General features: G+C 45.3%; 1 protein-coding gene across 1 annotated transcript; it reads right to left on the bottom strand.

Moving 5' to 3' along the window:
- Nucleotides 1-50,319: 50,319 nt before the first annotated feature.
- On the bottom strand, nt 50,320-114,525 carry LOC138284409 (mucin-5B-like). Its single transcript, XM_069223146.1, has 43 exons — nt 114,406-114,525; nt 106,732-106,818; nt 105,008-105,055; nt 103,928-104,189; nt 99,245-99,359; nt 98,369-98,456; nt 97,747-97,853; nt 96,920-97,136; nt 95,288-95,413; nt 94,495-94,612; nt 92,915-93,053; nt 92,205-92,315; nt 90,704-90,773; nt 90,447-90,584; nt 90,181-90,345; nt 89,073-89,167; nt 86,448-86,574; nt 85,570-85,825; nt 84,193-84,245; nt 83,331-83,431; nt 82,981-83,132; nt 79,352-79,490; nt 79,132-79,239; nt 76,874-77,053; nt 76,362-76,601; nt 76,070-76,226; nt 72,973-73,101; nt 72,104-72,248; nt 71,748-71,791; nt 71,446-71,646; nt 67,009-70,698; nt 64,664-64,983; nt 64,022-64,196; nt 62,272-62,303; nt 61,109-61,286; nt 60,115-60,219; nt 58,902-58,942; nt 58,277-58,405; nt 55,990-56,088; nt 54,987-55,118; nt 53,106-53,151; nt 52,232-52,343; nt 50,320-51,371 (listed from the first exon to the last, which is right to left on the bottom strand). Exons 1-43 carry the CDS (start codon nt 114,476-114,478, stop codon nt 51,155-51,157), a joined length of 9,267 nt encoding a protein of 3,088 aa, XP_069079247.1. The 5' UTR covers nt 114,479-114,525; the 3' UTR covers nt 50,320-51,154.
- Nucleotides 114,526-144,179: the final 29,654 nt, after the last annotated feature.

The raw sequence follows: 144,179 nt of genomic DNA on the forward strand, positions 1-144,179 counted from the left end.
GCACAAATCCATGTTGTGGAAACATGTCTTGTCAACCAGGAGGGTCACATTTAACCCTTGTGTAGTTGACTGCTGTGATGTGTACTGGTTCAAATGTTTTTCAAGTCTGAAATGGTTTGTTTTTTGATGTTGGGATACATTATGTATGTTGGTGTAGACACAGTGACTAGTGCTCTCACTCATATTTCAACACATAGGTACCTGGGGAGAGGGAGGATGTGACAAGCTCCAGTGTAACATTCATTGCCAGACCTTCAGGGCATGGAAGAACGCCACATAATTCAATTATACCATCTCAGTAGGCAAACAATAGGGGAGTTATTCCGTCAGTTGGAGCCAGATATGATGCCTGAAAGCCCTAATCCAACATACATAACAACCATTGTGAGACTCCTGGCAGTATTGCACTTCCTGGACACAAGGTCCTTCCAACATACAGTGGCCATATGTCCCAAACTATGTTCAGTCTTCTGTTGAGAGATTTCCTATCAGAAATGTTGAAACACCCTGACATCTATATCATGTTCCACAGACGTGAGGATTTGACTTATGTGAAAGCTGACTTTTATGGTTTGGCCTGCCTCCCACGCGTGGTGGTGGCCATTGATGGCAAACATGTTGCCTTGGTGCCACCTCAGGCTTCTGAATAAGTCTATAGCAAGAGGAACAAGCATTTGCAATGCAATGGCTCTCGCATTTGATCAACTAGGAGCTCTTAGAGCTGTAAGTTCCTAATTGGACTTTTCTTGCCACATAAATTGAAAAGGAAAAGTAAAACAGTTAACATTAGTAAGTCAAACTAAAGTGCCACGTCCGCCATGAGCATGAATGAGAAGAAGAGACACAAAAGGAAAAAGAAGTATGCTCTCAGTCAAATGTATTGGCAAATGTGCAATAATACATGTAGCAGGGTCAATGGCTAAGGCGGTAACAAAACTGCCCCAAGGAGGGACCAACTTAAAGCATTCATCAATGATAACAAAGGATTTTTCAAAGGCAAGCCCATAAACGAGTGATAGTGATGGGCGTACAGTGGGAGTGGTTAAAAGCCCACAGAAAGATAGCTTGCGTACTCGTCCTAAAAACTACCATTCAATAAACAAGCAGTTAGTCTAGTTATCTGCTCTCTACATCTCAAACATCTGTGCCTGTTTCACTGGATCAGCCATGATTCATTCATAATGCAGAAAAGCACCACACCCAGCTAATGTCCCAACTGCAACCAGAAAGGACCTGGCTCGTTTGTAAGCCACATCTGTCCTGATTGTGTGTGAGCAATGTCAGGTACTACAATCATTAAGTGAGTGACTCATCGTTGCACTTATGTCCCATTCCTAAACAGGAGACTCAGCATATCCAAACCTTCCTTGATTATTGACACCGCTGAGGAATCCAACTACGACGGGTGAAGTCCTCTTCATTGAGGCCCACAGAAGAACATAATAGATAGTGGAGAGGGCTTCTGGGCTCCTAAAGGTCAGATTTTACTGTCGGAACAGGACTGGTGAAGCCCTCCTCTGCTAACTTGGAAAGTGTGTCAGATCACAGTGGCATGCTGCATGCTCCACAACATCACCCTGCGGAGAAATATCCCTTACATCCCAGAGGAGGGTGGAGCCTGCAGTGCCACCGGGTGGAATCCTGAAATGCCAAATAAAGATGACAGCGGTGAAGAGGGATGAGCTGACTTGCGACAAGATCTCATCAACAGCTTCTTCTCACGAGTGTATGTATGTCATGTGATGTCATGAGTTTGACTGTACAATGTACTGTTGTTGTGAAAATGTGTGGAGTTGATTCTTTGAAATAGTTAGGGAGCCGATACTAAGCCAAAAATTAGATAAAGGCTGTTTGATGAGATCCCTTTTGACACATCCCTACCTTGATGATGCTTCTTTGTTTGTGTCAGATTTGGACATGGTTAAGATGTAGGTAATCCTATTGCGCCAAGGTACCATGGTATTGGGTTATTTGACATGACATGTGTGAAGCATGTTTAAACTATTTGACTCAAGAAGGTGATGAGACATGCAGATCAGTTGCACTTTGGAAGATGGACTGAAAATGACATCTTATCACCAGGAAAGCTAACACAGTGGAGACGTAACATGTATATTTGACAATTTGGAGGCCTAGTTGAGTGAGGCACAGGCAAACACAGGACTTTGTTCTATACGTGACTGGAGTCATCATGTGCAGAGTGATGTGTCAATGTGTATTGCAATGTACTTTGTTTTTCAGATGCTTGCTAAGTGACTAGTGTCATATGCATTGTCTCATGCATATACTCCTTGTTTTGTTCTTTGTGCAGGCACCTTCACCATGTCATCTTCATGTGGGCATTTCGGAGTTGTGACATTGGCAGGTATGTGATGCTGGTCGGACATATGAAGTGGACATGGATTGTTGAAGGGAATGTAGGTCACAGACTTTGGGTGTAGGAGACCAGTGCCATGACAGCTTGCACCGTGATAGGATGGAAGTTTAAAAGAAGCCCTTGGCCTTGTTTCTTGTCCTGTGTTGGCCGTGATGTATCATGTGTGTCATCATGTGGTCAGAAAATATGTAATTGTAGGCCAATGTCATGTCAGATACCTTTCATATTGGCTCATTCTGTTTGACCTGTATATAGCTGTTTGTGAGGTTCATTACTATAGGCCAAAGCGCCTGTGCCAAATAACCCACAAATGTCTGTGCTGTACCACCAGATGCATGAGCACTGGATTATAATGACCCTGTGATCAGAAACTGTTGTACTGCCATCTGTCTGAGTCTTGCATTATATGCATTATAGGATGCTCATAACTTTGGTGTGGTAGGTGATATGGTTCCAGCTGATGACATCAACCACTTTAATGTTTGCCTATTCTACAGGACAATGTCTGACAAATCCCTTCTTTCCATGGTCTGGAGGTCTGTACCTGTAAATATGTTCATGTACTCAGTATGATTGAATCATTTATTATTTGCAGTGTTTCAGAGATTTTGACAGCCTTTGTGCTGAACAATGTAATAACATATCTTCTTTGACCAGACACTGGTATATATGTGTTTGTATGGAATGGTTGTAATCCTGAATTGGACACTGTGTAAATGCAACATATCCCATCTTGAAGTAGCACCATGTATCATCATCGTAAGTTTCACATGGTCTGACATAGGAGGCCAGTGGTGCTGGCTTTAGTCACCTCAAGACTTGACTACTGCAATGCGTTACTACTTAATGCGAATAAATCATCCTTAGACAAATTACAGTCTATTCGGAATACGGCAGCACGCTTAACTTTGAATCTCCCTCAGTCTATATCTGCTGGCAGATGTTTGACATCCCTTCATTGGTTACCGATTAAGAAGAGGATTATTTTTAAAACACTCTGGGGGTTATTACAACTTTGGAGGAGGTGTTAATCCGTCCCAAAAGTGACGGTAAAGTGACGGACATACCACCAGCCGTATTACGAGTCCATTATATACTTTGGAACTCGTTATACGGCTGGTGGTATATCCGTCACTTTTGGGACGGATTAACACCTCCTCTGTCCCCCTCTGTCTTACTCACAAAGCCTTACAGTCGGAGGGCTGTGATTATTTGAAGTCCACTTTGCAATTTTATCAACCAATGAGACTTCTGAGATCCTCCTTTAAACATATGACCAAGGTGCCTCGCTGTAACAAGGCTAGGTGGGGAGACCGTGCCTTTACGGTAGAAGCAGCTAGGCTCTGGAATGCTCTGCCTCTTACGATTCGTCAAATGGAAACTCATTTTTCCTTCAGGAAAAGTCTTAAAACCTGGCTTTTCGTAAATTAGGTAGTCTGGTGGGGGGCTTGTGTGCTTCCCTCTGTCCTCGGTTTGCTCAGCGCTTCGATGCTTTCGCCGGAATGCACTTGATAAATAAACCAATACAATATAATACGTGGCTAAATGTGAAATTAAAAACAGCAGACAATCAGTTAGTAACAGGTGATTTGACTTGGTAGCTATGACCAACAGAAAAATATATGTAACATGACTCTAAACAAAATCAAATGTGAAGGGGTGAGTCATGGTGAATAAAAATATTGGAGTAGATGCCATAACATTGGAAGTACAAAGTCCAGAGTACTCCTTCCATTGGAAATGGATGGTGGTTCAGGATCAGTCCACAGAGTGAATGTGTGACACACAAAGGCGGACCTTAAGGAATAGGATTATTACTGGCATTGGTGGGTGTCTTGCCATCCACACCCTTTGAATTCTTTGCTGGACATCCCCGCTTGTGAGGGAGGGGGAGATCAGCTGCTACAGAGGCAGGGGTGTCCGTGTGTGGTTGTGCCTATGGCAAGTCCTCCCTTTCTGTGGATGGCACCGATGTACCTGGGCCTGATTTTGTTGACCAAAAAGAAGGGAAAGATTGAGTTGGAAAAGCCCTGCTCAGGGTTGTATAAATGTCCCTCCGCAACCATGTTAGGGAAGCAATGTCTGAATTGGGAACCTCCATTTGTTCATACATGCCCCATGCATGTCCCTCTGTAGCTGCTTGATTTCAAGGAGTTCGGTCCACACCCGGCCCATCACGCCTTGGGACCCCTATAGACCTCCCAAGAACATGGCTGATGGTGTCCTGACCGACAACAGCCCCAGTATCCTCACTATGCTGGCCCACAGCAACCCTCCCATGCACCCTATCCCCCCGGGCCTGTGTCCTTGGCACAGGCTAGCCTCTCCAACTGGCTTCTGGACCCTCAGCGTGTCGAGTGCACCTCAGCATCAGCAGGCCTGAGGGGCACCAGATGATGGAAACTGTGCTAAGTACGCAGGTGGGGGGGTGCATCATTGACTGATTTGTAGAAGCAATAGGGCTGGGAGGTGATCCTGTGGCCACAGTGATACACACTGTTGCTGTCTGACCATGTTGCCCAGATTAGCCAAGATCTTCCTCCACATCCCTAAGTCAAAGAGTGTTGTTGTCAATTAGGGCTTCATCCAGGGGGTAGAGGCAGTCTGTTCTGGGGCCTCCGTGTGTCCAGTGGCAGCTTGAACTGTTGATGAAGAACGTCATTTGGTAATGGTTGAATTGTGACATCTACCTCCAAAGGTTTTGTGTTACAGTAAGCAGTAACATTGGACATGGTTAAGATGTAGGTAATCCTATTGCGCCAAGGTACCATGGTATTGGGTTATTTGACATGACATGTGTGAAGCATGTTTAAACTATTTGACTCAAGAAGGTGATGAGACATGCAGATCAGTTGCACTTTGGAAGATGGACTGAAAATGACATCTTATCACCAGGAAAGCTAACACAGTGGAGACGTAACATGTATATTTGACAATTTGGAGGCCTAGTTGAGTGAGGCACAGGCAAACACAGGACTTTGTTCTATACGTGACTGGAGTCATCATGTGCAGAGTGATGTGTCAATGTGTCTGCTGCAGATACAAATCTCGTAATGCTGCTTGAGGCCTCAGGAATACTTGCTGTACACCCTGGGGAAGATGTCATTCCTGTCCTCAATAGTTTAATCTTGGGTTAGCTGGTCAAGATGGAGCTAGGTAGACAGACACGACTCTGAGTTGAGCATGATCTGTATATTGGTCACTAACAGGTGAGTAAACTACAATGGAGAGTTGCCATACAGGGGTATTTGGACAAGTGCACACTGGACTGGTGTTTGGAGTTATAGACACAGGGCTTCCTGGCAGTTGCAGTCAGGTCACTATCTCCACTATACACACCGTACAAATGATATCATCCCAGGTAAGTACACTTCAATTGGATGTTACCAAACATGAGTATTTGGACAAGTGCACACTGGGCTGGTGTTTGGAATTACAGACACACGCCCTCCTGGGAGTTGCAGTCAGGTCATTCTCTCTACTACACACACTATACAAATGGTGTCCTCCCAAATGAGTTCACTTCAATTGAGAGTTAACAAACAGGGGTATTTGGACAAGTGCATACTGGGCTGGTGTTTGGAGTTACAGACACAAGGCCTCCTGGAAGTTGCAGTCAGGTCACTCTCTCTACTAGACACACTATACAAATGGTATCCTTCCAGATTAGTACACTTCAATTGAGAGTTACCAAACAGGGGTATTTGGATAAGTGCACACTTGGCTGGTGTTTGGAGTTACAGACACAAGACCGCCTGAAAGTTGCAGTCAGGTAAGTCTCTCTACTACACACACTATACAAATGGTATCCTCCCAGGTGATTACGCTTTAACTGAAAGTTACCAAACAGGGGTATTTGGACAAGTGCACACTGGGCTGGTGTTTGGAATTACAGACACAAGGCCTCCTAGGAGTTGCAGGCAGGTCACTCCCTCTACTTCCCAACACTTGACAAATGCTATACTCCCAGGTGAGTACACTTCATTTGAAAGTTCACTAACAGATGTAATGAGGCAAATGAACACTGGGTTGGTGGGTGGAGTTAGAGAAATAGGGCCTATTCAGCTCTACAGTCAGGTCACTCTCTCTACTCCCCAACACTTGACAAATGTTGGGTATTACACATCTGTATGCAGGCTGCATTTTGGTTTGAGCATGCATTTGCAGTTTTAGAAATACCACAAGTCCTGAAATGTTTTTTGAAATTGTGAGATTTACAGAAACCATTTGGACATATGGCATGTGATGAGCCTTCGTAGCTGTGATGATGGGTCCTATTACATACACTGACAGTGTTAATATTCAGATACTCTAGGTATTGAATGTTGGTGAGGTACATGAACAAGACAGTGGTAAAAGCTGAGCTGTGGGCATGCATGACATTATAGTTATGTGACAGTTGTTGTGTTGTAACTTACCAGACTCCGAAACCCCCAGGTATTTCTGTCAAACCCTCAGGATGGATGATGGCCAAGATCTTCTCCTCCCAGGGAAAGAGTGTTAATGAGCCACTGGGAGGGCCACCGCCTGTCTTCTTCGCCTCCAGCTACTGCATGACGCCTTTTGTGGGCAGGGTGGTACCTACAGCATTCACTCTATCGACTATCCTGTCCCACATTTCCATTTGCCTGTTGAGAGGAGTATGCTGGATTTGAGCTCCAAACAAATTGTGGCACCAGTCTTTTGATTTCATCCACCTTGACTCTTAACTCCTCTTCAGAAAACCTCAGTTTTTTGGAATGTGACATGGTTGACAACTAAAGTGGGTGAAAGGATCTTACTTAACCAGGACACAATGGGCCAGATCCTTGACAACATGCAGGAGAACAAGCAGCTGCAGGAGGAACACCATCAGGAGATCAGGGAGGACTTGCAGGCCCTCAACACAACCATGATCTTCTTAGCAGGGGTGCTGGCAGACATGGCCAACATAACGAGGGAATCAACAGCACAGCAGCGGGCCCCTATATATGGCCAGTCTATTGACCAGCCCTCCACTTCCGCTGCAGCTAGTGGACAGGAGGCCCTGCCACAGGACCCAGAGGCCACTAGCACCACTCCCCCTGCAGAAGGTAAACCACCCCGTAAACATTCCCTGCGACCCAGACAGAAACAAGAGACACTTACCAAGACCAAGACCACTGCCAGGAAATGAGACTCTCCTAATTGTCCTCCTTGTGTCCCACTCTGTCACCCTGTCCACTTTGAACTGCTTTTGCTCCCCGTCCTATGGCCCCTTGAACACTCGACATGTGCTACAAACAGACTGGAACAATATCCTGGACTTTCCTCTACCATCTCCCCATTCCATTGCACATTTCCCTCAACTTTATAGCACTACAATAAACACCCTTGAACACAACTTGACTGATAGTGTTTTATATGTTGAGAATGTGCATTTAGGGGAACAGTCGCATCTAGTGCAAATGATCTGAAGACTGTGATAGCATACAATTAATGTCCTGTAACTGTCTGTAGTCACATCACATCAGGACACTGTTGTCATATCACCAATATCTATAAAAGGACAAGCCATAGGTGACAGTAAGTTGAGATGCAAAGGAAGTGAATGCCATCATGCTACAGTAACAGATGAAGTCAATAGTCAGAGCAATGATCAGTTCCACTGTCTCACCTGTGTGTCATTGGAAGTATTGACGTATAACTGATGTCCTGTTGTCCACATCCTCATCCTCTACCTCCTAATCCTCACTGTCCTCAGGGTCCACCGCAGCCACAGGGGAATCTCCAGTATCCTCCTCCTGCAGAAAAGGCACATGTCGGCTGAGGGCCAGGTTGTGCAACATGCAGCATGCCACTACCATCTGGCAGACCTTCCTGGGTGAGTAGCACTGGGATCCACCTGTCAGATGGAGGCACATGAATCTGGCCTTCAAGAGGCCGAAGGTCCTTACAACTATTTTTCAGGTTCACCCAGGTGCCTCATTATAACGGTTCTCAGTCCCTGTCCTGGTATTCCTCACATGGGTCAGGAGCCACGATAGGTTTGAGTAGCCAGAATCACCTCCAAGTATTGAGGAACAAACATTAGCCTAACACAATGCTATGGGGAAAACACTTGAAGGCATACACAGTCATACAGTGAGTGAGGACTCTGGTTCACCTATTAGCCACACCCTGTGCCTCTGTAGTTGGGCCATCACATTTGCGATGCTAATATTCCTCAAGACAAAGGCGTCATGGACCGACCCAGGATACTTGGCAGTGACGTGGGAGATGTACTGGTCTACCATGCACAATATTTGCACATTCAATGAGTGAAAACTCTTCAGATTCCCGAACACCTGTTCACTCTGGCGGAGGGTGCAAGCGCAATATGTGTACAGTCAATAGCCCCAATAAAATTTGGGATATGCCCCATTGCGTTGAATCCTGCCTTCATCGTGGCCAAATCTTCCACCTGGGGGAAAGCAATGTAGCTGCACATGTGTTTCACCAAGGCAGACAATACCCTTGCCGGCACGACTGAGAACATTGGCTGTGACATTCCTGCTATCCCACTTGTGCAAGCCCACTATCACTTGGAAAGAACCAGTTGCCAGGAAATGAAGCACTGATAGCACTTGCACAAGAGGGGGGATCCCAGTGGGATGAGGGATAGCTGATATCAAGTCAGGCTCCAATTGGGCACACAGCTTTGTGATTGTGCCCCTGTCCAGTCTAAAGATGGGTATAATGTGCCTGACCTCAAGTGTAGCCAAGTCCACAAGGGGTCTGTACATGAGGGGTTGTCTCCTCCTCCTATTCATCCGCAGTGGTAGGTATCTAAGGGACACAAGAGTGAGTATGCTGTCACAATGGAACTACTGCCTCAGGGTACATACAGCATTAATGTGATGGGACAGTGGGAATGGCAATGTATGTGCAATTCTAGGCAATGATGTAGTTATGGATAATCTGATCATTGTCCACCACCATGAAATGGTGACCGCCTGGTAAATTGGGACAGGTGGAAGTGGGGTAACTCGGCTGACATTGGGTGTTGTGGCGGAAGGCGGTCTTGCACTGCCATGCAATTCCTCATTGACTAATATGGGGCTCTATGGAGTACAGTGGACAATGGGGATCAGTGCCGGCGGTGATGGTGTACACCGCCTTGGATGTGACCGCCACTTTCTATCTAAATCTGCACTTTGTTTCAGACTTTACACAGGACAACACCTATACTGCGTGTGCTACTGTGACCTGTGTCTGGAACCTAACATGGCCCGTGTGACCGGGTAAAGGGCCCCTGCCTTCACTTCGGAGGAGTTGAAACGACTGGTGGATGGGGTCCTACCCCAGTATAGACTGCAGTATGGGCCTCCAGCCCAAGAAGTGAGTACACCTTGGGCACAATGCAGGTGGGAAGGATGCATGGAGATGTGTGTGCAAGCATCATGTCATCAGGGGGGATGTCTGGTGGTAGAGTACATGGTGGGCGATGTGTGTGCCAATAGAGATGGAAACGGCATTGGTGGGCCCTATGTGTGACAGGCTGGATTGTATGTTTAATGGTGTCCTCCCATCTATATCGCCTCTGCAGGTCTGCGCCCATCAAAAGAAGGGATTGTGGCGTGCCATCGCCAAGGACGTGCAGACCCTGGGTGTCTACAGCAGGCGGACTACCCGCTGTTGGAAAAGGTAGGAGGACCAGAGACGCTGGGCACGGAAGACTGCGGAGGCCCAGCTTGGGATGGCCTCCCAACGAGGAAGGGGTGCCCGTCGGAACCTGACCCACCCGATGGCCCGCATACTGGTGGTGGCCTACCCAGGTCTGGATGGGCGCTTGAGAGCATCACAGCAGCCACAAGGGGGGTGAGTACAGTGGGTAATACAACAATAATCAGTAGGTGGCATGGGATCCGGGTGGTGGGTGTGAGTTAGTGGGTGCCCTGTAATGCCAGGTCAGACATTGCTGCGTGATCCAGCTAAAGGGTAATGGGTGTAGAGCAAATCCAGGTAACCTAGCTAGGTAGCATTCCATGTCAGACAGGGCTTAATAGGTCCCAGGAGGGGTGCAGTTGGTGGCAGTTGGCCCTCATCTTGCAGTGGCATCTAGCTAATTGAATGCCAGTGCAATGCAGAGTGCTCAATCCTGATCCCTATGTGTGACAGTACTGTGTATGCCTACTGTGCTGTTGGTGCTGTAATTGACCCAGTGCTCCCTTTCTCTCGCTACCTCCCCTTTCTCCTTCTGTCATCTTGCTCATGTGTGCATTAGCATCATCTGGCAGAGGAGCAGGGGCACCGGCTACAGAGTGAGCTGCATCCCACAGGACCCAGGAGGCAGAGTCCCCTGACGCCGAGGGAACCAGTGGGACAGAGGGCAAGGGGAGCACCACTGCAGAGACTGGAGGTGACAACTGGGACTCCAATACCTCCTCCGATGGATGCTCCCTGGTGGTGGTGGACACCTCTGTGACCACCCCAGCTGCAGGTACAGGCACCACCCTGTACCAGCACCGCACTCCCAGTAGCCCCTCAGCAAGTTGCCAATGCCCGCTCACCCAGGAGGGTGGGCATCTTCTTCACCCCAGGCACCTCAGTCCTGCCCAGTGAGCCCTGCTGCCCTGACTGAGGAGGCTATTGACCTCCTGAGATCCAGCTCTGTAGGGCAGTCAACCATTGTGAATGCTATCCAGGGGCTGGCATCCCAGATGCAGCAATGCAATGCATTCCTGGAGGACATTCACTATAGATTGCCGGCCCAACGGAGATCAATTCAGGCTCTGACCTCCTCTCTGATGGCATCCATTATCCCTGTTCCTACTGTCCCCCCCTCCAACTACCACTTCCCAGTCTCTTCAACCCATCCCACGCACTCATACATATGAGCATGCACACAAGAAATCACACAAGAGTGGCACAGTCAAACACAGGCACCACACTTCAGTCCACAAGCACTCACGCAAACACCAAACAGATGAACACACAACCACATCCACTGCCTCCACTGTCTCCACCTCCTCCACCTCCCTCACAGTCACGTCCACACTCACACCTGCATGGACTACTTCAACATCCTCCACCAGCATCACCACACCAAGCAGCACACACACCTCACTAGCAGATAACTTCTGCAACATCATCCATGCGTCCCCTGTGTCCTCTCCCACCCTGTCTGTCCCCCCCTCCTAAAGGACACAAACGCAGGCACTCAGACACCCAACAGCCATCCACCTCACATCATCACACTGCCCATGCACCTGCACCCAAGTCCAGCAGACGTAATCCTGCAACAACCAGTCCCTCAAACTCCACTCCCATCCCTCCTTCCTCATCCCACCCCATCGTCCCTAAGAAGCTATTTCTTGCCCATCTTGACCTCTTCCCTACCCCGTCCTTCCCTTAAAAGCAGGGTCCCAATGACCCAGCCCAACACCTCAGCTAAACAGTCGTTCACGGGCACAGTGGAGGCACCTCCTAGTTGTGGAGGCAAGACAGTAAAGGTTCCCACTCCACCAGACAGGAAGGGCAAGGATCCCAATCCACCATCCAGGAAGGTGAAGGATCCCACTCCACCAGCCAGGAACGGGAAGAAGCCCTCACCTCCTGCCATGAAAGGGAAGAAGCCCTCACCTCCAGCTGAGACACAGCAGCCCTCGCCCCCAACAGAGGGCGCCCAGGAGGCCCCTTCCCCTGCTGAGACACAACAGCTCTCACCTACTGCAGGGGCTGGCAAGGTACCACCACCACCACCAGTGGGCAAGGGGCCCTCAACCCCTACTAAGACACAGAAGCCCTCACCTCTAGCAGAAGCTGGGCAGAAGGCACCTACCCCAGCTGGCAGGGTACCAACATCACCACAACCAGTGGTCACGGAGCCCTCACCTCCAGCTGGGAGAATACAGCCCTCACCTCCATCAGAGGGCATGTAGGCCACCCTCAAGGGACTGCTGCACAAGGAGCCCCCTCCAGAACCAGTGGGAAAGTACCCCACCTGAGAGACTGTGACCTTGCACTCCCCAGCAAAGGATAATGGGCATGGAGCCCCTTCCAGAACCAGTGGGCAAGTACCACACCTGAGAGACTGTGACCTTGCACTCTCCAGCAAAGGATAATGGGCATGGAGCCCCCTCCAGAACCAGTGGGCAAGTTCCCGGCTTCAGCTGAGGTGCCCCCACTCCCTTTCCCCCTGAGGTGCCTGCCCACATCCAAAATGATGCCCCTGCACAGTTCTGTGTGGATGTTGTCAGGAAACAATTTGGGTCTTGGACTATGCCCTGTGGCCATGTGGGCCCTTTGTACTTTGGATTGGGCATTGGCCCTTTCTGGACAATTGTACATATCTCTTTGTTATGCAATTGGTTCATTTGGTGGCTGTTCCCATTTAATACTTTCTCAGTACTGCCTTGCTGTAGTCCTTGCATTATTTTGACATGCGTCCTGTGCCACTGTTTTTCATCAGCAGCTTATAGTGTATGGTGTGTGTGCGCCTGATGTGTGTTGTGCATGTATGTGTCACTCTCCTTTTCCTCCCTCCCACTTTTGTGTGCCAGGCGGCTGTACTCACCATTGTCGTCCTCGTTGGGGTTGGTGTTCCAGGTGGAGCATGGTGCAGAAGAGCATCGGGAAGTCTTGTAGTTCCGGTTCCATGGCGCGTTGTTCTTCTCTGTGTCTCTGATGGTGAGTCTTTTGTCTTCTGTGCAGTGTTTCCACCAGGCTTTTGATGGCGTTGGTATCACCCCTGGAAATCGTGATGTATTTCAGTGTCATGATATGGTGGGTGGTATCTTGTCTTTTGCCTGGCTGTTGGTGACTACCGCCGTGGCACGTGATGTTAACTCCCTGGAGGTTGGTGCGGTACATTGGCTGTCTATGGGAGTTCTCACACCCATGGTCTTAATTTGGCTGTAATTACCACCAGCCTGTTGGTGGTATTACTGCCACTTTAACAGTCACCACCAATGTCATAATGACCACCATAGAGCTTGGCTTCTACATCAATTAATACAATAAGGCTATAGTTAGTTGGTATAGCTGGGTTTCCACTCTTGTAGATTGATTGGAAGATGCTACCTTTCTATGACTCAAGAATATCGTTGGTATGGAGAAGATCATTAAAAATAGGTGCAAAGTAATGGGCCCGGTTAGTTACAAAGGGCATTGGGGACAGCATTCGGGTCCGCTGCCCCCTCTGGCTTCAGTTTCTTGAGAAATTTTATTTGTTGTTCTGAGTCCACAACTAATGCTTTGTTGTCTTGCTTGTAAATAGCAGACGTCTCCTTCTTGTCCTGCTTCAACTGGTCGCCATAACTTCTTGTGACGGGTTGTGCCTTTTGATGCTCCCAAGTTTTTACTTTTACAAGCTGACTTTCCCCTTGCTTCTTTATTGCTGGTGCACCATACATTGCCTGAATATGCGAATCCCATATGCCTGTATCAATTCCCGAATTATGGTATCTGAACCTTCCAGATGCTAGTCCGTTCACCAACTGCCAGAATCTTTTGCTGTGCTGGACAGTAGAAACTTATTCCACAGAATCTCCTGGTAACTTCTTTTTTCTCTCCCGCGGTGTTTCTGGTATTTCGTTTTCAAATTTTGTAATGCAGATTTGTCTGCCCTCAACCCTTGATTTATCACCTTTGCCACTTTTCTCCTTTCTCGGGCTATTTGAGATTTTTAGTTTCGTAGCACTTTACTGTACCAGTCTTGCCTTCCCTGACCCCATTTTTGCTCGCACCATTTACAATTCTTGGGGGTTGAGTCGTGACTGGGAATTGTGTCAATAGAGTTGTGAATAAACTTGCCCAGGCTTTTTCTACTTCTCCTGTTTCAGTTTTACTTCACAATGGGGCATATTTATACTCTGTTTGCGGCGGATTGGCGTCATTTTTTTTTATGCAAATCCAATGCAAAACTAACTCCATATTTATACTTTGGCGTTAGACGCGTCGAGCGTCAAAGTTCATGGAGTTTGCGTCATTTTTTTGTGTGGACACCTTCCTTGCGTTAATGATATGCAAGGGAGGCGTTCCCTACAAAAAAATGACTCCGAGGCATGTGCGTCGTATTTATACTCCCGGGCAAAAATGACGCCCGGGAGTGGGCGGGTCAAAAAAAATGACGTCTACCCTTGTTAGCGTCATTTTTTAACGCCTGCTCAGGGCAGGCGTTAAGGGACCTGTGGGCTCGGAAGGAGCCCAGAGGTGCCCTCCCATGCCCCCAGGGACACCCCCTGCCACCCTTGCCCACCCCAGGAGGACACCCAAGGATGGAGGGACCCATCCCAGGAAACTTAAGGTAAGTTCAGGAAGTTATTATTTTTATTTTTTTTGGGTGGCATAGGGGGGCCTGACTTGTGCCCCCCTACATGCCACTATGCCCAATGACCATTGGGCAAGGGGGCATGACTCCTGTCTTTGCTAAGACGGGAGTCATTTCAATGGGGGTTGGGAGTGAATAAAAATGACGCAAATCGGGTTGAGGCGAAAAATTTGCCTCAGCCTGACTTGCCCCATTTTTTGACGCCCAAACTCCATTTTCCCCTACGCCGGCGCTGCCTGGTGTAAGTCATTTTTTTTTTACGCACACCACTCCGCAGCGCCGGCTTACGCCGGCTAACGTCATTGAATAAATACGCGCCCGCATGGCGCTTCAGAATGGCGTTAGCCAGCGTTAAATTTTTGGACGCACAACTGCGTATAAATATGGGCCAATATACCTCTTCAATCAGCTTCTGTATACCCATGCCATTTTAGTCTTTTAAGATTGTGCAATACTAGGGCGGAGATTAATCCACTTGTTGACTGCAGCCGGTAGATCCTGCCTGCAAATCAGATGGATTGAGGGAAATTATCACTGTTAGACCTGACAGCCATATGGTGGTCCCCCCTGATATTTTTGTCTGCGTTCCTCCACTTTGTGGATACTGTTTTTGCTGGTTTTACGACTCTGTGCACTTTACCACTGCTAACCAGTGCTAAAGTGCATATGCTCTCTCCCTTTCAACATGATAACATTGAATCATACCCAAATGGATTATTTAATTTACGTATAAGTCCCTAGTAAACTGTACTATATGTGCCCAGGGCCTCTAGATTGAATGCTACTAGTGGGCCTGCAGCACTGATTGTGCCACCCACTTAAGTAGCTCCTTACCCATGTCGCAGGCCTGCCATTGCAAGGCCATTGTGTGCAGTTTCACTGCCAATTCGACCTGGCATTTAAAAGTACTTGCCAAGCCTAAAACTCCCCCTTTTCTACATATGTCACCCCTAAAGTATGCCCTAGGTAACCCCTACGGCAGGGTGCTGTGTGCAGTTTACATGTCCTTATAGTGTAAAACTCCTAAATTTGTTTTGACACTGCTGTGAGGCCTGCTCCTTTCATAGACTTTCATTGGGGCTACCCTAATACATTGTTTGAGTGGTAGCTGCTGATCTTAAAGGAGTAGGAAGGTCATATTTGGTATGGCCAGAATTCTAATATAAAATCCTGATGACTGGTGAAGTTGGATTTAATGTTACTATTTTAGAAATGCCACTTTAAGAAAGTGAGTATTTCTATGCCCTTAAATCCTTCCGTGCCTTACAATCCACGTCTGGCTAGGTTCAGTTGATAGCTCCCTTGTGCATTCACTCAGAGATACCCCAAACACAGGATGCTCAGCCTCACTTGGATATGTCAGCATTTTGAATGGGTCTTCCTGGGTTGGGAGGGTGGAGGGCCTGACACATACATGTCAAAGGACAATAGCCTGCCCTCACACAAAGAACTGCCACACCCCCTACTGGGACACTGGCAGACAGGATTGAACTGAAAGGAGACCTTGTGCACTTCTAAGCCACTCTTTGAAGTCTCCCCCACTTCAAAGGCACATTTGGGTATTTAAACAGGGCCTCTGCCCCTACCAACTCAGACACTTCCTGGAGAAGAGAACCTGAACCAGAACCTGCAACCTGCCAAGAAGAACTGCGTGGCTGCCCAAAGGACTCACCTGACTGCTTTCTGTGAAGGACTGCTGCCTTGCTGCTCTCTGGCTGTGGCGAGAAGTGTTCTCCAAGAGCTTGGATAGAGCTAGGCTCCTGTTCCCTGAAGTCTCAGGACCAAAAAAAATTCATCTCTACAAGAAGGACTCCTTGTGTGGCACAAATCGATGCACAGCCTGCCAGAAACAACGCACAGCCTGTATCGCGGTGAAAACTTCACTGCACATCGAACTGGAATGACGCAGCCCTACTCCGCAATGAGAAGATCGACGCAGCATCAGTATAGCGACTGGAAATTCGACACATGGCCCACTGGATCAACACACAGCCAAGCCGGAACAACGCAGCCTGACTTCTAGAGAGGAATCGATGCAGCGCCTACCGTGCGGTAGGAACGTCCACGCAACGCGCACCGGATCGATGCAGCCCCTGTGACTTCATCCTATCAGCACTGGAAATCCACGTATTGTCCCCAGGGCATTCGAAAACCCCGCAACCCGAAGAGGATCCAAGACCGAGCATCGGAAATTGATGCAAAGCTTTCCCTGCGTGAAAACTGAATGACGCATCGTTGTGTGCTGCCTGAGAAATCAAGGCACACCTCCCTGTTTTCCACGCATCGCCTCCTCTGCTGTTCTTTGGAGAGATTTCAAATGCAAACCAGGTACTTTGTGCTTGCAAGAGACATTTACTGCTTTGAAGTGACTAAAGACACTTTATATCATTTTTACAGTGATATTCCTAAATGTACTTATTGCATTTTATTCGTTTTTTGACCTGCATCTTATCTGATAAATATTGTATATTTTTCTAAATACTGTGTGGTGTATTTTTGTGGTATTCTACTGTGTTATTGCATGAATTATTGCACAAATACTTTACACATTGCCTTCTAATTTAAGCCTGACTGCTCACTACCAAGCTACCAGAGGGTGGACACAGGATAATTTGGATTGTGTGTGACTTACCCTGACTAGAGTGAGGGTCCTTGCTTGGACACTGGGTTCCCTGTCTGCCAACTAAAGACCCCATTTCTAACAATCACTCTCTGTTATGGGACGGTTTTGAAATTGATGCACCTGAGACAGCACTGAATCACTTATGAGCATGGGATCTATTGTTGGACTTTTTCTGCAACTTAGAGAAGTGATTGATGCTGGTTTGTCCTCCTTTTTGTTTCCATTCAAGAGTCTTCAACCAAGTTTATGTAGCTGCTTTTTGACTTTGATTCCAATATGGTGATTGCCCCTTTTTTTTACTCGCATTACATAAATCCGAATTAAAGTCCCTGGACATAATGAAGGTGGCTTGGTTATGCTTCTTCTGTAATATTTTTATTATTTTCCACGAAGTTTCCATTTTTTGCCCCTTTACTTGTTTGGCTGGCGTGAATGTATACATTTATAAGTGGCACTGCCTTATGAGTTGGGCTACCTTTCTCGGGGCCTAACTTTGTTGCTTGAATCCAGTTTACCTCTATATCGAATGCTTCTGTAACCCAATTATATTTTGTAGAGCAGAATGTTCAGCTGGCCCTTTTGAGATGTCCATATTCTGAAGATTTTATATCAGCTACATGGTGCTCTACATATCCTACCATCAGTGTTGGCTCTAGACTCCAGGTTTCCTGAGTCAGCATTATATAAAAATTCTGAAGAAATTACCTCAAGTCCTCTTCGTGCAGCAGGCTCTCAAGCCCATGGGCGTTCCATGAGCAAATATTGATGCAATCCGGCTCTATTTCCATTCTTTTGTTCTTCCTGTCAGGACCGGTTAATTTCTTGATTTTTAATAGGCCCTGGCATTGCCTGGGTTTTGGAGGCCAGGACGTCTTGGTATTCCTTCTGGGCCTGGCCCAGATAGACCTTTTTTGGGATCACTACAGTTAGTTTTTCGATATTCCTACCTCTTAGGACTGAGCTCCCTCTTGCTTTTGGGAGCAACAACAACCCTCGGTATCGAGAAGGTTCCACAGTTTGTAACTCTATTCCCCATGAATTAAAGATGGCCGGATAAGTTAATATTTGGTCTACTAAATCTAGAAAGGCCCATGTTGTTTCCGTTGCCTCTTGGTCACTTCTGTAGGGATGAGTTTTGAATTCTAGAGATGTCAAGTCAGCAGACCAGATGTGAGAGAGCTCCCTTATCTCCTTTACCAACTTTATAATAGTTCCTCTATTTAAAATATTGAACATACCATGTGACTTTTTGGGGGATTATTAGAGGTTTCTTGGCCATGGGACCCCATGTCGATAATTCCAACTCAGTGAGATTTATCCTAGGCTACTCTTGGGCTTGAGCCTGTTGGCCCTCGTCTGGTTGATGATCCTGCATCTGCTTGCGGGCCCGCAATGATATTGTGCCCTTGCATGATAGGCTGTTTCTCCTCCCCTTTACCACAGAGGGATGTTCCAAGCTGGCAAGCCAGTTATGCTGCTCCTTGTTGACACTTTGTCTAACCAAGGTGTCCTTAAAATATTCCGGACTTTTGTCTATGTGGCCAGTGCCTTTTTCGTCTTGATACATTATTGATATGCCACGGACACCTATTGACCTTAATTCTTTATCTTCTCCAGTGGATGACTGAACTAAATATTTTGTCGGAACACTAAATTGCATACTTGAGTGGCTTAAAACAGTTGTTGCTCCTTTTGTTTTCTCCTGGGGTTTTTCGCGAATTTTAATCTCCTCCTTTATTGCTTCCCCGGCCTCAGAAACAGCTGGGTGTCTGTGTTGTGAGAATAGCTGCAATATGCTTTTTTGATGCACCACTTTACCCTTCTTACGTGCCTTTCTTTGCCTTGTCTTTTCTCTTTTAGTAAGCTCCGGCACTGGTTCCCCTTCTCCCACATTCTCTGATTCTTGATTCATCTTTCCTGTGTTGGCTATGTCTTGCTGTGGGGAGCTTCCTTCACTGCTAATCACTGGTTGGCCACAAGCCCAGGGAGAAGTAGAAGTTGCCAGCACTGTAAGGTCCTCACATACATGTGGGCAATAAGTGTAGGGTGAATCTTTTGTGTCATATTCTAAGACCCAGAGCTTTTACAATGATCTTGCTACTTGGGCTTGACTTCCAGCAGGATGTCATTAAGAATCAAAGCTAAAACCTGGGGCTTGTCTCCTATAAGTGTGCACTGACATGTGACTTGCTGTGTGTAATTATGATTTTGAGCTCTCTGTATCAGGTCATTGAGAACTTGCAGCTTTCTGTCTATGCCCACTAAATGTTGAGCCATTAAGGTAAGAACATCTACTTGAAGCTCCTGTTTTTGGGCTTGGTGATGAATTGCTGTAGACATTGCATCCTTGGTCAACAGGAGCACTCCCCACGTGCTGGTCGGTACCTTCGAATCTGTTGTTTCTAAAGTTTCTTGTTCTTTTTTGTTTTGATTTGAGGCCATTGTCACTCTACCTGGATCTACTGGATCGATGGAGGAAGTCACTGCATGCTGAGGTACTTTACTCAAACTTGATAGAAATTTTAATTAAAAGTTTGATTTTTCCTTGACCAGTGAGCTGCGGCTACAGGCCAAATACGGATTTAAACTGACTGCGGAATTGTCCATTTGACTCCCTTCCCCTTGACGAGGGCCTAATAATGATACCAGATGGTTTTTAATCTGCAGTACACTGACCTAATGCATGATTGAATCTGTTTCTAAAAGTTCGATTAAATGTTAATCCTATGTTTCGGGGAGATCCAGTTGTCCTTGAGTGGTTATCTAGTGCTGATCTTGAACTTAAATTGTCCCAGTTGATAAAATTTAGAGATGAAAATGACTTTATGACACAGTTCTATGAACTTCCATCTGTGTTGCAGCTGGCGTGGCTGGGACTAAGTGTTGCAGCTTTGTGCTAGAATCTGATGCCTCTTGTTTGCCTCCTTCAACTCTGAGAGCATTTACACTCCCTACTGTGGATGCTGTACTTACTTGCTCTGGGGCTATGCTGGAATTTGAGGAGTTTGCTATCCCTGCATTTTGCATCACTAGGAAATACATGATTTTGTACCCCTCTTTTTTTCTTTGAAATCTGCTGTTGGGGGGGGTTGAAATCTGTGATGTCATCCAAGCGTGTCACTGAATCACTATAGGAGGCTGGACTGGCTTGTAGTGAGTACCAAGGGGTACTTGCACCTTGCACCAGGCCCAGTTATCCCTTATTAGTGTATAGGGTGTCTAGCAGCATAGGCTGATAGATAATGGTAGCTTAGCAGAGCAGCTTAGGCTGAACTAGGAGACGAGTGAAGCTCCTACAATACCACTAGTGTCACTTGCACAATATCATAAGAAAACACAATACACAGATATACTAAAAATAAAGGTACTTTATTTTTATGACAATATGCCAAAGTATCTCAGAGTGTACCCTCAGTATGAGGATAGCAAATATACACAAGATATATGTACACAATACCAAAAATATGCAGTATAGTCTTAGAAAACAGTGCAAACAATGTATAGTTACAATAGGATGCAATGGGGACACATAGGGATAGGGGCAACACAAACCATATACTCCAAAAGTGGAATGCGAACCACAAATGGACCCCAAACCTATGTGACCTTGTAGAGGGTCGCTGGGACTATTAGAAAATAGTAAGGGTTAGAAAAATAGCCCACCCCAAGACCCTGAAAAGTGAGTGCAAAGTGCACTAAAGTTCCCCAAAGGACATAGAAGTTGTGATAGGGGAATTCTGCAGGAAAGACACAAACCAGCAATGCAACAACGATGGATTTCCAGTCGAGGGTACCTGTGGAACAAGGGGACCAAGTCCAAAAGTCACAAGCAAGTCGGAGATGGGCAGATGCCCAGGAAATGCCAGCTGTGGGTGCAAAGAAGCTGCTACTGGACAGTAGAAGCTGAGGATTCTGCAGGAACGACAAGGGCTAGAGACTTTCCCTTTGAAGGATGGATCCCCCACGCTGTGGAGAGTCGTGCAGAAGTGTTTTCCTGCCGAAAGACCGCCAACAAGCCTTGCTAGCTGCAAGTCATGTGATTAGCATTTTTGGATGCTGCTGTGGCCCAGGAGGGACCAGGATGTCGGCAATTGCGTCTGGGGACAGAGGGGGCGTCGAGCAAGACAAGGAGCCATCTCAGAAGCAGGCAGCATCCGCAGAAGTGCCAGAACAGGCACTACAAAGAAGAGTGAAACGGTGCTCACCCGAAGTTGCACAAAGGAGACCCACGTCGCCGGAGACCAACTTAGAAAGTCTTGCAATGCAGGTTAGAGTGCTGTGGACCCAGGCTTGGCTGTGCACAAAGGATTTCCGCCGGAAGTGCACAGAGTCCGGAGTAGCTGCAAAAGACGCGGTTCCCAGCAATGCAGTCTGGCGTGGGGAGGCAAGGACTTACCTCCACCAAACTTGTACTGAAGAGTCACTGGACTGTGGGAGTCACTTGGACAGAGTTGCTGAAATCAAGGGACCTCGCTCGTCATGCTGAGAGGAGACCCAGAGTACCGGTAATGCAGTTCTTTGGTGCCTGCGGTTGCAGGGGGAAGATTCCGTCGACCCACGGGAGATTTCTTCAGAGCTTCTAGTGCAGAGAGGAGGCAGACTAACCCCACAGCATGCACCACCAGGAAAACAGTCGAGAAGGTGGCAGGATCAGCGTTACAGAGTTGCAGTAGTCGTCTTAGCTACTTTGTTGCAGTTTTGCAGGCTTCCAGCGTGGTCAGCAGTCGATTCCTTGGCAGAAGGTGAAGAGAGAGATGCAGAGGAACTCTGATGAGCTCTTGCATTCGTTATCTAAGGAAATCCCCAAAGCAGAGACGCTAAATAGCCAGAAAAGAGGGTTTGGCTACTTAGGAGAGAAGATAGGCTAGCAACACCTGAAGGAGCCTATCAGAAGGAGTCTCTGACGTCACCTGCTGGCCCTGGCCACTCAGAGCAGTCCAGTGTGCCAGCAGCACCTCTGTTTCCAAGATGGCAGAGGTCTGGAGCACACTGGAGGAGCTCTGGGCACCTCCCAGGGGAGGTGCAGGTCAGGGGAGTGGTCACTCCCCTTTCCTTTGTCCAGTTTCACGCCAGAGCAGGGCTGAGGGGTCCCTGAACCGGTGTAGACTGGCTTATGCAGAAATAGGCACCATCTGTGCCCATGAAAGCATTTCCAGAGGCTGGGGGAGGCTACTCCTCCCCTGCCTTCACACCATTTTCCAAAGGGAGAGGGTGTAACACCCTCTCTCAGAGGAAGTCCTTTGTTCTGCCATCCTGGGACAAGCCTGGCTGGACCCCAGGAGGGCAGAAACCTGTCTGAGGGGTTGGCAGCAGCAGCAGCTGCAGTGAAACCCCTGAAAAGGCAGTTTGGCAGTACCAGGGTCTGTGCTACAGACCACTGGGATCATGGGATTGTGCCAACTATGCCAGGATGGCATAGAGGGGGCAATTCCATGATCAAAGACATGTTACATGTCCATATTCGGAGTTACCATTGTGAAGCTACACATAGGTAGTGACCTATGTGTAATGCACGCGTGTAATGGTGTCCCCGCACTCACAAAGTCCGGAGAATTTGCCCTGAGCAATGTGGGGGCACCTTGGCTAGTGCCAGGGTGCCCTCACACTAAGTAACTTTGCACCTAACCTTTACCAGGTAGAAGTTAGACATATAGGTGACTTATAAGTTACTTAAGTGCAGTGGTAAATGGCTGTGAAATAACGTGGACGTTATTTCACTCAGGCTGCAGTGGCAGGCCTGTGTAAGAATTGTCAGAGCTCCCTACGGGTGGCAAAAGAAATGCTGCAGCCCATAGGGATCTCCTGGAACACCAATACCCTGGGTACCTCAGTACCATATAGTAGGGAATTATAAGGGTGTTCCAGTAAGCCAATGCAAATTGGTAAAATTGGTCACTCGCCTGTTAGTGACAATTTGAAAGAAATGAGAGAGCATAACCACTGAGGTTCTGTTTAGCAGAGCCTCAGTGAGACAGTTAGTCACTACACAGGTAACACATTCAGGCACACTTATGAGCACTGGGGCCCTGGCTGGCAGGGTCCCAGTGACACATACAACTAAAACAACATATATACAGTGAAAAATGGGGGTAACATGCCAGGCAAGATGGTACTTTCCTACACAAACCCCCCCCCCAAACGAAGGACAATAAGACTAGGCATTCCCTGATGGATCTTCATTGTCTAAGTGGAAATATCTGGAGAGTCCATCTGCATTGGAGTGGCTACTCCTAGGTCTATGTTCCACTGTATAGTCCATTCCCTGTAGGGATATGGACCACCTCAACAATTTAGGATTTTCACCTTTCATTTGTTTTAGCCAAAGTAGAGGTTTGTGGTCTGTCTGAACAATGAAGTGAGTGCCAAACAGGTATGGCCTCAACATCTTCAGTGCCCAGACCACAGCAAAGGCCTCCCTCTCAATGGCAGACCAACGCTTTTCTCTAGGGGTCAACCTCCTACTAATAAAAGCAACAGGTTGATCCTGGCCCTCAGAATTAAGTTGTGATAGGACTGCCCCTACTCCTAATTCAGATGCATCAGTTTGGACATAGAATTTTTTAGAGTAACAAGGGCTTTTCAGGACAGGTGCAGAGCACATGGCCTGCTTCAGCTCCTCAAAAGCTTTCTGACAGTTTGCTGTCCATAATATCTTTTTAGGCATTTTCTTGGATGTGAGGTCATTAAGAGGGACTACAATGGAGCCATAGTTCTTAATGAACCTCCTGTAATACCCAGTGAGGCCTAGGAAGGCTCTCACCTGAGTCTGAGTAGTAGGGGGAACCCAATCAATAATTGTTTGGATTTTCCCCTGTAGTGGTGCAATCTGTTCCTCACCAACAAGGTGTCCGAGATAAACCACCTTACCCTGCCCTATCTGGCACTTTGAAGCCTTGATAGTGAGGCCTGCCCTTTGCAGGGCCTCTAAAACTTTCCATAGGTGGACCAGGTGATCATCCCAGCTGGAGCTAAAGACAGCTATATCATCCAAATATGCTGCACTAAAAGCTTCCAGCCCTTGCAGGACTGTGTTCACCAACCTCTGAAAAGTGACAGGTGCATTTTTCAATCCAAAAGGCATTACTGTGAATTGGTAATGGCCTCCAATGGTTGAAAATGCAGTTTTAGGTTTATCATCTTCTGATAATTTGATCTGCCAATACCCTGCAGTCAAATCAAAAGTGCTTAGATACTTGGCAGATGCCAGTGTATCTATGAGCTCATCTGCCCTGGGTATAGGGTGAGCATCAGTTTTGGTTACCTGGTTGAGACCTCTGTAGTCTACACAAAACCGCATTTCCTTCTTTCCATCTTTGTAATGGGGTTTTGGTACAAGTACCACAGGAGAAGCCCATGGACTTTCAGAGTGCTCAACCACTCCCAGTTCTAACATTTTCTGCACCTTTTGCTTTATGCAGTCTCTGACATGGTCAGGCTGCCTATAGATCTTACTTTTGACAGGCAAGCTGTCTCCAGTATCTATAGTGTGCTCACACCAAGAAGTGGTACCTGGCACAGTAGAGAAGAGTTCAGAAAACTGACCCAGGAGATTTATGCAATGGTCTTTCTGCTCAGCAGTAAGACAATCAGCCAAAACTACCCCTTCGACCAGAGCATCTTGTTCTGTGGAAGAGAAGAGATCAGGGACAGGATCACTGTCTTCTTCCTGTCCCTCATCAGTTGCCATGAGCAGGGTGAGATCAGCCCTGTCATAGTAATGTTTCAGGCGATTGACATGGAGCACCCTAAGGGGACTCCTGGCAGTGCCTAAGTCAACTAAGTAGGTGACTTCACCCTTTTTCTCAACAATTGTGTGGGGCCCACTCCATTTATCTTGGAGTGCTCTTGGGGCCACAGGCTCCAAGACCTACACTTTCTGCCCTGGTTGGTACTGAACCAAACCAGCCTTCTGATCATGCCATTGCTTCTGGAGCTCTTGGCTGGCCTGAAGGTTTTTACTGGCCTTTTTCATGTACTCAGCCATCCTTGATCTGAGGCCAAGTACATAATCCACAATATCTTGTTTTGGAGCTTTTAAAGGTTGTTCCCAACCCTCCTTAACAAGTGTTAGTGGACCCCTAACAGGGTGTCCAAAGAGGAGTTCAAAGGGGCTAAAGCCCACTCCTTTCTATGGTACCTCCCTGTAGACAAAAAGGAGGCATGGTAACAGGATATCCCATCTCCTGCTGAGTTTTTCAGGGAGACCCATAATCATGCCTTTGAGAGTTTTGTTAAATCTCTCCACCAGTCCATTTGTTTGTGGATGATAGGGTGTGGTGAACTTGTATGTCACCCCACACTCCTTCCACATGGCCTTTAAGTATGCAGACATTAAATTGCTTCCTCTGTTTGATACCACCTCTTTTGGGAAGCCCACCCTGGAAAATATTCCCAGGAGGGCCTTTGCCACTGCAGGAGCTGTAGTGGTCCTTAGAGGAATTGCTTCATGATATCTGGTGGCATGGTCCACTACCACCAAGATAAACTTATTGCCTGAAGCAGTAGGAAGGTCAAGGGGGCCAACTATGTCAACCCTTACCCTTTCAAAGGGAACCCCAACCACAGGCAGTGGAATAAAGGGTGCCTTTGGGGTGCCACCTGTCTTGCCACTGGCTTGACAGGTTTCACAGGACTTACAAAAATCTTTTGTGTCCTCAGACATTCTAGGCCAATGACACAAGGGAACAAGCCTGTCCCAAGTTTTCATTTGCCCCAAATGTCCAGCAAGGGGAATGTCGTGAGCGAGAGTTAGGAGGAACTTTCTGTACTCCTGAGGAATCACCAATGCCCTGGCAGCTCCAGGTTTTGGATCCCTTGCTTCAGTGTACAAGAGGTTGTCCTCCCAGTAAACTCTGTGAGAGTCACTGACATCCCCATTTGCTTGTTTGACAGCTTGCTGTCTTAGACCCTCTAGTGTGGGACAGGTCTGCTGTGTCACAATCAGCTCCTCCCTGGCAGGCCCCCCTTCACCCAAAAGCTCAGCAGTGTCTGCTTCCAGCTCCTCTGGTGTAGGTTCTGCACAGGGTGGAAATTCTTCTTCCTCAGAACAAGAATCCACTGTAGAGGGAGGGATAGTAGGTAGTGCTTTACTTCTACTAGCCCTAGCTTTAGGGAGCACTTGGTCCATTGTTCCAGGATCCAAGTCACCCTGTCCTTTTTGCTTTTTGGCCTGAGCCCTTGTCAAAGCAAAAATATGCCCTGGAATGCCCAGCATTGCTGCATGAGCCTCCAACTCCACTTCTGCCCAAGCTGATGTCTCTAAATCATTCCCTAATAGACAGTCTACAGGTAAATCTGAGGCAACCACAACTTTCTTTGGGCCAGTAACCCCCCCCGTTGAGATTTACAACAGCCATCGGGTGGCTAAGGGTGTTGTTGTGAGCATCGGTTACTTGGTACTGGTGACCAAGTAGGTGTTGTTCAGGGTGGACCAGTTTCTCTATCACCATTGTGACACTGGCACCTGTGTCCCTGTAGGCCTGAACCTCAACACCATTTATTAGGGGTAGTTGCTTGTACTTATCCATGTTAAGGGGACAAGCAACCAAGGTGGCTAAATCAATAGCCCCCTCAGCGACTAACACAGCCTCTGTGGTCTCCCTAATCAGACCAACCCCAACTAAATTACCAAAGGTGAGCCCAGCTATTCCCTTAGATTGGCTATTAGTAGGTTTGCTCCCACCACCACTGCTATTAGTAGGGACACTAGGTGTAGCAGTAGGGGTTGTAGTGGTAGGAGGCTTTTCTTTGGACAACTGGGATCTGTTGTCCAATGGCCTTTTATTTTACATAAATAGCACCATGGTTTCTTTTCTTTGTTTTGATTTGAAGAGGATTTGGACCCACCACCCCCACCAGAGTGTTTTTGTGGGCCTGATGAAGACTAATTTTTAGATTTGTCTCCACCCTTGTCAGAAGACTTACCATCCTTCTTCTTATTGCCATCTTTGTCACCCCCTGTATGAACTTTTCTGTTCACCCTTGTTCTGACCCATTTGTCTGCCTTCTTTCCCAATTCTTGCGGAGAGGTCAGATCAGAGTCCACTAAGTACTGGTGCAACAAATCAGACACACAATTATTAAGAATATGCTCTCTCAGGATCAAGTTATACAGGCTGTCATAATCAGTAACTTTACTGCCATGTAACCACCCCTCCAAGGCCTTCACTGAATGGTCAATGAAATCAACCCAGTCTTGTGAAGACTCCTTTTTGGTCTCTCTGAACTTTATCCTGTATTGTTCAGTGGTTAAGCCATAACCATCCAGGAGTGCATTCTTAAGAACTTTGTAATCATTGGCTTCATTTTCTTTCACTGTAAGGAGTCTATCCCTACCTTTTCCACTAAATGATAGCCATGGGATAGCAGCCCACTGCCTTTGAGGGACATCCTGTACAGCACAGGCCCTCTCAAGTGCAGCAAACCACTTGTTAATGTCATCCCCCTCCTTATAAGGGGGAACTATCTTGTGCAGATTCCTGGAATCATGCTCTTTTGCAGGATGACTATGGGGAATACTGCTGCTGCCACCATGGGTTTCTAAACCCAACTTCTGTCTTTCCTTCAATACTTCTAAGGTCTGTCTATCCAAATCCAGCTGTTGCTTCTTGAGCTTCAGTCTGGTTTGTTCCACTCTCAATCTATTGAGCTCCCTTTCTAACATTCTGTCATCAGGGTGGGTGGGAGGGACATGCCTTGAAACAGAAGTGTGGTGAGAATGGACAGAAGGAGACCTGTCCCTTACAGAAGGCACCCTAACAGCTTGGTTAACAGAAACATCACTTCTACTGTGGTGAGAAGGAATACTCTTGCTATGATGTGAGACAACACTATCTGTGTGGTGTGACTCTACATCAGTACCATCTATGCTAGGCTGTCTAGTAATGGTCAGGCTAGGAAGTTTCTTTCCTGAATCTTTTCCTAGGGGAGTCCATGGATCAGATTGGGAAACATTAGCTACTTTTTCAACAGATGGGGCTCTTCTGGCCTTATCTTGTTCTCTAAGCATGTTAAGCAACAATTCCAAAGAAGGATTCTTCCCTACACTCAAACCTCTTTCTACACAGAGACTCCTTGCTCCTTTCCAGCTAAGGTGATCATATGCAAGTTTGGACAGATCAACATTTTGGTCTGTGCCAGACATTTTAGAAAGAGTTTAAGTGATAGAAAAAGTGAAGATAAAGTTTTTCAGAACTTTTGGAAAGACAGAAAAAAACTTTTTAAGAACTTTTAGAAAGTTTAGAGGTACTTTTCAGCACTTAGAAAAGAGTGAAAAGAGGAAATGCAAAACCTTTTAGTTATGTGTACACACACTGAACTTGTTTTGTATATTTTTCTCTTATGAATAGTACAATGACAAGAGTGGTAAGTAGTCTCAAAGCACTTATCCCACCGCTGCACAACCAATGTAGGAGGCTGGACTGGCTTGTAGTGAGTACCAAGGGGTACTTGCACCTTGCACCTGGCCCAGTTATCCCTTATTAGTGTATAGGGTGTCTAGCAGCATAGGCTGATAGGTAATGGTAGCTTAGCAGAGCAGCTTAGGCTGAACTAGGAGACGAGTGAAGCTCCTACAGTACCACTAGTGTCACTTGCACAATATCATAAGAAAACACAATACACAGATATACTAAAAATAAAGGTACTTTATTTTTATGACAATATGCCAAAGTATCTCAGAGTGTACCCTCAGTATGAGGATAGCAAATATACACAAGATATATGTACACAATACCAAAAATATGCAGTATAGTCTTAGAAAACAGTGCAAACATTGTATAGTTACAATAGGATGCAATGGGGACACATAGGGATAGGGGCAACCCAAACCATATACTCCAAAAGTGGAATGCGAACCACGAATGGACCCCAAACCTATGTGACCTTGTAGAGGGTCGCTGGGACTATTAGAAAATAGTAAGGGTTAGAAAAATAGCCCACCCCAAGACCCTGAAAAGTGAATGCAAAGTGCACTAAAGTTCCCCAAAGGACATAGAAGTCGTGATAGGGGAATTCTGCAGGAAAGACACAAACCAGCAATGCAACAACAATGGATTTCCAGTCGAGGGTACCTGTGGAACAAGGGGACCAAGTCCAAAAGTCACAAGCAAGTCGGAGATTGGCAGATGCCCAGGAAATGCCAGCTGTGGGTGCAAAGAAGCTGCTACTGGACAGTAGAAGCTGAGGATTCTGCAGGAACAACAAGGGCTAGAGACTTCCTGTTTAGAGGATGGATCGCCCATGCCGTGGAGAGTCGTGCAGAAGTGTTTTCCCGCCGAAAGACTGCCAACAAGCATTGCTAGCTGCAAGTTGTGCAGTTAGCGTTTTTGGATGCTGCTGTGGCCCAGGAGGGACCAGAATGTCGCCAATTGCGTCTGGGGACAGAGGGGGCATCAAGCAAGACAAGGAGCCCTCTCAGAAGCAGGCAGCACCCGCAGAAGTGCCGGAACAGGCACTACAAAGAAGAGTGAAACAGTGCTCACCCGAAGTTGCACAAAGGAGTCCCACGTCGCCGGAGACCAACTTAGAAAGTCGTGCTATGCATTTTAGAGTGCCGTGGACCCAGGCTTAGCTGTGCACAAAGGATTTCTGCCGGAAGTGCACAGAGTCCGGAGTAGCTGCAAAAGACGCGGTTCCCAGCAATGCAGTCTGGCGTGGGGAGGCAAGGACTTACCTCCACCAAACTTGTACTGAAGAGTCACTGGACTGTGGGAGTCACTTGGACAGAGTTGCTGGAATCAAGAGACCTCGCTCGTCGTGCTGAGAGGAGACCCAGAGTACCGGTAATGCAGTTCTTTGGTGCCTGCGGTTGCAGGGGGAAGATTCCGTCGACCCACGGGAGATTTCTTCGGAGCTTCTAGTGCAGAGAGGAGGCAGACTACCCCCACAGCATGCACCACCAGGAAAACAGTCGAGAAGGTGGCAGGATCAGCGTTACAGAGTTGCAGTAGTCGTCTTAGCTACTTTGTTGCAGTTTTGCAGGCTTCCAGCGCGGTCAGCAGTCGATTCCTTGGCAGAAGGTGAAGAGAGAGATGCAGAGGAACTCTGATGAGCTCCTGCATTCGTTATCTAAGGAAATCCCCAAAGCAGAGACCCTAAATAGCCAGAAAAGAGGGTTTGGCTACTTGGGAGAGAAGATAGGCTAGCAACACCTGAAGGAGCCTATCAGAAGGAGTCTCTGACATCACCTGCTGGCCCTGGCCACTCAGAGCAGTCCAGTGTGCCAGCAGCACCTCTGTTTCCAAGATGGCAGAGGTCTGGAGCACACTGAAGGAGCTCTGGGCACCTCCCAGGGGAGGTGCAGGTCAGGGGAGTGGTCACTCCCCTTTCCTTTGTCCATTTTCGCGCCAGAGCAGGGCTGAGGGGTCCCTGAACCGGTGTAGACTGGCTTATGCAGAAATGGGCACCATCTGTGCCCATGAAAGCATTTCCAGAGGCAGGGGGAGGCTACTCCTCCCCTGCCTTCACACCATTTTCCAAAGGGAGAGGGTGTAACACCCTCTCTCAGAGGAAGTCCTTTGTTCTGCCATCCTGGGACAAGCCTGGCTGGACCCCAGAAGGGCAGAAACCTGTCTGAGGGGTTGGCAGCAGCAGCAGCTGCAGTGAAACCCCTGAAAAGGCAGTTTGGCAGTACCAGGGTCTCTGCTACAGACCACTGGGATCATGGGATTGTGCCAACTATGCCAGGATGGCATAGAGGGGGAAATTCCATGATCATAGACATGTTACATGTCCATATTCGGAGTTACCATTGTGAAGCTACACATAGGTAGTGACCTATGTGTAGTGCACGTGTGTAATGGTGTCCCCGCACTCACAAAGTCCGGGGAATTTGCCCTGAACAATGTGGGGGCACCTTGGCTAGTGCCAGGGTGCCCTCACACTAATTAACTTTGCACCTAACCTTTACCAGGTAAAAGTTAGACATATAGGTGACTTATAAGTTACTTAAGTGCAGTGGTAAATGGCTGTGAAATAACGTGGACGTTATTTCACTCAGGCTGCAGTGGCAGGCCTGTGTAAGAATTGTCAGAGCTCCCTATGGGTGGCAAAAGAAATGCTGCAGCCCATAGGGATCTCCTGGAACCCCAATACCCTGGGTACCTCAGTACCATATACTAGGGAATTATAAGGGTGTTCCACTAAGCCAATGCAAATTGGTGAAATTGGTCACTAGCCTGTTAGTGACAATTTGAAAGAAATGAGAGAGCATAAGCACTGAGGTTCTGGATAGCGGAGCCTCAGTGAGACAGTTAGTCACTACACAGGTAACACATTCAGGCACACTTATGAGCACTGAGGCCCTGGCTGGCAGGGTCCCAGTGACACATACAACTAAAACAACATATATACAGTGAAAAATGGGGGTAACATGCCAGGCAAGATGGTACTTTCCTACAATCACTACCCGAGATCTTATCCTTGTTCTTTTTAGTGACTTTTTTCTTTCCAAGCCTGCCCCCCACTAGTTTTTATAGTATTGCTATTGCCTGTGTCTACTGTTTGCACAGTCCCTGATGTCTGAGCTGCTCCCCTGTGGAAGCGATCTGTCCACAAGGCTGTTAGCTGCTGGTAGCTGCTTGTGGCTACTGTAATACTTTGGGCCTGATTACAACTTTGGAGGAGGTGTTAATCCGTCCCAAATGTGACGGATATACCACCAGCCGTATTACGAGTTCGATAGGATATAATGGACTCGTAATACGGCTGGTGGTATATCCGTCACTTTACCGTCACTTTTGGGACGGATTAACACCTCCTCCAAAGTTGTAATAACCCCCTTTGTGTTTTATTTTTCTTCTTAACATTGGCGTTTGGCAGGTCTGAACCATTCAGAGGTGATTGATTTCCTCTAAGTTTGCACTGCCTTGTGCGGGGCCACCATCTTCCTGAAGGGCGCTGAGCTTTTAGCTGAGTGGCTGATTCAGGGAGGCATCATCACCCAAGAGGAGCCCTTCAATCAGAACACAGGAACTCGGCAAAGGTCAGGGTGAGGCTGCTTACTGTGATAAAGCAGAACCCCTCACACGCACAAGCCTCACTAGCCTATTACTGGCTGCCTCCGTGCAGTGCTCGAGATCTGCAGCCTATTGCCGTCACACCACTATCAGCCCCCACCCTCTGTGCCTTTTCTGCTTCACCCCTTCACTTCTATCCTGGATTAAGGCTTCCTAGAAGAGCAGCGGCTGCAGCTGCGAGGCCAGGTTAAAAAATAATCATCAAGTAAGGTTGTAGTTGTGTCAGCATAGTTGTGAGAAGATGAGGGGGTCGGTGTCAACTTGCCTGGTGTCAGCTCCGGGCTCCAAATTCCTGGCTTTTGCCTTGCTTCTCCTAACTCTCACTCACACATCTTGCAGTGATGCTGCCAGAGCAACCCTAGCTTCCCGCCACCGCCCCACGGCCCCCACTCCAATTTACTCAGCTCTGTACTCGCCACCTAACTCTTCCCACTCTTCACTTAATAAATGCTAAGGGGGTCATTACAAGTTTGGCGGTCCCCTGACCGCCATGTTGGCGGTGGTGGTCATACCGCCAACAGACTGGCAGAGAAGTCCACCAAATTATGACTATTGCAGAAATTCCTATGAAATACAGCCAAAGCACCACCAACACCGCTTCTCCGGCCAGACTGACACGGACGACTGAAGGCACCTGCAGGCAAACCATGTATCCGCAAGACATATTACGAGACTGCACACCACCAACGTTTCTGCCACAGTCGCACCACCACAGAAACTCAGGCGTAAACTAACTCAATAAAAGGAGACACTCACCGTCAGGAAGCCATACTCGTCCTGAGCTGCCATGGAACCAGAACTAGAAGTCATCCCACTGCTTCTGCTCACAGAAAGACTTCGGAATCTTTGCTGATGACGACTCCAGAAACCTGTACACACCTGTTAATGTTGTATATTGTTAATTTTTGTACACTTACACAACATATTATCGGGAAGGGGGTGCAAGAGTGACACTCACATGTAACTGTACACTGACACACACTCACATACAGCCACACAGACAACCGCACATACACAGTACACACACTACAGCCAGCACACACACACACATCAAAAACACACACTTCCGCCTGGAAACAAAGCACAGGCCCATTCTCACGTAATACCACACAACATGTCATAACAACACCACAACCGCACCATCTTCAACACATTGGGAAGCACGCACAATAGACACTACCCAGGGGGACACATCGCACAGCACATCTTACCTATCATACCATGCACAAGACATGCACACTCACACAGTCAAAACACACAAAGCCACACAACACAGCAACGAACACATGTCAACACAAACACCACACAATACTATGACAACAACATGTCTGCTACATACACAAGCCCATCACACAACACACACCCTGTTCCTGGGGTTACAAGAGCACTGCACACACCCACACATACTTGACATACAATTCAGGAATCAATTGCATCACGCACACAGAAATACAGACAAAGGCACATATTGGTGCCCCAAACTTGACTCCTGACTGCCATGTAACCTACACAGGTAGGGGCATCAAGGGGGCAGGCAGGCATGTCAGGGATTATCTGGTGGGTTGGTAGAGGGGGGATTTTGGGCTTAGGTTTGGGAGGGGGCTTTGCTATTTGGCTTGGGAGAGGGGTTAGGTTTAGGCTTGGAGAGGGTTGCGTCTTCTGGGGTGATGTAGACTTCTTGGTGGTGGGAGGGGCATTTGTACTTGTAGGAGTTAGGGGAGGCCTTGGAGGTGGAAGGGATGGACTTGGGGAGGTAAACAGCACTGTTAGGGGTTTCATGGGTGAGAGGAGTAGGGAAAAGGGCAAACTCTGGAAGGAAAGCTTTCTTACACACAGTCATAGCAAAAGGGTTTGGGTGCGGAGGGAGAGGGAGTGGTGGTACGAGTGTTGTGTGGATGTCTTGGGTGCATGTTTGTGGGAGGTATGCTTGTGGGTGGTAAGTGTCTGTTGGGTGGGTGAGTGAGGGTTTTAGACTTGGCATCCTTGGCATGGTCTCCCCTAACTTTTCTGTCTCTGCTTCCCAGGTTGTATATGTGTGCTGGACTGTGTTTTTGCTGTTTTGTGATACTCTGGGCCCTTTACCACTGCTAACCAGTGCTAGACTGCAGGAGCTCCTATGTAAAATGGATGTGCAATTGGCTAATTCATGATTGGCATATTTGATTTACTAGTAAGTCCCTAGTAAAGTGCACTAGAGGTGCCCAGAGCCTGTAAATCAAATGCTTCTATTGGGCCTGCAGCACTGGTTGTGCCACCCACATTAGTAGCCCTGCAAACATGGCTCAAACCTGCCACTGCAGTGTCTGTGTGTGCAGTTTTAGACTACCAATTCGACTTGGCACTTGTACCCACTTGCCAGACCTAAACCTTTACTTTTTATACATTTAAGGTACCCCCTTAGGTAGGCCATAGGTAGCCCCAAGGGCAGGGTACAGTGTATGTTAAAGGTGGGACATGTACTGATGTGTGCTACATGTCCTAACAGTGAAATACTGTTAAATTCAGCCTTCAGTGTTGAAAGGCCTATCTCTCTCATAGGCTATGCCTTTAAATAACTTTAACGTTCAGATTCCCTTTGAGAACAGATATAAATATTGAGTTTAGGGTCTCTTAACTCACAATTTAAAAATACATATTTTAGTGAAGTTGGCTTCTAGATTGTTAGTTTGAAAATGTCACTTTTAGAAAGTAGGCATTTCCTTGCTTAAACCATTCTGTGACTGTTTGTGGATTGCCTGTCTGGGTCAGTTTGACAGTTGGGCTGTTTGTGAATCTCCACTAGACAGTAATAAAAGGAAGCTGGGGTGTAGAATGCATATCCCGATGAGCCGTTACTGCTAGAGTGGAGGGAGAAGTGGTCACTTACACCTGAATGGGCTGTGCCTGCCCTCTCACAACGTAGTCTCCAGCCACCTGGTGTGTGTCTAGAGCCTGGCCTGGGCAAGGCAGGATCTTGTGAACAACAGAGACTTTCCATTGAAGTAGGCCTACTCCAAGGGCAGAAAGGGATATAAGTATTGGACCCCAAATCTCTGAAAATCAGATCACTTCTGGGACCAAGAAGAGCCTCCACCAAGGAGCTATCACACTAACCATTCTATGACAAACTGACTTGGCAATATGATTCTGAGGCCCTATCCACAGCAACGTAGTCAATCAACAGCCAAGCTATGGGAAATAGTGACAACATTGATTTCCACATATCACATACACAAAATCTATACATACTTGCAATGTTAACTGATATCATGTAGCAGGAAAGGAATATAATCATGTGCTGAACACAAGACAGAATGTTGCATACAAGTCTAAATCCTTTCATGTCGCAGAGTTCACAACCTTCACAAATGAAATTTGCACACATGCACCTAATATTTGGCATATCTAAATTTGGAGTATGATAGAGTCCAACACTTGTCAGTTGACAGTGATGTAGGAAAGGATGATACATGCTTTGTTGACCTACTCATCTTAGTCATTCTCCACCTGTAAAGAAAGTCTTGCACACTCATAAGGGCCTATTTAGCCCACAGCATTTACCCACAAGCAACCACAGGTGGCATAACTACACCTTATATACAATAACCACCTGTCATGTGCATGAAGGCCACACACAGTTCAATGTATCATGATGAGTGGCAACATCAAAGGGCCAATGTTTGAGTGGCAACATCACTATCTACAATACAAGCATGAGTAGTCTTACATATGTATAGGAAAAGTTCAATGACACAAACCACATCTGAGCACACAATGATAGAGACATACACCTTGAGGCAAGCCAAATGACTGACTCTACATACCCTTCCATTCACAAGTGAATGTGAACAACCACACCTGCATCAAAATGTAGTCAGTGCAAATAATAGGTTTCCATACTAAAAGCATTCAAAGCATATCCAAAATAGCAAAATATAAGTTACAGTGTTTATTTATGACTGAACCTTACAATGTACACATGATGTTGGCAAAAAACAGTGAAGAATGTAACTGTCAATAAGATGTATTTAGCATAGCCACAACACAATGGTTAAGGAAACAGCTGCATAGTCACTTACCATCCAAAGAACATGTACATGGTACTAACATTCAGAGCTCTGAGATCAATGTATGTGTTTCAATAGTAGTCTAGCAATACCTCCATGGTTTCCAACTTGTAAGATGTCCACTCAGATGGGACATTACAGGGACCAATGTACAGCCCTGACTTACCAAAAGGGTTCACCTCCTAACAGCTCTGAGTAAGTTTACCATGTGAAATGTCAGATGGACATCACAGCCTCACATGCTGTTTCACTCATCAGAAAACTCATGAAAAATAGGAATGACTTAAACTTGTCAGGCTCTATGTTGCACATAGATATGGATCAAGGGGCATTGAAATGGACAGAGGGCAAAGACCTGAACAACTTACCATCACAAAATTGGGAGTATGGATATGTAGGTGGCAAGGAACAACCAGCTGGGTATACAAAGCAGTATAACGGTACACATATGTCACAGTCACATGTGCATAAAAGTCAATGTCCAAAGCGGCTGTGAACGCTTACCGCCAACACGACATATACCGGTGGAGTTAGATCACTTTCTGATATCCAGCACAGTAGGTCAGGCAGCTACCATTTTAAGGCTCATATATGTACATTAAGGTTATGAAAGGTGCGTCATTGACTAAGATTCATATTTATGAATGGCCCTCATTATGAGATTGGCGGCAAATGGCGCCTACTGCCACGGCGACGGCTGACAACATACCGTCGCCATGGCTACTGACCGTCCATGCCATAATGACCGTAGACGGAATACCACCAAAAGGCTGGCGGAATTCCATTAACGGTCATGGCGGTGGTAAGGTGGCACTGCTGCCAGCAGCAGCGCCACGCCAGCAAAACATTGCCTACCATATCATGTTCCATGATATGGCCTGGCGGTGTTTTGCTGGCAGATGCTGCTGCTGGCAGCAGCGCCGCATCCCGTCTCCTGCCGGAGGACCCCCTGCAAGCAGGTAAGTCGGGTTGTCCGACAGGAGAGGGGGGTGAGGGGTGTTGTGTGCGGGAGTGGGGGTGTCTGTGACTGTGTGTGAATGTGTGCATGCGTGTGTGCATGATTGGGTGTGAGTGTACGTGTCGTGTTGTGTCGTGAGATTGCGTGTGTCTGGATGTATGTTCGTGAGTGTTGCTGTGAGTGTGTATGAATGTTTGAATGCGTGGGTGAATGTGTGTATGCATGTGTGTATGGATGTGTGTATGGGTGTGTATGTATGTGCGTGTATGTGTGTAAATGTGCGGGGGTTGGGAGAACGAGGGGAAGGATGGGGGAGGATTATGGGGAGGGGGCGGGGGAGATCCCTATCAGTGCCAGGGAAGAAATTCCCTGCACTGATAGTGCCTTCCGCAATGGTTTCAGTGGCGGTACTGAAACCACTGAAACCTTGGTGGTGGGTGGGGTCATAATGCCATGGGTGGCCTAGTGATGGCCACCGGCCTGGAGACTGAAATCTCCAGCCCAGTTACCGCTGTGGCGGTCGGTAAGGAACATCGGCTGTTTGGCTTTGGTCATAATAGTGGAGGTAGCTAGTGTTGTAATGAGGGCAAATGTGTCAACTGCTGGATTTATGCAAGCATGTAGCAATGTGCATGTGAAACGTAGAGGATGTGAAAATGATGTATCCTGAGTTATGTACATGAAACGGTATTATCAGCAGAGTAATGAGGATCTGAACATAGTATTTGCCTATTATGTGCTGAGTACAATTTTTTCACTGTTTCAATTGACATAAAATAGCTTTATCTGTGACATAGGTGTGATCATGCATATGATGTATAAACATACATTCTGGTGTTGTCCCGCATAGTTACCCTGGCATGCAAAGAGCAATGCAACCACCAGTGTACTGTCTACTAGCAGTTCTGCACACAATGGAGGAGTGACATGTCATCCAAATATACCACCTGGATAGGCAGACAATCATGGATTGTCGTCCGTTGGAGCCAGATCTGATGCCTACCATTCGCAATCCCAAAAGCAAAACTCCCATTGTCCAAGTCATATCAGTGCTACAGTTCCTGGTCACTGGATCCTTTCAAAATACAGTGGCCCTAACTGCAGGGATGTCTCAGCCCATGTTCAGTCTGTTGTTGAAGGTTGTACTTTCTGCATTGTTAAAACAGCTGGACAGCTACATCAGATTTCCCCAACGTGAGGATTTGGTCCATGTAACAGCAGAATGTTATGTTTTTGGACACATACCACATGTGGTTGGAGCCATAGATGGCACCTATGTAGCCTTGGTTCCCCCAAGTGCAGATGAACAGGTATATAGGAGCAGGAAACAGTCCCACTCCATCAACATACAAGTGGTCTGTTTGGCTGATCTCTACATTTCACAAGTTTGTGCAAAGTATCCTGGGTCAGCTTGAGATTCCTTCATCAAGTGGAACAGTAATATCTCACTGCTAATGACACAACTATACACAGAGAGGGCCTGGCTGGTTGGTAAGTCATATATATCATGTGTGTCTATACCTTTTATCTGTTACCAAATATGTAGATGTCCAAGATTAATGTTTGGATTGTAACTTTACCTTACAGGGGACTATGGCTACACAGTCCATCCTTGGTTGATGACACCGGTGAGGTACACAGCCACACCAGGGGAATTCCGCATCAATGAGGCCCACGGAAGGACAAGGCGTGACGTGGAGCAGACTTTTGGGCTCCTGAAGGCAAGATTTCACAGCATTGATAAGTCTGGAGGAGCCCTCCTCTAATCACCAAACAAGGTTTGTCAAATTATTGTTGCCTGCTGCGTGTTCCACAACCTTACCCCGAGACGACAGATACTATTCATACCAGATGAGGATGACCCAGCAGATCCTTTGGGTGGAAATGCAGATTTGCCAAGTGAGGATGAGCATGATGAGGAGGAAGCTGGAGACATCAGGGTTGATCTCATCAATTAGTACTTCAACTGGCTCAAGGTATTTGATGTAATATAATAAAAGTGGACATTAGTACTGACCTCTGTCTGTTTCATCAGGTATTGTCATTAGGAAGCTATGGTATGGATATGTGATAAGGCTTTAGCAGATGATACATTGAACAAATCTGTTTGCCTCCTGGGATACTGAAAGACTGATGTGTCCCTAACTTTAGAGGTCAGTGGGTTGATAATGTATGACACCTACGCTGAAACACTGAAGTTAGCAGCAATACTTCACTTTGAGGATTAATAGCTATTCTTTAAATAAATATATGTAAATGTACAAAACAAGTGATTTGTGTCATGTATATAATACATTGTCAGTGCAAAATGAATCCTGGTTATACAGTACATGTGAAATTACCCTGACAAAAGCTTTACGTTAGAGGGGAACATTTTGCTACAAGATTTGTCATACATGTTGTATATGGTTGATTAATCACACTAACACATGATCTGTGGTTAGGAGGTATTTATTGGGTAGTTACAGCAAAATGAGTGATAAGGAGCAAAAATAACCCAATGTAAACAATGATGGTGGATAAAATAATCAGAGTAGCTGCTACACCATTTGGAAACACAGGTCCAGTGTCCTTGTACCATATGAAAATAGAGATAGGTGTCAGGACAGTCAACAGGGTGCATCTGTGGCACACAAGGGGAACCAATCAGTAGAGGTTCAGTTCCTGGCAGTGGGTTTGGTCTCCGCATCTGCTCCTCCTGGATGCCTGTGTGGACGTCCACGTTTGCGGGGGTTCTTCTGCTATAGAAGTTGAGGTGTCTAAGGCATTCCCTTCCCCTGGCGGCAGGGCCTCATTTCCATAAGCAGCCACAGATGTGGAAGGCCCAGATGTTTCATTGGTAGGGGAAGAGGCCTGATGTTGGGTATCAAACCTACTCAGGGTGGTATTCATGTCCCTGAGCACCCCAGCAATAGAAGCCATGATTGCATTTTGGGCCTGCCACTCCTGCATGGGTTCCTGGTGGTTGTCTCTCTAAAGCTGTTAGGTCTCCCCCATCATGGCCAGTACCTGACCTATCATGCCTTGAGAATGGCTGTAGGCTCCCAAGACTTGGGAGATGGTGTCCTGGTTAGATGAGTCACTTGGAGCCCCCAATTCTGGCCCACACCATCCCTCCCACGCACCCTACGCCCATGTACCTATGCCCCTGGCACAGTATGCCCACTCCCACTGGTGGGAGGACCATCTTTGTTAGGGGTAACAACAGGAGACTCAGGTACCTGTGCTTGGGGGCACATGATGGAAGACACTGTCTTTGAGACACAGGCTTGGGATGAATGGTTGCCTGTGACGTGGAAGAAACAGGGCTGGAAGGAGTCGATGTGGGCAGCGTGAGGCTCACAGTTGTTGACTAGCCAGATGTCCCTGATAGGCTTACTTCGTCCTCAATGTCCAAACATCCAGGGGTGTTTTCCTCACTGGGGCCTTCATCCAGAGGAGTAATGGCAGTCTCTGGTGTCCTCTCCATGTTGAGAATGGCAAGATAACCTATAGAAGTGAAACACAGTTGTAAGTGATGCAACAAGTGATGTTTAACCTTGACAACTAGACATGCAATTTGTCATACACAAACTGCCTTTACATGATTCCCTGATATGAAAATGACAGCTGCTTCCAAATCTGAGTTAGAGCATTGTGAGACACAGATATTTCCAATTGCATGCTCCAAGCTCTTGGAGTATGTTATTGTTTAAATGACTGCTGATACCCACGTATTTTGTCTGAGTAAAGATATGACAATGTACATTTATCTCCTAGTAAGGTCTATGGCATAATTGATTCAACTAACATCTGGACAATGCACAATGGTGATAGAGCTGGCAAACAGTATGGGAATTATCATTTGACCTGGGCCTCTGTATGGATCTACTGCAAATTCATCCAGTTCCCCATATTGTTCCCCACCCCCCATCCAGGTGAGTATGTAACATTGTTAGGAAGGTTTTCTTAAAGGCCAATTTGGTAGAGGATTGATTTGTTTGTAATAGTACTGGTAGTAGACCATAGCATTGCTGTCATTGCCATGGACTATTAAACAGTTGTGCATTCAGGAGAGGTTACATTTACTGTTAGTTTCACATGCAAGACATTTTAAAATGTAGTACACTGTTCTGGTTTTCTTACAGGTAGAACTGTGCATGCTGGGTGTTGTAGTGCTATCAGTCCTTGTACTTCAAGTGCCACACACAAACACTGTTGCCCTAAGTGAGATTAGTTGACTTGTGGCATGCCAGAGAGGGATATTTAGACATTTGAACACATGGGTGGAGGGTGGTTTGGTCATTGAGGTAGGGAAAGGTGATCAGTGAGCATGCAAGACAAAACTTTTTGGTGACATGATTGGTGTAGTGACTTACCAGACTTCACGCCCACAGGTAGTCCCCTCAGGCCCTCAGGATGCAGGATGTCCAAGACCTTCTCCTCCCATGATGTTAATGTAGGGGGAGGAGGTACGAGTCCACTGACAGTTTTGAGGAGAGACAGCTAGTGTCTGGTGGCCATGGAACAGACCTTCCCCCTGAGGTTGTTCCACCTCTTCCGGATGTCCTCTCTTGTGTGTGCGTACCTGCCTACAGAATTCACCCTGTCAACTATCCTTTGCAGCAACTCCATTTTCCTGGCAATTGATGCTTGCTGGACCTGTACACCAAAAAGGTATTGCTCTACTCTGACAATTTCATCCACCGTGACTCTCAACTCATCATTAGTAAAAATGTGGATGTCTTGTGGGGACACAGTAGTGGTGGAAGAGACGTTGAAGTAGTGAAAATGGGGAAATAAAATGTTAGTGATGAGGTGTGGGTGCTGTGATGTGAGTGGGTGATAGTTATTGGGTGTTGTGTGGGATACTAACTTGTGTGTTGTGTATGTTGTGCAGGTGTAGGATGTGTGCTGAGTGAAATGTGTAGGGGTGCCTATAGTTTACTTTGCTATATCTTTAATTTTTGGCTTGTCTCTGGCTGTGTCTGGCATTCTGGTTGCTAAGGATTGTGGGTTGTGTAGGGGGTCTTATATAGTGCAGTGTGTAGGTTTTTTGGGTGCGTGTCAGGTTTGGGGTATTCAAACTATCCAATGTAGTATGGTGTTCTGACTGATGTGACTTCAGACTGCCTCGGTTCCCACTGCCAATGGTTTTCCGCCATGGAAGAACCGCTTTCATGATTTGCAGATCGTAAGATGATCGGAGGCTTTTTGGCAGGCTGGTGGTCAAACTGCCTCTTTTCCATCCTCCAGTGTCCTGCCGGTTTCAGAAATTTGGCTGATTTTTTGGCGGACTGAACTGTGTGACTCAATACTGCGGTCGCCAGACCACCAACATGGAGGTCTTGTAGTGGCTGCCACAGCTGCTGTCTTGCCAAAAGACCACCAAACTTGTAATGAGGACCAAAGTAACTCAAAGTAAATCCTAACGGTTTATTTAAAAAAGAAACACTTTTAGAAACTAATCAGTTATTCAGCAATATTAATGTGATGGGGCATCGTACATATTCGTCTTGTTTGATAGTTTTTCTGAAAATTCTGCATAAAGGATAAGACAAAAATATATGGCACACTGACTCAGTCATTAATTATTAATTACTTGCTGTTCCATCATAAACCACCCTGTCAATTTAAACATTCTTGTATGATTCACAATAAATGAAGTCATAGTGATAAAAAACTTACATTCGTTGGTCTCCACATCTATAACATAGTACTAGAAGGGATGAGAAATAAGACCAGGCTCCAATAGCATAATAAACACAAAAAACAGTAATATTCTCATGCTAAGGAATCTAGGCTCATGACCATGATATCTTTAAATATTTGAAAATGATCCAATTTTTTGGTGGCCTGCTCATACCACTAGAACTCCTATTTAAAGTCAAGGTATATTGAAGCATAATTTATAAAACTGTAAATCATGTTCAGTGTAACTTTTCCAGGAAAATCAGAACTGGACGTGCACCACATTGGCTGTATTAAAGATTATCAAAATTTAAACATAATGATTCATAAACCTGCTCTGACACATTGCACAATTGTAAATACTACATGATTAGGACACCTATGAATACCCATGAATGCATTCAATGCATATTCTGAACGTGGCTGAACCGCCACGATAGAAACACCTCCACTGTCAGGCTCCCGCCACCAAGCAGCCTGATGGTGGTGGCGTTTCAGATCTGCTAGGGCAGCACTGCAAGCAGTGCTGCCCTCTGGATAATGAATTGCATTCCACCAGCCTTTTCCTGGTGGTTTACACTGAGAGGGGAAAGGCTGGCAGAATGAGTGACTTGGGCCCCCCCTGTGGGCCCCTGCACTGCTCATGCACCTGGCATGGTCAGTGCATGGCCCCCCATGCACAGCCCAGTCGCACATATCATTGCCTGAATTACAGGCAGTGAAATGCGTGACGAGCGCTGCTGCACCCGCTGCACTGCCACATTGGCGCCGGGGCCATTTGAAGCCGACATCAATGTTCAGGCCCTGTTTCCAGCTGGGCCAGGGGCAGAAACAGCGGGAAGATCATTATGTGGCCGGTGGGGGGTTCTTCGCGCTGGCGGTCTTCTTTCTACCGTCAGCGCAGACCCCGCCAAGATCATAATGAGGGCCTTAGTTACAACATTATACTTTTGCAGTTAAATTGAGTTTAAAAGTTAAAATATATATATTTGTACTTCTCCATCATTATTAGACCCATAATAGTTTTGGTTAATATGGTTCATATGTTTCCTAATCTGACTGCAATTTACAATTTAAGTGAGCTGATAGGTTAAGCAAACATCTGTAGCTCTCCTGCAATATTACACATTTAGGAGAATGTGGAATATTTTGAGTCATTCGTGCTGAGAACTTTAATACATTCCTTTTATCTTTCTTGGAGGATTCTGACAGTCTGCACCACATATTTATTTTTTGTTGCATTATCACATAATTTGGTATAAGGAATTTTTGTTGCTGTAATTAATTAATGATTTTGTTGTGATTTTGGAGGTAAAAGGAGAAAAAGTAAGTGCTGCATCACTGGTATATTGTCAGCATATTACTATGCACACTTAACAACCTGCATATAATATTTTTTTAATAACGTTATGGTGAGTAGTTCATTGTAATCCATTTTAAGCATGTTGGCTCGTCTAATTATGGTGAAGGGGTTGGGTGTAATCAACTTGCTCAAATCTAGACCTAACACTAATATTTTTGAAAGTTTGTTAAGAATTCCATATATCAGATAACCTTTGGCACAGCAGGGCATAATAAACTTACTTTCTCTGAATCTATAGTTTTTGTTCATCATTCAAAGTTTTTTCTTTACTGATTGTGGATAATATATTCACTTCTGTTTGTAGTATCTGATTTCAATACCCTGTATCTGCACTTACAAATAGTATGTTCTTCTCCTGTTAATAGAAATTATTCTTCACTGTAATCTTTTTTTCTACTCAAAAAATTCCCAAATGGGAAATTGTTGATTCTCTTTAGTCGCTATCCTGACGTGTCATGTAACGTGCCTTTGATTGCAGTTGCCTTGCAATGCAATTTGATATGGAGTTTCATAGCTTTAAAAAAAGTTAGTCAAGAATTTTTCTGGTCATATTCCAAAGTGAAATCGAGGTTGAAGTAATTAATTTTCAGGTAGGCAAAATATGTTGTGATCTCTTGCTAGATCTTTCCCAGATCATAAAAACGCTGCTAATATTGTATAAAGAAAAGATTATCATGTTAATGTAGTTGTGACATCTGCCACTCCAGGCCTGCTCCTTCCTACATCAGCTGATAAAGATGCTGGCACAAAAAAAGAGCAAGCCTCAGACCCATGGTTGCTTTCTGATCTTTTTGCTATGTTTTACTCTGGTACGAGATTAGTTGTCAAAATGAACACATCTAGTGAATAACAAAAGCATTAATAAATGTATTTTTATTACGAAATGTCTACGATATCTCACCAATATAATGATATGGCACTTTTGAGGGCCTCCAATGTCGTACTGCACTCAATATATTCATATATGTTCTTGACATTGATGGACACAAATATATAATTCACTTCACTGGTAATATCACAAAGCCTTATGCTCACATCTTTGGTATCTTGTATGTAAATGTAAATTCCTCTTCACTTGGAAAATGTAGTTTGAACCATTTCAGTATGGGTTCTTTAGTAAAACCTCTTTTAACATTAAGGAAATTGTCAGTTGTATAACATGCTCTGCCCAATGGTTATCTTAAGACCTCCTGCTCATGGTTTACAAAATTCATAATGAGGATAGTATCACCCCGTATTGGATTGACTTATAAAATTAGACTTATCCAGTGGTAATTGATGTAAATGTCATCAAAATCTTTGGAAACCAATTTCTGAAACACATCACCCTGATTCCAAGCACATGATGTCGGTAACAAAACAAAAGCATAATTTAGGTCCAGTGTCTAACCATGTTCCAAATGAAATGTTCATTGATGTAGCAATGTCAATGTAAGTAACATTAGATTTATTAATGCTGAGAAACATTTTAATATTACTTAAACCTTGAATGTTTACTTCCAAGATTGTCAATATTTCGGGAAACAGTTCTATTTTCTTAAAATTAATGCAAATGTATTTGTTATTATTTTAATGTTCTTATAAACATTCACAAATTAATTTGTAGTTCCAGTCTTTAAATGATGTGCGGGGGCCATATGTAATCTGTGTTTAAGCAATGCACATGCTTCACCACAAATTAATCAGTCTATGACCCCATTCCCCAATTGCAAGTGGCCCAGACCCAGGTGGACTAATTATTGCATCTGTTAAAATCCAATATTATGGTGATCGGAATTTAACAGCTGTGATAATTAACACACATTCTGAGTTCACTACTGTAAATGAGGCATACATGCAGATTTAAGTGCTTACTTCATCAAAGCTCAAGTCACTGAATTTTCTGACAGTATCTGTAAATTTCAGCAAGTATGGCCAGGAACTTCACAGACCATTGGTAATGAGAACCTGTGGGTTCTGTTTGCATCTTCAGTGTTTTTGTAACTGTACCAAACGTGTACTCATTTGTTTGTGAAAAAATCTAAAGTTTAGCAAGTGGACTATCACATACTGTCTGGTGGAGCTATGTCTGTGCAGTGCACTTTAGGTATGTGGTGGAAGATTATACCTCAATGATTGGTGGCTCATTTATGAACATTTTGTTGTCTATTTGAAAGAAGAAACGGATTTCCACTTCCAAACCACTGCTTGATCTCTAGACTCAAGTAAGACCCACTGGGCAGCCTTTAAATATGTCCATAGGAAGATGGCCACAACCTGCTCCCAGAGAGCTGAAAATGAAAGTCTGAAGTTGAAGTTTGACATGGAGCATTGATGCTGACCCTGGAGAAGAAATACCTTGACTCCAGTGACTATGACACCTTGCACAACTTTGGTTGCAATAGACTGTCTCTGAAACAGATTTCACTTGATGAATGGTGGATAGCGGTATAGTATCCGAGATATTTCTGCACAAACTTGGGGACAGAGATGGGAAGTCCCAGCAGTTACCAAGCAGTTGTAAAGAGGCATTCACACATGTCATTGAGCATTTATCTCCCAAGAGAAACTTGGTTACAAAACCCGGAGACCTGAGCTCTGTTTGTGCTAGCTTTTATCAGCCCATATTCATGGTATAGGCATGGTGATTAACCTGACCTCAAGAGTTTCCTGCATGATCTGGATGTGCTCCCAACTGGGACCCTGTACCAGGTCAAGAGCAACTTGTTTGAGGCAGAAACTTTGAAGGGATAGTTGTAGAAGTCAACTTCAATCAGGCAAGGGAAGTCCTATGCAAAAACCACTCCACTGTAACTCTACCTTACATGTTGGAGATGTTAGAGGAATCAACAAAATCAGACCTGCCACAAAAAACTATAGTGGTGGTCTCCAGGCATGACTGTCTGAGAGAGTCGTGCATCTCGTATAGGTCCATCTTGCTGATTTATGCTGAGGCTAAAGTTTCTGCCAGAGTGCTAGTAATCAGTCGCTGAGAGTGACCCAGCCTTCAATACAGGTCAGTTGAACTACATATTCATCACCTTGCAAAAATGTATATTGGCTCCATTGTATGTGTAGCTATGTTATGGCTAAGCTGGATCCTTTCAGACTAATTTCGTATTGGGAGAGGCAAAGGAAAGGGTTTCACAATTTCCCCTCTCCTCACCGTCCCACTAGAGACCCTAGTTGATTTGGTTCATAATTATGTCTCCTTCTGAAGCTTCCAATGGGCCCTATTGTGGAAGACCAGTTTTATTATATTCTAGATGTCCTCAATGGTCCTGTCCTCTAGCAATGCTACTGACCCGGACCAAATCACCCTATCTGCACTTTTAAAAACGATTAAATAATATGTTCTCCTGTTAATAGAAATTATTCTTCACTGCAATATGTTTCCTACTCTTAAAAAAGTCAACAAATGGGAAAATGTTGATTTTCTTTTGTGGCTGATGTCCAAGCCTGGCTGCTGCCTCACAACTAAGGGTGAATTATGAGGGTTACAGATATGTAGAACTATTTACAATGGTCACGAAACAAGGCCATTCAGCTGGTCTTACTTCCAAATAACTTGACTAGCAGACGGAAACTCCCTAAATCCTTCAGGGCCAGAGTTTCACTCTTTAAAATGGTGGCCCTCCCCAGATTTCTTTATTGATGAAGCTGATGCTATTTGGTCCCCTAAAACATTGCTGAAGGAAAACAGCACTCCTGAAGTCATAATGCACAACAGGATGATCTTGGAGGAATCTAGCCCTTGTCAAACACTCTAGCATGAAGGCACTCCTGCTGTAAGTGAACATCTCCTGAGACCCTGAACCATTTAGAAATAACTACTGGAGAAAGATCATGCTCTAGATATGTTTAGCACTCGCAGTTTTCAGAAGAAAATCACATTAACAGAATTGCCTAGTGGAAAAAAGGCAGTGCTGGATGAAGAAGAAGCATTCACAGTTTGAGCTTACTACGAGAAATACGCTGTGCTCTCACTTTATGCTGTAAAAATTCACAGTGTTGTTACCATACCCATGTTACTGCTGCTTGTGTTCATTGGCTGAGACTTGTGGGTGTTTCTGCTGCCTCCTTTTCTGTCAGTGATCTCTGTGGATAGATGGAAAAGTTGTTGCCTTAAGGGTATGCTCATAAAAACCTATTTTTCAACCAGGCTGCTCTAGCAGGTAGTAGCACTGTGAGTCGCCCATGCCTCACAATGATAGTGACAATTAGCCCGGCTGGATTGCAGCCATGGTGGTGCTGATTCTGTTACTGATACTTTAAATCAGAACTTCAGCTACTGGACTTCATTGGCAAATGAAGGTCCATATTTAAATATTTTCATGCAAAACTGCACTAACGCAGTTTTGCGTGAAAAAGTTTACCGCCGGCTAGTGTCATTCCAGAGAGCCAGCCGGGTGCCAAATTAAAGGAATGGCTCAAGCCAGCCCTATGGGTGGGCTAATGTCAAGGAAAATGACGTTAGCCATGTGGGGGTGCAGTATGGGGGGAGGGGTTTTGCACTGAAAAATAGCATTAGGCTGGTTAGAGTAAAAAAAAATACTCTAAACAGCCTAGCGTCATTTCTCAATGCAAAACCTACCATACCACACGACTCCTCAATGCCCATCACCCCAATGGCCAGCACAGGTGACAAGGGTCCCCTGGGCATGGCCATTGCACCTGGTGTCATGTAGGGAGGGCCCATTTCAGTGCCCCCAATGGCACTTTTAAAAATTAAACCAAATACTTACCTGGGATGGTGTCCCCCATCCTCCGCTGTCCCTCTGGTGTGGGTGGGGGTGTCCCTGGGGCCTAGTGAGGGCACCTGTGGGCTTATTCCATGGTGTTCCAACATAGAAATAAGCCCACAGGCCCCCAACGCCTCCCCTGACCCAGGCGTTAAATAATGGCGCTAAGCATGCTTAGCGCCATTATTTAGGCCTGCCTCCCTCCAGTGAACCATTTTTGCATGGGAGGATAAATAAGGCACTAGGGCCTTAGTAATTATTTGCCCGGGAACGCCTACCTTGCATCTTATTGACGCAAGGTAGTCTCCCGCTAGCAAAAAATGACTTAAACTCCAATTAGACATTAGTCTAGCGTCAAAATGTAAATATGGAGTCAGGTTTGCACTGAATTAGCGTAAAAAAAAATTATGCTAATTCATCGCAGGGTATAAATCTTGGCCACAGTTCGCTTGTTTACTCCACCTGTCGCACTTGGAGTCAGGTGGACTGTTTTGCTAAACAATAGGCACAGGTCATAGATTTGGGATCCAAGCCTGACCCTTATGACCATGATGGTTCAGCTTTGACTTCCAAAACCAGCACATGTGGTCGCGAAGCTACCTGTTTAGCGGCTGCCTAAAGCCCATAGCTGCATTTCGTGTACCTGCTCTAATGGTAGCACTAGTGATCGATCGAGAGAGAGATCGATAGAGTGTGTTGCCTTTGTGATCGATCGGGAGCCAGAGAAATTGAGAGTGTCTGTGTTGGTGGCCGGTTGGGGTAATATACCCTCTTAAACAACAACTTTACCGTGAGGCAGATTTTAGAACCTTTGCTTTGTTTTCTTTGGAAAGTAGAACGTAACACAGCAGCACTCACAGATATAAGGGTGGTTTGCTGAAGGAAGAGGTTGAGGAGAGGGGAGTGCACAACATTGGAGACTGTTTTTAAATTCACGTTTGGTTCGCCTGTCATTCTAGACATGTCACTTGTGTTGGAGTTCAACCTTACTCAGCATTGAATCTAACATGTAAATGAAGGAGCTGTTACATCATGTCCATTACCAAAAAGAAGCGGGCTCGTGGTAAAGCTCACATAATTCACCTACCTACAGTTTCGCTACAAAAACGCAATAGAATAAAGTGATCTGTCGTTCTAGGGAGCGTTTTTTGGGGGGGCTTTCTGCAGTAACCAGTTTCTATAGCTTAGACAGAATATGAAAAAGGTTCGAATTCATGCATCTATAGACCTTTCTTTTATATACTTCCAGAAACGACACAAAGTCCAATTGATATCTTGTTGCATAAAGTTTTATTAAAATCGACAGAGTATTTCCTTCGGAAAGGAAAAATGACAGAGCAACATAAGTTAAGCAATAAAATCCTTCTCAAGGGATGGTTCTCTGTAAAGGATCAAGGAATGGCAGTGTATTAACAGTACAGAGGAGGTCTAGTTTCTCAAGAAATATCAAAATAAATAGCAAAGAGAGATTCGCTTGTCTGGCTCTGACTCGGCCTTTCATCTTCTCAGTCTCCTATCTTAATTTTAACACTCTTTCACAACAGATACAACGTTTTTAAACTTTTCATTTGCCTGCTGCGCATCAACGTAATCATTTGAAGCGACTTTAGAGGTGCTGGGTTGCGATGGTTGGATCAGTAAGGACTTCACTCCCAAGAGTGGGATGTGAGGGATGGCAGAGTTCCTTCCTCTTCATAAGAAAGTGCACATTGATCCATTACAACCCTATAGTTATTGACATAAAAACGAAAGTGGAGCAGTATTCCGATAATGTGCTGGAGCAACTCCAGAGCCCCTAGAATACTAGAATCACTCAGCAAGCACCTACAGTCAGGTATGGTAAAAAGATCTATACTGTATCCTCTTTTGCAATTTATATGAAGACCGCTTTCAGCCATATTCATCTAACTCTCCCCGTTATGCAAAGAGAACTGCCAGCTTTGCATTCATAAATGCAGCATTCTGACACTGCCTAGGCGGATGCCTTCTACGGTGGGGGAAACAACAACAATAAAGCAGTAAACTCGAAGACATGTTTATTAAGGAGCCAAGAAGATGGGTGAAACAAATGTACATGTATTGTTAGCTGTAGGCAGGGGATGGTGTTATTATCTTCTGCGCCTTCTGCTATTTGCTTTATTAGCTTCCAGTGTGCCCTCCTGGGGGATGCACACTGTGCCCACACAACCGCACTCATCCACACTGATGTAGGAGAAGCCGATACTGGTGCCATCCTCGCAGACCAATTCTGCTGTCTTGTTACTTTTCTTCAGCTCCTGGCAACAGGAACATTTATGCTCCATTGCTTTAGTCATGGAGGAGAATCTGTTCAGAAAAAGAGAAAGCAAGAACAAGTTTGAAAAAGTTACAGTAACAAATGTGTAAAGTACATATTTATAGATACTTTGATAATTCCATTAATTTAGCACGTAAGATAAATATGTAGGGCACACAGTGCATGAAACGAATGAATTTATTTCTATGTAATGGGGAAGAATTGGCATTCCAGTGGGTATATGAGCCCGGAGATAATGCAATGAGTGGAACTGTGTGTAATATGGTGAAGAACTGATACAGCTTGGAGTGAGACCCCAGTCACAAGGGTGGTTAAGTAATGGAGTAATAATGGCATCTCCATTGATGTGCATGGATAGGTGATACAGATATAGTGTTGAAGTATAATTGCTAATGGACTGACTGAGATTCCACTGAAGTGTCAGGGATCAGTGAAAAAGGGTATGGGCGAGACTCCAGTGGAGTATCGGGGATCAGTGAGATGAGAATGAGTGTTCCTGGGACCAGTGAGAAGGCAATGTATGGGACTTCACTCGAGTTTCAAGTAAAAGTGAGAAGAAAATGAGTGGAACTCCACTCGAGTATCTAGGAACAGATGGAAGAGAATGAGTGAGACTTCACTGCAGTGTCTCAGATAAGTGAGAAGGGAATGAGTGGGTCTACAGTGGTGTGCCTGGGCCCAGTCAGAAGGAAATGTGTGGAACTCCACTGAAGAGCAGAGGTCAGTGTTATAGGAATGACTATGATACACTTGATCTCTGCAGGTTTGGGAAATGTCCACAGTTGTGGGCATAGCAGAACACTACATTTCCAGACACAGAAACAATTTGGTGAAAGGTGATCTTTTTGCACAGATCTACTGCCTAGTACAGTAAGTTGCAACCACTTACCCTGAGGAACTGCTGCAAAGCCCCTCGCAAACAGACAACTCAACAGTTGTATTGCATGTGCCATGCGATAGGACAGTTGTCTTTGGTTCAGGTGCGCAAGACGCCTGGGGCACTGTAAGAATTAGAAAGAAAACTCAAAATCTTTTACAGAGGGTAAAATATTCCTTTCTCTGTTTGTGTATTCTGGATTGAAAGAGGAAAAATGTGTTCTACTTAAATTCTCCTGGGTAATTGGGTAATAATATCACCAACGCAGTGAACTGAAAACCTTAGACACGATATATACCCACACTGTCTTTCACAGAGTCTGTATCTCAGGTGAAACCAGTGTGAGATGCATCTCTTTCACCATAAAATACAGCACTAGTAGAAATTTGCGCATGGTAACTCATAATGCACAAAAAAGACATCTGTCATAAAGCTCACCAATTTAAAGGGAGTAAAAAAGACCTAAAGATGTGCTCCTACATATGAGATGTCACTCATAGTCTGCATGAGATAACTTCTCTCCAAAGCACTGTCGATGTTACTCATGCATCCAAGAAGTGTTCAACATTCTGTCGATATATTGTACACTGCAATGTTAAACATCAATCATTGCTCCTAGTAATTAAATCAGCATAACATTATTCACACCCCTGAAAAAAAAGCATAAGAGCTGTCATTAAGTCACACATTCATTCAACCCTTTCGCAATGACCGGCCACTTAGAAAACCCTATGGGAGCTACCTGAGTTTACAGAAGAAACACGGTATGGCTTTTCTCAAAACATCTGACTAATTACTTGATATTACTATAAAAAAGAGAGTCATGAAGGGAAAGTTCAAGCTTTTAAGAGACACCCCTTGCAGTTCTGTGTTACATACTACTTACAATGACAAATCTCGCAACAACCATCGGATGTCTTCTGTCTGTAGTTCTGGAATAAAGTATGTTATAGAAATATGAAAAATCAGACACTGGTGAGACCAATCCATGCATGCTATCCTCAAGAATCCCAACATAATCTCAACAATCTGAACATAACTATACATGAGGCTATGTCAGAGATCATGTGTTCCCACTCATAACCCCCCACTTCTGAGCCTGGAAACACAGTTAGCACACGAAAGATGTATAGCACCAAGTTAATTACAGACTGCCTATGCCGTTAGGGAGTGAACAATCTTTGACTACAACAGGAGCAGAGAAGTCACTTTTCAAACTATGGGATCACTAGGACACTGGAAAACAATCCACTGGACCACCAGGGCACCGGAGGCGTATTGGGAGCTCTTCACTTGCCTGGAAGGGATGTCTGTATGCTGAAGGAAGACACCACTGCTGCTGCTCCTCTTACATCAAAGCAGGTTTGCCAAGCTGCACCATCTTTAAAACGCCACTTGGTATACTGTTTTATTTAGGGACAGCATTTGTAGGACACGTCACATTTTCCCTGTTTGAGTTCACCATGTCTTGTATGGTAGACATGGGTGAGGAAAGTCAGTTGCGGTCGGCCTAGGCTCCATAGGGTGACATGACCATCACAGTGACCCGGCTGCCCTTTGATGAATTGACCATTATGTCAGAAGTTTACAAAGACCAAGCCAGTGAATGCTCCGCTGGTGTAAAAACAGAACTTTCCCTGTAAAGTATTAACATTTTTTGTGTTTCCCAGCATGGTCTCGCCGCAGTAGACACTTACAAAATGTGTGAAAGCACCGCATAGTCCTCAAAGGATCATAAGGCCTTAAGCTTTACAAACACCAGCAGGAAAGAAGGACCATAGCCTCATAGAAAGGGTTGATCAGCTTGTGTGAGACACTCTATGGTACAGCAGGACGTGCGCAAATCAAAAGTAATAAACATTTTATAGTTAGTTAAAAATGGCTTACGAAAAGTAATTCATTTTTCACACACATTTTCAAAGATGTCATTTTAATATGCACAACTTCGACTATAGGACACCTGTGAGAGAATCAAAGCTGTTTAGTGTAAACTGTTATTTAAAATGCAGAGACAGAGACTGACAGGTACAGTCACTGAAGTACCAGAAGGTAGATATTCAGCCTAGCCGATTTTACCAAATGGTCTTTGATCCAAAATATTAATTCACAACACGCCAAGCGTGGGAAACTTAAGCATCGGTCCTTAATAGAAGGCCCACCTGCTCTTCACATGCTTTTTTTTCTGTAGGCAACAGACAGTGAGAACCAGGCAAACTTAACACACTGGAAGATTGTTCGCTGCCAGCTAAGGGCAAAGTGCCTACCATGCAATGCTGTATGAAAGGATCCAAAGGGACTAAATTAAGTTAAGGGTGACTGTATCTTATGAAACAGCTGAGATTTCCTCTGCTTAATTTGTGAATCTCCGATATGCAGCTGAGGGAATTCCAACCAAAAAATGGTGCAGCACAAAACGAAACTGAGGCAAAGAGGATTAATCGTTCACTCTGCAACCTAACTGCACTTTTGATAGCTGTCTAACAATTCTAGAGCAGGAAGAGTAACTCTGGTACTCAAATGAAGGAGAGTCATCATGATTTTCATGATAAAGTAATTGCCAGGAGTCTGACGCCTGCGCTGGAGTACACTCCAAATTTATTGACAACATATGCAGGAAGGGTGATGTGGGAGGAGTTGGGAATACGAGACAGAAAGTGAAATGTTGATGGGTGAGACTGATATTCTAGTCAGCTAAGGAAATAATAAGCAATTTTGCACCAAACTGATTCAACGCAAGTGTACTTGGAAACGAGTTAGAAAGACTTACATTTGGACAGTCAGTGGGCTCTAGCGGAGGACACGCCCTCTTCACAGAGGATATAACAAAATGCTCATCGACTTTTTCACACTCATATTGCGTGGTGCAGTTATCACCGGATGGATTCCATATCTCGCCAACCTGAACAAAAAGTGAAAACGGTGACTTTAAATGAAACCTAGACCAAGGTCCTGTTTTACAAATCATCACCATGGGTTTAGTTTGCACGCAACATCATTGCATCCAATCGAAACAGACGCATGTCAACAAAAATAAACTATACCTTATGGGTATTTCAATAAATTTATTTATAACAATAGAAATGTATATTGAAATCACATATGTTATCCTGTCTTTTGGCAAGAATTTATCCCAAATTTGGGCAAATATATTCATTCTCAAAGAGAGAAAAAAAAGAAAATGGGCGACTGTGATATGCTGTTATAAACCTATCTGACGTGTAACTGATATATCTTATCTACAAGCTGTTCACTTAATCTGCTGTTAATCTTTCTCGGCGATGACTCCTTATTGGCACCGCAGTTAAATAAGAGAATGCATGCCATTTCAGATATCTTACCCTAAGTAGTAGTCATATTCGTTTGCATAGGTACATACTGAATAATGTTGATCTTTGTTAACTGTATGATCCCAGAGCACCTCCTCATGTGATGATAGCATAGACAGAGTGCTACCAAGATCTATGTTATTGGAAAAAGCAGCGGTGACGTAAGTGATAATCACCAGGCTGTAGTACAGATTGATGTATCCTGTGATCTGTGAGCCCTTCGGCAGGCACCCTCCTAAGTACATCATTTCATTGCATAGATACTAAATAAGGGTGGTGGGTCAAAGGGACAGCATGCTGAAACTCTGGGTGCTCGCAGGACAAGATTGGACCCGCTGCCAATAGGTAGCAACATCTGAACCATTTAACATGATGCTCCAGCACCAGAATGACTCGCAAGGCTCTTGATCAGAAGAGTGGAAATATTTATCACAGCAGACTTACCTCAAGGACTTTAGTTTCATTGTTCTCTGTCTTCATGACACACGCCGTCTGTTCGCACTTTCCACAACACTCATCTGACTTCTTGGTATACTCATATCCCTGCATCACAGAGGGGTAAAATAAAAGCTGTCACGTGTAGCACCCTGAGTGTTATTTCATTATTATGACATTATATTTACTAAAGCAGAAGAACACCAGGCATCATTAGAATCATTTGGGAACCTCTCTCATTTGAGATTAGACATATTTCACAAGGGCCACACTCATAAAGGTTGATTATTGTGATTCTAATTCACTACATGAATTTAACATCTCCGTATCCTATGTACCTTTGTTTTCAGTGCTGCACATTACAAATGAAAAAATAGCATGGCGTTACCTACATGTCCTTATCCACCGAGTGTAATGTGCTATTTATTACCAATATCAAGGGATGTAAGGAACATCATGCCCCACTCGAGGCTTCACTTCTGGTGATATCATTTTATTTTTCCATTCAAAGCAGCAGGACGACGCTCCTCCACCTTAGCCGAGGAGCAGCCCCAGCACAGATAACATTTTAGAATCAATTGAAAGAAGAAAACAAGTTTGATTATTGTGAGTACATCTCACTGCGTGCATGCATGCCAGTCTGCTTCCACTAAGTGTAATTTTCTTTTTAATACCATTGGCGAGGGGTGTGAGGGGCATTATTACCTACATAAGGTTTTGCCTCTCATGAATCGTGGCCCCACATCACACTCGACGAAGGTAAAAAATGGCATATTGTACTCCCTGCATCTGTATATAAATTATAATATAGTCAAAAGGGAGTTAAGGTTGATTAATATCAACAGTGGTTTCACCATAAAAACTTAAAAGTCATGAAATTTAGGCGTTCAGGTCCTACCTTCGTGGCATATCACAACTCTGCCATCCAAGGTGAAATGCACAATACTGCAGACCATACAGGAACGGGAAACAGGGTGGAGAGGGTTCCCTGTGCCCGCTCCCGGGCCCTCCTCCCAGGATATGACAGGGAACACAAGGAGGAGACCTTAGATGAAGATATGTCCCCCTTTACTTTTGTAATCCTCCTTCTTGCCCTTGTGCAATTGGGGACCATTTCCTCTTCACCTTCAGGAAGCCCCTGCTCACACTTCGCCAGTGCAGGATGTTGGAAGAGAGACTGGGGTACTTTTTCCCATCCATTTACTCTTGGGCAAAGTGAGGGGGGTTGGGTGTCATTGGGGGAGTTACGCTCTTGCAAAAGGGATTTTACAGTGACACCCTGCACTTTGCAAATACAGAGTGCAAATATAGGTGGCCTCTTTCCTCCACATGCCATTAAACAAATCCGAAGACTAAGTGAACCCATGCTACTCATGGGCAAGGCGGATGGCTAGCATTAGTCTGTTCCTCATTCCTCCCTGCCTGCACTCCTGATGGAGTCTGGTTTGGCCATTTGAGTTTGCAAACAAAGGAGGTTTTTGTCTCTCCCTAGCCTGTCAAGCAGGCCAGGGAGTGCTATCTATAAGTAAAAAAACTGTAGTGTTGGCTCTTTGGCCAGGCTGCGGTCTTTTTTCCTTGTTTTCTTCATTCGTTTCTCCCAATGCTTGTGAAGATTCAGAGGCAAATATCTGTGAGCGTTCAGTGCTCATGCATTCTTATATTGTGTTGTTCAGGCATATCCAGTTAGCTATGTCCAAGCTTTTTGATAAATAGACGTACTTTGACAAGCACACTGAACACTCACATTTTGCGTTATTTCTCGTAAACAGCTGGATGCATTTTCACCATACCAAGAAAAGGCATTTTAGCCCCAGAAGGACGTTTACCATAAACATTTGATGAGCATCGTATCTGCTGTTTCGCCGTTAAATACACGCCAAAAACTCTTATGGGAAATACCATTTTATTAGCAATTGAAAAACATTTGATTTGGGGACTCCACTTATAACCTGTGAACTGTTTTTTCAATCTGCAACAAATTTGCCAAGGGCATTGATGTTCTCCAAAAAACCTTTTTCTTGTAGTTTGTTGAATACTGGTCAGAGGGGGGGGTAAAGATATTAAGAATTTCCTATCATATGGGGCGTCAACTTTTATAAATTGATCCAGATGTTTGATCTGGCTGTGTGTTTGTTTCTTGTTGTCCATCTTCCTAAAATAAACTTGCAGTTTATTGATTAGCATTTAATACATTACAGCACATGCTTACTTTGCAAGCATGTCAGAGACTGAGCTATATATAGGGAGCTTTAGGAACGTTTTTATGAGTCTTACTCTGAACAGTATAGATTCTTACCTCTGGACAATCTGTTAGGCAAGCCATGTCCTGGCACTTCACAGTGAGTAACTGGGTGTCTGGGTCCACCTGATCAGTGCACTCACATTCTTGACAGGTGCCCTTGCTTTGTGGGATGTTCGATCCAGGCTGGAAGAAGTCAAAGCAAAAAAGGTTAAGGTCATTTGTTGCATTCAATATCATACACGGTTGGGGTGGCAGATATAGGACAAATGGAATGGTCTATGTGGATTAAAGATGTGGCAATGACCAAACTTTTACAGAGAAAGAGGTTTGCAGAGTGATAAAGTTACAAATGAGAGGTTGTGGGGCTTATGCACAGGGTCCACCTCAAAGCAGATGGGCCTAACGTATTCCCTTTATTACTTGATGTCTACTGCGGGCACCATGTGTTAGGTAGTGATTAGTAAAAAGAAAGAGGGCAGGAATATGTTTATAAAGATGGATGAAAGGATAGGACAACATTTTGGTGGAGAGTCACAGCTGAAACCATCACAAAGATGCAATCCAGCAGTACCCCTAAGACTGTTGCAGGGTGCATATGTGGCTTTCTTGTCAGCTAGGTATAGGCAACACTGGGACAAGAGTCTCACATGAGGGAAAAGGCAAGAGAGCAATAGTTTACCTGGTACAGCACATTGTTGAAGACACAGACTTTTTCTGGAACTAGAGGAAGAAAAAAGAAGAAATTTAGGGTTCACTTTCTGTATATGTATAAGAAATATTAACTGACATTACTTCTCCTAGACTTCCTCAGAATAACCTCAGAGCCAGCCTTATATATTTTTCAATGCAATCTCTACATAGAGCTATTCTGTGCTACAACTTGGTCTGCAGTTATGATAATAACAATCGCCTGGTCAAGCAAACTGTCACACACAAGTTCATATAGAAGCTAGTCACAAAGGTAAGTCTTTCTCTTTGTACTCTCAAAGTTGCACCAGAGTTTTGAACTCTCATGCTGATACATGATGCCCCTTACTAGCTGTACAAACATTCATACATGACCAGTAAAGACAAAGGCACCACAAGCAAAACATTAACAAAGAGCATAACTACTATGAACTCCTTTTTTGTTTTAATTTTAGAAAACGGAAAGTGAACTGGAGTTTTTATAATGTGCCTATCTTTTCAAACTATTTTCTTTCAAGGCTACTGTTACATCCCCAACTCCCCCCATGCATGCCACCAGCTACATCAGCCTTTGAAAAAGCAATTAAAAGGAATAAGTCCCTTCCTGTCCTGCAAAGCACACTTTTGTGACTAGGTTCTTGCTCTACTGTACGCATACATTGAAAAGGAGCTGACTCAGGGACAGGATAGAAACTTGGCATTTCACAGCAAAATAACGTAGAACCAGCCATGTCATTTCCATAAAGGAGTTCTAATAGCCAGGGTTAAAGTGCTTTGACTTTCACAAACAACTATTTTTTTCCAGCTCAATGAACCTCCCTGATCAAGAAAAACTCCTCACTTTCTTTTTTATAGGAAACTACATGCCAGCTCAATAATATTTTGATATCTGGCTATATTTCTCCCTGAAAACCACCTAATTTTAGGAACGGGTGAGATTTTTTGTAATGTATACATCAATCGCACACTGCTACCATGACACCAACCAGAATCTCTCGGTCATATGTTAGTGCATGGCAGGCAATAGTCTGTGCAGTGGAAGTTGTCCTATGAATGTTTACTCTTCTTGATTTTAGGTGAACCCTCTGGGCATTGCAATCTATTAAAGCCGCCCACAAACTAATATCTGAAACATTTAGGCTGCCTCTGTATTTTTATGTTCAGCCTATATTTTGTACAACATGGTGAGAAGCCAGAACACATACCACATTCCATCTTGGCACAGCAGTCACCGTCTCCAATGATGGACGACAGCCTGAAACCTATCTCGCATTTCTTCACATCTGGATTGCAGAGTCTAGGGTTGCATTCTGTAAAAACACAAGAAAGGGGCATCAAGAACATTTGAACCAAACATTAATTACAGACCTGGATTAATCAATACTGACATTGTACTACAGCTAAAGACAGCACCGCCAGCCTCGGGGGAAGTGTTGGAAGATGTCTGGAATCCAGAGATTTGCAGAGTAAGCCATTATAACGTGGGCTTAGAGGCAGAACTCCAAATTCTAAAAAAATATGATAATAGACAGTATACCTAGAAAAATTTATGGAAACATACATCAGTGTTAATCACCTATTATACGCATGGTCTTCACTATCAATGATTGGTTACCGGACATTCCGTCAAGTTAGGTATAGCTTCCTGGTAGGCCATCAATTTTAACGATATGCAAAAGGAACAGATCTTTTCCCTAGCCATGGCTATACTGGATCAAAAGGCTATCAAATGTTGCCACAAGTAGAAAGTGCATACGCTATGCAGAGAGAGTAAGTTGCCTAGGATTGGTTTGATTTGGTATAGCACTTCTAGTGGGATTGGCTAGTATGGGTTAATCGTTTCATTAGAACACAATGGTCATGGCTATCAAAGTAACTGCAGAGTGAAAAGTAAAGGTTTAACAGGAGCAAGTAGTTCTGGTGGGTTAGCTCAATAGTCATGCGCTGTAGGTAAATGGTACTACTTTGATATGTGACATGCCAACTTACCTTGGGTTTAAAATTACTATAATACTGTTAGCAGACAGGCCACCCAATCACTTTTCTGAAGTAATTTAAGTAAGTCATTTGGCAAGTAAGTCACCCTCTTTGAGTATACTTGCCACGTTGCCGTTAGGTATGGGGGAGTAGAGGAGTGTAGTGGAATGTTCATCCAGTAGTCATGATATATGCCAAAGGGCCAGGAAAGGAATTACTTACTGCATGTCATCTCGGTGCAGCAGGGGTTAGCTGGAACTGGTGCCTCAACAAGCTCATACCCTTCCTTGTCGCATGCTGGTGGAATGGTCTCTTCACACTTGATTTCCTGGCACTTTATTGAAATGGTTTCATTATCGCAGGAGCATTTCTGACAGTTACTTATCCATGACTCTCCCGGCTGGACCATAAGGTAACATAACAGAGGATTAAAACAACGTTAGACGGTTGTACTCTGGAATATCAAGTACAAGAATTGCATGGCACACTAATATCATGGACACAGTTTCGAGGACCAAACTATCAAATGCACACTGGGAAATATATATTTACTCTTCTTAACTCCCCATCTACGTAAATTATCTATATATCATGAAGGTACATATGTGACGTTAAGAAGAGAAAATCCATACATATTTACCTTTTGACATTTTAGTCCTTAGTATTTTGTCTAATATATGAGTGTGTCACGATAATTTGTATTTGATACTCAAAATGTACACCCATAATGCAATTAAGACAGTACCTCTAGGCTAATAAGCACTTTTTTAAAAGGATCTAAGTTGTCAAAACTTTCCCACTCAACTCTTCCCCTCCCAACTGACCCCATCCATGAATGATGTAAAATTAGCTATCCTTTACAAGCGGCTGTACCTCGATGCTGTGCAAAAAAAAACAGAGGTGCAGCACTGAATGGCAGATGTGTATTATTTGTGTATGAAAAGGTAAAATCTTAGATACCATTATGTGTTACTTCTCTGTGAACTGCTAACAGAAACCTGAACAAAGCTGTAATCAGTGGAGGCCCATATCTCAGAAGTTTTTTAATGAAAAGGTTACACCTCCTTATCGGCTTTTCCTCAAATTAGATACTACAAGTAGAGCTGACCTAAATTGCACACTTGTCTACAAGGTGTGTGTCCAGATATAAACTGAGGTGAGTGCTGCCTTCTATGCATACTGGTTTTACAATATTACATACCATAAAATGTTAATAGAGTGATAAATACAAGCAGGCACCCAGAGTGAGACACAGGAACACACAGACACCCATACGGACAAACAACAGTGGCTGAAACCAATAAGCTGCTGGTCACAAGACAATGTTATATATTTCTGAAATGAGATGAAGGACTTTGCTGTTGAATATAATATGGTGGACTCACCATTCTAGGTTTTCCGTCAGGTCCCACGCAGCCTGAATAATGAAAGGATAGGCCTTAAGTTAATAACATCGCCAAGCCAACAACTGATTCACAACAACCACAGTTTATAGACTAATCTTAGTCAAAGGAAACAAGGTTATGAGTTCTGACAAACAGTGCAACAAAGGAGCCAAAGAAGTGAGCAGTTCTTTCTAATAGTTCGTATTGGAGGGGAATAGTTGTGTGGAATGAACCTCAAGGGAAAGTGTGATATAGCTCTTGTAGGTGCATACTGGAGACCAGGCATCAGTGGACTTGTTCTTCACTGACTGGATAGGCGCTGTTTTTTTTTCCCTGAGGAGGCAATTGATTTACAATGCAACCATCAGGAATGGGAAGTTGCTGAGGCACTTGGCAAGAGCCATTGACTCCAAAACTTGATTTTAGGAAACTTGGGGCCAGATGCAGAAAACACTTTGCGAGTCGCAAACGGCAAAATCTGCCGTTTGCGACTCGCAAATGCGTGTTTCCAATGCAGAAATGTATTCTGCGAGTTGGGACCGACTCGCAAAATGCATTTCAGAATCGCAAATAGGAAGGGGTGTTCCCTTCCTATTTGCGATTCCTAATGGTATGCAATACCATTTGCGACCGCATATGGTGTCGCAAATGGTGTCGCAAATGGTGTCGCAGTTACCATCCACTTCAAGTGGATGGTAACCCACTCGCAAATTGGAAGGGGTCCTAATGGGACCCCTTCCTCTTTGTGAATGGACCCCAAATTATTTTTTCAGGGCAGGTAGTGGTCTAAGGGACCACAACCTACCCTGAAAAAATACCGAAACTAAAGGTTTCGGATTTTTTTTTAAGTGCAGCTCGTTTTCCTTTAAGGAAAACGGGCTACACTTAAAAAAAAAAAAACTGCCATGGAGGTCTGCTGACTACAGCAGGCCTCCATGTTTGCGAGTGCCTATAGTCGGTATGGGGCCGCAATTTGCGACCCACCTCATTAATATTAATGAGGTGGGTCTCTGCGACCCCATACCGACTCGCAGACGGTGTCTGAGACACCGTTCTGCATTGCAAATTGCGACTTGCAATTTGCGAGTCGGAAGGACTCGCAAATTGCAAGTCTCAATTTGCAATTTTCCTACATCTGGCCCATAGTCCTCTTAGGATGCGGTACAAGGGGACCTCTAGATTCCTCATGATAATATTTGTCGTAACGCAAGAGGATTTACTAGCACACATATTAATTTCTGAAAGAATCCAAGAGAAGTGAGACAGCACAGACATCATCTGAAACTATAAAACAGAAGCAGGCAACAAGAGTACTGAATAAGCCAACAATGATTTTACCACTCATTACATTACAAATTTGGAGCCAGAGGAGTTTCCTAAATCTTTTAGCTACAAATTGTTTTTCCTGCCATCCTGTGTACTTGTCCCCTCCATTACCGCAAAATTAATACATTCCCAATGCAGTGGTTGTCTCAGTGCGCCCAGACTTGTAGCGGATAGGGTATCTCTGGCAATGCCTATGCATCATTTAGATTTTCCCATCAAAGGGAGCCATTGAAGAACACTACTTAAACTGGTATGTCGTTTAAAAGAGGTAAAGTGGAACACACAACACCCTACCTTCGGAACTTTACACAAGCAATGGTTTTGTAAGGCCTCAGGTTTGCAGAGCTGAAAATATGGGGCAGGGCAAGACTCGCTCAGAATCCATACACAACCTTGTTTCTACTTGGGTTTTGGCAGCACTTACTTTCACATTCATACTGGAAGCAACAACCTTTCTGGTCATAGATTTGTTTCGGAGCTAATCCACTATCACATGTAATCTCCTTGACAGGTGGACATTCAACATGCTTCAAGGTGATGTTCCCGCCAAGTTCGCAGGTTGCATTAGTGCATTTGTTGATTTCCCATGTTTCGCCGACCTATAACAAAAAGTGATTTATGTCTTTGAGATAGAGTCTAACTAATATGCTGTATTCCTTTTCATCTAACGTTATACTGTCATCATCACGTCATATCAATTGTGAAGCCAGCTATGCTAGCTTTTTTTTTACTGGGTAGGGCATGGCAGTGTCTTCATTACACTGAGGTTGATAAATACCTTTAACAGCATGTGGAGGCACACATTTCAGAGAGCAGACTTTAATTGTCACCCCTGGAAAGTTGATAAATACCTTTAACAACTAGTCACAGCATGTTAAGACACAAGTTTCAGAAAGCAGACTCTAATTATCATCCCTGTACAAATCCGTCCAATCAGAATTTAGAGATCAGAATTTGTAAAATGTTATTAAGTTTTTCTTGAGAGTAAATGAACAAGGAGATCTGCCTGAACGATACACCCAAAAAGCGCACTTCACAAGCATGGATTCCTGGAATAGTAACTCACCTCTCTGTAGGGTTCGACACTTTCACAGCCCTCGGAGATAGTGGTTTCCGGACGTTTGTTAGTGGTTGGCAGCCACCCTGAGGTTGGAGGCGTAGTGATGGCAGTGCTTCCAGACGTGCTTGGGGTGGTTGTTTCAGTTGGACCTTCTGGAGTAGTTGGTGTCACAGTTGTGATTTCAGTAGTGACTGGAGAAGTGACAAGTGGCGGGGGAGTACCGGTGGTTATGCAGGGACCCTTGGACTTCACAGGTGTGCAGTCCGGACCGCAAACGGCGAAGTACCAGCAGCCTTCATTATCTGTTATATTGTAGATGACGCCACCTGAATGGTCCAAAAAGCACAATTTCTTGTTATCGAATCCACAGGCAAAATTTCAAAATCAGAAAATGAACATGCAAAACGAGTTCTTCTTTTGATGGTGAGAGCCGTATTACTGATGGTAGGGAACCCCCGGATATTTCCAAACACGCTCATTTAAATCTCATGCATTAAGGTTTTACAGCTGTGTCTTGCCAGTGCGAGAGTACACTCATCTTCTAATGTTAGTCAGATTGCTTCTCCTTTATAGCAGTAGGGATCTTGTCAAACCAATGTGTCTGCTTCCCAAACCTATGAGCCTGATCCATGGTTACAAAATCCAGCCAATAGGGACACTTCGACATTTTAATAACTTTTGTCTAGAATTTCGGGATTATGGGAATTTCATGATGGTGCTTATTAACCATTTTAAGGTACTTGGGTAGGATTAAGGGACTGAGGAAATCTTGGCCATGTTAAAGAGAAAAAACTTTTAGAGATGTTATATAACCTTTCATCTAAACAGGACAGGTTTCTTTATGTGCCATTTCCTTAAAACTATTTTCCGGGCCTTTCCACGCTGTAAATAGCTCTGGGATTGATGTTTCCCCCGACTTGAGCAAGGCAGCCTAAAGAAACTGACTGGTATCTGTAAACCCTGACATTTGACATCCAATTTCCTTCCTGGAATCAATGTCTATATTTCTAACATATAAATATTTTGCTAATCAATGCATCGCAGCAAAAGTATATATTTATCATTCTTAACTCTCCATCTACCCATCTATGTTTACATTGTGTCGTAGTGAATAGGCCAATATAGTGGATGTAATGCCATTTGATATAAAACATGCCCTGTAGTGACCCTCTACTGGTGATAGCAACTCTGCTCAGCACAAAAATTCCTGTACTTAAAACATTAAATCCCATAAAACTATTGTACCCCTCAAAAATAGTCCTTTAAAGTTTTGGCTCTGCTGCCAAAAGATGATAAATCTCTTTTAACAAGGATGAATGAACAGTGGGTACTCTTCCACAATAGAAACATTTCAGGACAAACCCTTCTCCCAAATCTTCTACGCGCACCTGAGATCATATTTCAATGGCAAATCGACCCCTTATGGAACTACAGTGCCTTCGTCATGCTGACATTCTGTAAGCAGAAATGAGTTTGCCCTCGGTTGCTTTCATTATTGATGACTGTGAATTTTTCAAATGTGCTGGATTTGCATCTTAAGAGGATGGTATGATAGAAGCTAGCAATGGAAGCGTCTGGTGGCAAGATATGTTTGCCCATCCTCATATTCACTTCTTTTGGACTGATGGTTCACAATCACTGAACATCAAAGTTGTGCATAGATCCTGATTATTGCACAATACTTAGTTCACAAAGTTTCACACTTCTATGTCTGCACTCTAGGATTGTTGTTCTGCTGAAACATGCACCCTTTTCCTTGGTAGTTCTAGTTTGCACTGAAGACGGCAGTGCCATTTTATCACAAGTTTACAGTAAAACCATATTCGACACAACTTTCAAACTGGAATTGATATTGGCATTTTTTTGTTTTCTCACTAGTTTATAGACTTAATTTTCCGTGTTAAACCCCACTTGATTGCAACTTTGCAATTTACATGTAGTGATTGCAGTATGTGTGGAAAATACGTGCAGACCATGGAAGTAAAAGTTTGGAGCTTTCAACACCCATAGTCGTAAGGACAGTTATCTCTACATTTTTTGATAAATCTTTCCAAAAACCACCTTTGAGGATACGATATCCTCTTGCGAAGGAGCACTAGTGTTTTTTCTTTCATGATGGTGAGTCAGTTCCCCTCTCAAAACTCCATAGATATTTGTTTTTTGAGGAGACACATTCAACTATAACTGCTACTGTAGACTTTCATGTGGTAATCAGAATCCATCAGTGTTACTGCAATTTAATGGAGTGACTCTCTTATAAACTAAAGCCTTATACCAATTAAATGTAGAAATAATATAGGATTTTCTGCCTTAAAGTACAAAAGCTAAAACATTAAGAAATCGTCACTCACCAGGAGGAATCAGATCCTCGCCTACTTTACAGTGGCAGGTAGTTGTAACGGAAGTAGTCGCTGATGTGGACGTTTCTATGGTGGGGGGTGGAGTGGACGTTGTGCGAACAGAGGTGGTAGGCGCTGCTGTAGATTCCAAAGGTGTAACAGAAGATTCTGTGGTGGTCTCTGTAGCTGTGGAAGGAGCAGTAGTTGATTCTGTAATGATTGATGTAGTTTCCTCAGTTGTTGGTGTTGTGCTACTGGTGGTAGTTGTGGGTTCTGTTAACGGTGGGGAAGTAGCTTGTGTGACAGTTGATGGTGTTCCTGTAGTAGCAGGGTTTGTGGTTGGCTCAGTGGCAGGTGTCGATGGTGTTCCAGTGGTACCAGTGGTTGTGGTTGGTTTTGTGCCAGGTGTCGATGGTGTACCTGTGGTACCAGTAGTGATAGCTGGTTCTGTACCACCAGGTGTTGATGGTGTTTCTGTACTGCTAGTTGTGGTGGTTGGTTCGGTGCCTGCTGTTGATGGAGTTCCTGTAGTACTCATGGTTGTGGATGGTTCACTACTAGGTGTTGATGGTGTTCCAGTGGTACCGGTGGTTGTGGTTGGTCCTGTGCCAGGTGTTGGTGTTGTCTCTGTAGTACCAGTGGTTGTGGTTGGTACAGTGCCAGGTGTCTGTGGTGTTGCTGTAGTACCTGTGGTTGTGGTAGGTTCAGTGCCAGGTGTTGATGGTGTTCCATTGGTTCCAGGAGTTGGAGTTGGTTCTGTGCTTGGTGTTGATGGTGCCCCTGTAGTACCAGTGGTTGTAGTGGGTTCTGTGCCTGGTGTTGATGGAGTCTCTGTAGTACCAGTGGTTGTGGTTGGTACAGTGCCAGGTGTCGATGGTGTTCCTGTAGTACCTGTGGTTGTGGTGGGTTCAGTGCCAGGTGTTGATGGTGTTCCAGTGGTACCAGTTGTCATGGTTGGTTCTGTGCCCGGGGTCGATTGTGTTCCAGTGGTACCAGTGGTTGTTGTTGGTTCTTTGCCTGGTGTTGATGGAGTTTCTGTAGTACCTGTGGTTGTGGTGGGTTCAGTGCCAGGTGTTGATGGTGTTCCAGTGGTACCAGTTGTCATGGTTGGTTCTGTGCCCGGGGTCGATTGTGTTCCAGTGGTACCAGTGGTTGTTGTTGGTTCTTTGCCTGGTGTTGATGAAGTTTCTGTAGTACCTGTGGTTGGTACAGTGCCAGGTGTTGAAGGTGTTCCTGTAGTACCAGTGGTTGTGGTTGGTTCAGTGCCAGGTGTCGATGATGTTCCTGTAGTACCAGTGGTTGTAGTGGGTTCAGTGGCTGGTGTTGATGGTGTTCCAGTGGTGCCAATGGTTGTAGTGGACTCTGTGGTAGGTGTTGATGGTGTCTCCGTAGTGCCAGTTGTCATGGTTGGTTCTGTGCCAGGTGTTGATGGTGTTCCTGTAGTGCCAGTTGTAGTGGTTGGTTCTGTGCCAGATGTTGATGGGGTTCCTGTCGTACCAGTGGTTGTTGTTTGTACTGTGCCAGGTGTTGATGGTATTTCAGTGGTACCAGTGGTTGTGGTTGGTTCAGTACCAGGTGTCGATGGTGTCCCTGTAGTTCCACTGGTCGCAGTTGGTTCAGTGCCAGGTGCTGATGGTGTCCCTGTAGTGCCAGTTGTCATGGTTGGTTCTGTGCCAGGTGTCGATGGGGTCCCTGTAGTGCCAATTGTAGTGGTTGGTTCTGTGCCAGGTGTTGATGGGGTTCCTGTCATACCAGTGGTTGTTGTTGGTACTGTGCCAGATGTTGATGGTGTTTCAGTGGTACCAGTGGCCGTGGTTGGTTCTGTGCCAGGTGTTGATGGAGTTCCTGTTGTACCAGTGGTTGTTGTTGGTACTGTGCCAGGTGTTGATGGTGTTTCAGTGGTACCAGTGGTCGTGGTTGGTTCTGTGCCCGGAGTCGACTGTGTTCCGCTGGTACCAGTGGTTGTAGTCGGTTCTGTGCCTGGTGTTGACGGAGTCCCTGTAGTGCCAGTTGTCGTGGTTGCTTCAGTGCCAGGTGTCGATGGTGTCCCTGTAGTGCCAGTTGTAGTCGTTGGTTCTGTGCCAGGTGTTGATGGGGTTCCTGCAGTACCAGTGGTTGTTGTTGGTACTGTGCCAGGTGTTGATGGTGTTTCAGTGGTCCCAGTGGTCGTGGTTGGTTCTATGCCAGGTGTTGATGGGGTTCCTGTTGTACCAGTGGTTGTTGTTGGTACTGTGCCAGGTGTTGATGATGTTTCAGTGGTACCAGTGGTCGTGGTTGGTTCTGTGCCCGGAGTCGACTGTGTTCCGCTGGTACCAGTGGTTGTAGTTGATTCTGTGCCTGGTGCTGACGGAGTCCCTGTAGTGCCAGTTGTTGTGGTTGCTTCAGTGCCAGGTGTCGATGGTGTCCCTGTTGTGCCAGTTGTAGTGGCTGGTTCTGTGCCAGGTGTTGATGTGGTTCCTGTTGTACCAGTGGTTGTTGTTGGTACTGTGCCAGGTGTTGATGGTGCTTCAGTGGTACCAGTGGTCGTGGTTGGTTCTGTGCCCGGAGTCGATTGTGTTCCGGTGGTACCAGTGGTTGTAGTCGGTTCTGTGCCTGGTGTTGATGGTTTTTCAGTGGTACCAGTGGTCGTGGTTGGTTCTGTGCCAGGTGTTGATGGGGTTCCTGTCGTACCAGTGGTTGTTGTTGGTACTGTGCCAGGTGTTGATGGTGTTTCAGTGGTACCAGTGGTCGTGGTTGGTTCTATGCCAGGTGTTGATGGGGTTCCTGTTGTACCAGTGGTTATTGTTGGCACTGTGCCAGGTGTTGATGGTGTTTCAGTGGTACCAGTGGGCGTGGTTGGTTCTGTGCCCGGAGTCGATTGTGTTCCGGTGGTACCAGTTGTTGTAGTCGGTTCTGTGCCTGGTGTTGACGGAGTCCCTGTAGTGCCAGTTGTAGTCGTTGGTTCTGTGCCAGGTGTTGATGGGGTTCCTGTTGTACCAGTGCTTGTTGTTGGTACAGTGCCAGGTGTTGATGGTGTTTCAGTGGTACCAGTGGTCGTGGTTGGTTCTGTGCCAGGTGTTGATGGAGTTCCTGTTGTACCAGTGGTTGTTGTTGGTACTGTGCCAGGTGTTGATGGTGTTTCAATGGTACCAGTGGTCGTGGTTGGTTCTATGCCAGGTGTTGATGGGGTTCCTGTTTTACCAGTGGTTGTTGTTGGTACTGTGCTAGGTGTTGATGGTGTTTCAGTGGTGCCAGTGGTTGTGGTTGGTTCTGTGCCCGCAGTCGATTGTGTTCCAGTGGTAACAGAAGCTGTAGTTGATTCTGTGCCTTTAGGTGTTGATGGGGCCCCTGTAGTTCCTGTAGTTGTGGAAGAAGTGGTTGTTGATGAAGGCGTAGTACCACAAGGCACATAGTCACAGCATAAAAAGCTGGCCTCGTAATTATAGCACATGGATGCTCGTGCCTGATCTTTGTTACTGCACTTAAGTCCAATGTTAGGGGTGCATTCTACTACCTGACCGACTTCTTCCAAAGTGGAATTTGGAAAACCTGCTGCTCGACAGCGAACTTCTTTTGGTGTTTCACAGACCTTCTCCCCCTTTTCTTTCATTAACTCTAGTGTCTCATATTCTCCACCATCAGGTCCGGACTGTGGAAAACTATGATCAAGCCATTCTGTCCAACTGCATACCTCATGGACACAGACAGTTGGAGTGGGTGGAACTGTGATGGACAGAGAAAAGGTCAAGCAATATTAACTTTTATTTTACTCATTGAGAAAAAAAAAAAACATTTTCTTTTCTATGCCAGTGTTTTACATGTAACTGTACAAATATTTTTTTTTAAACTACTTGAATCCAACCCTTTGCATTTTTATGTCAATTGACATAAAATACTGATAAATAAAATTGTTAATGAAAAGCTGAAGTTGGATTACATTGTAATGTTTGTCCCATTTACCGCTAGATTTAAGAGCATCTGGGGTACCAACATGAATGCATTGCCTCTATTTTTCGCCATTATGCTTAGGTTCCATAGAATAAAAAGCTAGTCATCTTCCTCCTGCATTAAATATTTGGTGTCTCTGCAGTGACCCACAAATATTTAGTCAGTTAGCTCCAGGAGGCACTAGGATTTTGGTACTGATTGTGACTGCTCATAGGAAGTCACACTGCCTTTGCTACTGCATGACTGCTGTCGGATAAGAAAGGGGGATCTTGAAACCAAATACCACCTGCAAAGTTAAAGTAAGCAAGAAAATGGCATCTTAAGGTTTGCTGGTGCCAAAGCACATAATTATTTTGAAATAACAGCCCCTGTTTGTGCTAAACCTCTGCGTGATTAACACCTCCAGAGGGCCACCCAGATCAAGCCTTAGTCCTACTTACTGATCCCACCGATGTCTCTATAAAAAATCTAAGTACCCTGGTCACAAGAGCATGTTTATCAAAAAGAACTCAAACAACCTACCCCTGGTGTGCGAAGAAGTGGTTGTGCCAGTGCTGAAGGTGAAGGTTGTGGTCGGTGCTGTGGTTGTACATTCGGTAATCTGACGGTTGATTGTGCCATTGGCTGCACAGGTTGCTACAAAGCAGCTGCCCAGGTTATCACCGGTTCTGTAGATTTCTTCATCATACTTGTACTTCTTGCCATCGTAATAACAAAAACAGGCTGAAAAAACAAGCATGAAGTCAGGGAATAATCACGCTCCTAGGAGGTCTAGGGTGATAGCAAGAAAGACTGTACTGCACTTGCGACCCTTGACATCTTACCTTCAAGGTCATAGTTGCATTTCAAGTCATTGTCAATGCACGTACTAGTTGGAAAGAAAGTAGACATGAGTTATAAGCCTCACAAACGTATATGCTCTGTTACTTTACAAAAAAAACGAATTTTGTTGCCGGCTACACGGCCAAATTAGACACATTTTAATCAAGCAAGAAAACATGCAGATATTTTTTTTTTTCCTTCGCAGAATTCAGCTATAGGTCCTAGAGACCTAAACAGAGGGCTGTCACTAGGAAGGACAACCAAAAATGATCACGATTAACTAGGAGTTAAAAAAGGTAGCAATCACTTATACAGAATCACATACAGTATCACTGCCCTGTCACTCATCCTCGCTTACCATGACATGCAGTTCTCTACACCGAAGGTTTTGGTCCCAGGTCTGTAGAGGTTGCCATGATTGTCATAGCAACCACAGTAAGCAATGCAGGCCATATTCTGCTCATCAAAGTAGGGTCGGTCCTCTGGGCAGCTGGGGTAGCAACCTAAAGATTTCAGGAAGAAAAAGGATGAAACTAGCACAAAACAGGGAATTTGTGAGAAAGAAATGAATCATAGCTTTCTGTGCTTGCTTATTTCCTGTCAAAGCTTTTCGAAACCCACTGAATCGAGCTATCAGGGAGGGTGGCTTCGATACTCCACTTTTGTCACAAATTTGGAACATTGTTCGTTACTGGAGGAACTGGCACTCAGCCATATTTCTTGCAGATTAGTTAATAAAACATCCCTGACTTTATAAATTAGAGGAGAACTAGCACGTGAACAAATGAGAGATTTCTAAACAATTTGGTGCCTAATAAATGACAAGGAGAACTAAGAAAGGTCAGGAAAGTGCCAAAATAACAAGCAGTAGCTATCACGGTGGTGCTCCAAATACTTTTTCTGCCATGGCCCATAGTATCAAGACTATAGAATCGTTGGACAGAATGGGTCTTGGGGCAGACATTTCTGAGGCAAAAAGCTCTACCTGTCTACAGTTTTCACCCATCAATATGTTGGATCTCCTCGCACATTAGTATTAGTCTGACAATGGCAGTGATGCTAGCTCTGAACCCGAGCACATGAGCCTGGGCTGGGAAGACAACTGCCAAACTTCTCTCCGTTGCACCCTGCCTATACCTCTACTATCCAGTATGGTATATTTCAAATGCTTCTAATTGCTGAAAATAGGGCAGATTATTGATAAAGTTGAGTTCATGTTTTTCATACCTTCCAAGCCCGGCAACTCATAAAGGCATTTCCCACCAGGGTTGGTGCAGGTTTTCATGCAGGGAGCACCGCATGGTTTGTAGTGCCACTCACAGTCCCCATCTGGGTTGTAGAAGTCGCAGAACAGAGCTGCAGAAAGAAAGACAATGGAGCAATTCTTGTCGTTTATGTATTTTGCTATTCCAGCAATGTGTTGTGAACTGCATATGCAGAGGTGGTTCCTTCTCAATGGCAAAGAGGCATCACCCCCCAGGCTAAGCCAAGAGCTGAAAGATAAAACAATATTTAATTTAACAATTTATCTTTCAGCTGCTGGCTCAGCCATCAGCATGTTCAAGGAGATGTGGACTGGGCCACGGGAGGTGTGAGGTCGGTGGGGGAGGAGGAGAGAGTGCACCTAAGTGTGCATGTGTGTTTGGCCAGCTGTCTCAGACAGGCCAAACACACATGCACACTTACTGTGGGTTGTGTCTGAGCGGCAGTCCAAGCGGCTCAGACCAATCCTGATAATGTTTTCATGATAGGTTTAGCATGACAGCAGTGCCAGCATTGCTGGGGAGCCTGTGCAGGTGTCCCAGTGAATGCCGGGACACCACATCGAGGAAAGGAAGAGGAGCAACATAACAGGAGGCGGAGGTGATGGCAAAAGGTTAGTTTTTATCCTATTTATTTTTCATTCCCCCCTCAACTATCCATTCCCCTGCCCGCCCCTTCCCTTGAGATTTACAGCAGCCGCCGCTGTGTATTTGGCTAGAAACATGCAGCTTTATGCAAGACCACAGATTTGCAATGACCTGACAGACACAATGTACATGAGGGATCAGGGTAAATGTTATTAGCAAGTTAGGCATCCACAGTTTGCCTGAGGCGGTCTTATAGTATCTCCTTGCAGTAGTAGATCTCTTCTAAACATCATTTTTTGTACATTATCTAGTACTATATGGAAATGTAACCATATTCATGTACCTGGTTAACACTAGGTGGTAAAACTGAGAAATCCTTACCTGGGGATGTCAAGAAATTCTAAGTTGGCTTTTGTCTAGATGTAGACTTTATAAACTTCACCAAGAATACTTGTAATAAATGTACAATCTGAATATTCTATTGAGATAGTGGTTAATTTAGAGGTTAGCAATTTATAAACTTTACCAAGCATACTTGAAATAAATGTAAAATCTGAATCTTCTAGTGATATAGAGGTTAATTTAGGGCTTGGCAAACAGGACACTCACAATGTAATACCCTGTCCCTCAAACTGATGGCCTGTCTGCCCTAATTAGGGAGGATGATGTTATATCCTTTTTTTTTTTGTCAAGGACAGAAAATAACAAATGATGAACCCCACATCCAAAGAAAAACTCCGTGGGTGTGCAGGTTTAATATTTGTTTTGTTTTTCAATAACAAACTTTGGGAGGTTGGTTCTGAGAAACAAAAACGTTGCTAAAGTTTTGGAGACTGCCGTCAAAACCGGCAGAGGCTGTCCATCAAACATTGAGGCCCGTATTTATACTTTTTTTAGCGCCGCATTTGCGCCGCTTTTTGACGCAAAACGGCGCAAACCTACAAAATACAATGGTCTTTTGCAAGTTTGCACCGTTTTTGCGTCAAAAAACGACGCAAATGCGGCGCTAAAAAAGTATAAATACGGGCCCGAGTACCTTGACAGGAACTGCTAAGGCATCAGTTCCTGTCAAGGTGAAGGGATTAACACTGTACCAATGCGGTCTCTAAATTTGCCATACGGTAGTCTATCAGGGTGGCAAACGTAAAGTCCTCCATCACCCTGACAGACAGTCTAACATAGTCAAAGTCTAGATCAGGCCGATAGTCCTATACTTATCACTGAAGCTGATCATGCTACTATAATAGCTACATGTTGTAATGAAGAATATTTCGATGAATATAATAGTGAAACCGACTATATTGAACTCTCAGAAAGCAACACTTTCAATTATAATTAGACAGAGAGTATTAAGTTAGTGTTTATAACAAATTTATTTTTGAAAAACTGAGTTTTAGCCTCCTTTTCTCAAACTCGCCCTAAACCATGACCTATTCCAAAACCTAATCCTAATTATAAACCTAACCCTTACATTAATCCTAAATATGTCACTTAACCTAAGCACTACTCTTCGCCCCACCCCCTTATTAACTCAAACCCTGTCCTTTGCTGTACCCCTAAACGTATTTACTCCCAGATGCTGTTGCCCATATAGCACATTCCTTTTTCACTGCGCACTAAAAAATATACATCTTTTCAATCTTAGCTTTTTTTCGTTAGTGGGCCACACTAAAATGCACTATAACTACATTTCTCCAAAGAGGATTCCTCACGATGGTATTTTTAAATATATTTCATACTGACAAGACCGATTGTAAATCAAACCACTATTGAGAAATTAGCAGAAAGTGAGGAAACGCTTACCATTCAAAACCCATCACTAGGTAAGATTTGTAAATGAAATATAGGGGAGCACATTCACCCATCCTTGAGACGTTTGTATTACATATTGGCATGTTTGACATTCAAACACCTCTGTAGGCACACAGAGTGCCCTACAGGCAGGTTTTCACCAACTTCGGTTAGACACTATTGCACTGTGTGAATGTGCAGTGTGTCCCTTTGGTTCGTTATTATATCTGGTAGAGAGAGACAGATAGATAGATAGATAGATAGATAGATAGATAGATAGATAGATAGATAGATAGATAGATAGATAGATAGATAGATAGATGTTCTCACAAGTATGCCGTGTATCAGCAGAATGCCTCGCTCTCCTGTACAATCTCATGAGGTCAGTAAATCCTGGGTAATTGAGAGTTCTCTTTCATTACTGTAAATAATTCTAAATATAAATTCCTCTCACCCTTGAGATTTTGTGAAATTTCTAGTCTTAGCTGAAACAAATTCAAATGAAAACTAAAAAAACGTTTTTTTTTTTTCAGGAAGCAACAAATTTTCACACGTGTAGTCGCCAATAAATCTTGACATTTCTCTCGGTGTAAACAATTTTATCTCTCACTCAATGATTTATGCTGCAACTTCCCTAGGTCATTAAAGTTTTTCAATTGCATGTTCTGTCCACGTATACGTACGGCATATATTTGGAGTTCTCCAGTGAATGCAGACTCCAGCCTCACTGCAGGCCTGGGCGTAAGAGGCGACAGCCGTACAGAAGCACTCACAATCCCCTCCTGTGTCACAGGCACAGGAATCAGTCACACAGGCCTCGTAGTATTTGCTTGGGTCAACCTGTGAGTGGAAAGAAACACAAGCACTGTGAATGGGATGATACAATGTGTATATTCCATCTATATTGTATTAGATATACAAGTGTGTTGTGACTTGATGCACCAAGAAGACTTGTGACTCAAGAACCAGCGTTACCTGGGAGTGGCATGTTGAGAATGCGCTGCTTTTGATGATGCTGCACTGCTTCTGGGACCAAGCTTTTCTGTACGGATTGGCAGTACAAGGGTCCTTCGCTTCCAAGGCATCTGGGCAGGTGGGGCTGGCTTTCCAACTGTTCCCGAATTCAAGTACATCCCCAACAACAGATTGGCTTCTGGTAGTGAAGTCATTGATACCATTTGAATCAAAGTTGCCACAGAGACCACAAATTTTGCCCTGTGTAAAGAGCCAAACAAGTGTGGGTCAATAGTCTCCTTTCATCACAAGCGTTACTAAAATACTGAAAGAGGCTTGCATTGAGCTTTGCGCCACATCCATCCAAAGACCATTAACAAAGACACAACATTGCAATCATAGAAACTGTTGCTTTTTCGTGGGGGAGAGGTTGTTAGAAACATCATTGAACTTTAACCCTTTGTGGTATTAACTTACTCATACGATGACTGGCTCCTCTGAACACTTGTATTGTCCTTTGATTAAATCCTCACCTTAAATTTTGAACTGAGCTTGAGGAACATGCTGGTCTTCTTGTCCCACATGATGGCCACTCCATGTTTTGACTCGATCACCATGTAGATGCCTGTAGAACGGACATTGTAAGGTATGTTCACCGTGCTGTCTCGTTGCACCACATCAATATGTTGCTCATGAAGGATCAGTTCTTTACCCTGGAGAAGAGACACGATCAGTGAGGTTGTAGAGAGGACAAAGAACAGTCTCAGTTTGCAGTGAAATTAAACTACTCCTTTTCTTTACAACCTATCTAAATTATCTCTACTTGTAAAAAGAAAACAGATTGTTCATTTATTGTGCCTGTTAACTTCTGTGAATACGCAATAGAGTGGTTTATGCTATATTGGTCTATAGAGATTTGCTAGAATACATAGCTGGCTGATCCATACCTGCCCAATTAATAATCAGAATTATTGAATGAGTACATGCTTTGAAATTATTTTTCCAATGGTAATTTATTTTTGATGGAGGTTGTCAGTTTTCAGTACCTGGAGCTAAGCACTCCATTCAAGCCCAAATAAGAAACTGTGTGAGAGCTGTCAGTATAGCTTTTTACTTCCATGCCTAATCAAGGGTCTATATCTCACTTCCATGGCTGACAAAGGGAGCTCATTCTAAAAGCCAAACCTCAATAGTCTCCACTCTGCTGGATCTCTAACCAGAGAGGAAGATCTTGATTTAATGGCTATTCACTTCTTGTCCGCCACACTAAAACGTATGAAAGGGTGTCATTACTTACAGGAATGAGGGAGGTTTACAGAAGTGTGGTTAAGCACAGAGGGTGGTTGTGCTGATATTACTGACTTGTAGTGAATCCTAGTTTGTTTTAACGGGATAACAGGCGTTAGCTTAGCCTTTGGCTTGCAGACTCGTGCCCCTGTCACCTAGTGACTTTTAACCTACTTAGCTTGCTCTGTCTTAGCCCATTTATTTAATTTATTTTTCTAAGATGGCTGCCTTGTTTATAGTTAGGCCATTTGTTTAGTTTTATGTTATCAGTGCCACCGCGCTAAGGCATCAAATCAATAGACAAAGACAAAAAAACTGTAGGTGTTCACATTAGGTACTTTCCCTCTTCACGTTTTTGAGGGAATTGTTTAAATTAATTACCGTCCCAAGCATGCTGTGTTATCTATTGTTGGGAACAACCTACGTCAGGGGTCCAAGTAGATCTGTATAAATACATCACACTTCATACATATAATCAGAGGGATTCCGACCAGATGCTATCGCTGCTATCGATGCTGCACGTCGCCTTGACGCTGACCCGGACTTCGTGTTCCTCCAGAGTCTGAGCACGAGACCTCATTACAAGGTAACAAGGGTTGGGGGCTACTTCCAGGGACAAGGCATTGGCAGATTAGGTTTAACATACCAAGCTCTCCTCTAGGTAGAAGGTTAGGCCTATTATGATAGGGTATTAGGGCATATTATACACTCTATGTCTTTCCATGTTATTGCAAGATGGTGGGAGTCTTCATAATCATGACTCTTGCCTTTACAATTCTATCTCTTGCACTGTTCATTATCCTAATCATTACAGCCCATGCGATTTACTGCAGATTGCAGTTTGTATTGAATAAAAACCATTGAAACATTACTGCATCTTCGTTATTGCCTGTGTTTGGTTGAGACATGATGTATCTGTGAGAAAGGGGTAAGCTCCGTTTAACCACAACACTCCCTGAGATGTCATACTTCTGAGTCCATGCGTGAAGGCTGCCACAAATCACCTTTAACTGTTTGGGTTTTGGTGAGGTACTGCTAGTGAGCCGGAAGGGTTGAGACTACAGCTGCAACTTGTTGTAGGATAGGCATAGTCGCCTACGGACATAAGTACTGTCATCCTTAAACCAGCAGTCTTGCCCAGAGCAAGAGTCCAACTATGACAGACTCACTGGGTAAAGAGCCCTGGACTTCCAACAGATGGGAATTGCTGTAAATCCAAGATGCTGAGGCAGCAAATACTAGTGCACTCAATGTCATAATTAGTCATATTCTTAATAGATGCTTGATTGAGGAAACACTTTCTGTTTATAGACAGAACACATGTAAGTTCATCAATTCATTCAAAGCATTCGTAGCTGTTTGCTGAAAACAGATACTTTAAACAAAATCAAGTTAGTCTTGTTGTTATGGTGATGTTAGATGAATATGTGGCTTTCGTTTACCGCTAGAGCTCCATTCTGCTTAATGCAGACATTTCCATTCATTCACAACATGCGCTACTCACCCCTAGGAACATCCGAATGGATTTGGAGCAGGTGGTGCCAGTAGTGCCGCAGGGGATATTCTCAGTGATTACTCGGAAGGTGCCAGCAGTGCTGTTGCCACAGTAGTCCTGAGGAGAAGGATATTGTTAATTAATATGCAATCATTCTCAGCAGGTTGTGGGCTGTGAGAACGAGCGTTAATAGAATATTCCATGAGAGCAGCACCTTATGTGTGCGTACCTGAGCCAGGGTGTATTGACAGTCCCCATTGAAGCTGTAGCGCTTGCTGTCGAACGTGATGTAATGTCCATCGCCATACACAGTACAGGTGCCGAAGCAAGGTTTGTCAGTGCATTGCCACATCCGGTTCTTGCAGGTGCTGTGAGCAAGAGTCACTCAGACATCAATGAAGCAGTGCAGCCGAACAAGTACACCGTGATCATGCCCGCAAAAAACATTCCATGCACATGCTTTAGCGCTTTTGTATGCAGCTTGAAACCCAGAGTTACTTTTTAGATGCAACACACTGACCAGACCCAACCATACACCACTGAACCCGCTTCCCCGGACATCACCCTCAACAACTGGACCCACATCAACACGGAAGAAACCAAATCCATCATGAACTCTATCCACTCCGGCGCCCCTTCGGACCCCTGCCCGCACTTCATCTTTAACAAAGCCGACGACATCATCGCCCCGCACCTCCAGACCGTCATCAACTCTTCTTTTTCTTCTGCTACCTTCCCCGAATGCTGGAAGCACGCTGAAGTCAACGCCCTACTAAAGAAACCTACGGCTGACCCAAGCGACCTGAAAAACTTCCGCCCCATCTCTCTTCTACCTTTCCCAGCCAAGGTAATAGAAAAGACCGTCAACAAACAGCTGACCACCTTCCTGGAAGACAACAACCTGCTCGACCCTTCACAAACCGGATTCCGAACCAACCACAGCACAGAAACCGCCCTCATCTCAGTCACAGACGACATCAGAACCCTGATGGACAACGGTGAAACAGTCGCCCTCATTCTCCTCGACCTCTCGGCTGCCTTTGACACCGTCTGTCACCGCACCCTAATCACCCGCCTACGCTCCACCGGGATCCAAGGCCAGGCCCTGGACTGGATTGCCTCCTTCCTCGCTAACCGCTCCCAAAGAGTTTACCTCCCTCCGTTTCGCTCAGAACCCACCAAGATCATCTGCGGCGTACCTCAAGGCTCATCGCTCAGCCCGACACTCTTCAATGTCTACATGAGCCCCCTCGCCGACATCGTACGCAAGCACGACATCATCATCACCTCCTACGCCGACGACACCCAACTTGTACTCTCCCTCACCAAGGACCCCGCCAGCGCCAAGACCAACCTACAAGAGGGTATGAAGGACGTCGCAGATTGGATGAGGCTCAGCCGCCTAAAGCTGAACTCTGAAAAAACGGAAGTCCTCATCCTCGGCAACACCCCGTCCGCCTGGGACGACTCCTGGTGGCCCACGGCCCTCGGCACCGCACCGACCCCCGCAGACCACGCCCGCAACCTCGGCTTCATCTTGGACCCTCTTCTCACCATGACCAAGCAAGTCAACGCCGTGTCCTCCGCCTGCTTCCTCACTCTCCGCATGCTCCGTAAGATCTTCCGCTGGATCCCCGCCGACACCAGAAAAACCGTGACCCACGCCCTCGTCACGAGCCGCCTGGACTACGGCAACACCCTCTACGCCGGGACCACAGCCAAACTCCAAAACCGCCTGCAACGCATCCAAAACGCCTCAGCCCGCCTCATCCTCGACGTACCCCGCAACAGCCACATCTCCGCACACCTGAGACACCTGCATTGGCTCCCAGTCAGCAAAAGGATCACCTTCCGTCTTCTCACCCACGCACACAAAGCCCTCCACAACAAGGGACCGGAATACCTCAACAGACGCCTCAGCTTCTACGTCCCCACCCGCCCCCTCCGCTCCGCTGGCCTCGCACTTGCTGCCGTCCCTCGCACCCGCCGCTCCACGGCGGGTGGGAGATCTTTCTCCTTCCTGGCGGCCAAGACCTGGAACTCCCTCCCCACCAGCCTCAGGACCACTCCGCTTTCCGGAGACTCCTAAAGACTTGGCTGTTCGAGCAGCGATAACCCCCCCTTTCCCCCCTAGCGCCTTGAGACCCGCACGGGTGAGTAGCGCGCTTTATAAATGTTAATGATTTGATTTGATTTGATTTGATTTGACACACCTTTCATCTAATAATGCAACCAGTCTTCAGATCACATACTCCTTGTAACGGCATCAAACACTGAGGCACATTTTCTCGCATAACCTTATTCCCTACCTCAGTTTTCTAACTGCAACACCATCCTTCCCTTCTCTTGCTACCTCTTTGAAGCAGGACATTCTGGGCAAACACTGACCTCAGGTCCAGTGCCCATGAGTCTCTTCCTGGTCACTTCTTCTTCTAGCTCGGGGGGCCTAGATCTTAGCGTGGGCAGCATTGAGGGCTTACTCAAGTCAAGCAGGCGCAGGCAATGAGAGGGGACAGAAGGTACATATCTAGATATGTTTCTTTCTTCGTTACCCTCATCTGACCTGGAATGGGCTTGTCCCTTCTACACTGGAGGCCTCCTGCCCACCCGTTCTGTGGCTTCTATCAGTACTTTTCTTTAATGCAGTAGAGTCCGATCCATTGAGGTCACTCTGATGTTCTCCTCTTTACAGCAGAGGAGCGCAACACTGTATTTGTCTTTTTTATAACATTTAGACCAGCTCAGATGTTTTATGTTTATGGTTGGATTACAGTATACGACTATTCTGTCAGGTCTCACATCTTTCCTGATGCCCAATTTTATATTATCAACAAATGTAAAACTAATCCCTGGACACCATTTTTTAGTTCATTGCTTGACTAATAACAATTGTCCTACATTAAGCCATGACCTACTGCACTTCCAGTCTTTTCCAAGCAAGAAACCACAAACCTTCCCAAGAATATTTTGCTTAAATGAGTTAAGCTCCTAGATTCAAATCCTAGTATCCATCTTCAAGCAGCCTTGTGTCATTGATTAGTTTCCCCCATAGTCCTCTAGGCCATGATTTAGCCATGACATTGCATATCAGAGATATCCAGAATTGGCTCACAAAGCGCCAATTCGTGCAAAAATGACTTCTATTTTAGTAACTGTATGTACATAAATATCATACGGGTTTTCGTTAAATACGACAAGATGTTGGTCCTTGGAGAACAACTGCAGGCAATCCAGGATATTTTACATGGCCCCACGTCTTTTGAACCAAAGAGGGCAAGTGAAAAGCCATACCATGACTCCAACCCTGGTGGATCAAAACTGGACGCCCCTGGTGAGGTTCAAGGAAATTACACTCTCTTTCTTTAAAATCGGCGCCTTGCTGTAGAAGAGGGCACAGACATTTCTTGGGCATGATTTTAACCAAGACCTGGTGGTTCAAATTAAATCAGTGATCTCTAGCAAGGGTACTTCAATTCTAATTTCCCATGGAGCCATTTTAATTAGCTGCGACTCGTTTTCTCTTTGTTGTGGAGGAGCTAGAATGCATCGTGTTAACACTGATGTAGGAACGATGTCTGATGGTGCCTAGGCCTGTTTAGCTTGCCCACTATCTACGAAACATTCTTGCTGCAAGAGTTACTGGGGTAGCATGTGATCACCTGCTCAGCTGTTGCAAAGGGCCCAGGTGTTAATGACACTGTTTGGAGACTGCAACGAGACGTCTCCCCGGCCCGTTTTCACAGTTACGACATGCACGAGTAGTAACATGGTGTAGCAAGCGCACAGCCCAGCTCCCTCTTCCCGGCCTCAGCTTATAAAGGATGGTACCCTTGACAAGGTTCGAGTGGCAGTTCCTACCAGGTGTTACAGCTGACGGAGATCTCCTCGCCAGGTTGGTATTCAACCTCGTTGTGGACACAGGGACAGGCCTCTTCCTGGATGCAGCCCCCTTTGCCGTCCAGCACCATCCCCTCGGGGCAGACACACCCGGACACGCAGTGGGTGCTGAGCTGTAAAGTAAAGAAAGAAAAGATGGAGTTAGCAGAGCCCAGGCCAGAGAAGCAATAGAGCGAGTTCTTCGTGCTGAAATGGTCCACAAGAAATGCATTACAGTCTGCAAACATTTCACAGCCAGAAGGCAAGTCGCCTTCCTTAGCGCCAAAGCACCCACTTCATTTCTCTCCCCCCACCCACCCCAAGGCACTCACGCATTCCACGTCGAAGGTCTGGCAGCTCTTCTGGCACTCGGAGCCCTTGGTGCTCACTGAAACGTTTGCGCAGTCGAAGTACATCATGGGGGCCTTGCACTCTGGAAGTGGGGAGAAAAAAAGAGAGGCTGTGAAAAAAGGAGAGGCTGTGAGGTCCTGCCTCGATACCAAAAATAATGTTTTACCGCTTGTTCTATAGGACGGTAGGTTTCTAAGGAAAAGGCCTCAGGACAGTAATGATGGGGTAATAAGGGTAAAGATAGCCGCACTTCCAGGGAGGTAATCGCAGTAGTAGAAATTATCCAATAGAAAATGGTGCAGGTAGTCAAAGTGCCTTACTACCCATAGGCACTGATAATGTGTGAGGCTATACACAAATAATAATAAACAAAACAGACCACAGCACACGGTTTAAACAGTATGATGTAAGTAATAGGATCCGCAGTGCATGAGTTCCAGATGGACAGGACAGAAGAAGAAGACGGCACGTAGGTATTCACATTTTCTAAGGACACCGTTTGGCTGAAGCCAGAACGCGATATGCAACGGTGAAGCGGCGGGGCCTGACATGGGAATGGTACCGTCCCTCCCATATAGCGCGCTAGATCTTAGCCTATCGGATTAAACGTTTTTTAATCTGATCATATGTGACCATTGATAATCAGTTAAATGTGAGAGAAGTGTCTAAGCGTTACTTGCTGGGAGAAGAAAATTGACCTCAAAGACAGAACGAGAGAATGATTAATGCAAGCCATTAATTCTAGCAGTAGGCATGAGAATGGATCTGAGGGTATTAGAAGGTTGCAAAAACGGGCTTCGGTTGTAGTTTCCGAGGACAGGCATGCTAAGCGGTGAAGATTACCTGGGTCTTTAACTGCCACTCCCAAACAGCTGACCTTCCCCTGTAAGCAGGTACTGGGGAGAAGAGAGGTAAAGCATGAGGACAAGGGAAAAGTGTTATTTCTACTTATTCAGTTTTCTCTGAAATGAGTTTCCTCATCTTTACGTTTTTGTAGACGCATTGCCACCTGGTGGTCAATATCAGGAATCTATCACTGAAGGTCTTTGCACATCGTTCACTGATTTAAAAAAGAAAGTCTTTGGATGTGGTTATAGCATCTGCGAGTGCTTTACTTCACATTGATGTGTTTTTTACGTTCACTATCATATTGCACAGACATCAATAATAATTTCACACATGCATAAAAGATATTAATCAAATAGCTCCCTTGTCCCTTTTTAATTGTAGATAAAAGCAATATGAGTCGCATATTTGTGCCATGGCCCTGTACAGCCTGCGTGGCCTGCTCTCCCATTCATGTTTTAGAGACTGCAAACTTTGTGCAAAAGCTGGAGTCACTGAATTTGTGCGAAATATTATTAGATGCCTGATATTTTCTCTGCAGTTGGCTGAGTGGCCGAACATGTCCTGCTGAATTTTCAAAATGCATCCTTTGTTTGTGCCCCGGTTCATCAGCTGGCTTGCCGCGAGGCTTATGCATTGATGTTGCGAGAAATGATTATGAACACGTCTTGGTTAATCTAAGAAAAGCATAACATCTGCTTATTCAAATGTACAAAGCACCAACCCCTCCCAGCTAACCCAAAATCCCACTTTGCTGAACGTTTTTTTGAAAGACACCCACAGTGCAGAAGTCCTAAGGAAAATACTTGGGGACCTATTATCATACACAATGACCAAATGACGACACAGGAAGCTACGTCATACGGTGTGATGCCATGCCCTTATAATAATCTTTACTTAAAAGTACAAGGGCCTACATTACCGAAACGATAACTGAACACAACCACAAAGAAAATACAAAAAGAACATTTTTGGTTTTACTTTTTATAAATCACTTATTTTTAGACATAGCAAAGCTGCAACAAAGAATGGAACATTTTGAAATTGACAATATTTTCAAACAGACACGTGGAATTTATAAACAAAATTGTCAACTGTTTTTAGTTACTAAATAAAATATGATGGATGCATTTTAAGTGTTAAACTTGTTGATAGATAGCGTTTATTTCCTGTGATGTTCTTTAGCTCTATCTGAAGCACAGCAGTGCTTTACACTTGTAGTTTCTTAGACAACACCTATCATCATTGAGATAAGGGGAAGGCGAAGCCTTTCTCAAAACAGTGGAGAAACTCCGTCCACCCCGACTTCGGCCATGGGAACCCAGCTGAGCTCTGACCCAGGCAGGAAAGACAAGACCCTTTTCGTGAACTCACCATATAGCCTTGTTTTCGTGTACAACCTCCCCGGGTGCCATGGAGGAGCCCTTGTAGTAGCAGCTGCAGTCGTCGGCTTCCACACACTTGCCGCTCTCTTCCCTGTACATGCCTTGTGGACAGACACAGCCGTCGACAGGTACTATCTTTACACCGCAGGAGTTGTCAGGCTCGCTGAGGGACCGGCAGGTGGCCTGGCAGGTGTCAGCGGAGTATGTGTAGATTTGTGTCACAGGACAGGCTTCACTGTACTTGCCTTGGCAGGGGGAGAGGTAAACACAAGGTTACATTTCATAAGCCCAAAGTTAAACCAGACTCAAGCATGGGAGTCGAAGTAAGGGGCGTAGCTTGGTCAGTAAGATTGAGGAGGGGGTGCTGGGGTCTGAACTTCCAATTTTCCAACAAACACGCTGGCATATTTTGTGAAAAAACAATATATGAGAAGAAGGGCATGAGGGGGGCTTAAGAGGCAGTGCGTATTGCTAGGGGTACTTAAAACACAATATTTTTCAAACTAATATTTTTAAGACTTTCAAAACAGACAAGACAGCGGTTGTAGGTGAGCGTATGTGTGTGTTTCTGTGTATGTGAAAATCCCAAGTGAAGTCCGACCTAGGCCTCGCCATAACCAATTGAAAGCACTTGTACCCAACTATTCATTACAAAATACATTTGTAGGGGGGTGTAACACCCCATACGCCCCACTGAAGCTATGCCCCTAGTCAGAGTACTCTGGTATTCATAATGCCATACGATCGACATGAGCATGTCTCTTTAAAAATGTGGTTAATTCCTTCCCAGTGAGGTCTCGTGTGCCAAAGTTAGGACCCATACAGTAGCAGGAAGTTTTTATTTATCTTAAGAACCCCCCCTCTTACCACAGATCTCGCTCCTCCACCCTTCCAGGAAGATCCCCTTGGCTGCGCAGGCGCGGACGTAGGATGAGATGATTGCACACATGCAGTCGTCAGTCTTCTCACAGTTGCAAGTGTCAAACATGCAGTTCTGGGAAGAAAGAAATTACGTTGCCCAGTTAAAATTCAACACAGGCTTTCCCTCGGGAAGAGATTAAGCCTTAAGTATTTTTCACCATAAATGTTCCTTCTGCTTCATTCTTGTACTCCTCTGGACTTTAGTTTGCCAATAATCATGTACATGCATTATCAGATAACAAGACTATATAAACAAAACATTGTTCTAAAGCCCTTGTGCGATGGTCTGTAATTTGATGATAATGTAATTTTGAATGATTCAAAATCTATATGGGCATAACACCGAGAAAAGACATGTCACACACAGGGCTGTTTTAGCGCTGAAGGTGCCCGGTGCCACAATATTTGACCTCCTCCTTGGATTCTTTCACTACCACTCCGGCAAAAGTGCCCCTCATGTTTCCATGGCCCCTCCCTCAAATACATTTAATTTGTTTTAAAGTGCTGGTAAAAGCTGGCTTTACTAATCAACTCAGCTGCCCACATAAAATACAGGTCTGTCTATGCAGCAGGCATATTAAACATTTGCACTACTTTGTGGCACGTCAAAAATGCCACTAGACAAAACTCTGTTCTCTCTGTCTAGCAGGAACATTAGTCACAAGACTTATCTTGACATTTCTATTGGTGCCTGAACACACAAGGAACTCTGCATCGTCATGAGTTATTGCTAAACACAGAGCCACTCCTCCCCCTAGGTCAGTGCCCATCTCCAGGTCAGCGCCCAGTGCGGCCACACCCATTGCCCCTAAAGCCAGACCTGGTGACACTAGCTATGATAGTGACCGTTTGTACCGCATCCATTGGCCTTCCTGCGTTCAGCTACGGAGGGCTATAAGGCTATTGGAGCATTCTGCCACTAGAGGGCAGAATGTTCTAATAAATAAAACAAAGGCCTCACTGGGCCCGAGGGGATTGAAATCCCCTTGGGCTCCAGGGTCCGTGAGGCCTTTGGAATGTTGGCGCACCAGGATTTTATCAGCCAATGAGACACCCGGAGCAGTCCACTGTCTTCAGTGGAGCTCCTAACATTCCAGTGTATGTTAAACTTGTATAACTTACATGTGTTGTGTAGCCATTTTAGTTATAGCTTCATTCATGTTATTTTAGCAAACTAGGCTTGCCGCTGTGCACTTTAACCTAGACATATTTTATTCAGCTTCGTTTTATTAATAGCCACATTTGTGGCCTTGTTTTTTTTTCTCTATCTAGCTGTTCTTTGCCTAGGTCAGCACTCCGTTCTTAAACAAGAAATTTCTTCCACTCTATGCTTTTCTCAAGACTGTAGTAAAATAGGGTACCAGCAAACATGGTAACACTTAGTCTCTAGTGTTCATAGAAACATACACACTCTTCTGTAGGGATCCTTTCTTGGAACATCAGCTGTTTTATTATAAAACCACTACTTTGACCCATGTACGTTAGAGGGAGATTCCAGCCAGATGACAACGACTGTATGCTGATTGCTTGAGTGCTTCGCTACAGCTACTTATGTAGACTACAGGCATCTTGCTCAGGTACGATGTCTTCCCAGGGGAACCTGAAGGGCAGAATTAGAGCTTAACATTCCGTCCTCTAACTAGCCTAGTAAGGAGCTATTTTTAATAATTATAGTGACAATATGGTAGCGTTATTTTTATGCTTTACTCTCCTTGTCACAATTTTAATCCTGTCATGCTTTATCATCCTAGTTATTGCAGTACATGCTTTATTATCTAAGATGTAGTTAATTCAATAAAACCTTATTGAATTTTATTCTGCCTCTGATTGTCCTTGTATATGTGAGACTAATGTAACTGAGAGAAACGGATGCAATCTGAGTGACCACGATTTCCCTGAAGAGTCAATTGTGTCATGCGCTCAGCTGCCCAATCATCCCTGTTCTTGGGTGGAGATGAGGCACTGCTAGTTAGCCAGAGCAAAACCTGGATTAGGCTGACAGGTGTCACCTGTAGTGGGTTTAGACTCAGTCCCCCCCTGCGCAAGTGATTCTGACACCCAAATCCAGGAGTCTCATTAGGATAATAAGAGCCTATCCGTCACATGGACATGCTTACAGTTCACTTTCTGTGAAGAGAGCACACAGTTTGTCGCAGCATCTCTAATGTTATCTATAAAAACCTCCCACATTTATTTTCAAGTTTTCTGCCAATTGTGTTTAGAAAGGGAATGGACTAGTAGAGCCAGCTGGTATTTGAATGCACATTTAGCTTTCCATTGGGTGTTTACTCATATTTGTAAGCATAAAATATCTCCGACGAAACTACAGAAGTCCCTTGCATGAATGAAAGTAATATGTAAAGCACAGAGTTAAGTGACATCAACAAAGTATGCCAGTGCTATCAGAGGAAAGCAGGCTAGCAAGGCCAGCAAGACATGGCTACCATATGGACCTGAAAAGCTAGTGTTTAAGAGCTTAACAAAATGTAAGATGGAAAGAAGTGACTCAGCCATTAGACACCAGCAGAGAATGGCATCCTTGGTTTTACCAACCACGCAAAATCAACTCACCATCTCGTAGGGCTCTGGAGCTAGGAAAGCATGGCATGCTTCGAAGGGTCCACTGGGGTCTGACAGCATCTCACAGTGGTGCTGAGCATACCTTGCTGCACATAGAAATAAGGAAAAGAAGGGTTACATGCCAGAGACAAGAATTGCAGGGCCACACTTACTAACAAGTCATGTCAGCCCAGGTGCGTATGGCTGGCGGTCATTGACGCTGTCGGTGAAGATGGGGGGGTCAATGAAAGTCAACCAGCAGCCACCACAGCCGAAGACCTGACATACTACACATACTAGGCAGAGACTTAGAATTTATCAGAAAGTGGTCTGACCTACAACCTGCCTCATCAATTGAACATAGTCTAGACAGGGCTTTGCCTCAGTCACTTTAAAAAGTCTGGTTTTGGTCTCAATGACTCAAGGCTGCTGGCTTTGTTCCCCTTCTTATAGTGAAGGAAACAATGCCCTGGTTTGTGGTACCTAAGGCCAGAGCAGTACTGCTCAGCATATATCCTAAATTCAAAGTCTTCCCTACTCTGTATACTGGTTCTAGACTCCATACAGCAGCTCATTCTTCTGCTGGGAGCTACATAATTTGAAGTGTATTGAATATTAGGGCAGAACTGGATGAAACATAACTATTTCATCCAGACTCATAGAGGTAGCACCTTTCAGCACAATGAAGCATGAAGCAGGCAAGGTACAATTGAACATGCCCTTTGTGGCAGGAGCGACCACAAGCTAAATAATAGTGCATATAATAGCAGTAATTGTAAAGCACTCCATGTTAATATTTAGCTGTTAACACGGATAAAAAACAACATTCCCTCAGACGTGGCATATGTGGACAATGTCTATGTAACCAGGCACACAGAGTGAGGAAAGCCAAAAAGTCACGAAGACGCTGGTGACAGTGAGGAGGGAGATGTCATATGAAGGCATATGCTAGCAGAGATGGGCCTTCCGCCCCACAACTCCAGAGGATTCCCTCTCTAGGCAGGACATGCTAGCTCTTGTGACTTTAGCAAGTGTCAGTTCCTCACAGCAGATTGTCTTTCAGCACACAGGGCTCCAAGCTTCCCCCATTAGATATACAATTCTTCAAGCCTATCCATACCGTTCTGTACACTGGAGGCACAAGGATCTTCATGGATGTTTTGCACATTGGGACAGTCACTTTGTGTCTTCCAGTTGTTAGCAAAAGAAGCGCCAGTTCCTTCCACCAATCCGCTCAAAGTTTTGAAATCATCAGCCTGATCTTTGTTGAAGTTTCCACAGAGACCTTTTTTAGGAAAGCAAGACAAAGGTGCAGTCACACCAGTGTTAAGAAGCGATCAGTAGATGGGTAAAGAAGTGTCATATCAAGAGCAGAGGGAGACTTACCACAGGTTTTCCCTTCTAAGTGCGGCTGCAGCCTGATCCGAGCTTGCATAAGGGGCATTACTTCGATCTCAATCTGGATGCCAGCATTTGTATTCACGATAATAAACGAGGAAGATGGCTGGAACACAGTAACGCCATCTAAGGGCACAGAATGAGACTAATCAGGAACGATGGGACATCTTGCAAATAAGTCGAGAAAACAAAGAAAGCATTGGGGTAGCAAGCAATCCAGAGATTTATCTGAACTAGAAACTCACCTGAGACAATGGGCATCTCTGCATGGACCATGTTCATGAGCACAGTGCAATCTGGCTTGATGAAGAAAGTCTGTGTAGTGGAAGAGCAGAACACAAATCAGGCCAGTCATTCAACTTCTCTGAACTGATCCACATGACGTCAAAGCACCATTTGCTCTAGTCGAAGGCATGAGGATTTCACGTGGCCCACTTTGAAAACTAGAGAGTAGATTTATTTGGAGGTATTTGGCTATGCTATCAAATACAGCACCCTGTGCTGAATGTCAATGCTAAATGAGCCCGCCCTGGCTTTTACTCGAGCAGAGAGCCAACCTCACCATCCCAAATATGCTCTGACAATCAGATTTCCCTCTTGAAAGGGCTTGGCACGTCTAAGCTTGACTTAGTTTCCAAACATAAGGGCAACAGCTCAACCAAACACATTGTTGTGTCACGTGCAACAGGATATTGTCAGGGGGCTTTGAAAACATCTCATTACTGTCTAAAACCTGTGTTGTTTCTTGCAGTGAGGCGTGAATGGTGAATTGCATTTCACGAGTAGAAACTCCTCTATATGTTTGGAGGAAAGGCGTATGGAAAAAGGTGCATCAAAATGACAGGTATGTGAGTTGTGTGTTTACCACTAGGACCTATTCTGCGCCAACTTAAAACCACCTCATTTATTTTCTGGCTATTTATTGACTCTTCCCTGTTTTTTCCTTGAATCTCTTGGACAATTCTGTTATCTCTTACCCAGCTACTACCTCCATAAACATACACCGTGGCTCATCTATGGGGTTCCTTTCCCACCAGTTCAGTGGTCTGAGTGTCACAGATTTAACTACATGGATGGGCAACAAAACTGCCAAATGTCAAGCGCTTTGATGCTGCATACAAGAAAATAATATCTTAGTTGTATCATTTATGAGACACTTAAACTGCATGCCAAACTGGGAAGGGAGGAAAGAAGAAAAAGAAAAGAAAGAGAGAGAGCAAGCAATAGAGAAATAGAGAGAGATTATATGTGTGGAGATCGGTGCCTGTAGTTGGCCTATGCTGCCCAATTAATGTCTCATGCTGACCAATTAATCCACCTATGCATTTAACATTTTTGATAACATGAATACATGAGCTCTGCCATGACCAATCAATTCACATATATTTAGATTGCCTATCTTATATTGTACTACCCACTACAATGTGGGGCCACTGGAAGTTTGGTCTTCTGAAAAAGGGGTAGGGACCTCTCCTCCAAGCATCTAAGGAAATAATTAGTGAATCTCTTTTGCTTTCAGAAGGGCGCAGTGTTTCCTGTAATTAGTAGCCAATCTTCTTGTAAGACCACCGGCTTGGAAAGAAGAGGCGACGGAGTTCCCTTCTTTTGTTTTCACCTAGCATCTGAAAATTATGTTTAGCCACATTTTGCTGACCCCCGTGGTTAAACCTAGCTGTAATATGCTTCTGCCTCTTACATCCCTCCTACCACATTTTTGTTATTTGCCAGTAAGATGTAGCCACATACCTTATCTCCCCCGTCAAGGCTGATTGAGATACTTTTCATGCAGGTCTCACTCTCTGTTTTGCCACACACGCGAAGCTCTGCCATGACGCTGAAAGAGTTACCAACGCAATCCTGGGAAGAAAATGACAATCAGTGGCATAAATGACTTCCAGTAGTTTAAACTGGACAGACAGAATGAAAACATTAGAATCTCTGGTACAAGAACCACATAGACCACTATCGTGTCAAGTTCATAGGCACACAGCTCTTGGTCTGGATGGTCTCTAACAGTATATTATCAGGAGGTGGGGCTTGAAATGTTTATCTTTACAATTCTCATGGAATGCATGCATTTATAAGAGGAATATTAAAGGCTTGAAAGGTTTATAGCAGTAGGAACCAAATCTGTACAGAGTTATAGCCACAGAACCATAGCATGCATCAGTAACATTGAAGGCTTGTAATATTTATGGTAGGAAGTTGCAAGTCCTGACTGATTTATGATGTCAGGCCCTATGGTCTCTAGGGTTTTTTTAAGTACAATTTGAGGCTTACAATATTTACCTTACTAGGGTCACTAATATGAATAGATTACAATGGCAGGAAGCCTGAAAATACAGGTATAGAACAATATAACGCAACTGCTCCTGATGCTTTAGAATGCCGTACAGCAAGATCCCCATGCATCCCTCAGACATAGCAGCATTATGGATGTTGTCTTTGTGAATTACCTTGGCCAGCACGTAGCTACAGTCGCCATGGAAGTTGTAATGTTTCTCGTCAAAGGTGCTGATGTGAGAACCTCCATTGACCGAACAAGTTCCAACGCAGGGTAGATTCTCACATGCCCATGTCCCCCCACCGCAGGTGCTAAGCAGGAAAGAGCAGATTTACAAATCAGGATGCATGACAGGGCTCTGGAAACCTCGACTTAGATCCTTTTTGTCTAGCTTGCACACTTTTATTTGCTGTTGTCCAAACTGAGCCCACTTTGACACCGTCCATTAATAAATAGGTGTAATGGCCCAGAAAATGCAAATCATTCACACCTCATCTCAAAGATCACTACATGTCCTTCTTTGAAAGGCATACCCTGCTCTAATTCATCTACTAATACAAGCAGTGCCACCAACCATCTGCATGAACTCACATACCCAACCCCTAATGATCAGATTACTAATTTTATCCACCACAAAGCTACTGGAATAAAGGCATGCAGCAGTGTCTTTGAGAGCACAAGAGTAATCCTAATAATTAACAATAACCACTGGATTAAACACTAACCTTGAGTTCGGGAGCAACATTCTGTCTGACATAAAGTACTTCAATGCCTTGTGAGGGGTAGTAAGTGCTTATAAATGCAATTACAATATAATACACTACAATTTAAATGTATTTGTATTTGGAATAGTAAAAGCAACAGTAAATAAGTAGCTTTTCAGAAAAGGATGAAATGCAACAAACGTAGAAGAGTACCTCCGTAATGGAAGGGAAGTTTCAAATATCAAATGCATTGAGGTAGGGATATGCAATTTGTTTTTTTTAATGCAAACATGGGTTTGTGTAAATCCAGATTATTGGCCTTCACTTAGTTCACAGAGTTTTCACTTTCCTTCTCAAATCCCCAAGTTTCCCCTATTAATAACGTTCATGTAATAATAAAAGACTCAAAGATTTTTTCATTTTACTGTCTCTCGTCTCCAGCATTTCATACGTGATGGCATACCTTGTGTAGCTTTTCCAGGTGCACCCTAAATTTGACTTGTATACAAAATTATAAAAAATTGGACTAGTCATGGCAAAAGCCACTATTACGAATGTTATGTTCTTTGTGAAAAATAAACAAGGATCATAAGTAAAACCTGTGCAGCGTCCATTAAACGAAATAATTGAAATGAGATTAAGCAGACGGATGAAGTGTCGAAAAGAAGGATGTGAGAGGCAGAGCAAAGTGAATGTGATGTGACACTGAGCGTTGCAGCAACAAATGGACTCCCATGGTTTACCACCATTGTATTAGAAAATGCGATACAGAAGTCGCAAATCAGAGAGATGTCAGTCGATGATATAAGAGACTTTATATGTGCTATATGTGCAAAAGAATGACGTTTCTGAGAAGTCAGTCAGTAAGAAAGAAGGAAGATTGATCAGAAAGGATAAGAGCATAAGCCAGAACCAATGGAATGGAAGCAATGGAAATGCAGAAAAAAAGGCCTAGGTAGAGGCTCATTGCTCTTTCCATTTTGAAAGAAGGCCAGCTTGCCAATTGTCTACCAAAGTCTTGCAGGATAAACGAATGCAGGGTATTTACCATGAATGACAGGCCGTCTTGTAACTGGCGCCCAGGGCATATATCTTGCCATTGAAGGTGCAAGGGCATTCGTCGTGCTTAACGCAGCCGGTGTTGGTTATATCATCGTACACAGTTCCTTATCGTAGAGAAAAGACAATACATGATTGACCTCACAGAGCAGCACATAATGGTACCAAGAGAACTCCTATCATTTCAAACCTGCAGTACCATGTTCTTTGTGTCTCTGGGTCTAAAAAAGCCCCAATATTAAAGCTAAAAGGGCACGTTTATAAATACAGTACAGAGGTGAAGAGGAAGAAGAGATGTATCTCTCTTGTACAACATGCTCACTCTATCTGTACCAATATTCTGATATTCCATCCCTCCCAGTATATCCTTGTGACATGCTCTTTTATTTGGATTAGGGTAATCATGGCCATGTTTCAGAAGCCGAAAAAAAGGAAAATGCAGAGTGGACGCTACAGTCCAATGATCACACACAGAAGTACAATCGATGAAGAAGCAAAAACAAATATTTCATCTGCAGTATCCACATCGGCTCATCCCTTCTGCTTGAGGCCTTGGAGTCTTCTTTCTTATGAGGACAGGGGCCATCTGGAGTAGTCCAAAACATCTGTGTTGTGAGCTATCAAATATGGGGTGGGATTGCTGAAAAGGACCACAGAAAGCGCTATAGTGTCCGGAATCCAAGAACTCCAGGTCATGATAACCACTAAAGCAGCATACGGGCGGGGAGTCCGAAATGGAAGCTGGTCGCTACATTCCCACACTTCTGCGGGCCATCACCTACCTGCAGGGCAGAAACAGCCATCGGAGCAGTGGACATCACAGAGAGCAGACTGCTCACTGTTGCTGCAGGTGTCCACGCAGGGTAAACCGCATTCCTCGTGGACCATGTTGAACGGGCATGTGATTGCTAAGAGGAGGAGAGACAAATGGTATAATAACTCTGCTTTTATGCATGAGAACCTCACCCAACTGTGCGCGCCTTACACCCTCCCCTGCTCCATGGTGCTGGCTCTGCAATCAAGCTCTTTTTGCCCAAAGGCATCATGGTTTGGATTGTTTAATGCAGTTGTATCACAGAGCACCAAAAACAATGGCATTTAAATGTCACCCAACCCCATGAAAATATGCTTGCTAATCCTTCATGGTGAGGGCTGAAATCCTATCCTTTTATAGTCCTTGTTAACCACTGGTGATCCGGAGCCACAAAAACCATCATTGAGTAAGGCGTAGTCGCCTATCTAATTAGGAACAGGCAGGGGTTGTGAACTTTCGGGTGTAAACTCGAGAGACTGCTATCCATATTCAACATGAGTAAATTCAGCTACATGTCAAATGTCAAAGCACATCAACTCCACATCAGGCCAGTGGCGTCTCGTGGGGCGGGCTAGTGGTAGATGGGACCTGTGACCCAGCTCCATTTGTCCTGTCCCCCATTGGGCCCCACCACTGAAGCTGCCTGATTCGCTGGGAGTCGATAGGGAAAAAGCAGACATTGCTCTTTGCCATACAAAATGTGCCCATCGCACAATTTGACCAACTAACTTCCATTTCTAAGAAGCTGTTGTTTTACAGTTTGAGGCAAAACAGAAGCCCGCATTTGCTTAAAATATTTCGATCTGACTTTGTTTGTACCATAAAGATGTATACACACATATATACAAAGTCAGATTTAAACATTTTCAGCAAACGCCTACACGTGTATTTTTATAAGTAGCTCCATCAGTTTCATCTGTGGCCTAGTTGTTGCTCCCTGCACTTCTAGAGACGCCACTGGGGAGGCCTAGTGGCATCTTAAAGGGCTTTTGGGGGTAACAGGACGCTATCGAACACGCTACGGCTGTCTCTGGGTCAGCTCAGAATTCTTAGATGTGTTACTGGACTCAACCCATTCTGGTAAAGGTTTGCTATGCCAGCCGAGAAGTCATTCATCAGGACATGTCTTCACTGCTATAGAACCAAGCGACCCCCTTGAGAAAACATTATCTGGGTAGGCAGACCCTGGGTACTCCTCCTCGGCTGCCTTAAGAGTCACATACCTACTGCCTCATACTAACAGCCAGGCCCATCCAGCAACACTCACGCCCCTTACCCCTTCTGGCCATCCACACAGCCAAGAGGAGTCTCTAGAGAGAACCCTCGCGCTCCCAACCCGCAATCCCTCCTATCAGTGCCTTCGGCATCTGTCCTTCAACAAAGGAAATGTGCACTAATGAAACCCCAATGCAAATCATGTGAAAACCCTCTGGTGCTATACCGAGCCAGGACTGCTGAAACACTGAGGGGAATGTTTCACCTCAGGAGGTCAGGGAGCCAGGGCAAACAAAGGGTCTGGTGCTTTTAGTGGGACAGGCAAGCCATTGCATGACATCATAAGGCCTCAGGTTGGAAAATACCTCGGCCAGAGAGCACTTACGGCACAGATCCGGTTTTCGCCAGTTCAAAGGAGTGCTGCCAGAATGAGAGCACTGCCGGGAGTACTCGGCGAAGGTGTTGCACAGGCAGAAGGACTGCGACTCGTTATTGCAGCGGCACATGTCCTGCGCACAAGCTTCAATGTATGGGTGGACATTGACAGCGGCGTTACAGGCGGCAAAGGCACTGGAAGTCAAGATGGATTCACAGTAGTCCATCTGTTGAGGAGATATGAAGAAGAAGTTGTGATACACCATGGACACAGTTGACACATCCTCATTCACGGACACCACTCTGATAAATTGCAGGCCTTTTAGCCTGTTCTGTACTTCCAAACGAGGCAGAATGCGAAAGCAGCAGGGTTCAGCATGCTCGTCATTGTCCTCCGCATTGGACCATGCAAGAGTCACTGTGAGGCCAAATGCATTCTAGAACAGATTACGCAAAAATCCCCTATGTGTAGCGCCCCTCCAAGTATATTTGTGTGAACGATGGATTATTTAGTCAGCAGATATGGAAACCAGAAATAGAATATGGCTTAGTCCTCAAAACCTGACATGTTGGAAAACTTCTACATGACAAATTTAGTACATCAGGGATTTGAAGGGAAACTTGATGTATTAAGCACCCGCTCTACCCCCGTCTCCGGACTCTGACATGCACTGCTGCCAGAAAAGGTTATTGTTAATTGTCATGCAAAATTGCTGCATTAGTGCAAGCTGGTTCACCTACATCACATTTAGGTCGGCATATGAGACAGGAACATTACCGCGTCTGTGCTGCAAAGATGCTAGAAATATCCCGTTGAGAGTAATGTTTTATGCTTACGTGACTGGTGCAGTTGTTGAGAGGCTCTACGATCAGATCTTCGCACTCTTCTGTGGGACCGTTCAGTTTGTGAAGGTTACCATACTGTCGGGGGGTCATCTCGAATCCTGCAAAAACAAATGTGGTAAAGGGTTTTAGCGTCTCCACTGCAGTAATGCATATATCAATCCACATTGATCCCCATGCAGGCTCATTTGTTTGTCATATGATACAGTAAAATCATGTGATTGGTCTTCCAGCAACCTCACACAAACAGAGAGGGCAAGCATTCTAACATCCACTTTGCTATTAGGGCCAACTTTCCTGTTATTCGATGACAGAACTGTTCTTCATAGAATAAAATGACAAAAGCTGTCACTTGCTAACATTTATGCTTTGATCATTAGCCAAAAATTCGCGTTTAACCCCGGGCTATCTATTTAACGACACTGAAAATTTCAGATTACAGACTGATGAAATCTAATCTAGACAACCTAGATTTCAGCTTCATTCTGTTCAGAATATTGGAATTACAAAGCCTGCCAACATCCACATTCTGGATACTTTCTGAAACAGGCAAGCACGTAATTTCCCTAACAGGACTAGGGGTGCTAGGGGAAAGTGAATTGCTTCTTATCCTTACCATTTACGAGGAACTCGTCCTTTGGAATGTCGTTGAAGTTTCCACAGAGCCCACAGGTTGTATTGGCATATTTTATGTCTAGCTCCAGCTACAAAGAAGAGAGAAAGTTGTAGAATCATCTTGTTTGTCATTTATGAGGGAGCAGATGCTTCCTGCCTGATTAGAATCATTGGGCTACAATGACAGAGGGCTTCAAATCCTGCGGGATCCACCACAATGCTCAATGGTAAAATAAGAAACTTTGAGGAAACAGCACTCGATGTATACAATCCATGCTTATTTTAATTATAGTTTGATTGGGATCTTTCTCAGGCTGAGAACTTGTATATGCTTTGACCAGGGTGACTACAGGCACCATGAAAGGATCCACAGTACAGGTGTTGTGTTTGGATGATCCTTCCTCAGTAGTTTCGTGTCAGTCTTTCATTGTTCTCAATCACCATGCATTAGATGCTAAGTCCAGTACTATGATGGCTGAACAGGGGCTGGATGAGCCATATCTGAAGTCATGCTTCAGGAGATTAAGCAAAATTCATCAACCCAAACAGGAGCATGAGAGAGCTCTTTTAGTTCCAAATATATTTACTGTGAAATGGCTAGTTGGAGTTTTCCCGCTTCCTAGCTGTTCTTTTTAACAATTCATTAGATGGTGTGGCCAGCTCTGGTTTCCTTCAATAAACGAGTCAATGCACTGGTGCTTATGCTACAGTGATCACATTTACGTGTTAGCACTGGAGTGCATTGGCAAAGCCTGGGATGTTCTTAGAAATTAAAGTACAATGCTTTTTACATTTCTGCTACTTTTGGGGTGATGTTATTTTGCCCCACACTATAGGGGCTGGCACTTATAGGATTTCCGTGAATGGGATGTCTTACCATGATGCCATCTTCTTCATTAAATGTGAGGTCCATTCCATGCTTTGATGTCATGTGCAAGTAGAGGCCGTTCCGATCCATTTGGATCCCTGAATGGCTGTATGGCAACTCTGTCCTGGGGCGGGAAGAAGTAGAGGAGATTCTGCATTAGTGCTTTGGGCTGTGAACATGAGTGGAGGCCAGCCCTTCATAACAGACATTGCAAGAAAAAACAGATAATGATCCTAGAATGCGGTTGGGCACCACAGACAAGGCCAGTCACACAGACAACCACTGAGCATTTGATTTAGGAGTGGCCACACACTCTGAAGTCACAGTGGTCAGCTGCCCACTAATGCATGCCTTCGCTGCAGCATGGGGATTGGCTCCTACTGATGGCCAGAGGAATGCACCATGGAAGTTTTGGTGAGGGTTGAGTGGTCCCGAGAAAGGCATTCCTTCATGTAAGGGCTTGTGACCTCTGTGATAAACTGTTCCATTTAAAAGGTGGATTGAAACAGAGACTAAGGGGGTCATTCCGACCCTGGCGGTCCATGACCGCCAGGGCCCGGGACCGGGGAAGCACCACCAACAGGCTGGTGGTGCTTCCTGGGCCATTCTGACCACGGCGGTAAAGCCGCGGTCAGAAAAGGGGAACCAGCGGTTTCCCGACGGTTTTCCCCTGTCCCAGGGAATCCTCCATGGCGGCGCTGCGTGCAGCACCGCCATGGGGATTCCGACCCCCTTCCCGCCATCCTGGTCCTGGCGGTAAAAACCGCCAGGAACAGGATGGCATGAACGGGTGTCGTGGGGCCCCTGGGGGCCCCTGCACTGCCCATGCCACTGGCATGGGCAGTGCAGGGGCCCCCTAACAGGGCCCCATTAGGATTTTCAGTGTCTGCCTAGCAGACACTGAAAATCGCGACGGGTGCCACTGCACCCGTCGCACCCCAGCAACTCCGCCGGCTCCATTCGGAGCCGGCTTCATCGTTGCTGGGGCTTTCCCGCTGGGCCGGCGGGCGGCCTTTTGGCGGTCGCCCGCCGGCCCAGCGGGAAAGCCAGAATGGCCGGCGCGGTCTTTTGACCGCGGTGCGGTCATTCGGCGGTAACCGCATGGCGGGCGGCGGTTGACCGCCTAAATCTGGAGACAGTGTTGTGACATTAGATGGCATATTGGACAAAAGAAAAGTGGGTTGGGATGATACCCCAAGCGATTGCCAGTGGTTAAACAAACTGCAAGCATTCCTCCCGTCACATTTTGTGTGTTTCTAATGTCGTGAACCTAACAATGTATTGCTGGCTGTGGTGAATATTGCCAAAACTCTTATTGTTCAACTGAGAGCAACAAAAAATACATGGAAACAATATTGGCTTGGGGACCAGTGGTTCAGAACATTTTCTGAATACCACCAGGCCCTGCAATGCTTTTTGGTTCAAAAGAGAGAGTAACAGAAGGTTGAGAAGTCTTGACAAAAGTCCATTCACCACTGCACAGCCCTTGAGTGCCATATTTTGGGGTGGCCTTATGACTACCTTTTGAGCAAGAGAGAACCATTCTCCTGAGCACACGTCACCAGCAAAGACCGTTCAGTAGATCATGATCTGCAGTTTCAATTCAATCACTAACCATTGTGGTAACCGGTGTTCTTTTTATTGCATTCATGGTGGAAAGATGAGCATCAAAAATTGTGAAGGTGCCTGCCGATCATCCCAATCACATATGTGTTCTGGGGAGAAGGCAGCACAAGAAGGACCTCTGGCACCCAACATGTGATCTGTGTGGAGAACCTCCAGTCAGTGCACTAGCTCTCAGTGCCAGGGTGGCCCCTTTCTTTTTTAATATAAACTAGAACTTTGAATTAGAATACAAGCCCTTTTCTAACCTCCTTTTTGATATCAAGTGTGAGAAGTAGCTTTTGGACTACCAGAGTTTGCCACAGATGATATGGTTGCATGATGCCCCTGATTCACTTGCAAAATAATGCTAATCCTACTATGTTAGGCCTGAAGAGAATGTAGAGTCCGCATGGAAGAGCTCCAGAAATAATTGAGAACAGGGATGACAAGCTCATTTCTAGGTTTGTGGACTCAAAATATCCCATCAACTTGGAGCTCATGAAAAATGGACAAACTGAGGACGGAGTCAATGACCAAACAAAAATCATGCCAGTGGGAAAGAAAAAAAGGGCCACCAGAGGTTGGCCTTCAAACTCTTGTGTTTCTGAAAGACATTCTTTGGGTGTAAGAAAGCTGTGACTTGGGTGTGAAAAAGTCTATTGCCTGATTCCAATAAAAATTGTATCATTGAGAAAGTGGACAGTCAGTCGAGTTTCCTCATAAGACTAACATCTTGGTGTTGATGTGGTGAGGAAGCCATTGACAGTGTGAATTTAAGGACAACACACAATAGGATTTCTGGTCTTATTTTCTACATGGCATGTTCAACAGTGAGTGTCTATTTTACTCTTGCAAACCTTCCTATGCTAGGTGGGACACACTGACATTAACCCTAGTTAAGACAGGTCTCAAATCCAAGATGGATGAAAAGGAGAATGCATGCTAATTTAGTATTGAAGTACAGCTAAATGTGTTGTTTGACTCCGATTAGCCATATACTTGAAATACTAACCTGGGAGGTGCCGAAGCAGGTGTCTTATATTAGAAATCACTAATGAATGTTTATGTATTTTGAATAATGACTTATGCAGAAAATGAATAATGTAGAGAAAATAATGCACACATTTGAAAAAGCGACCTCGAAGGTTGGCCAACAGTGTTAACGAAATGTACTAATTGATTATTAATACTTATGAAATATTGAAAATGTATTAGATTAAGGTAGTAATATGTCATATTTAGAGATATGAAATGTGTTCTTACTTGTTAATTATAGGCCTTAACTTAGCGAGCGTCTTGCCCTCATTTTGCCAAGCCTCATGCAGAAGCTGCATTTTTTAGCAGTTAATAAAAATGCTGACAGAGTGAACTAACTATGAAATGTTCATTGTTTTAATAAAATGCTTAGCAGAAGCTTTCCATGAGAACCAGCTAACAGGAGACAGTGCCCTTAAAATTGTAATGAGCTGTGTGTAATGTGTGTGAGAAGTACTTTCCCAGGACGCGAACAATGAAGACACTGACTGGAGTAGAAGATGCAACAAATTCGATACATGATGAGCCGGATGAAGAAAGACATCGTAAAGCAAACCAATCAATTGTTTGTGAAGGGCGAAATATTAGAATTCATAGATTTGGTATAGAAATATTATTGGGTAGAGTAATAACGTATGATTAATTGACCAATAGAGAATTAGGGGATAGTTTAGGTGACTTTCATATAACAACGTGACATAGGAGACAAGATTTAGATTTAGGCAGACCATTATTGCGTTTAGATTTATACAGATTAAGAGAGAAGAAAAGACTTTAGAAGGGACTCGGGATTCTGTCATTGGGCTCATACTCTCTGACTGAGAGCCTGATGCTTGCTGATCAATTGATGCTCTGAGGATGAAGACTGATTCTGTTTGCTGAACCATACCGTGGATAGGAAGATATGATAATGTGACCGAAATGCATTCTATGCCTTTTCTTCCTAGGTACCAACTGTGCTGTCTCGATAGTTTCTCTAGTTAGATGTTTTCCTAAATTTGTGTTCTAAATTTGTTTTGCATGAAGCCCAACATGCTGATGCTAATCTGTGTTAGTTAAGGGAATTCACATAATGACTGACGAATCAAAGGGACTAATGGTTGACAAGTTATCGTGCCAACTTCTATGTACAGCATGACATTGTTGCAGATGACGCTGCTACTGATATGTACCGTAACTTTAGAATGTGTTGTGATTCAAGCTTTGATTAGATTGCATTTCTTTCGTCGTTTCGGACAACCAGTTATGTTCTTCTATGTGTTTCATTTGATTCTGAGATTAATTTAAATTACTTTAGCATTGTTAATATAAGGGAAATAAATGTACTAAACTTTACTAAAGGCATGATTATTCATGACTAAAAAGTCATGGTGCGTTTAAATTACTGAATCCATTGATTATTGATCGATTAATGATTACTGATTATTGCTTATTGATTATAGATTATTGTTTATGTATTGGAGCTATGGCGAGGACATCCTAAATGAGTCAAAAGGTTAATCGACCCATATGTGTCCCCTGGAAGTTTACTTTTTAAGGGCCGATGCGCTAACAGTTATGGTAGCAGATTGATGGTTTGTCTCTTTAGGAGCTTCTCGCCTGAGAGTTCACTATTATCGAGATTTGGATTTTGTTTTTCAAAAATGGCATTTGTAGAGAAATTGAGTGTGAATTAAGTAATAAAATAGCCCTCTAGAGCAGTGGTCTCCAAACTTTTTAATGCTACGCTCCCCCAGTTGGAAAAGAAAAATCCTTGCCCCCCCTCAGAATTCTTCGCAATTATTTTATAAAGATTGCAATGTTTAAATATGGCTAGACCTATTCAAACATTGCAGTTAAATGCCATTACCTCTATAACAATGCAATAACATGCGTCTGCTTAAAACAAAGCCCTGTTATCTGTAAAATGTTTATTTTGGCCAGAGCCTGGTGCCCCCCCCTGGGATCTCTTCAGGCCCCATAGGGGGGCCCGCCCCCCAGTTTGAAGACCTCGGCTCTAGAAGAACTCCTCTTCCCTTTGCGCCGCTAGTTCCACTGGGAGCTCAAACTTACACTATGCCGTTGACTATCACGGTGCCATTGACTAATAAGATGTTCTCGCCCTCTATCACTATTGTGACCTGGGTGATAGTAGGGATGTGGTTGACCACCGTGCGCTGGATCTGTATGTTGAAGTCCTCATAGGTGCTCTTGCAGTTGGAGGCCAAGAGGTAGTTGCAGGTCCCTGGGAAGTGGAAGACGTAACCATCGAAATTCTTGAAGTAGAAGTTGCCCCAGGAGCTGCATACTTGGTCATTGTGTGCCGTAATAAGAGCTGCAGTTGCAAAGCAGAGCATTAGGCAGGTCTGGCACTTTGAATTACATCTTAAGAACAAGTGACTGACATTCTTTTTGCCTGTCATCAACATTTTCAAACCTGCTGTTATAAATTGTGTAACATGGTTACTAATGATTAGGCCCAGCACTACAGTGGATAGAGCTCTCAATGCAATGACACACACTTTTAGGGGCCTAAGTAACAGGAACCAAACTTGAGTTAGGGTCCGTGGTACAGAGAGCAGCTGCAATCACTGTAGGATACCATTCAACACACTCCTGTGCAATCAACAATTTCTGATCACTACTGCTCCACATTGATGAACTATCTCCACCTCCCAGTCAATGCATCTGTTCTGCATTGCCCCTGTCAGTTTGTCTACCTATTATACCTCTACGTGTCTTGACAGTTGACTGTTGTTACCCTTCACTCACATGTTTTGTTGGCCGGTTTCTCTGTTCAGATACCTTTTGAACAGAGAATAGTATTTGTTACTGACATCACTGGGTCCTACTCCGCGCTCCCTGTCGGCTGGGACCCCTCAACTGAAACAATGTATAGCTAGGAATGTCCACCTGCAGCACTTGTCATCTGTCTATCTTTTCAACTGCTCGTCTATTTCTTTCTCTCTCTCTTGCTTACACACACACACACACACACACACACAAAAAACTTTCTTCCCATCTTCTTCCGCCCTATTCATAGGAGAGATTCATTCTGAAGCTGACTACTGTCCCCTCAAAGGTCTCGACCAGCCAGTATTAAACTCTGGGGACAACTGGGATGTTTCAAGGTGCCCATCACCCAGTACTTACGCCTTGTTATCTGCCTGGGACCACCATGAGGAATTTCTTCAAGTGACGCTAGAGAAACAAAAGAGAAACAGATATACGGTATTAGGAGCAGCAAACGCCGCTACTGGGACATAAAAGATGGGTACAGATGACATGCTCCTGGATATGGTAGATGAAAGCAAAATGAAACCTTGTCTACAAGATGATGACATTAATGAAGAAAATAGGCCTTGCAAGAGTGTAAGTGGCAGTTTTGCACTCTGAGGCAATTTTTGCTCTGGTAAGGAAGACTTATGTCTAAGCTGTTGAAGTTCTGGTTGCATGGTGCACATCTTGGACTCTATGGTTCCTGACACCAAGTGTCCATAGCACCATTTGCCAGCCTCGCCACTTCAGCACTTCCAGCAATGGATCCGCACTGAAAGCTCAGCACGAACATGTGATACCTACACTGCTTTAGTGCACTAGAGCTTTTGCTGCGCTAGGCAAAACTTCCCTATTACTCCCAGTAACACCTCCATGTACATGTGCAAGCACACCCAAATACACGAACAAATCAACAATGAATTAAACATCTATAATGTAACTTTACTTAGGACCATTACCAGTAATGTTTTTGGAACAATGCGTGAAGCCTTGATAGCTCCTCACAAGTATCCATGTCTCAGAAGGCAGGAGGTCCCACGCTCAGCCACACCACCAGTACCTCAGCAGGTCAACAAACTAGGCCACACCACCACCCTTGCTCCAGTCTTCACACGTGCCAGCCTGTCACGTAACTGGTCCTATGTATTCTTTAAACATTTTTCTAAGTCTAACCTTATTGGCGATCTTACTATGAGTTTTCATTTAAAAAGTGCTTTCCAGGTTGGATCCTTCCCATAGGAAAGAATAATGAGCTCTTGCATACCTGTGGTGCAGTGATGAAACACAAATTAAGAAGTGGCTTTAAGAAGCTATGCACTCATGCTGTTCTCAAAAATATGTCAAAAACATCAAACTGCTGCCAATGACTCATTATAGAAATATGTGCAATGTAATATATGACATCTATGAGCGTGATGTGGCTCTAAAGCAGCATCATGATGCCTTTTATGTTTATATATACCAAAATGTATATATATATATATATATGTGTGTGTGTGTGTGTGTGTATATATATATCTATATATATATAAATATATAGATATATATATATATATATACACACATACATGTACACACACGCGAACACGTGTGTGTGTATATATACCCACACATATATTTAGATAGATAGATAGATAGATAGATAGATAGACAGACAGACAGATAGATAGATAGATAGATAGATAGATAGATAGATAGATAGATAGATAGATAGATAGATAGATAGATAGATAGATAGATAGATGTCACTCGTAGAGACATGGAGGAAACAAACATACAGGTGCCATTTTCACCCATTGTAAATCGTCGCATGCGCTTCTTTTATATCCATCCAACGCTAATCGATTTTACAAATAATTCAAAACAAAACACAGAGAAAGTGTCCGTCCTTAGCACGTTTAAAATGTGTTTTCCATTTACAATTACCAAATCGCGTAGTTTGTGTCTATGGATAATAGGTTGGAATTAAAGCTGAGGTAAGAGTAAACCACTCGCTTTAACACCTGTCCTGCCTGAAGTAGGCACGCTGGCAATACGCGGTCATACAACCTTTGTAAGGTGCGATGGGCTATGAAGAGCGAGTAAAATCCAAAACATACCCTCCTGACCCTGCTGGACATCGAAGACCTCCTTCGGGTCATCTAACTGCAAGACGCCCTCCTCCGTCTTCTCTGTCTGTGCGTGGGCTGCAAACAAACACATGAAAAATGCATGAAGTGCGATGCCACGTCAAGCCCGGTTGTTATATATTAAATAAACAAAGAGTTCCTATATTATAGTCCTAGTTCCTCTCCGACACCCAGGGGTAATCCACCATTACACACCCTTATACCTTTTCAGTTTCACTCACACACACTTTCCCATACACACACTCACATAAAAACACACACCCGCAAGCACGCACACAACATACATTTAAAAACATTTTTTATATATTTACCTTATCTGCCAGGGAAGGTCATATCAAGGTAAATGGAACTCCGTTTTTATTATACTAATAATGAAAAGTATTACAAGCCCCCCCTCCCAGGCCAGGGGTCGCAATGGGCAAGCCTGGCAGCCCATAAATGATGCCAATTAAGGCTTGCAGGTGCTGGAACACGTTGGAAACCTGCCCTCCACATTTGCTGCTACTTATTGCATGTTTAACTGGGGTTGGGCCCTTTCTTGCTCGCGCGCCGAGAGTCACATGCCAGGGCCCTATGCTGCCTGTGTGCTGGGTCTGAGCAGGTTACCAAACATAACAAGCATTTTAATGCAATGGGTCTCGCGTTTGCTAGAGTTGGAGCTGTTAGCATTGTAAATTCTTAACTGGACATTTCTTGCCACATAAATGGAAAATGATAAGTAAAACAGTTGACATAAGCGAGCTGGTTCAAAGCACCAAGGCAGCCATGAGCATGAGCGCGAAGGAGAGACACAAAAGGAAAAAGAAGTTCGTTCACAGTCAAACATATCGGCAGTCGTGCAATTATTCATGTAACAGGGTCAATGGCCAAGGTGGTAACAAAACTGCCCCAAGGAGGGACAAAGGTAAAGAATTTACCAATGATAACAAAGTATTTTTAAAAGGCAAGACCATGAAGGAGTGAAAGTGATGGGCGTGCGGTGGGCGTGGTTAAAGACCCAAGGATAGATTACAAAAAAGGACTCTCCTCCAGCCCCATCTGCCTTTCCAGCCATTGGCATGCTGGGAAATTTATTTCCCCCCCACACTGTTTCACTTGTGTCAGTATCTCGTCCACCACCAGGAAGGAAACCTTTGTTTGACAGGGAAAGCACAGACAAACACTCACAAGACCCTTCAGCCATTAGTTGTGCGTCATTTATCAGCACTGCCCTGCCCACGCCGCCCACAGAACACAGACTGGGTTTGGCCTTGCCTGGAGGGCGTGCTTCCTTTGTCCTGACGCACCCTCTTCCGTGTGAAAGAAACTAGGCCCATGCGACTGGTGAAAGCCGTGGCTTGCTGCTTACCTAACAAATATCACAGTACTACCGAGGCAAAGAGTTCTGCCAGGAGCAGATCAAGGGCAATCCCCACAGGATTTGGCAAATTCTATTTCAAAAGGGGAAGGGGGTGCGGAAGTCAGTGCAAGGTAACATGCAGTATTTTGAGAATGGGCCAGCGAATGCAAGAGTTGTAGTGAGGGGTCATTATGCATACAGCCTAGTCCAGAAGGGGGCAACGCTTTCTTTTGCCCGCTTCATCATGGTCTTGAGGGAGCACATAGGACTGCAATTCCCAGTTTATGAGGCGTGCATGGGAGGTCCATCTTTAAAGAAGGTTGAGTGAAGACAGCATCATCACAATCATAGAACTCTATGTGATGTTGAGTTGACCCCTTTACTCCTGGCAACTGTGTGCTTCATTAGCAGTTTGATGGCCCTTATGAGCTTTCTGTCCACACAGAGGGCAGGGAGCAACGGGGCTTTAGGAGGTGTGTCTTTGTGTGGCACGATTGTGCACCTCACAATTGCCCACTCTTGACCACGTGACTTTTAGACATTTTGAGAGCTGGTCAGCTACCTGCTGCAAAAATCGATCACCTGTTATTTTACACTACACGTGGTGGACAACGGACAGTCCATGTCTTATATTGCTAAAAAAAACATCGACTAAAGCCACAAAACAAGTAGAGAGTATATGGAAGGGTGATGAATGACAAGCAAAAGACAGAAGTTTATCTTTTCTCAATGTGGGAAGCTTATATTGTATAGTTCAAGGAACAGTGTACTCGTCTTATGAAGTGTAGTCACTAGTTTTCTCATTACAAGTGAATATGACCCCAAAGCCCTGGTGTAGCAAGAAAGTGATGTCACAAGTCACCTGTAACACTTAATTACAGACTATGAGGTGCAAGATAATGCCTCATTTCAGTAAAGTTGACCGTTCATCGCTTTACAGTTTGACAGCCCTCGCAAGCCTCCTGCCCAGACTGGAAGCCTCTAAACGGTCATTTAACCCTTTTTTGACTTGCCGTGCCCTGTTGCATAAAGTTATCATTAGAACCCCAGATATCACCACGGCCCCAAGCTCCGGGCCAACCCTGGAACGGTGGGTTAAAGAGTGATGCCCTCAGCTGTGGCACCAGAGGTGACACTGTGTGGCCTAAGCATGGACCCCCCCCACTCCCACCCCAACCCTAGATACATTTCCTCTTCCCTGTTTGAGCAGAATCGTTCTGCCGGAAACATTTGTTATTTCCCCAAGAAATGTCAGGCAGCCAGAGAGACTCCCTCGATGTGTGTTTTTCAGGTTTGTGTCTGCTGGCGTTTCTCTTCGCCAACAAAGATGAAGGTTACGGCATGTGGATTGTGCATATCACGGGGGTCACATGCAGCATGTTGATAGGAGAAAGGATCAAGGGGAAGAAGACAACTGGGTGGGGGGGGGAGGGGTTGATAGAAGAGATGCCCAGGGAAAGTTCTGTGAAATCTACAGCATAGGGCAGGGCTTTTACAACAAATAGCTCCTGACCTACCTCTAAGTTGTTCTCCTGTGTGCAGTCCAGTCTACTAAATTAGAAGCTTTTGCTTGACTGACTTAATAGAGGTATGTTAAGATTGAAAATAATGAATTCGAGGCAAAATGTGTGTATTATTAGAACTCATAAAGTGATATTTGTAGAAAAATGGTTGAATTTTCTGACTATATTTAAAGCTGATATTTGAGTAATTATTCATGCAGCGCTTAGACTTAATACTCATATTATTACCTTGGTGCCAGGGGCATTACAGATATGACTGGTATGTATTACCCATGTGAAGGTGTTCTACATTGAGAAAGACATTTTAGATGACTGCTGGCAACTGTCGGATGCACAGAGGTGATCACTGCGCTTATCTCGCATATGGAGGCAACTAATCTAATGTTTGATGTGATCACCATCGCAGCACTTGTAATACTAGTGGCTCAGGATGACTTTTGCTGAGCATAAGTAGCTCTTATTGCAGAAAAAAACGGAGAATGTGGAGCATGGGGATATAAAAGAGCCCCACAGGGGCAAGCATGGGTCTAACAGAGGTTTGCTGTTGAGGACTACATAGAACAGATGAACAGGGTATGGTCAACAGATCTAACCGATGGTCAGTGTAGGGCGTGTGTGGATCTGAGAGGGCCTTGGCAAGATGTGTGGCTCTTGTGGGGACCCGGTGCAGTGTACAGTGTACCAGAGCGAGTGGAGCACGGTGTGTGAATGCACCAGGGGTCTAGAACAGTGCGTGTGTGAGAGATAGCGAGACTGAAAACATCATCATAATATGAGTCCCTTCCACTGCACAAGCTATAGCAGATTGGTCACGACTGTGCACGATGCTCTGCTTAATTTTTGTTCCTGCATGGGCCTTGATTCTGCATTGCTAGTAGCATCATGAGGAGTGGGGTGACCGAGTCTCTGGCCGTTTGTAACAAATATGTATTTTCCCTACTAGAGTGCAGTGGTGTCTCTAGAAGTGCATTTTGGATTCACATATAAAACTGATGGGGCCATCTGCAAAGTCTGTATTTATGTGCACATACACACATGCAAGTACCAGCTTCAAATGTTTTCATCTGCCTGTATGTATGGGGTGGAGCAGACAGGAAGGACTGTCCCATCTCAGCACCCCTCCTCAGCTCACTTCTCACTATTTACACATTCATCGTGCTGCGCTTTTCTTGAAATATGCGACGCTTGGGCAGCGAATGGCAACTCTTTTGTTCCACACAAACTTCCCCTTCTTTTAAATCATTAAGGGCTGGCACTGGTTCAGGTGAACGGGCTGGCAGTGCCAGATCGTAGCCCCCTGGGCAGTACAGTAGGGATTGGAAGCCTTTCTCTGTGGGTGAGCAGCGTGGAGAGCAGTCTGCATGTTTCCTGGAAGGCCTGTAAAAGACTTCTGGTGGCCAAATAGGGAGTACACAGTGCACCAAAGGTGGGGCACCGCACTGCATGCACCCAGGGACTAGGTTGCCCTGCCTGTTGTAGGACACTGAAAGTCAGTGCACACGCGTACTGCATTTGATTAGCTACGATTTTTTTTTCTATGAAGTCAGCGCGAATATAACGAATCTGAGGGTTGATGCACTTGCTACAAAGAAGAGGATCTTGGGTAATAACAATACAGACAAATTATGGTGGATAGTTCAGGTAGTTAATATACCTGACGCATCAATTTGTATGCAACAGGCAGGTTGCAGCTTTTCACCCTTCCCCTTGGGTTTGGTTTTGCATGTTGTTAAAGTGTTATAATTAGACCTGGGCGAAATATAAATTGTGTCAACGTAATTCACATAACTGCAAACTTTTCATGTTACATTTGTTGCGTGAAACTTCCCAAATTACACTATTAGGGCATTTCGCGTAATTATACATCAATCACAGTAAAAAAAACAACCTGTGAACATGCCATTTACCGCGAACGCATGGAACAACCAAGCACAAGCAGCTTTTGTTAGCAGTGATTTTGCCTTCTCGAGTCAAATACTGTTGTGAGGTCGCATTTCGTACTAAAATATAGTGCTAGACTTGCATTTTGTGATTATGCATAATGTTGTCGAATTACGCGTAAAAATGTAAAAGAAATTATGCAAATTTTGCACATCCTAGAAATGATTATGCGGTACAACGATCACAAACTGTCCCCCTGAAGTGTGCAGTTAGTCCTTACTCTTAAAGTAGGCTGTTTGTGTTAGCTCAGAATTGTGCTGTGCCTCTTGTGTGAATTGTGAATGCCAAAGAAATACCGGTTGATATTCAACCCTTGGACACAAAATTCGGTGCTCTCAGAAAAAAATAAAGATAAATCGCACTTTATTTTGTTTTTATGGGGAATATATTTTAGAATCGGTATACTATCAATGGATGCAATTTTTCCTCATCCAAAGAAGAGGAAGGCCGTGAGGAGGAGCCCTTCGACTGTCGACAGGGGTTGGTTGTCTTTCTGTTTTTATGACAGGGTTTGGTTCCCTATTATATGGGACAAGTATACACAGCTTCATCGACAAAAAGCATTGACAGCACAGAAAAAGCAAAGCAAGCTTCACTCGACTGGTTCAACCCCGGATGCAGCTGTGCAAGCTTCTTTCACACTTACAGATCCGGTACAAACCAGGAAGAAGCAGCTCAACTCAGTCATACATATTAATCTGCTACATGCAAACTAGAAATCACGAGTGCAAGCTTCCAACATACATAACAAACCTGGTTCATACAAACGGGACAGAAGGAACTCAAGCTTCCTTCTCACATATATATCTGGTACGAACTAGACAGGAGCACTGCAAGCTTTCCGTTCTCATACAAAACTGGTAGAATCCAGGAAACAATAGCACAGTCTTCTCTGAAGTACACAAATCTGGCCGAAATCAGAGAACCGTAATACACACGTCCCCCACGCATACACTTCTGTCACAAGCAGACTCTACCAGTGCAGGTGATCCTTCACAGTCTGCCCCCAGGGCCAATCTTATCCCGTGTTTGCCATGTTTGTCCATGACCAACACCTATGATAAGTTACGGTGCTTTGAGTAAACCAGTTCTAAGCGATGCACAATTAGCACACTTATTTTACCTCTTTGGTCTTGCCTGCTCTCGTAGTCACTGTCCAGTAAAAGAGTTGCAAAGAGTCATTCTGGAATGAGAAGTCCGCACCTTCTCAAGGAGTGACTTAAGATTGGTAGCTATTAATATGTCGTGTCTCCTGGTGTGGGTTTGCGTGAAGCAGAAACCTTTCGTATATACCCTACCATTTGTATGAGGATGATTTTGTATTTTTTTGTAATTTGCTCTTTAACATCAGATAGCATATTTCCGAGCAATCCTATGTTCAGCAGCTTAAGGGAAGAGAGGCACTAGGACATACAGTGCTCTGACCAGTATCTCTAAAAATGTTAAGTGCCTCAACACAAGAGAATGCTTCCTCTGCCTTACGTCGCACTAACAGAATAAGCTGCAATTAAAGGATTGCACGTCTGCACCCCTCACTGTTTGTGGGCACAGACTGTTGAGTGCACTCCCTGGCGACCTCCAAACTGAGCCAAACCACTGAGCATTCAGAATGTGACCGAAAATACACATAATCTGTCCTTTCTATCTCTTGGCAACCACTTTCTCAGCCAGGATCCTGGCTGAGGAGATTTAAGTCACACTTCCGCATGGCGCAGGCTCACTCATTCATTCATTCACTCATTAATTTAGGATCACAAAATATGTTGAAGTGGTAAATCAGCATTAGAATACAAACTATTGATTCCATCACCAACATTTAAGCCGCTAGGCCACAGCTCTCTTCCCATCCCTTCCATCAAAATCACTGATTTCTTTACTGTCTGGTCACATGACCTTGGGGGGGAGGGGATTCTCCATGATAGTGGCCACACTGTTCCTGACACTGATTTCTATGTAGTGCTACCTGATGGAGCTTGGATCTGGAAGTCTGTCTCGCGACCAGGGAGCAATGGCAATCTACACTGTCTCACAATGGCATGTTGTTGGAGCTAATTCATGCGCCAGAGGATGTTGTCTGAAGGTGAATGAGGCAAAGTCTCCATAGCCGCCCATCTCTTGCAAAGTCTCCAAACCGGTCCTTCTTCTGGAGTGTGAGGGGACTTCAGTCTTTATGAGTACTTATTCCGGGAACTTTCAAGAGGGTTCACTCCCAAGAAAGTGAGACAAATGACAACTCATGAACACTCATTCCTTCGACTCTCAAGATTAGAGTGCACAAGCACTCCTTTCTTGGGGACCACGAACTGCACATCAATAAACTCTTTTGAACACTAAACATCCCAAACACATTCATATAGGAAGTCTCACTGTTGAGACAAATACATATTTTTATATTGATATTATAGATATGGCTACAGAGAAATATCTCTCTCACTTTATATACAAATAGATATAAATATAACTGTATAGAGATTTAGTGAAGCGTAAATACATAAACAAAGTAAAACAGTTAGAAGTAAATAGAAGTAAAATTTGATTTTGCATGTATGGCTGTGCACATAAGTATATATATATATATATATATATATATACATATATTGATACACAGGTACATATATAAAATTGTGTACTTACTTCTATATACATATGCATAAGTAATACACACAAACAGATGTATAGAATCATGTGGGTATAAATACACATATACACATTCACACAGACAAAGAATTTAGGAGCTTTTAATCTGTAAAAGTTAAAGTAATGATCTGTTGTCATTGAAGCGAAGCTCACAGCTCTAGACAGAAGTCGACAGTTGACTGAGCTGAAGGTAGAGGATCTTACCGTATTGCTGGAAGCAGGTGGCCGCCACTATAAGGATCCATATGGGCAGCGGGACTCCCCTGCCTGATCCCATCTTGTGTGAGGTTTGGTAGCAGGTACCAAACTGGAGTTGTCTGGGGAGTTACGATGTTCCTCGGGCTGATATGGAGGTTTTATAGAAGGAGGCCTTGGCTCTGCCCCAAATTCCTTCACTCGCCCTGTCCAGGGGAGTGTCTTGCAGGTAACCAGCTTACCTGAGCCGGTAAATAGAGGATGCTCTCAGGCTGCTGGAAGGAGGCTGGGCTCAGCTGCCCTGTTTGAGTTTTGGGAGGGGTGCTTACGGGCAGCATCTGAAGAAAGACATCGCAAAAGATTGGACCAGCCTCCGCCCTGTTGCTTAATCACTGCACATCCTGGTTAGTAGGAAAGACTCCAGGATCTTGAAAATCACATTCTCAATATGCGGAAAAAACTTTTTTCACTTTTATGGAATTTGATATGAGTAGTGTCCATACCTATCCGAACGGTTCTGGTGCTTGATCTTCAGGTCATAAGACTTAGTCAGGTCTGCGCAGTTTTTGAGAAAGTTGGAAGAAAATGTCCTCAAAACTCCTTTCAGTCATTTATAGTTTCTAAACCTTGCACTTATGCGGTGACCCTCCATTAGGTATTATTTCAATAACGTTGGTTGCCAAAGAAATCCCAATCATACACGGTGTGCGCTTGAGCTGGCAACTCACAAAATGGATTGCAAGAAGAAAGGGAACAATGGAAAATCGAGGACAGTGCATATAGCGGAATAATTCACCCATTGCCTACACGTTAATAGTACATTTTATTAATAATGCAGTGCAAAATGCATAAAGTTCGCTAACAGACCTCATAAGGAGAATTCCATCCACGGTATCAAAGCATGATTTTATTGTCATCCTCTGACAGAATTCCTCCTAGAAGAAAGACTCCTCCCTGGACGGACCGGTGGTTAGGGTCACTTTTAAAAATCCTCTCATGGAATCTATGGGCATTATGGGCTTTTTGCAGAAGTAATTCAGAGTGTCAGGTCACAAAAACAACGAATTCAATTACAAATGGTATCACACGGGAATGTCATCAAAAACCTTAAAACACTTTAAAAGCAGGATAGGCTCTGGCATAACTAATGCATTTCAACGTTATATCTTACTAGGCCTGGGCAACATTTTAATTACTCTGGAGTAATTGGAGTAAATTTGGTAATTCTGCATTGCTCTTGCAATTCAAGATTACCAAAATTACAGAATTACGCCCACTCACATAATTAAGAGTAATTTGGGGCAAACATCCTAGCTCATGGGCACAGGAACAACAAAGCAGCTGCTGGCTGCTGATGTGTGTGTTCTTTTGCATTCAGTGATATCTTCTTAAAGCAAAATGCATCCTTGGCTCTGTTTTGGATGCAAAGGTGCATTTTGTGCTAAGGAAAAAAGCGCCAAATCCTGGATCATGCTTCTCATGTAATTCCACATAGTCATGCTAGGGAAAATTGCGCACACCGCTGCTTAAAACACAGTATAGATCCGTGTATTACATAGTACTTTAAAGAAATATCGTCTCTAATTTTCAAACAACCTGCAATGTACTCATCAACACATCACTTGAGCAAGGGGCCCTGACAGCAGTGCTCAAGGGAGCAGCCATTAAGCTTATGCTTACACACTGAACAAAGGTGGCAAAGAAGACAAAAGAAGAAAGTTCAATTGACATCTTCCAATACCTATCATTTAAACATTGGTCGTATATGATAAATGGGTGCCTACAAAGAAACACTGCACACCTTGAGACCCGAGGGGTGGAATAAAGGTAGAATCTACACCACACAGGCTTGGGAAGCAGTAGAAAGTGGAGGGGACTGACAGTATTGCTCTTTCTTGGTTTGTTGGTCACCTTTGGTACAGTGTGTCACACTATTACACTCCTTAATCACAGAGTGGGTCAGACTAAGATCCTCCAACGGAAAAGGAAGGAGTCTGATCTCTTAGAACATTTACAGACAGTAAAACTTGGAATTTCTTCTCTTGTCCTTTACATCATTGATGTGGTGTGCCGAAAGGATCCCTGTTCACAGTACCGGCCTCAGGGGTGTTCGAACCATGTAGTCGCACAGGGCCCACCCACAAATTAGGGGGGGCCCGAAAATGTCTCATAAAATTTCACAGAAATCATTGTTGAGTGCCTGCCCCTCAGCACGGGTGCTCTCATCGGCCTGCACTCTCAGCTGAAAAAGAGCTGGGTGTAGTAAGCTATGGTGGCAACAAAAGAACAATGAGGCAAGGGGCAGAAGGTAGTGTGTGCACTTCAGAAGTGCCGTAAACTGACGTCCTACAGTAAGCAGGAGGCTTTTCATGGCTTCTGTAAACACTGGCCATGCTACTTCTAGATCTGAGATTACAGAATAGTAGCACGTAACATAAGGGCACAGGGCCTCCTTAGATTACTGTCGGAACATGCGCTGTGTCAATCAATTATCATTTGCAAAGTGTAAGTCTATCACTCCTAGGGGTATCTGGTCACTGAGGATGCTGCTTCTGCATCGAAGAGCCAGGACTCAAGTTACTTTCTGAAGTCTGCCAGGAAGGTTGCCTTTCTGAGGTGGATAGGGAGGTAATTTCAGGCTTTGGCGGCGATATAGGAGAATGCGTAGCCCCTGCTGCAGGTGTGATGGATGTGGGGGACTTGTGTGAGGGAAAGTGAGGAGGAGCGTAGTTGTCTCTAGGGAAGTTGGAAGTTCAGCTGGTGGTTGATGTAGGACGGTCCCAGTATGTGGAGGGCACTCTAGGCGTGTGTGTGCATCTTGAACTGACATCCACTTCAAAATCCACATCAACGCCAACAACACACTCAGAGGAACACTGGTCTACCGCCCCCATGGACCCAGACCGCAGTTCTGTGACAACATCGCCGACGCCATCAGCTCCCAAGCCCTTGCCTCAACAGACTACATCCTCCTGTGTGACCTAAACTTCCACCTAGAAAATAACAACGATATCAACACTACCAACCTAATCGACAACCTCGCCAAATTCGGCCTCAAGCAACTCGTCACTACACCCACCCACTCTGCAGGCCACACACTCGACCCCATCTTCTCAGCCAGCAACCACATCTCTTTCAGCCACACCACCGAACTCAGTTCGACAGACCACCGCTGCATCCACTTCTCCTACCAAAAACCAGTCTCTCACCACCACCGCACACAACCCCCCGACGCAACTGGAGCAAAATATCAACAGAACAACTGATCTCCGCTCTCGCCCGGGCCCCACCCCCTGAGACCCTGGACCCCAACATAGCCAACACAAACCTGCATCGCTGGATAGAACATTGCGGCAACACCATCGCACCACTCAAAAAAAAAAAAAACACCTCCCACAGAATCAAGGCCAGCTGATTCACCCCAGAACTACAGGAATCCAAACAGCTATGTCGTAGAATGGAAAAAACCTGGCACCTTGACCCTACCAACTCCAACCATATTGCTTTCAAGGATGCCCTATGCTCCAAGCAACACCCACCTTCTCCACACCTGGACCCCCGTCAACATAGAGGACACTGCCACCACCATGGCCTCCATCCACTCCGGATAACCATCGGACCCCTGCCCACACCATATCTTCAAAAAGGCAAACATCATCATCGCCCCCCACCTCTGCAAAACCATCAACAGCTCCTTCGAGTCAGCAACCTTCCCAGAAAGATGGAATCACGCAGAAATCAACGCCCTGATAAAGAAACCGAAGGCAGACCCAGACGACCCCAAGAACTACCGGCCGATCTCCCTCCTCCCCTTCCCAGCCAAGGTCATAGAAAAAATTGTAAACAGCCAACTATCCCGGTTCCTGGAATACAGCAAGGTTCTCAACACCTCCCAATCCGGATTCCGCAGAAACCATAGCACTGAGACTGCACTCATTGCTGCCACAGACGACATTAGGACCATGCTCGACGAAGGAGAAACAGCAGCACTCATCCTCCTGGACCTCTCCACAGCTTTCGACACGGTATGTCATCACACTCTCCGCACACGCCTCCACAAAGCTGGAATCCGCAGCAAGGCACTCAACTGGATCTCGTCATTTCTCTCAGGCAGAACCCAGAGAGTCCGCCTCCCACCGTTCCTGTCAGAAGCCTCCAGAATCATCTGTGGCGTTCCCTAAGGACCTTCGCTCAGCCCCACGCTCTTCAACGTTTACATGGCCCTCCTCGCCAACATCGCACGAACCCACCACATCAACATAGTTTCATACGCAGACGACACTCAGCTCATCCTCTCCCTCACGAAAGACCCTACAACTGCAAAGAACAACCTCCACAACAGACTTCACGCCATCGCCAGCTGGATGGAATCAAGCCACCTCAAGTTAAGAACAGACAAGACAGAAATCCTCATCTTTGGCACCAACCCCTCAACTTGGAATAACTCCTGGTGGCCCACCTCCCTAGAAACTGCGCCCTCACCCACCACCCACCCACGCAACCTAGGCTTCATCTTGGACTCCACACTCAGCATGACTCAGCAGGTCAATGCCATCTCCTCTTCCTGCTACAACACTCTCCGCATGCTCTGCAAAATCTTCAAGTGGATTCCCGTCTAAACCAGGAAAACTGTCACCCATGCCCTGGTCAGCAGCTGATTGGACTACGGAAATGCCCTATATGCAGGAATAACAACCAAACTCCTAACAAAACTGCAAAGAATCCAGAACGCATCCGCTCGTCTCATTCTGGACATCCCACGCCGTGACCACATTTCCCCCACCTCAGGTACCTTCACTGGCTACCAGTATCAAAGAGGATCACCTTCAAACTTCTCATCCACACACACAAGGCCCTCCACAACACAGGCCCAGCCTACCTCAATGACAGACTCACGTTCCACACCCCCACCCGCACTCTTCGCTCCGCCAGCCTCGCCCTCGCCTCCATCCCCGCATCCGCCGCACCACCACCGGAGGAAGATCCTTCTCTCACCTAGCCGCCAAGACCTGGAACTCCTTACCGCTCCACCTTCACCAGACCTCTTGACATTCAGGAAAAGCCTAAAGACATGGCTCTACGACCAGTAGCTCCCCCCCAGCGCCTTGAGACCCTAATGGGTGATTAGTGCACTCTATAAATCCTTGATCGATTGATTGATCTTTTCTGGACAGGGAGCCAGTGGAGGTTTCTAAGGTGAGGAGTGATGTGGGTATGCTTGGGGATGTCCAGTATGAGTCTGGCTGCCGCGTTCTGTGTGTAATGTCATTATTGTAATCTTCTGCACCTCAGGAAAAAAAGCAGCCGTGAGCATGGTGCATTGTGTAGGGCACCCTGCCACACAGAGAGCGATTTATGAACGCATTCCCCAATTTATTCTTATCCAGTGAATATATTTCCACATTATCTGCAACATGAGAATTTCAAGCAACTTGTTTTAACTTGCGCCAGAGATGACGCAGATCTTGTTGTTTTAAATTGTAGCCTGGGGTGTCGCTCATTTTAAAGGGCAGGCTGCAAATGGTCATCTTTTTTCTGCCTCAGATGAGGAACTGAAGCTGTTGAATGTGGGGTACGATTTACCCATCCTTTGTTGCAGAGCACCGTAGTTCAAGTCCGGCCACCTTTCCAATGTGTTTCAATGTACTATAGACTCCTCAGTGATATTCACTAAGGCTTCAGAAAAGCAAACTCACCACGGTCAATAACCAGAATACTGCGAGCTTGCACGCAATATAAGAAGGTTGATAATTTCATCATCGCTAGTGTGTATATTTCATATCCTTACTGAGCAGACTGCCCGAAAACGTCTCAGAAAATTTCACAGAAATTTACCATCAATGTCAGAGTGCCAAAATTGGTGTACATTAATGCAATGTAGTTTTTTTATTTTTAGAACACTAATCCACCATGGCCTTAATGATTGCATTGGAACTTTAAGCTATGAATGACAACAAATACAACTGTATTTCAGAATTTGGACATAGCAAACCATTACCTAGGGAAAAAATTTAGAATGAAATAATTCAACTTATTTCACAAAACATCCCAAAAAGATTGCTAGATATTTTTAGGTCTTCCAAGAATTTTCATTTATACTGGACTGCACACCAGACATACGTCATCAAGAGCAAATGCCTCTGGTGATTCATGTAGTTAATATATCCTCAGCTATCCCATCAGTAGAGGAACACTTCCTTGGGTTCATAGCAGTAGATGTCACAAGTGGTGATGCCCTTAAGGAAGTATCGCTTGACAAACTGAAAGATTTAGGAATACCTCTTGAACACTGCCATGGTCAAGGTTATGACAAATGGGCTCATATGAAGGGAAGACATTCTGGTGTGCAGAAAATAATACTAGGCAGGGACCCCAAAGCATTTTCATTCCTTGTGCTTGTCCTCCTTGTAATCTAGTCTTGTGTGATACAGCAAAGTCATCAACAACAGACCTGTCTTTCTTAGGGTATTTAAAGAGAATATACCACATGTTTTCAGCATGAACAAAAAAGATGGGCCATACTTACCTCTTGTGTGAGTATTGCAGTTGTAAACAGGCCATCAGATACAGGATGGGAGAGCAGAATTGAGAGTGTGAAAGCTCTATTCAACTATGCCCCTGAGGTTCACAAAGCATTGATAAAAGGTTTGGATGTGCCTAATCTTGATAGACAGACATTCTCTGAGACCCAGAGTTTATATAATGGGGTTCACTCATTTCCATTTCTTGTCAGAATTGCTATCTGCTATGAAATTTTAGGTCAAATTAATAAAGTTTGCAAATTTAATACAAAGTATTGTCATGCAGTTGGATGTTGCCATAGTTCTGCTGAAAAGTACTGGGGATTATGTGAGGGAGTATTGTGACACAGGATTTCATAAAGCTATTGAAGTTGACTCTGAGATAGCCTCAAGTTTTGCTGATCCAGTGGAGACCAGCTGTGAGACTGAGTAGAGGAAAAGGAGGAAGAAACAACATTTTGATTATAAAGGAGGAGATGATCAAGTAATTGGAGCAGAAGAAAAATTCAAAATTTAATACTTCACTGTCATTGTTGATCAGTGAATCGGCAAACTCAAGGAAAATTTTGAGCAAATGGTAACATTTAATGACAGATATGTGTTTGTGCACCAAGTCATATCAGGTAAACCCTTCGAAACAAGAGAGCTTGAGAAAAAGTGGAAAGATACAGCTGCATACTTTGAAGAAGACATTGCAGGGGAAAACGCATCACAGAAACCAAAAGCTTTCAGGGTCTGTACAAGAAAAGCCACCCTGATACAGATGCATCATGTACTGCACATGATCTCTCTGTTCTGTGATAAATGTATGACCACACTGGCATGAAATTTAGCCCAATTCAAACATTATTCTTAGAATATTTTTGACAGTTCCTGTCACAGTAACCTATGGGGAATGATCCTTCTTAAAGTGGAAAATTATTAAGAATTACATGTGCTCTTCAATGGCCCAGGACCGACTGAATGGCTCGGCATTGATATCAGTTGCACATGATATTGGACAAGCTCTCGACTGCTGTGAATTAATAAAAGAATTTGCAGGAAAGGAAGCAAAGAAAATTCCCTTTTTGTGAAGAAGTAGCATAATGCATTATTCTATTATAGCTGCACTTGTATAGTTAATTTTTACTTGTTGTACTTGTTAACAATGTACTAAAAAACAAAATTAGCGATGAAAAACAATTTGACTTGTGTCATGGGGCCTGTACAGTATCCTCTGCAAAGGGCCTAAAATATCCTAAGGACAGCACTACTACTCATCATACTTTTAACTAGCTGTGGTTATCGATGGACTTATGTTGTATTTTCAAATATATGCAGGTTGTTCTAAGCTCACTGTCCCCACTGAAGTGGCATTTAAATGGACTGCACTTGGATAGCCTAATTATATTCATCACTGTCAGTGAGATGAACATCAATGGTAGAGCACAAACAGGTCAAAAGTGCAGATCCTGGTATGCAGCCACCTCCTGCCCACTTTGCCTGACACCCAAGGGTAGGGCCAGAGAAGGACCACAAAGGAATGAGGCCCATAGGCCAAGTGTACCAATTTTAGCTGAGCTTTGAATCTAAAGCTGAGAACATATCTGATCACTGTAACTGCTGTCTTATTTCTGGGAACATAATTGTGATTTACCTAAACCAGAAAGAAAGGAGGTAATATTAAGAGAGCTTTGTCTTCCCTACTTCTAGGTCCCTGCCTACCTAGAAGAAGCTTCTACAGAGCTCCCGCTGCAATGGCTCCTTTCAACCTACTGAATGCTTTAAAAAAGGAAGCCACATTCAAATCTGCTCACAAACATTTTTTAATTGAGAAACTAAACCCAATGCAGGCATGGAAAATGATTGACGCTCACTTTACCCTCAGTAGGGCAGGACGACCCTCGTTGCTCAGGGCTCCGTGGCAGATAGACTTCCACGTCAAAGGCTTCATTGGCAGAGAGATTAGAAGCATCCCCGGTATAAACACAGTGCTTCACTCAACTCTAACTAGAGCTTGGGAAGATAGAGTTTGTATATAAAAATGTGCAGAACTGAAGGGCAATAAATACCAACTAGGTCTGGTTAATTTTCAGGCTTGGAAGATATACAAAGCTACCAGCTGGAACAGAGCTTCTGAGTCCTGATGGAGGCTGAGTGACATAGCCTTGTTACCCACTCCTTGTGTCATGCTTGAAAAAGAGGGACTGAAGGATCTAATTTCTTTTCTTCAGGGTATGAGAGCATAGGAACAAAAAATGTATCACAGTCTATTGGCCTCCTAGTTTATAGGTGCTGAAGTCTGTGCTAGTTTTGTTGTTGCTCTTTCTTTCAGTATAGGCCATGACTGTCAAGGTCAAAGGTGATCGTTGCTTAACACCCAGGTACAGTCTTAGAAAATGACATTCTTGCAGAACTAAACAGCCACAATATTGCCCCGGTATACTTTAAGGGTTGGGGATATGTCCAGCCAGCACAGTTTGTTAGAGCCTTTGATCTAAAGATGGGCAAAGTTTTTTTTTTTAATTCTGTAGCTTCATATTTTTGGGCAGTCTAGTCACGTGTAAGAGTCAGTCTTAAAATAATTTTTAGAGCTGAGAGTCTGCTCTGTGATGATCAGTGACCACAATCTAGATTCGATAGGTCACGCTCCTTATTGTATATGCACCTGCTCTTTGATGTTTTTAACATATATGTGATGCGTATTGTTATTAAGGATGTTATGGACATCAAAATTATAAATATTCTATGACTATCAATAGGACTTGATTTGTACTGTACTTGCAAACGCCCCCCCCTTTCATTCTTCTACATATATTGACTAGATGTGTAGTGTCAATAATTGGTCAAACTGATGAATCAAAGTTTATTTAGACTGCCGCCACTAATCACCCTCAAATAAAATTAATGGTATACATTTGTTTTCAGTAGGGTTAAAGAGCATACGGCGTTTGAGGGAACGTGCATGATAGTGATGAATGACAAAACTCTATTAATAAAATTTGGATGTAGTCGTATAATTTATATGGAGTTAGGCAGATGTTATTTTCGTTTTCTTTTAGCAGGAATGGGATACGGCTGTAGATACAATCACGTTTTTTAGTGGCAACATATGTTTGCAGACTGTTATTATAGATGTTCTTAATTTTATTGCACTCAATAATTTTAACGTGTGTTATTATATGGCTTAATGCTGATACAATAAAGCTATATTAGATTAGATTTGACACTTGGGGTCTACTTATGTGTACCTAGGCCAAGATGTAGAAGATGTTAGAAACATCTATTCTCTAAGTTTTGTAGATTTTTAGTTTGCAGTGGCCACATAATTCCGTTTTGTAGCCTCTAATAGCCATTGATTTTATTTTATAGGTGTACATGACAGACTCCAGGGATCTCCTGCCATAGCTATTTGTTAAACAAATAATTGCACTTGTCCATTGGATTATGGATGTCTCACTTTTAGCCATTTGTTGAGCCCAGGGCACAAGTTATAGTTGCTTGAGTTAACTATAGCTGCTGAATTCTAGTGTTTTTGTAATTTTTTTTTAAATGTTATGTTTTAACTGAAATTCCCATCTAACTATAACATCACTTTAACCTTTGGTTTCTCAGTAAATATATACATCTTCACTGAGAAATACCCAGCCCCTCACTAGCAACTAACCCCATGCTACCCATAGCCTTGCACCCAACCCAAGCTGGTGCCCAAACCCCCCCTGCCCCCTGAACCATGGGCAGTGGGGAGGGGCAGGATGGTTGAGCGCATGACTGAGCGTGTCATTTTAAGTAAGGCAGACCTTCTGACTTTGTCAAAGGATCAAAATATAAAAATATCAAAAGCGGGCAATTGGATTTAGGAAGGAATTGGGATATCCATATATGTAAAGCACATGTATTTTCTTTGTTAAAATATGAGCAAAAATTGCAATGAAATGTATATTTGAATAATTCACACCATTCAATGCTTAATAAAGGAGATTGTCATAAAAACCCTGATGAAATTTGTTTTCTGATCTCTCCTAAGGAAGGATAAAATCTAGAAACATGTGTCTATAGATGTACAGCACTATCTAACCAGCTCAGGTAAAAAAACAACAACTAATATTCAAGCAAACGTTGCACTGCATTTACCACAATGCAAAGAGCGAACTGTCTTTTGAGGCAGTGTGCTCCCATCTCCCTTCTGTTTAAAAAGTCTCCCTTGAGCCAACAAGCTGACAATCTTTTGGAGATGCACCTGTGTGCCAGTGAGAGGTACTGAGACCCGAGAGGACTGTGGCAGCATTCTCAACAACCCCTAATGAAATTTGTTTTTTGATCTTTACTGAGAAAGGATAACATTCAGAAACATGTGTCAAGAGATGTACAGCACTATCTGCACCAACTCCAGTGAAAAGCTTCAGCTAATATTCAAGTAAGTGCAAACTTTGTATTGCATTTACTACAATGCAAAGGGGCAAACAGTGCTGTGACGTGAGGCCGTATGCTACTATCCACCTTCTGTTTAAAAAGGCTCCCTTGAGCCAACAAGCTACCAAGCTTGTGGAGATGCACCTGTGCGCCAGAGAGGTACTGAGACATGAGAGGACTGTGGCAGCATTCTCAGCAACCTTTGATGAAATGTGTTTTTTTGATCTCTACCAAGGAAGGATAAAATCCAGAAACGCATGTATCTAGAGATGCACAGCACTATCTGAACCAACTCTGGTGAAAAGCTAAAGGTAATCTTCCAGTAAGCCCAAACTTTGTACTGCATTTGCCACAATGCCAAGGGGCAAACGGTGCTCTGATGTGACGCAGTGTGCTCCCATCCCTCTTCTGTTGGACATAAAAAATGCCTTAAATTAAAGTTTAATGAAGAAATTCACAACTTGTCTTTGAGTCTTTTTGCTGCAAAGTGTTGCCATAGAACCCACCACAAGGGACCTCTTCACTCTAGCTGAAGAACATAGAACTCTAGCTAGAAGTGCTTTAAAAAATATGGCAAGCTTTTTTGGGGTCATGGATTCAGTTGCCGGTCGGAGGAACACTGCCGACAGTAATACCGCCAACAGGCTGGTGGTGTTCCGCCAGCGTATTATGACTGTGGCGTATTTTGACAGGCTTCAGCCAGGCGGTCATAATCCGCCAGACGGTCATAATTCGCCAGGACAGCGCTGCCAGCAGCGCTGTCCTGGGGATTATGAGTCCCCAACTGCCAGCCTGTCCATGGCAGTAAACACAGACATGGAAAGGATGGCAGTAAGGGGGACTTGGGGTGCCCCTGGGGGCCCCTGCACTTCCCATTCATGGGCAGTGCAGGGACCTCCAGGCTCAGCCCCATCGCGCATTTCACTGCTTGAATTACGGGCAGTGAAATGCATGACGGGTGCCGTTGCACTCGCTGCACATCAACATTGCCGCCGGCTCAATTATGAGCTGGCTTCAATATTGATGTGACTTGACGGAAACGCAGTTTCTGTCCGCTTGCCCAGTGGAAAAGTCACAATAGGGGGCCAAGCGGCTTCCGTGGCTTCGTAATGAGGGCCTTAATATTTATGTAATGTACACTGCTGAAATGAAATGCCAGTAGATCCAATTCAAGCAGATGACCAACCATTTCAATATAAGTTAATTAGTATAATACATTCTCTTGCTATTTTTTAAAAATCTCCCTCTTGCCTGCTCTAAAATGTTGGCATGTATGTGCTAGGGGGCTGCTGCACCCCCTGCAGCCCCCCCCCCCCCACCCCCACAACATTAAAAAATGTGTGCTGATGGCCTTATGCCTTCTAGGAGCGCCACCAAGCTGGCAAAAAAAGTTTAATAAGCTCTTGCAGGCCTTATGGGATGTTCCTTACAAGGAACATTGAATAATAAATGAGTAGCAGCAGCAGGAGCCCACTGGGACACCCTTTTATCATTACTGGTGAGGAGGGCATGTGTCTCCCCACACTGAGCCTTTAAAGACCACGGGGACCCCACTCCCCTGGGCTGTAGCATTTTCTAAAGAGGAGGTAGCTCACAGTCCCCTCCTCGAGCCTTTAGGGTCTGGGGACTCTAATCCCTGGGGCCTTATTCAAGGTAACAAGAACAGGTTCCCTCCCAAGCCTTCATGACCCTGGAGACCCAATCCTAGACTAATGCAAGGGCCCCAGTGCTGACCCTGGGACACCCACAAGACACAATATTAGAACTGAGAGGGGAGCCCCAGGGCCACCATGTACCCGTTGGCTCCTCACATTCTCCCATCCAGACCAGCCGGCCTTGCTCCCACACAATGGGAGCAGTTTTTTCCTGGGGATACCACTCTTTTATATCTCCCTGCAGGTGGGAACAGGCAAGGTTTTCCTGCACATGTTGTAGTCTTGTAGGCAGGGAAGCACTGCCCCAAGGGTGGGCTCTCTGGGACACAGTGAGCAAGCCTGCCATGGGGAATGGGCCCCCCGGAGTCTTTGCTGGTTCAGGAAGGGTGCCTCATGCACATTCATTTAAAATATTGACCATGCAAAATGGATCCCCAGGGTCTGAAGAGAATCAGGGAGGGGGCCCGGCATCCACCTCTCCTTGAATAATCATGCCAGGCATCATTTTCCTAGGGCTGTAATCAGCTCAAGAAGGGTGGCCACACATCCCCTTGACTTTCATTATTTTGCTGGCCCCTGAGGATGTGGTCCATGAGACAATAAACGGCTCAAGGGACACACTACACCTCCCCTTTGATTTGATTAATGCGACAAGGCGAGACTCTTTTAATGACTGCCTCAACATTTTTGTTCATGTTGCAACCAGCTAATCAGAGCACTCAGTCCAGCGGGACCTTCACTCCCACTGTAGAGAAACGGCACAAGGGAAAAAAGCCACCAAGGCCAATCAGACCACCCTATGTTTTGAAGTTGTTCTCACTGGACTCTCCTGAGAGTCCCTCAAATCCAACCATGTAGATATACAAATATATTTGAACCTTAATTTCTTAAAACGTACTGAACAGATTTATGCAAAATTGAAAACCGCATGCTTTCTGCACCAAAACATAGCTTCCTACAAACAGTTTTGGCTGTAGCCCTGTTAAAAAATCCATATGGCAATAACAGGGTCATTTTGCGTTTTGGGAACCCCATCTTTTTCTTGGCCCCAACTTAACAGATCACCTAAAACTTTCCATGAACAAACAAAGCCAAAAAATAGCACTCTTTGGAAACTTTCATGAAGATTTGTGATGATTTGCCAAACGGCGCCATAGTTAGTAGCAAACACAAACAAGCATTTGCAATGCAAAGGACTTTTCTTGCCACATTAAATAAAAAAAAAAAACGAGTGTGATCGCGCAGTATAACACACAGCGTGATCGCGCTGCGAAATAAAGAGAGAAAGTAGTCCAGAAACCATATGGAAAACAAGGAGCCTCGTATGTTTCCAGTAGTTTGCCGGTGCTCTCGAGGAGGGCTAAACACCGGAAAAGGCATGACGTATGTATGCCTTTCACATGTGAAAACAAGTGGATTTTAAAAGGCAAGCCCACAAACCAATGAAAGTGACTGATGTAACATGGGTGTCGTTAAAATCCCCCTAAAGAGAGATAGAAGAGGGACGGAGTGCTTTGAGCTTGCCCCTACAAAGGCACTTCCTATGGGAACGCAGACCAAACTATAGCTACCCATTGGTGGTCACTACACTGAGGCCAACCTTTCACAGTCCAGCATCCCCATGTCCTGTGCAGTATGAAGCTGGCCACAGGACCTGGTGTGTGGCCAACACTCGCTGGCAGCCAACCCCTTACCGGGGCACACAGCTTCTAGGACCCCCTAAACCTCATCCTCTGGGGCCATTTTATTTAATAAGGGGAAGGAACATGTGTCTGCAGGCCCTGGGGACCCAATCCCTTGGGGGCCAAAAACATTTATCTAAGAGGAGGAGGGCGCACGGCCCCCTCCATGAGCCCAAATGGTTCATGGTAACCCCAGTCCCCAGGGCCATAGACTAATCATAGGGGAAAGGGTGTGTGGCCTCCCCCTCCCTGGGCTTGAAGGGGCACCGGGGGGCCCCATTCCCCTGGGCCAAAAGTATTTATATTAAGGGAGAGGGGTGTTTGGCCCCCTCCCTGAGCCCGAATGGGCTCCAGGAGCCCCAACCCCATGGTCAAAGTCTAATTATAGGGAGGGGGACACTTGGTCCTCCTCCCTGAGCCTTAAGAGGCTGGAGTACTAACAAAATGTAACAATTAGGTCCATGGGGGAAGCCCCAGGGCCTCCACAGCCACAGCTGGCTCTGGCATGGGAGGAAGCACTGCTCCCATCCGGCGGAAACAGCTGCTTCTACTTGCGCCCACTGGGTGGCAGTGATCAGAGTTTTCATGACCTCAAGAGAGTGACCAAGCGTGAGCCCCCTAGGACTCAGTTACAAACACAACCCCAGAAAATGGGGGTCCTCGGGGCCTTGTAAGGGCCTTGCATGATTTATAATTATCTTAGGGCATGAGTTACAGTTACTGGAGATAACTATAACTTGTGAATTTCGGATGTTTTGAGTTTAAAATGTTAAGCTGGCACTGACATTTTTGCCTGTCCGTAATGCCACTTTAATCTTTGTTTTTGTAAATATATATAAACCTAAACTCCACCTAAACTTGGGAACTACCCAGAGTTCTCTATTCTTCTTTTTTGCATAATTTATGCGTCACTCTAACCCTGAAAGGGATTTGTTTATATATATATATATATATATATATATATATATATATATATATATCTTTATTACCTACTGCCAATATAGTTAGGTCCTAGTTTCCATAGGTAAAGTGTTTTTTGTTTTGCCAATAATTTTGGTGCCATTTGGCAATTCCGCTTGAATCTTCAAGAACTTCTCAAAACTAGCTTGCCACTCACTGCAGCTGCTGTCATTAAAGTTTTGGGGTAAAGGGGTGGGTGTCAAAAAACGGTTTTTCCCTATAGACATTTTAGACACAACTACAGTACAAACCGCTGGAAGGTATTGGTGTAAATATGTTCAGTAGCTTCTGAGATATTTAAATAAAACCAGGTTTGTAAATCTAGAGGCTCGAACACTTAGTGAATCCTCCCAATCTCATGCAGAGATCTGATTGGCTACCAACACTTCAACCAGGAAGTGTTGCCAGCCATTATGGTACTTGGAATCAGCAGAGTCCCAAACAAAAAGTTTAAAAAAACAGAAAAGGGAGCATTGTAAGAATACACTGACTCCCTAGCCTTGGCACTGGAGTTCCCCGGGACCCTGCCAGGGAAAAAAAACATTTTTTTAAAATGTTTGCAGTGAAATCACAGCAGATTTGCATATCTGCTGCAACAATTTTACAAAAAAAAAAACAAGCAGGGTCTCCCACCTTTTTTTCCAGAAACCCCCCCAAGTGGGACAGGTCCTGGGAACCTGGGTGTATTTGAAAAAATGAAGGAGGGAGGTGCACACCCCCACCAGATCTGTTTTTAGCCCGTGCGACCACCACCTACCCGGGGCTTTATTTTTTAAAAAATGGGGGGGCTGCATGGGCCCCCCTCCATTGGGCTCATTGAAGCCCGGGCACCACCACCTCCTGTGCCTGGTGGGGGTTTGGGAGCTTATAGGTGGTTGGCTGCAGAAACTAGCTGTCTGTTCATCATCGGTGGTTGGATTAATGTACATTAATTAAAATTGCTTAACGTTAAAAAAACCATACACATTCTCTGAAAAAGCCAAAGGTTAGAGGGACGTGATAGTTAGGAAATAGAATTTTTCAAAAAACATAGAAATTCACTTAAAAACCAAAGGTCACAGAGACGTTATAGTTAGGTTCACATTTTACTCGCACACACCATAGAAATTCTGCAGTTATAGGTATGGTTATCTCAGATAACTCGCCCGCTTGCCATGCACTGCTAATTACCGCACATATAACATGGCTCATGAAATCTTTGATAACAAAATTGATAATACCAATGTAACATCTGCAGTAAAAGTTTTGATGCAATAACTGTGCATGGCGGGAAGGCATATTATAGTTACCTTAGGGCACAAGTTATAGTTACTTGAGATAACCATAACTATAACTGCTGAATTTCTATGGTTTTGTGTGAGTGAAATGTAAACCTACCTATAACGCCCCTGTATCCTTTGGTTTCTTAAGTGAATATATATATATATATGTATATATATATATATATATATATATATATATATATATATATGTGTGTGTCGCACCACTCTGTAGGCATAGTTAGGTCACAGTTTCCATAGGAAGAGTGCTTTTTGTTTTGGTAATTAATAATGGAGGCACAGTTTAACAAATCTTCATAAAACCTTCCAAAAAAAAGTTATTCCACCTTTGGCTCAATTATGGAAGGTTTTGTGCTGATTCGTCAAACAGGGGCCAAGAAAAGGAGGGTTTCAAAACATTTATTTCTCATGCTAGCTCCCATAGGAAACTTCACTCTCCAATACAGAAAAAATGGCTGAATGTCATTACACCAAATCTGGCAGAAAGTTAGAATTTTACTTAGAAAGATGCTTTTTGTGATTTGTTGTAAATCCTTTCTGCCGTTTTTGAGAAATTAGGGGGTCAGTACAACATTGGCGGTAAAAGCCACTTACAGCCGCGCAGAAGACCGCCAACACACCGCCGTGGCCGCGGAAATCCGCCACAGCTATTATGACCCACATCCCGAAATCCGACAAAATTCAGACACCCACACAAGTCCGCCACACCAAAGGTCAGTGATAAAATGGCGAAAACAAAACCTCTACCGTCATGCCAACAGAAATACGCCCACACTATCATGACCCACGAATACACACACATCTCCAAAACACAGCCACATTGGACAATTCAAAATACACACACCTGATACACATACACACACCACTCCCACACTCTCAATACAATATAAAGCACACACCCACATCACCCACAAACCCCTACGACCAAAACATCAGAAAGAAGGCCAGAGAGAGACACCACCATCCACAAACTAGCAGCCACAGGCACTCAACACCATCACCCACACAACTTCCACACACAAAACACCACACACCACTACATATCACCACACTTATCACCACACACACCACCCCACACATCACCTAGACCACCCCATGACACGGCAAAGACACCCCATGTTCTCGGAGGAGGAGCTCAGGGTCATGGTGGAGGAAATCGTACGGGTAGAGCCACAGCTATTTGGATCACAGGTACAGCACACCTCCATAGCTAGGAAGATGGAGCTATGGCGAAGGATAGTCGACAGGGTCAACGCAGTGGGACAGCACCCAAAAAATAGGGACGACATCAGGAAGAGGTGGAACGACCTACGGGGGAAGGTGCGTTCCGTGTTCTCCAGACACAACATTGCAGTACAGCGGACAGGCGGCGGACCCCCACCTCTAACTAACAACATGGGAGGAGCAGGTCTTGACTATTCTGCATCCTGAGGGCCTCGCAGGAGTCGGTGGAGTAATTAAGTCAAATCTTAACTATCATATCCCCCACCCTATATGCATGCTATCACAGGCCCCCACCCTCGCCCCCTCCCCTATCACTCCAACTCCTCACAAATGTACTAATAACACAAACCACACATCCCAACACCAAGCCCTGCATGACACAACAAAGCATGGACACCCATCACTAAAGCATGCCCACTGCACATACCCATAACACCCCCCTCAACCATCATCACACAAGCCCCCACACAGGAATGCTAGCACTGGGGCACACGCTCACCCACCCATTGCACACCATGACACACACAGATGCAATAATCATGCCTTTACACCACTGCAGGACCACTACCCAACGTCACCAGACAGGAGGGTCCAGACATCTCCACCCCACCCACAGAAGAGGCCCACAGTGATGACAGCAGCTCTGTCCAACTGGATCCAGATGACCAGCCCGGACCATCGTGGGCCTCGGGACAGTCGGTTCCCCACACCAAGTCAAAGGCCACCACAGAGCTTCCACCCTATGGTAACACCAGCACAGCACCCACCCAGCGGGCCCATACCTCCGTCCCCAGGACACGTCAATCAGCTGTGTGTCCACCACTACAGGGAACCCAGGAAAACCCACCACCCCAGCAACAACAGGGACCTGGGGGCAGTGGTAGTGGGCACACAGTCCAGGGGACGGAGGCCCAGGAACACAGGGGAACTGGGAGGGCTGCTGTGCGACAGAGGGCGGACAGGCCTAGGCAACCCACTCTCCACGAGGCCCTCTCCTCCATCATGGTAGCATACTACCACTCCCAGGAGACGATGGCAACAGTACTGGCCAAGTTTCAGGAGACCCAGAGCATGCAGGAGGAACAGTATTTGGGCTTCAGGGAGGAACTCAGAACCATCAGCACCACCCTGGGCACCATCGTAGGGGTGCTGAAGGACATACTTAACACCAGGAGGGACACTGTAGCACTCCAAGGGGCCCCTGACACTAGCATGGACGATGAACTGCCCACCACCTCCGCCGGCGCTAGTAGACAGGAGGCACTGCCACAGGACCACCACACCAGCACCCCACCCCCTGCAGAGGGAGAACCACCCCGCAAATGGTCCCTGAGATCCAGGAACAAGACAGAGCATGATGCCAAGACCCCCGCCAAGAAATTAGACCACCCTGATTGTCATCCTACTGTCCCACTAACCCTGTCCATATTGGAACTTCCCCCAGCTCCACTTCCTATGCCCATATGGGCAATGCACCTGTGAGACTAATAGACTGGACACTGCCAAGGACATTCCTCCACGATCACCCCTCACCATTTTACAACCCCCCTCCAATATTTAGCACTGCAATAAACACCCTTGAAGCACAAAACAATCTGGAGTCAGTCTGTGATTTTGAAAATGTGTATTAGCAATGACAGTGACAAAATGCGTTCTCAAATGTAATGTCAACATACCTATGTCACACATCTCAAGTCCATGAGGAATCTAAGCAGATCACACACGTTGGAAACCACACCTGTGAAACCGTAATGGAAATGTACAACTCAGTTACCATATACTGGTTGAAATCGACAAACAGGATAGAGGTAGAAGTGTGAAAGTACTTGTAGTAGGCAGGAATGTATTCTCACCTGTGTGTCACTGGAAATATTGCTGGATAACTGAGTCCCTGTTGTCAATGTCTTCTTCCTCTGCTTCCTCCTCATCACTGTCCACAGGCTCCACAGCTGCCACAACACCGTCATCTGGACCATCCTCCTGCAGAAAAGGCACCTGTCGTCGCAAAGCCAAATTGTGAAGAATACAGCAGGCCACGATGATCTGGCACACCTTCCTCGGTGAGTAGAATAGGGATCAACCTGTCATGTGGGGGCACCTGAACCTGGCCTTCAGGAGGCCGAAGGTGCGTTCGGACACTCTCCTAGTCCGCCCATGGGCCTCATTGTAGCGTTCCTCTGCCCTGGTCCTGGGATTCCTCACTGGGGTCAGTAGCCATGACAGGTTGGGGTAACCAGAGTTCCCTAATAGCCACACCCGGTGCCTCTGGAGTTGACCCATCACATAAGGGATGCTGCTATTCCGCAGGATGTAGGCGTCTTGCACAGAGCCAGGGAACATAGCATTTACCTGGGAGATGTACTGGTCTGCCAAACATACCATCTGTACATTCATGGAATGATAACTCTTCAGGTTCCTGGACACCTGTTCACTCCTGTGGGGAGGGGACTAGAGCTACATGGGTCCCATCAATGGCACCTATGATGTTGGGGGATATGTCCAAGGGCATAGAAGTCACCTTTCACTGTAGGCAAATCCTCCACCTGAGGGAAAACAATGTAGCTCCGCATGTGTTTCAGCAGGGCAGACAACACTCTGGACAACACGTTGGAAAACATAGGCTGGGACATCCCTGATGCCATGGCCACTGTTGTTTGAAATGACCCACTTGCAAGGAAATGGAGCACTGATAGCACCTGCACTTGAGGGGGGATTCCTGTGGGATGGCGGACTGCTGACATCAGGTCTGGCTCCAACTGGGTACACAGTTCCTGGATTGTGGCACAGTCAAACCTGTAGGTGATGATCAAATGTCGCTCCTCCATTGTCAACAGGTCCACCAGCGGTCGGTACACCGGAGGATTCCGCCATCTCCTCACATGTCCCAGCGGACGGTGCCTTTGAAGGACAACAGCGACCACAGAGTCAAACAACTCAGAGGTATATACCCACAGTATAAACAGAACACCATTCACACACAGAATCTGGCCTGTATTTGTGTTGTGCGACAAGGCCTAGGTATGTGTGACGCAGTTGGTAATTAGGCCATGTGGGCCCCTGAAATGGCAGCTGCCTGACCTCTAAAGTGGGACAATGGGATGTGAGGTAACTGCGCTGGCGTTGTACACCGTCGCGGTAGGCGGTCGAAGCCCGCGGCGCAATGCTGCATTGGTTAACATTGGACCCTATGGGTCCCAGGAGCCAATGACGATGTACTCCGGCGGTGATACTACGCACTGCCACGGACGTGACCGCCACGGGCGTGACCGCCATTTTCTATCTGTTCAATCACTCGATACCTGATCTTCGACAGGAGAGGACCTACACTGCAAGTGCTGCTGTGTCCTCGGTCTGGAAGAGACAATGGCTTGTGCGTCTGGGGAAAGGGCCCCTGCCTTCACTGCAGAGGAGTTGGAGAAGCTCGTGGATGGGGTCCTCCCCCAGTACACGCTACTCTACAGTCCTCTAGACCAACAGGTAAGTACACAGGGAGCACGTTGTATGGGCTATGCCTGTGTGGAGAGGGCTGGTTGTAAGAAGGAAGGGGGCACAGTTCTGCGTGCATGAAGGACTGTGAATGCATGTGCCACATAGCATGGGTAGGGATGTGGGCCACTCACTTAGACGGTGCAGTTGCTAATGACTTATATTCTTCCCCTGTACATTTCATGTAGGTCAGCGCCCACCAGAAGAAGGATATTTGGTGTACCATCACCAAGGACCTCCGGACCCTGGGGGTCCACCACAGACGGAGCACCCACTGCCGGAAAAGATGGGAGGACATTCGCCGCTGGAGCAAGAAGACGGCGGAGGCTCAGGTGGGGATGACCTCCCAACGTGGGAGGGGTGCCTGTCGAACCATGACACCCCTGATGTTCCAGATCCTGGCGGTGGCCTACCCTGAGTTGGATGGGCGCTTGAGGGCATCACAGCAGACAAAAGGGGGTGAGTACTAGGCCCCTCCATAATGCAGGCCATGTGGCACCCCACCCCACCTCTGTAGAGTGCCAAGTACAGGTATACATGCCCCTGTGTCATCTATGTGTGCAGATGTCGACCATAGCCATGTAGGCCATATCCCAGGAATTGCGTCTGTAGAGCCCAACAGCGCGGCGTAGTGCAGGGGGCTGCTGTGTCTGTATTCCGCCAACGGTAGCGGTAAGCCATGCACTCAACCTGTCTTTCTTCTGTCGCCCCCCCCCCCCTTTTTGTGGTCTCCCTGTTCTTGTGTGCATCAGCATCATCAGGCAGAGGTACAGTGGCACCGGAGCACGAGGGAGCTGCATCCCACATGGCCATGGAGGGCAACACCACGGACTCGGAATACACCAGTGGGACGGAGGGCGAGGGAAGCTTCACAGCGGTCACAGGATCTGCAACCAGCGACACGGACTCCTCCTCCGATGGGAGCTCCCTTGTGGTGGTGGCAAAATCTGTGCCCCCCACTTCTACAGGTACAGCCGCCACCCCCCCTTCCAGCACCGCCCTCTCAGCAGCCCCTCAGCCTTCGCCCCGTGGCCGCTCACCCAGGAGGGTGGGCATCACCTTCACCCCCGACACCTCAGCCCCTGCTCCTGTCACCTCTGCTGCCCTCAGTGAGGAGGCCATTGACCTCCTCAGGTCACTCACTGTTGGGCAGTCTACCATTTTGAATGCCATCCAGGGTGTAGAAAGGGAATTGCAACACACAAATGCATTCCTAGAGGGCATTCATTCTGGTCAGGCTGCCCTTCATCGAACCCTGCAAACTCTGGCCTCAGCACTGATGGCAGCCATTGTCCCTGTGTCTACCCTCCCCCCTCCAACTTCCTCCACCCAGACCCAATCCCCTGTACCCCAGCCTATCCCAAGCATACCATCAGACCAGCATGCACGCACTTCAACACACAAGGGAAGCTCTGGCAAACATAAGCACCACACATCCCACAGGCACTCACGCAAGCATCACACACATACAGACACAGCAACATCCACTGCCTCCACTGTGTCACCCTCCTCGTCATCTCCCTCCTCCCTCCCAGTCTCGTCTACACTCTCACCTGCATGCACTACCACTACAGCCACTACGTCCCGCACCAGCACACCCACCACCACACCCCGCTCACATGCAGTCACCACCCCCACTACCATTTACACGTCCCCTGTGTCCTCTCCCAGTGTGTCTGTGACGCCCCCTCCCAAAGTACACAAACGCAGGCACACACCCACCCAACAGCCATCCACCTCACTACAGCCTCAGCGCATGCACCTTCACCCAAAGTCACCAAACGTACACCTCCTACAACCACTACCTCTTCCTCCACTCCCAAACCCCCTCCAGCTACCCGTCCCAGTGTTCCTAAGAAACATTTCCTGACCAAGCTTGACCTCTTTCCCACCCCCCCCTCCAATTCATAGGTCCCGTACTAGCACCTCAGCCAAAAAATCCCCGGGATCAGTGGTGCCTGTTGTTACAGGTATGTGGAGTGCACCGGGCACCAGGGCCGCCAGTGTGACACGGAGACACAGCTCAGCCAGTCCCCCCCGTGAAGCTCCAGAAGTTGGACAGTGCCCGGCAGGAGAGGGTAAAGACTCCAGCCAGCAAAGCCGCTCACAAGGGTCCCAGGGGGAGTGTTGACTCAGCTGTGACTCCTCCCAAGGTGGGGAAGGGGCAGAAGAAAACGCCAAAGTCTGGGAGGAGCAGCACGGCGTAGTAGACCGCCATCATCCCCGCTGCCCAGGAGGCCACCGCCAGCCCGATCGTCACTGGCCAGGAGGCCACCGCCAGAGTCAGTTCCCAGGAGGGCAGCCCGATTGTCACTGGCCAGGAGGCCACCGCCAGAGTCAGTGCCCAGGAGGGCAGCCCGATCGTCACTGGCCAGGAGGCCACCACCAGAGTCAGTGCCCAGGAGGCCAACGCCAGCCACAGCCCAGCTGCCCAGGAGGGCCCCGGCAGCCACAGCCCAGCTGGGCAATGAAGGACCGCCATGGCAAGCTCCGCTAAACAGGGCAAGCACCGCTGAACAGGGCAAGCACCGCTGAACAGGTCAGAAACTGCAAACACAAGCACCGCTGAACAGGGCAAAGACCGTCATGGCAAGCACCGCTGAACAGGGCAAGCACCGCTGAACAGGTCAGAAACTGCAAACTCAAGCACCGCTGAACAGGGCAAAGACCGCCATGGCAAGCTCCACTGAACAGGGCAAAGACCGCCAACTCAAGCCCTGCTAGCCCATGGGCGCCAGGGGCAGTGACGCAACTGGGACCGTCACGGGGTGAGTGATGCACTCTGGGCACCAGTCCCCCTCCAGAACCAGTGGAGACATGCATCCACTCCCTCTGTCCTGCACAGGATGAAGCACTCTGAACACCAGTCCCCCTCCAGAACCAGTGGAGACATGCATCCACTCCCTCTGTCCTGCACAGGATGAAGCACTCTGGGCACCAGTCCCCCTCCAGAACCAGTGGAGACTGTTAGCCACTTGAGAGACTGTGGCTTTGCACTCCCCAGGATTGAACAGTGGGCAACCCACCCACTGTATAGACTTGAGAGACTGTGGCTTTGCACTCCCCAGGATTGAACAGTGGGCAACCCACCCACTGTAGAAACTTGAGAGACTGTGGCTTTGCACTCCCCAGGATTGAACAGTGGGCAACCCACCCACTGTAGAGACTTGAGAGACTGTGGCTTTGCACTCCCCAGGATGGTACAGTGGGCAACCCACCCACTGTAGAGACTTGAGAGACTGTGGCTTTGCACTCCATAGGATACATCAATGGGCATGGAGCCCCCTCGTGGATCTGGCGTGGTGTGCGAGAAAGTAGCCTCTTTCTAGCCTTGTTACCCCCACTTTTGGCCTGTTTGTGAGTGTATGTCAGGGTGTTTTCACTGTCTCACTGGGATCCTGCTAGCCAGGGCCCGGTGCTCATAGTGAAAACCCTATGTTTTCAGTATGTTTGTTATGTGTCACTGGGACCCTGCTTGTCAGGACCCCAGTGCTCATAAGTTTGTGGCCTATATGTATGTGTTCCCTGTGTGGTGCCTAACTGTCTCACTGAGGCTCTGCTAATCAGAACCTCAGTGGCTATGCTCTCTCATTTCTTACAAATTGTCACTAACAGGCTAGTGACCAATTTTACCAATTTACATTGGCTTACTGGAACACCCTTATAATTCCCTAGTATATGGTACTGAGGTACCCAGGGTATTGGGGTTCCAGGAGATCCCTATGGGCTGCAGCATTTCTTTTGCCACCCATAGGGAGCTCTGACAATTCTTACACAGGCCTGCCACTGCAGCCTGAGTGAAATAACGTCCACGTTTTTTCACAGCCATTTTACACTGCACTTAAGTAACTTATAAGTCACCTATATGTCTAAACCTTTACCTGGTAAAGGTTAGGTGCAAAGTTACTTAGTGTGAGGGCACCCTGGCACTAGCCAAGGTGCCCCCACATTGTTCAGGGCCAATTCCCCAGACTTTGTGAGTGCGGGGACACCATTACACGCGTGCACTACATATAGGTCACTACCTATATGTAGCTTCACAATGGTAACTCCGAATATGGCCATGTAACATGTCTATGATCATGGAAGTGCCCCCTCTATGCCATCCTGGCATAGTTGGCACAATCCCATGATCCCAGTGGTCTGTAGCACAGACCCTGGTACTGCCAAACTGCCTTTCCTGGGGTTTCACTGCAGCTGCTGCTGCTGCCAACCCCTCAGACAGGTTTCTGCCCCCCTGGGGTCAAGCCAGGCTTGTCCCAGGATGGCAGAACAAAGGACTTCCTCTGAGAGAGGGTGATACACCCTCTCCCTTTGGAAAATGGTGTGAAGGCAGGGGAGGAGTAGCCTCCCCCAGCCTCTGGAAATGCTTTCATGGGCACTTTTGGTGCCCATTTCTGCATAAGCCGGTCTACACCGGTTCAGGGACCCCTTAGCCCTGCTCTGGCGCGAAACTGGGCAAAGGAAAGGGGAGTGACCACTCCCCTGACCTGCACCTCCCCTGGGAGGTGTCCAGAGCTCCTCCAGTGTGCTCCAGACCTCTGCCATCTTGGAAACAGAGGTGCTGCTGGCACACTGGACTGCTCTGAGTGGCCAGTGCCACCAGGTGACGTCAGAGACTCCTTCTGATAGGCTCCTTCAGGTGTTGCTAGCCTATCCTCTCTCCTAGGTAGCCAAACCCTCTTTTCTGGCTATTTAGGGTCTCTTTCTCTGGGGAAACTTTAGATAACGAATGCAAGAGCTCATCCGAGTTCCTCTGCATCTCTCTCTTCACCTTCTGCCAAGGAATCGACTGCTGACCGCGCTGGAAGCCTGCAAAACTGCAACATAGTAGCAAAGACGACTACTGCAACTCTGTAACGCTGATCCTGCCGCCTTCTCGACTGTTTTCCTGGTGGTGCATGCAGTGGGGGTAGTCTGCCTCCTCTCTGCACTAGAAGCTCCGAAGAAATCTCCCGTGGGTCGACGGAATCTTCCCCCTGCAACCGCAGGCACCAAAAAGCTGCATTACCGGTCCCTTGGGTCTCCTCTCAGCACGACGAGCGAGGTCCCTCGAATCCAGCAACTCTGTCCAAGTGACTCCCACAGTCCAGTGACTCTTCAGTCCAAGTTTGGTGGAGGTAAGTCCTTGCCTCACCTCGCTAGACTGCATTGCTGGGAACCACGACTTTTGCAGCTACTCCGGCCCCTGTGCACTTCCGGTGGAAATCCTTTGTGCACAGCCAAGCCTGGGTCCACGGCACTCTAACCTGCATTGCACGACTTTCTAAGTTGGTCTTGGGCGACGTGGGACTACTTTGTGTAACTTCGGGTGAGCACCGTTTCACGCATCCTCGTAGTGCCTGTTTCTGGCACTTCTCCGGGTGCTACCTGCTGCTAAGAGGGCTCCTTGTCTTGCTCGACGTCCCCTCTACCTCCTGGTCCAATTTGCGACCTCCTGGGCCACAGCAGCATCCAAAAACGCTAACCGCACGACTTGCAGCTAGCAAGGCTTTTTGGCGTTCTGTTGGCGGGAAAACACTTCTGCTCGACTCTCCACGGCAAGAGGGATCCGTCCACCAAAGGGGAAGTCTCTAGCCCTTTTCGTTCCTGCAGAAACCTCAGCTTCTTCTGTCCAGTAGAAGATTCTTTGCACCCACAGCTGGCATTTCCTGGGCATCTGCCCATCTCCGACTTGCTTGTGACTTTTGGACTTGGTCCCCTTGTTCCACAGGTACTCTCGACTGGAAATCCATCATTGTTGCATTGCTGGTTTGTGTCTTTCCTGCAGTATTCCTCTATCGCGACTTCTATGTCCTTGGGGGAACTATAGTGCACTTTGCACTCACTTTTCAGGGTCTTGGGGTGGGCTATTTTTCTAACCCTCACTATTTTCTAATAGTCCCAGCGACCCTCTACAAGGTCACATAGGTTTGGGGTCCATTCGTGGTTCGCATTCCACTTTTGGAGTATATGGTTTGTGTTGCCCCTATCCCTATGTGTCCCCTTTGCATCCTATTGTAACTATACATTGTTTGCACTGTTTTCTAAGACTATACTGCATATTTTTGGTATTGTGTACATAAATCTTGTGTATATTTCCTATCCTCTCACTGAGGGTACACTCTAAGATACTTTGGCATATTGTCATAAAAATAAAGTACCTTTATTTTTAGTATAACTGTGTATTGTGTTTTCTTATGATATTGTGCATATGACACTAAGTGGTACTGTAGGAGCTTCACTCGTCTCCTAGTTCAGCCTAAGCTGCTCTGCTAAGCTACCATTATCTATCAGCCTATGCTGCTAGACACCCTATACACTAATAAGGGATAACTGGGCCTGGTGCAAGTACCCCTTGGTACTCACTACAAGCCAGTCCAGCCTCCTACAGTGGTGCACTCAAACGGCTGAGGTGCCCCCCCTTCCATTCCACCTGAGGTGCCTGTTGTATTTCTATCTGATGCCCCAGCAGTGTTCTCTCCGTTTTGATCAGGTATTTAGTGTGGGCCTCGCCCATGCATTTTGGTCCCAGTGGTCCACGGACAATGAATGGTGCATTACCTGCACTACTAATCGTGGTGTATATTTTTTTTAATGTGTATATATATATATATATATATATATATATATATATATATATATATTTATTTGGTTACTGTATTTTGATATATTACAATGGTTCCACTCATTTCCTTTTGTCTTTGCATTCTTCCGGGGGGGGGTTGGGGGTTGTTACTGTAATGATTGGATATGCATTGATGTGTGTGTTGTAGTGGGCGAGGGTCGGGGTGGGGGTGGGGGTTTTGCGTGTGTGTGTGTCCCTGTCTTTTACCTCCCCTATGTCGTAGGTGCAGTACTCACCATTGTCTTCGCCGCCGGCGTTGATGATCATCGTATAGGAGCAGGAAGACTAGTGCAGGAAGAATATGGAGTACCAGCTCCATGGTGTCGTCATTCCTCGTGGAGTGTGTAGAGGTGAGCGTTTTCCCTTCGAAATTCCTGTTTCCGCCGTGTTTTTATCTGCTGTGAATCCGCCCCGGAAAAGGTGGCGGATTGGTAGGTTGTGATACTGTGGGCGGTACTTTGTCTTCCGCCTGTCTGTTGGCGGTGACCGCCGCGCTGTTTGTTTGTACCGCCGTGGCGGTCGGAGTGTTAAAGTGGCTGTCTTTGTTGGCGGTTTCCACCACGGTTATAATTCCCATTTTTTTACCGCCGGCCTGTTGGCGGTCTTACCGCCGCTTTAACACTGTCCGCCAGGGTTGTAACGACCACCTTAGTGTTTAAAGAGGGTCTAGGGCTGGTCATGAAAGGGTTATAAATGTTATAAGGGGGTTATAAAGTTAGGTGTATTTGGACGATTGGTTCCGAGGGCGTCCCACAGTACTGTAAATTTAAAAATATTGCTTTCTGATTGTACCGCAGTACTGAGTAATCAGATTGCTGGCGGCAACTCAGAAGGAAATGTTGTGGCTGCCATTACAGAACTTAGGGAGTTGGTCCCTCTGTCCTGAAATTGTTTTTTATAAAAGGGTATAGGGATGCATGGTCAGGACACTCTAAACCCAGGCACTTTTGAGGGGCTCAAGAATGGCCCCCTCAACCCCCACCTCCTCCCAAGGTAAAACCTTAAAACAAATTTGGTGTCATGGTGCTGCGGAATTCATGTAGGAAATAGCACACCCTCCTGAGAGGTGCAGCAGTACTCTGCTAGGAGCAGCTGCTCAAGCGTCACCCCCATGTTATTGCAGTACAATGTAAGTTTCCTCAGTGATGCTTCAGACGGTACCATGAGGTTGGAACTTGCACGGTGGGTACTGTAACAGTACCGCAATTCCCAAAAAATATAAAAAGAAAAAAAGAAAAGAAAATGTGGGTTGAGTGTCTGTGGGGGCTTGGGCACCGATGTGGGACCTATTAAACTTGCCATGCATGTGACATATACTGGTCTTTGAGGGACATGCTGCAATCACTCAAGTACACATGTAAACCATGTATTGGCACTAACAATGTGTACCTGCCCTGGGATAGCACCCTTGATGAACCTTTTTTCAAACAGTGCCATCGGGCAGGGGGTAGTTTCCTCCCCTCACTCTTTCTGCAGTCAGACAAGGTACACCAGCTATTGCCTTTGCCCTTTACTTCACTAGCATATCTTCAGGCAGATTATACGTCGATATGGGATGAGATAAATGAGGGGCCAAATACCTTAGTTGTATCACAAAATTATTTTCATTAGTGTCTTGGACCACAGTGGTTCAATGGCTTGTACTAAAAAACAAGAAGGACGATAATATGAAAGACATGCTTACCAGGGTGAGTTCTCAGTGTCAGACTCAATGATCTGATCAGCCTCTGGATTTCCAATGTAAGATGTTCCTGAAGAAACTGAGAACTATGAAGCCCGGATCACCAGAATAATCATGGAGAAGCTGTGTCGAGGAATCCAAAATGATATTGCCCACTTGAGTGAGGATGTTGACAACCACCTACAAAACATTAAACACCATGGGGGTAATTCTAACACAAACACCCCCCCCCCAACTATCAACATACCAATGCAGAGCAACAACTGAGTGACACCCCCCCAACCCCCCTGAAAAA

The sequence above is a fragment of the Pleurodeles waltl genome, chromosome 3_1, assembly GCF_031143425.1.
Source record: "Pleurodeles waltl isolate 20211129_DDA chromosome 3_1, aPleWal1.hap1.20221129, whole genome shotgun sequence".
Lineage (NCBI taxonomy): Eukaryota > Metazoa > Chordata > Amphibia > Caudata > Salamandridae > Pleurodeles > Pleurodeles waltl.

What these genes read in the sequence shown, in the direction of transcription:
- LOC138284409 (XM_069223146.1), bottom strand. Translation starts at nt 114,478, where the DNA reads ATGGGATCAGGCAGGGGAGTCCCGCTGCCCATATGGATCCTTATAGTG. An exon ending in TCCCAGGCAGATAACAAGGC is followed by an intron (nt 104,190 to 105,007) that starts GTAAGTACTGGG and finishes TTGCAACTGCAG; the next exon opens with CTCTTATTACGGCACACAAT. An exon ending in TGAGTTGCCGGGCTTGGAAG is followed by an intron (nt 72,249 to 72,972) that starts GTATGAAAAACA and finishes TGAAATCTTTAG; the next exon opens with GTTGCTACCCCAGCTGCCCA.